Genomic DNA, 114,801 nt, shown 5'->3' with positions numbered 1-114,801 from the left:
AGAAAGATTAAGTTAAAAAGTGAACCAGGTGGGGAACAACAGAGAAGAGTATTTTAGAACAAAATCTCCCTATAGAAGAGTCTATTGGGAAATAGCTTGAAATGCCTCTAATACAGGGGTGTCAAACTCACGTCATCACGGTGGCGTCGCGTGACATAGGAACTTTTTTCCCCTTCACCAAACTGAGCATGGGCGTGGTCAGCATATGACACATGGGCCAGGAGTTAGACAGCCCTGCTCTAATCCATTCTAAATTCCATCTCCCTGGTTCTGTGATGGGAAAGGGAGATAATATTGATAGAATCATAGGGTTGGAAGGGACCTTGGAGGTCTTCTACTCTAACCCCATCCCCAAGGCAGGAGTCCTTATACTATCTCAGATTGTCTAATTGTCCAAATGTCAAGTGGTTTGGGAAAAAATGACATTTCTGTGTTTTCACTCCAATTAATTATTAGAAATGTAAAAGGCTTAGAATTCAGTCCATTTATCTAGGTACTACAAAAAAGAAAAAAAATCCCCTGCATCAGTGTGAGAGGCCTGAACAGCAGCACAGAATGTTATTGTTCTGTTGTATGCTCCCTCTTGCTTCCTTCTTTGTTATATGACCAATGGTAATGCTATTATTAAGGATTGGAAAGAATTTAGGAGTCTGAACTTGTGTGCTTTCCCTATCTTGTTATTCTTTCTAACCAAACAGGATGTGGGAAATCAATTTTATTTATTAATAAAAGGAGAGCAGTACTTTTAACGGAGAACCAGGCTCTGTATGGCTGTCTGCAGCAAGATAGCTCCTAAAATAGGAATGGGAATATTTGAGGGGCAAAAGAAAGATAAGTTTGAAATCAGGCTGGGAGTGGGGGGAAATCCCTCAGTGCATAGCTGTGAGAGAGACAGTTGGGCAGCATCTCAGCAACCAGTCCCTGGTGGGGTTCAGGTAAACTATCCTCATAATAGAGTTATTAAAAATAGCTATATAATGGTATCTATATACATCATGGAATTGCTATTGTTCTCTCCAGAGGTGGGCTGCCCTTTCTTGACAAGGGGTTCACTGGTCATGAGCGCGCATGTGCTGCTTTGGGGCTGCAATACAACTTCAAACAGACAGTGGGTGGGCCCAGCTAGAGACCACAGCAAGAGTTCGCCTGAACCTCGCTGACCATCCAGCAGCCCACCACTGGTTTTCTCTCTTCTCTTTATTAATAGGATTAATAAAAGTATTAATCATATTTTCAAGCAGTCAGTTGATTATAGACATAAAAGACAAGAAATTTAAAGAGCTAAAAACATATGAATGGGATGAATGCAAAATAAAGCTACAGAATGTTGTAATGAAACGGAATTTCTGTAAACTAAAATTCAGCTTTCTTTGTCATGTTTTGAATTTTTTTACTACTTACTTATTTAAAAAATTGTTTACAAATACTTCAAAATCTGATTCATTTATTTTTATTTCTTCTATACATTTGGCAACAATCTTACATGCCTTTAATTAGGAATCAAACTCCTTTGACCTCATTGGGTTAGGGTTACAAATCACAATTTACTGATTAACAACACACAGATTGCTTGTAAGAAAAAAATAGATAACCTTTAAACCCAGCCCGTGTCTCATACCAAGTGACAGTTTTGTGAATGGCCATTATTTCTAGGAAGTTAGCATTATTTGCATCCCCACTATTTCTTCCTTTCATCTCTCTTTATATTACTTTCTCTACCCTGACCCAAAATATTATTTTTCCCGAAACCAGTTTTAGTAAAATCTATGTACAAAAGAAAATTATATTAGCAAATAAAATGCCACAATATTTTTGTTTGGGTTTTTTTTTTTTCAGATTTGAGGAGATTAAGATCTAAAAAGCGGCTTGTTTCAACAACCACATAGTAGGAATTATCAAATACCTCCCTGAAGGCTTTGTTGATCTCATCTTCCTTTTATGTAACAGCTAAGATTTCTGTTCTTTAAAAATAAGTATATTTCCCATCTTAATAACTTGAGCCCTAACAAAGTGATATTAGTTAAAGAATCTTTGAAATTCAAATAATTCCTTCAACTTGGACAAATCATTGGATCAATATAGGTGTGCAATGTACTGTAAAACTTCCAAGGACACATGAAAACCTGTGCTATTCCTAATTGCCTCACTTCTCTCTAGTGACTATGCCAATTGTATAAACAAGAGATACGATATTGATAGATTTAACCTCTGAAACAAAGCTATCTGCAGAATATCAAGGACACTTTCAAAAATAATATGTTCTAATTGTTTACATAGCAGTTGTAAATTTCAGTAATTTTAAAACTGAAAATAGAAGATAATCATACAAATGATTTTAAAATCATCAGTAACTAATGAGTAGTGTGGATATAGCGACATTCACATTATTTTTAACATCACAAAAGCAAATGCTTCAATATTTGCAAGAACACCTTTGCATCTATTATCCAATATATTGAGAATAGTCCAGTGGTGGGATTCAAATTTTTACTACTGGTTCTGTGGGCGTAGCTTGGTGGGTGTTGCAGTGGAAGGATACTGTAAAATCTCCAGTCAGAGGTGGTATTTTCCGGTTCTCCGAACTACTCAAAATTTCCTCTACCAGTTGTCCAGAAGTGGTCAGAACCTGAATATCACCTCTGGAATAGTCAAGAAATTAGCACAATATACACAGTTGTTTTCGAGAGACAGAGAAACTTTAGATAAAGTCCATAATAAAGATCTTGTTTCCAAGGGGAGTGGCCAACCAGGAGTCCTGGGGCATCTTAAAAACCAATAATATCTGCTTTCATGTGAGATTGTTATTCTGAGAAAAATAGATGTATATTGCTAGCTAAGAGAGAATATATATGAGAAAAACAATTCAGGAAATGTCCTAAATAGCAGTTAGATGTGATACATATGTTTTGCCCTGAATTGCCATTTACATAGTTTAATCAAAAGTTTTGAGTTATCTTTGTTTTGACTTTAAATTCAATATCAACGTATGTTGACAATGTAGAGGCCTATCCCAGTTCTACAGTCAGAACCACTGATTAGGTTGCTCCTGTTTCTGCCTCCTAGGAAGTGGGAATAGGACACTGTGAAAAGTTCACTAATTTCTATTTCCTCTGCTACATAACGCACTACATTCATTAGTGTAATCTTAATGTATTCAACTCCCTAAAAATCCAAATGAGCACAAATGAACAACGAAAACAATACAAGGAAAAGCTTGGAAAAGGATTTATTTAACAATGTACAAGTGAAAGGCTTTTTTACAACCTTAATTTATGTCTACATCTCTCCCAAAGAACCTCACAGTTTGGGAAATCTTGAATTAAAGCAGTGCCATCATGCACTGGCCATGCTCGCTTCGGTTTAGCAAAGGGAAAAAGTTGTGATACATCATGTGATGACGATGCGAGTTTGACACCCCTGAATTCAGGGATGGGATTCAAATTTCTTAACAACCAGTTCTCTGGGTGTGGCCTAATTTGTAGGTGTGGCTTGGTGGTCATGTGACTGGGTAGGCATGGCTTGTATGTAAATATTATAAATATTTAGTAAATATTGCTTTTTTATTAAAAGAACAACTGTCATGCCCTTGGTAAAGTTGGACTCTGAGGGAGGAGGAACTGCCACAGGGACTGGAGGTGTGGCTCCGGAAGTTGTGGAGGAGGCTGGGGAAAGTCAGAGGATGAACCAGGCCCATCCCCTCTGCATCCTAAGACATGCAGGGAGGAACGGAGAAGGCAACAAATTGGCTTGCGAAAGGAAGCGTGGCAATGATCCTCCTCATTGGTTGCAGCTGGGGATGAGTATATAAGAGAGATGGTTAAAACACAGGTTGCCAGAAGCAAAGCGTGTTTTATTTTGGTCTGAAGTTATCTTGGTTGGCATCCTTCCAATAGACTGTGCCTTGTTATCTCCTTGAATTTGGTAAATACTTCTACTGTTCTGTTGTGGAAATTTCATCATTGTAGTTTGTTTATTTTTTTATTTCACCTCTGCTCATTAAATTTGGACTGTATTGCTTTTTTTTTAAAGACTATTTTTGAATGACAGTTTTATCTCCAACAGAGTATTAGTGGGGCCAAGTTGGAGGCATTAAAGGACATTTATTTACGTTTTGGATTTTGTTGCATTTGTGTTACACTCTGGGTCATCATAGCAACTTTACCCAAAAGTAGGAAAGCAGGCAGGCAGATTGAGTTGCTCACAGAATCACAGATTCACTTAGAGATCTATCTGCAATCAGCTACCTGAGTCTGCACTGAAAAGCTTCAGTCCTAAGGAAGGTTTGGCTTTGTTTGCTTAGATTACTAGAAAGCAAGAAATCCTTGGATTTCTTGCTTTCTAGCTAATCTAAATCTCCCCCCGCAGGAAAATAGCAACATACCAACAGAAAGTTGATGGTCAGAGGGGACAAATTAACTTGTGCCATTTCTCTTGAGAAAAATAACTATTTAACAAACAGTTTGTTTTCACAGTAATGTGCAACTCACACCAGCTCTCACTGCTATATCCTGGTTAGTTAGACTGTGCACACTGCTGGGCCCATAACCAATGTTAGTGTTTGGGGATAAACCCCCTAGCAGAGTGTGCAGCAGCAGTCAAGCCAGGCAGGCAAATGAGAGAGAGAGTGGGCCCAAGAGTATACACACACTGGAGACAAAAACACTGTTTGTAGTTTTAAAATAGTTATTTATTGCACACAGAGATTAAGAAGTGTCATTCAGTCCATATATCATTATCCAGTATATCCATCCAGTTATCAAGTCCATTAACAGTAAATACAATGTCCTTATCTGCTTGTAAATCTTCTCCTCCCGATACCTTTATCTCAAAGACAACGCTGAATCCACAGCTCACCAAGCAAACAGTCTTTGTGTTCAGTTGAAATGGTATCTGGCACAGTAGCCATCCAGAGTAAGCAGATAGACGTTCCAACAGGCAGCAGATCAGGAACAGAACCAGGTGCATCCAGAAGCCGCGGCTATTACGTTTCCCTTCCTACCTATATTGCTGCCTGCAACCGCACCCACAATGACATTGCAGTTTCTTGTGCTTAAAGCTACAAGACACTTAATCCTAGGTTTACATATTTATTCAACCCAAACCTGGTTGGTGTATCCATATACCCAACACATTTTACAGTTGCATAGCTGTCCATTGTGTTCTTAGGGTGTTCACATCCTTTTTTTCATTTTATATCTGGGCATTGGCAGAAATGTCTCAGATGATTTTATTTCTATTTTTCTAAAACCAAGGTTGAAATTCTTTGTACAAAAGCTGTCAAATACCCAGTTGGACAAGCTGGAGTGTGTCAGGAGATTTAACTTATCACTATTATAATGATGATCTTTTATTAAGGAACCATTGGTGGTATTCTACCGGTTCAGCCCGGTTCAACTGAACCGATAGCTCCAAAGATCATCTGTGAACAAACTGGTTTGTTCCAACAATCAGCTGCTGGGCCCTCCCACCCCTCCCACCCATCTCTATACTGACCTTTATTTCCTGGTTTTCAACCTCAGCTGCTTCGCGCATCGCAGCAGATTGCCGCGCATTAGCTGTTATACATACAGGGCTTGCAGCAGGAGGTGTGTTGCAAATGCTGCATGTGTGCAAAGCGCGTGCTCACACTGAACTGGTAGGAAAACTTTTTGAAATCCACCACGGGAACTAACTCTTGTTGGAAATTTATCTACTTTCGTTTAGTTTCCATCAGAATCAGAACATGGAATTCTCTCTCAGATTTAGTTATGACAGTGAAACTAAGAAAGCTAGGCAAAACTAGAAACAGAAAGAAAAAAAGCTTTAACTTATAAATTGGACATGTATTGAGTAAGCTAATAATAGGATGCTAAGCACATTCACAAAATACAATGAAATAAAAGTTTTTTTTAAACTCATATGAAAGGACCTTCGAGTCCTTTTTGAAAATAAAAGGAACAGCATGTGAAATGATTTCACGGAAGAAGTCAGGACATTGGAGGTAATAAGCTACAATTTGTCTAATTCTGAATATAGTAATTATTATTTTTAAAATGCAGAATCATAACTCACTGGACTAAATACAGAAGAAACTAGGAAAAGTAGGATGAGATTACTTGTTTTTATCACAGGGAGAAGGGTTTGCTATTAATTCCAGCTACACAAAATGCATATTGCAGAAAAACTAAGATTCTCTTACTGAATTTGTCAGCTGTACTTCAATTTCTGTTTCTCTAGGATCATGTCTACATAAAAGGGTATAAGTTTTTTCTGTCCTGGAGCTATTCCATCAAACCATTGACAGAAAAAAATTCTGAATAAATGAAAGGAATGGAAAGATATAATCAGTGTTCACAAAAACTTATTTATTCTGGCCACAACACTGTGAGGAGGAAATTGGATTATTGTGCTCTTTGAAAATATATCCATAGAAACTTATAGTAAGCTATCTGGGTTGGAAGGGAACATGGAAAATAGCTATATAAAGAATTGTAGATGCCAGGCCTTCTGGAAATTATTTGACAAAGAACATGGCTTCTTTCAAACCTCTTAACATTTTATTTTGATTAGACTGAAATGGGGTATAAGTTTATTTAATAACCATACAAATAAATTACATATATACTTTAATTCCCATTGTAATCTCAGCAGCTTACAGGGTATACAATATACAAAAATTAAAAGATCCACAGTATGATTAAAACGAATAAGAACAACTAAGGAATTTAATGTTTTTAAGCAACGTTTTTTTAAAGAACAGTGTTCTTTAATGTTCTTTAAGAACAAAGTCATGTTCTTAAAAATGAAGAATACAAAGGGCAGTACCATTTAAATTAGTGCATTTAAACTTTGTGCGCCCCCCACCCCCCCAACTTGCTAGAAGTATGCTATTATCAGCAGTTTTTCCTTACAAGTTCTAAGGGATAAATCATTCTGACTGGAGCAAGTGTTGCTGCAGTTACCTGGTATCAATCCACAAAGGGCTTTATAAGTCAATATCAGAATCTTAATTCTATCCAGAAACGAAATGGCAACTAGTACAGGACCTGCAGAATCTGTTGCGTTCTCACAATCCTTGAAGACAGCAAGTATGTGGGCCATAGCATTCTGGAGCAGTTACAGTATCTGAATAGTCTTTAAGTGCAGCTCCATGTAGAACAGAAAGGAAGTCTAACCCTGCCTGCCTAAAAGCAACAAGTGGTCTTAGCACGCACACATGTGTATTCAGTAGAGAACTACTTTTATTATCTTCTGCATTTGGCACATTTCAACCATAGTGAAAAATAAATCTTCCTGCAGTTAAAAATGTTGATGAGAACACAGATTTTTATTAATTTATGTTTGACCCAGCTCACAAGATCACAGTCTTGCATAAAATTATGATGTGTCCCTTTCTAGACAAGAAAACAAAAACAAAAACAAAAAATGTGGCTTTAAGGAAAAACAAAGGAACTTTACACCACAAACCTCCAATACTATACTACCTCCACTATTTCAGTACCTCAAGACCAAATATTTATAGATAATGCTTTGTCTATAATTGATTTATCATATAATAGTATAATAATTAATTGTTAAATGACCACTAATTTACTGATTCATTGAACTGATAGAGATTTAATACTGTATCATTGATTATCTAGTCTATTGATTGATTGATTCTTAGTAATAAGTTGATTGATTGATTTTTAGTAATAAGTAACCTTACTTTTGATTTGTTCTCTAACTTATCAATTAACATTTATTAATTACCAACATTCATTAAGTAACTGTCTACCTATTACATTAATTAGCTATTGTAATTGTTTAGTGTACTATTGTCATTGACCATGCCAGCCAGAAACTCCAGAAACTCCAAATCCTCCACAACATGGCCAGTATTTCCTACTCGAACCACAGACAACTACAATGATCTAATACATATCAATTTTACAGTAGACAATGTTGAAAAAGCACTACGCAATCTAAAAGCATCTCTATCTATTGGACTGGACGGAATATGTGCCTGCTTCTTAAAAAAGCTATCCACTGCCATAGCCGAACCTCTAAGCATAATCTTCGAAAAATCTTTCAGGACCAGCTCCTTGCCAAAACTATGGTCACAAGCCACAGTCATCTCCATCTTCAAAAAGGGAAACCCCAGCCTAGTTGAAAATTACAGACCAATCTCTTTATGCTGTGTCACCTGTAAAGTCATGGAATCAATTATTAACCAATCCATTATCCTCCACTTAGAGACAAACAACCTACTCTCTAATAAACAATTTGGTTTCAGAAAAAAAGGATATGAGGGTGTATGAAAACGTGAGATTACCTAGTAATGAAAAAACCATTGGCTGCAAATGGATTTTTAAAATAAAAACAGATAAGGATGGAAACACAATCCATAAGGCAAGGCTAGTGGCCCAAGGCTTTAGACAAAGTGCAAAAGACTATGATGAAGTATTTGCACCTAGTCTGAAAGCAGCAACTTTAAGGGCAGCATTAGTGTGGGCAGCAAGCAAGCAATATATAGTTAACCATTTAGATGTGGAAACTGCTTACTTGCATGCTCCACTAAGACATACTGTGTATATGAAAAGGCCTAATGGATTTAAAGGAGACAATAATAATAATAATGATTGTTGGTTATTAAAGAAGAGCCTTTATGGTCTTAAACAATCGGGCTATGAATGGAACCAGTATATTGTAAAGGAACTGACCAATATAGGGTTTAAAGCTGGTTTAGCCGACCCATGTCTATTTAAGAGAGAAAAGAATGGGAAAATATCATTATTATTGTTGTTTACTGATGATATTGCTCTGATAACTAAGACTAATGATGAAGCAAATGAAATAATAACATCATTAGCCAAGAAGGTAAAAATCAAGCAATTAGGGGAGATAAAGAGATATCTAGGTTTAAATATAGTGAAAACACAGAAAGGTTATAAGATATCTCAGGAAGATAAGATATCTAAATTGCTAATAGATTATAAGATGGAACTTTGTAAGCCTGCAAAGACTCCAATGAGTCAGGATATTTGCAAAATGGATACACAAAGTCCCAAATGTGATAAGGAACTGTATCAATCCTTGATTGGTAGCTTATCATATATTAGCAATTGGTCAAGGCCAGATATTGCTTTTAGTATTAATCAGCTGGCACGACACAATAATGATCCGCTTCAATGTCACTGGATAGCATTGAAAAGAATCCTAAGATATCTTAAAGGTACATTACACCATGCACTGTATTTAGAACCAAAAGGTGATCTCATATTGAGTGCTTATGCAGATGCTAGTTTTGCAGCAGAAAGAGATACTAGAAAGTCGACTTCAGGAACAGCCATAATGCTGGGTAAGACGTTAATAGGCTGGAAGTCTATAAGGCAACAGCATATAAGTTTGTCTACTATGGAGGCAGAATTCTCCTGTTTATCTTTATTGTGTACTGAGCTAATTATGTACAAACAAATGTTAAAGGATATGGGTATAACTGTACATTACCCTATAGTTGTACATGAAGATAATCAGGCAGCAATTCAAATGGCCACTAATATTGCAGTTAAAACGAGAAGTAAACATACAGATTTGAGGTATCTTAATGTAAGACAGTCTGTACAGAGTAAATTGATACAGCTGGAGTACTGCATGTCGGAGGACAATGTAGCTGATCATTTTACTAAAGCCCAAGGTGCTATTAAGCATCTAGAGAGTTGTGAAAAATATGGGTTTAGAATGTAAAGGCATTACATATTTATGTCACCCAAAAGGGGAGAATGTTGGGTATATGGATACACCAACCAGGTTTGGGTTGAATAAATATGTAAACCTAGGATTAAGTGTCTTGTAGCTTTAAGCACAAGAAACTGCAATGTCATTGTGGGTGCGGTTGCAGGCAGCAATATAGGTAGGAAGGGAAACGTAATAGCCGCGGCTTCTGGATGCACCTGGTTCTGTTCCTGATCTGCTGCCTGTTGGAACGTCTATCTGCTTACTCTGGATGGCTACTGTGCCAGATACCATTTCAACTGAACACAAAGACTGTTTGCTTGGTGAGCTGTGGATTCAGCGTTGTCTTTGAGATAAAGGTATCGGGAGGAGATGATTTACAAGCAGATAAGGACATTGTATTTACTGTTAATGGACTTGATAACTGGATGGATATACTGGATAATGATATATGGACTGAATGACACTTCTTAATCTCTGTGTGCAATAAATAACTATTTTAAAACTACAAACAGTGTTTTTGTCTCCAGTGTGTGTATACTCTTGGGCCCACTCTCTCTCTCATTTGCCTGCCTGGCTTGACTGCTGCTGCACACTCTGCTAGGGGGTTTATCCCCAAACACTAACAAAATGTTATATCTGAGGTTTCAGAGAGCTTCTGTCTTTTTACCAATGAAACCAAATCTCTAAATCTAAATAGAAGTTAATTGAAAAAAATACAGAAAAAAACCCCAAAAATATAGTTTAAAATTTAAAATAATTTTCAGCAAGCAACGTTATTTTCTAGATTAAGATCTCAGGTTAAGAATAAGTTCACATATATCAAGAGGATGGTTAAGAGGAATGAGCTGGGCTTTATGCTTGGATGCTGTTAGGCAGGCTCTTGCTTCTGATGCCAATGAGGGTCTCCCTTTATTACATAGTATCCTCAAGTTTAAGTTAGGATTATTTCCATGGCAGACCAGTTGAGGCGTGCCCCATTAAACAAATTACTCCAGAAAGTACTTAACTGCCCAACACTTTTTTAATGATCCTCTAATTCAGGCAGGGGTGGGCTGCTACTGGTTCAGCCTGGTTCTATAGAACTAGTAGCTGCAAAGAGCAGCTGACACCGAAATGGTTCGGTGTTTGGCCCACCCGCCTGCCCAGACTCTAGGCTGTCCTTCATTCCCTGCTTTTCCCTCCTCAGCTGCTTTGTGTGGCACAACTGAGGTTGAAAAAGTAGGAAATGAGGATTTTCAAGTGCTGCGCACGTCAGCTGTCCAAGCCACACAGCTGATTTCTTGCAAACGCTGCACACATGCGTGTTATGATTGTCCACAGTTCGGAGAACCGGCAAATTGCTCCACTGGCTGGCCCCACCGCTCTCCACCCACTCACTCCTTACCTGGCATGAGAGCCATCCAACTTTCCTGGTTTGGTATGTTGCTATTTTTCCTTTTTTGCCCTCTGACCATCAGCTGTTCTGCTCTGCCGGGAGATTTAGATTAGCTAGAAAGCAAGAAATCCAAGGATTTCTTGCTTTCTAGCTAATCTAAAAGCAGAGCCAAACCTTCCTTAGGACTGAAGCTTTTCAGTGCAGACTCAGGTAGCTGATTGCAGATAGATCTCTAAGTGAATCTGTGATTCTGTGAGCAACTCAATCTGCCTGCCTGCTTTCCTACTTTTGGGTAAAAGTTGCTGTGATGACCCAGAGTGTAACACAAATGTAACAAAATCCAAAACGTAAATAAATGTCCTTTAATGCCTCCAACTTGGCCCCACTAATACTCTGTTGGAGATAAAACGTATTCAAAAATAGTCTTTAAAAAAAAGCAATACAGTCCAAATTTAATGAGCAGAGGTGAAATAAAAAAATAAACAAACTACAATGATGAAATTTCCACAACAGAACAGTAGAAGTATTTACCAAATTCAAGGAGATAACAAGGCACAGTCTATTGGAAGGATGCCAACCAAGATAACTTCAGACCAAAATAAAACACGCTTTGCTTCTGGCAACCTGTGTTTTAACCATCTCTCTTATATACTCATCCCCCCAGCTGCAACCAATGAGGAGGATCATTGCCGCTTCCTTTCTCGCAAGCCAATTTGTTGCCTTCTCCGTTCCTCCCTGCATGTCTTAGGATGCAGAGGGGATGGGCCTGGTTCATCCTCTGACTTTCCCCAGCCTCCTCCACAACTTCCGGAGCCACACCTCCAGTCCCTGTCGGCAGTTCCTCCTCCCTCAGAGTCCAACTTTACCAAGGGCATGACAGTTGTTCTTTTTTAATAAAAAAAAAAGCAATATTTACTAAATATTTATAATATTTACATACAAGCCATGCCTACCCAGTCACATGACCACCAAGCCACACCTACAAATTAGGCCACACCCAGAGAACTGGTTGTTAAGAAATTTGAATCCCATCCCTGAATTCAGGGGTGTCAAACTCGCATCGTCATCACATGATGTATCACAACTTTTTTCCCTTTGCTAAACCGAAACGAGCATGGCCAGTGCATGATGGCACTGCTTTAATTCAAGATTTCCCAAACTGTGAGGTTCTTTGGGAGAGATGTAGACATAAATTAAGGTTGTAAAAAAGCCTTTCACTTGTACATTGTTAAATAAATCCTTTTCCAAGCTTTTCCTTGTATTGTTTTCGTTGTTCATTTGTGCTCATTTGGATTTTTAGGGGAGTTGAATACATTAAGATTACACTAATGAATGTAGTGCGTTATGTAGCAGAGGAAATAGAAATTAGTGAACTTTTTCACAGTGTCCTATTCCCACTTCCTAGGAGGCAGAAACAGGAGCAACCTAATCAGTGGTTCTGACTGTAGAACTGGGATAGGCCTCTACATTGTCAACATACGTTGATATTGAATTTAAGGTCAAAACAAAGATAACTCAAAACTTTTGATTAAACTATGTAAATGGCAATTCAGGGCAAAACATATGTATCACATCTAACTGCTATTTAGGACATTTCCTGAATTGTTTTTCTCATATATATTCTCTCTTAGCTAGCAATATACATCTATTTTTTCTCAGAATAACAATCTCACATGAAAGCAGATATTATTGGTTTTTAAGATGCCCCAGGACTCCTGGTTGGCCACTCCCTTGGAAACAAGATCTTTATTATGGACTTTATCTAAAGTTTCTCTGTCTCTCGAAAACAACTGTGTATATTGTGCTAATTTCTTGACTATTCCAGAGGTGATATTCAGGTTCTGACCACTTCTGGACAACTGGTAGAGGAAATTTTGAGTAGTTCGGAGAACCGGAAAATACCACCTCTGACTGGAGATTTTACAGTATCCTTCCACTGCAACACCCACCAAGCTACGCCCACAGAACCAGTAGTAAAAAAATTTGAATCCCACCACTGGACTATTCTCAATATATTGGATAATAGATGCAAAGGTGTTCTTGCAAATATTGAAGCATTTGCTTTTGTGATGTTAAAAATAATGTGAATGTCGCTATATCCACACTACTCATTAGTTACTGATGATTTTAAAATCATTTGTATGATTATCTTCTATTTTCAGTTTTAAAATTACTGAAATTTACAACTGCTATGTAAACAATTAGAACATATTATTTTTGAAAGTGTCCTTGATATTCTGCAGATAGCTTTGTTTCAGAGGTTAAATCTATCAATATCGTATCTCTTGTTTATACAATTGGCATAGTCACTAGAGAGAAGTGAGGCAATTAGGAATAGCACAGGTTTTCATGTGTCCTTGGAAGTTTTACAGTACATTGCACACCTATATTGATCCAATGATTTGTCCAAGTTGAAGGAATTATTTGAATTTCAAAGATTCTTTAACTAATATCACTTTGTTAGGGCTCAAGTTATTAAGATGGGAAATATACTTATTTTTAAAGAACAGAAATCTTAGCTGTTACATAAAAGGAAGATGAGATCAACAAAGCCTTCAGGGAGGTATTTGATAATTCCTACTATGTGGTTGTTGAAACAAGCCGCTTTTTAGATCTTAATCTCCTCAAATCTGAAAAAAAAAAAACAAACAAAAATATTGTGGCATTTTATTTGCTAATATAATTTTCTTTTGTACATAGATTTTACTAAAACTGGTTTCGGGAAAAATAATATTTTGGGTCAGGGTAGAGAAAGTAATATAAAGAGAGATGAAAGGAAGAAATAGTGGGGATGCAAATAATGCTAACTTCCTAGAAATAATGGCCATTCACAAAACTGTCACTTGGTATGAGACACGGGCTGGGTTTAAAGGTTATCTATTTTTTTCTTACAAGCAATCTGTGTGTTGTTAATCAGTAAATTGTGATTTGTAACCCTAACCCAATGAGGTCAAAGGAGTTTGATTCCTAATTAAAGGCATGTAAGATTGTTGCCAAATGTATAGAAGAAATAAAAATAAATGAATCAGATTTTGAAGTATTTGTAAACAATTTTTTAAATAAGTAAGTAGTAAAAAAATTCAAAACATGACAAAGAAAGCTGAATTTTAGTTTACAGAAATTCCGTTTCATTACAACATTCTGTAGCTTTATTTTGCATTCATCCCATTCATATGTTTTTAGCTCTTTAAATTTCTTGTCTTTTATGTCTATAATCAACTGACTGCTTGAAAATATGATTAATACTTTTATTAATCCTATTAATAAAGAGAAGAGAGAAACCAGTGGTGGGCTGCTGGATGGTCAGCGAGGTTCAGGCGAACTCTTGCTGTGGTCTCTAGCTGGGCCCACCCACTGTCTGTTTGAAGTTGTATTGCAGCCCCAAAGCAGCACATGCGCGCTCATGACCAGTGAACCCCTTGTCAAGAAAGGGCAGCCCACCTCTGGAGAGACAATAGCAATTCCATGATGTATATAGATACCATTATATAGCTATTTTTAATAACTCTATTATGAGGATAGTTTACCTGAACCCCACCAGGGACTGGTTGCTGAGATGCTGCCCAACTGTCTCTCTCACAGCTATGCACTGAGGGATTTCCCCACTCCCAGCCTGATTTCAAACTTATCTTTCTTTTGCCCCTCAAATATTCCCATTCCTATTTTAGGAGCTATCTTGCTGCAGACAGCCATACAGAGCCTGGTTCTCCGTTAAAAGTACTGCTCTCCTTTTATTAATAAATAAAATTGATTTCCCATCCTGTTTGGTTAGAAAGAATAACAAGATAGGAAAGCACACAAGTTCAGACTCCTAAATTCTTTCCAATCCTTAATAATAGCATTACCATTGGTCATATAACAAAGAAGGAAGCAAGAGGGAGCATACAACAGAACAATAACATTCTGTGCTGCTGTTCAGGCCTCTCACACTGATGCAGGGGATTTTTCTTTTTGTAGTACCTAGATAAATGGACTGAATTCTAAGCCTTTTACATTTCTAATAATTAATTGGAGTGAAAACACAGAAATGTCATTTTTCCCAAACCACTTGACATTTGGACAATTAGACAATCTGAGATAGTATAAGGACTCCTGCCTTGGGGATGGGGTTAGAGTAGAAGACCTCCAAGGTCCCTTCCAACCCTATGATTCTATCAATATTATCTCCTTTCCCATCACAGAACCAGGGAGATGGAATTTAGAATGGATTAGAGCAGGGCTGTCTAACTCCTGGCCCATGTGTCATATGCTGACCACGCCCATGCTCAGTTTGGTGAAGGGGAAAAAGTTCCTATGTCACGCGACGCCACCGTGATGACGTGAGTTTGACACCCTGTATTAGAGGCATTTCAAGCTATTTCCCAATAGACTCTTCTATAGGGAGATTTTGTTCTAAAATACTCTTCTCTGTTGTTCCCCACCTGGTTCACTTTTTAACTTAATCTTTCTTTTGTTGGCTTCTCACACTACGGAACACCAAATATGATCCCCTTCTGTATCAGAAATCATGAAGAAACAATCAGGATATACTAAGTTCCTTTACATAATTTGTATGCAATTTTATATTGGGTTGGAAAAAGTAGAATAAACTGCAACTGTAGGATTATTTCTAACTTCTAAAAGCAGGAACTTAACCTGCCTTCCTTCCTTCCTCAGCATATGTAGAGTCAGTTAATATAACAGTATACCTATAATCTGTCAATACTTTCCTTCCATGATTCTAGACATATTTATAATTCTGTCTCTAACATCTTTTCCAAGTCTAGGACTCTCTGAGCTGCCTTCAGGCTTCTCAATTCTCCCATCCCTTTTGACTATGAACTGGGAGGAGGCATCCTCCATGACCCTGCTTTCATTAGCAGTGCCATTACTGAATCATCAAAGTTTAATATCAGCATTGGGGTAATACTGATTTATTACATATTATTGACCAGATTTTAAGAAATCTTTTGAAAATTTGTCATATATAATGGCTGATGAAAATTGAAAATCAACAAACTTGGAGCAGTGCTTTCCTAGCCCTACAAAGATTATACTGTAAATCCAGCTCCTCACCCCACCAGTGATGCAGAGAGCAAAACAATGTAAAACAGAATTGAAATGTGGAGTCCTAATTTTACATGCAAGAGGTTTTTGCACCACACATTAAGCTTGCTTGCTTGCTTGTTTCTAACAAGTTGTGTGCATCCAGAAACATAGTTTGTGAAATATGGTTTATGGTTTCGTTTATAATGCAAACCCTATGAATTGTGGCTTTCACAATTCGTACTGGAGTTATGTGAACACAGCCAGAATATGAGTTTGGGTCGCTTTTGCATCTGAAGCATTCTAAGGCACTTTTCGGCAATACCCTTTCCCCATTCGGGATTGTACTCATCTCGAATCCGCCAGTATCTTGTTCCCGTCCTGCACACTGAGAAGAGTTGGGAAAAACGGCCTGATCTGATAAGATAGGGAAAGATAACCCGAATTTGGCCCGGATGATGATCCTTCTCCCCGAACTTCCTAGCACTCGATCATTGGGATCAAGATAAAAGCATTTATGTGCACAAATACATCGGTCCCGTACGCTCCGCAGAAGTGGCCTGGAAATTTTGTGACGGCTGCAAGGGCTCCGATTTCAGTCGCTCATCCAATCTACGGCTCGCCTTCCTCCCCGCCCCCCCACTTCCAGCCGGGCTGGCGCTGCCCCCCCAACCCCTCCCCTCCTCTCGCGCACAGAGAGAAGAGAGAAGTGTGTGAGAGAGAGAGGTCGTGAGGAGCGCGTTACCCGGCATGCAGCAGGCAGTGCGTTCGCACCAAGATGGCGGCGCCTCTAAATGAGTACGAAAAAGAAGCAGGCTGCGTTCCTATTTTGCACTCGGAGGTGAGGCCCTGTGGTTTTCGGCTGTTTGCAGCCCCAGTTGAGATCCTTTTGATCCGGTCGAGCGAAGGACGTGGGAGGAGCAGACACTGGTGGCTGCCGCCGCCTTCCTTGACACTCCCTTCTCGGGCGCGGGCGGAGGATGGCCCTGAGGCACAGGAGGAATTGTCAGGGAGAGAGAGAGAGAAGCGGGCGGGATCCTTGCTGGGTTATAAGATGTAGGGGAAGTGGGTGTAGAAACCGTTGTCCCATGTAGACAGAGGTTGAGGAGGGAGATTTTGTTTCCAGTTGTTCCTCTTTTTATTCCACGTAAAGTGAAAGGAAGTTGGTTGAGGTGGCTATTCTAAGCTGGAGTTCCCCGGAGTTACCTTTTTCTTTGGTGTCCGAAGAGTTAAAAGCATCTCTATTTTCCCAAAGGTGGATATGGGACACTATTGATAGGGTTGTACCGTATCTGTTGTGTTTTGGAGGTGTTCAGATTCTGAAACTCTCTCATCTTAACAAGTAGCACTACAGTTATATGCTCTGCATATGTTTGTTTAGTTATTGCCTAGAAAAGACTTCCAACTTTTCTGATCGTTCTAGCATGGAGCTACACAATTTATCACTTCCTGGGGTTTCACAAGTTTAATTTCTGTGTCTGAAAAATGTAAAAAGTTCTTCTTTAAAAAACATTCCGTTTTCATAGGATTATTGATCTACTTTCTTCTATTGTTACACATACAGATGAGGCCTAGTGGTGTTATGTCTTGATCTATGTTACTTATGAGTATGGTTTAAAGTATATAGCAATAAATATTATTTGACGGATCTTTATCTAGAAATTAGACAAACTTACTTGTTTCTCCAAAACCAGTTACTGGGAAACAGTGACCCTTTTATCCCGTGTATTTTTTATTTGAAAGGTGATTATACAATGAATACCTAATGGATGATATTTTACATTACTTGTATTTGGTACACCGGATATGCAGATATGCTTAAAATAATAAAAAACATCAGCAAATTATTTTTATTTGTATTTTTCCTCCAGAAGATCATGTCATATTCAGTTAAAACATCTGCTCTTCATTGCATCATAGAAGTTAGCCCTCTTCCTTCCAATATTGAAATCTATGGCTTGTGCTAACAAAACACTGTAATAGTTTTAGCATGAGTATTTAGAAGAATCTTCACTATTAGGTTAATCTGAAACGTGATTTTAGCTCTGAGATTCTTTAGGATTCCTGCAGTTGCTATTACAATATGGTAAATTCAAACTTACAGAGGAGCAATTAAGTACAAATATCCCAGCAAATATGGTAAATGTTTGGAAGACTTTTGTTGTTCTTTTTAACTTTTCCCCTTATTATGAAGAAGAACATGCTTCTGCCATTAAAATGGCAGTCTGTCAATGTGCCATTTATCAAAAAGACGGTAATTTAAATTTGGAAATCTTATTTTGCAACTTGGAATTCTCTATCTTGAGTAAGTCTTATGGAATTGAGGCACTTACTTCTGAGAATGCTTATACAAAATTGTATTGTCTGTCAGTGAAAATAGTGCAGTCCAATGGATAGTAGACGCACTTTAATCATACTGTAATGAAACTGTACACAATAATTCCAGAATCATAATATGTTTAGAAAACTATAAGTTATATTTTATATTGTTAGAATATAGCAATTCTGTTCACTAATACACAGGAATTGTGGAATAGAAGAGATTGTCTTGAATACTTAGTTCAGGTATTGTGAAAATGTAAATATTTGGAATATGTTAGGAATATTATTTTTTCCACAAATCAGAATTTTTTATAACTGTGTGCTAGTGTCACGCAGATCCTGAAGGAGACAACTGACTTTAACATTGAAACATATTGTCCAGCACACATCTCTACATCACAGTTTCATAGTATCCTGCATTCTGTAAGCTTTAGTGACATCACGTGTAATTGCTTGTTACAATGAACCTTCAGGGGTCAATTTCCATATGCTAGAGACAGCTACACTTGTGAGTCCTAATTTACAAAGGGAAGAAAAATATTGTAATTCAATGGGCAGAAGGGTTATAAACAGGCCACAACAAATGTTTGTATGACAATTTATGCTTGATTTGGAGTTCATGAATGCTGTGCTAGATAACATAAGTTGATAAATTACTACTGATGAACAATATTTTTAAACATTTTTACTAATTGCTTAGAAGTAGATAATTATTTCAATAAGTATTAATGATAGATGTTACATATCACAAATATACATATATATATATATATATATATATACACACACACACACACACACACACACACACACATACATACATACTCCCACACATGCAGTGAGTATCAAATAAATTTTTCCCCTAAGGGATAATGTAGTAAGTCACAGGGCAGCCAACACTGAGAAATTCTAGCTTGTGAGTTGAATACCGAACAAATGATGAGTACCAGGACAAAAATACTGCATCAAAATGTGTTGACTATCAAATTTGATGAGTTTCAAAACAGTTGTATCAACCTGTCCATACCACTATCCTGCAATCTGCAACTCTTACACTGGAAAAACATATGGACTATACAACTTGATCAGGGCAAAGCAATAGACACAATCTACATAGACTTCTGTAAAGCCTTTGATTCAGTGGTACATGATAAACTACTCCTAAAACTAAAATCTTATGTTATGTCTGGACACCTGCATAACTGGATAGAAGCATTCCTGTCAAACAGACAACAAATGGTCAAAATTGGGAACGTCCTATCAAATTCTCTACCTGTCAACAGTGGTGTCCCCCAAGGCAGTGTTCTAAGACCAACTCTCTTCATACTCCACATAAATGGCCTCTGTGGTCATATTAAGAGCAACTGCATTCTTTTCGCTGATGTAAAGCTATTCAACACCATAGACAATACTGCTACCCTTCAAAAAGACCTCAACTATATATCAGAATGGTCAAACAAATGGCAACTTCAAATCTCAACAAATAAATGCCCCGTCTTACATATTGGCAAAAAAAATCAGAAAATAAAATACAGGCTGAATAGTCAAGACCTTGTTGATGATCCAAACTCTGTCAAGGATCTTGGAGTACTCATCTCTAATGATCTAAGTGCTAGAGCCCATTGTAACTACATAGTCAAAAAGGCATTAAGAGTTGTTAACCTAATCTTACGTAGCTTTTTCTCTGGTAATATCACACTACTAACTAGAGCATACAAAACATTTGTAAGACCAATACTCAAATACAGCTCATCAGTCTGGAACCCACATTACGTATCTGATATTAACACAGTTGAGAAAGTCCAGAAATATTTCACAAGAAGAGTTCTCCACTCCTCTACTTGTTGCAGAATACCTTATGCCACCAGACTTGAAATTCTAGACCTAGACAACCTAGAACTACGCCGCCTTCCGTCCGATCTAAGTATAGTATATAAAATCATACATTGCAATGTCTTACCTGTCAATGAATACTTCAGCTTCAACCATGACAACACAAGAGCAAACAATAGATACAAACTCAAGGTTAATCATATCAAACTTGATTGCAGGAAATATGACTTCAGCAACAGAGTGATCAATGTCTGGAATACTCTACCTGACTGTGGTTTCTTCCCCAAACTCCAAAAACTTTAACCTTAGACTTTCTACTATTGACCTCACCCCTTTCCTAAGAGGTCTGTACGGGGCGTGCATAAGCACATCAATGTGCCTGCTGTCCCTGTTGTATTGTTTCTTTTATTTTTCTTATATGTATCCATGTATTCATAACTATGTTTTTACTTATACCTATTATCTTGTAAGCAATTGAACAACCAAATAAAATAAAATAAATAAATAATAAAAATAATAAAATCAGTTTCCCATTCATACATAAACTATTATATGATGTTATAGTTGCCTTCTGTTACATTTATTATCACAATCCATAAAACAAAAAGAAAAACCCAATATACAAGTAGATTCTACTAATAATTGCAAGTTATTTTAGAAGTAATGAGTTACACATTTACACACACATAGGTGCCTTGTTTTATAAAATAATACAAATCATAACTAAAAGCCTAAAAATAGAGTTAGAAAACAAGGTTAAAATTTACAAATTATTTTTTATCTATTCCTTACACTATTCACAAGTAATACAATTGAGTACAATATATCTAATAACGTATTTTTTTCAAGATTCTTTTTTTTTATGAATTCCCACATCATACTGATTTCCCAAAACATTAAATCCCTTATGTCACATTGGCTATATTTTTAAGGAAACTAGATCCGTGTCTTTTCACAATTGCATCACTAAGTTGTTATTTCTTCCTTCTGCATGCGATTAGAGCCAGCATATAGTCTTTCATCTTTCTTAACTCTTTTCAGCCATTGCTATAAAATAAAATCTGACAGTTTGCTTTTTTTATATAATTTGGGTCCGTCTCCATATTTTCCTATGTCTAAGAAATACATTGGTTCTATCTCTTCAGTTATAACAACTTCTCTTTTCTTGTTTATATTTCAGTGTTTTATAAATGCTTCCTTGATCATCTTGTGACTTTCACAAAATATCAGATGATTGCAAATATTTACTCAATAATTGTACTGGTGATATCCAAAATAGGACTATTTCCAAATGCCCAAACCCCCAAATAAAAATCAAAGGCATCCAGTTTTGACTTTTCTAATATTCTCTTTGCAGTCTATATAATCCTTTCTACACTGCATAATACAGTTGTGTGCACTAAGTTGCAACCTTTTGAACTAATGATTGCAATGACTTTCAGAGTTTTCTTGTGCTGTAAAATCAGTTTGACTGAACAAATTTTCCAAAGAAGTTATAGAAATGTAGAATAGCAATTTACCACTATAAATTCAGATTTAAAGTTCTAATATACGCACATCCAATTGCCAAGTTCTTCTGTTTTGTATATTTTAAAATATTATTTGGTATACTTTAATCATTCCAATAAAAAGTTACAAATAATCTTCTTCATGCAGTGCACATGATGTTTTAGTCTAACTTTTTGTCATTAATTCAATACATTTTTGCAAAATAATTCTGCTTTCTATATTCTGTTCTAGCAGTTGGGCATCCTTTTTTTATTATAAATCAATCCCAAACATGAGTCTCTTCAACATTGCAACAGACTGGTGTGATTTAGGTGTTTAGGAACTTTACAAACATTAATCTGTTTCAGTTTTAAATACTAGATCCTTAATAGTTGCTTCTATTCTTTCAGAACTTATTGCAACACTATATTATCTTGATTGCCATATTATTATCCCAATTCACAATAACACACTAGAGATTTTAACTCTGTTACGTAGTCATCATTATGTTCATCTTGTCTTGGTTTTTTTTTTTTTGTAAAAATGCCTTATATGAAACATAATATGAAAAAAGCAAACATTCTCATAAAACATTATAAATATTCTCATAAACCGCCTTTAAAATTGTAGGCGCTGCAATAAGCACCTGAACAGCAAGAGAAGGTGTACTGCTTCTTTGCTACCAATATTTCTTTTCATCAAGGTTCTTAATTAATAACCAGCTATAAAAACTAAATATAATTTCATGAACATGTAGCATAAACAAGGCTCTACAAGCAAGGATGATGTGTGCATCCTTCTTTTAAAAAAAACATTTTACCCTGTTCTTTAGTCTGCAAGTCTCCCAAAATAATTTATAGTCTGATACTATCAATACCAAAATATTTCGTAAACTGCTGAGAGTTTGTTTTGGCAACCAAACTAAATTACTTAAATCAGCTGGTCTCTCAACAGAGGTAATTTTCTCACTCTCTTTGCCAGCATTTTCAAGTTCTTAATAAATACGATTATTTTATTTTCAGCTTTCAGAAGCTCTATTTATGTAACACTACAGAATAAAAAATATATAACTAAGAATAATAATCGGATATGCTTATAGGAACTAATATGATTCCCTGAAGATAAGACCCTGTATTATATATTTTTTGCCATAAAAAGGCACTAGGTCTTATTTTCGGGGGATATCATCCACTGACTAGTCACACTTACTTGTGTTGCCCTCAGCCTCCTTTTCACTATCAGAGGCTTTCAGAAATTTCTCATGTGGCTGGCAAGTCTTTCCTGAAGGCCCCTGCAGCCAATAACTGAGCTCCAGATTGATAGTTTGTTATCAGCTAGAGGCCTTCAGGAAAGACTTGCCAGTCTTGTGGGCTGCAGAAGAAATGGGCCAGCAAAGCAGGTGTCAGGGTGTGCGAGGTCTGGCTACAACTATCCAAAGGTAAGTAGTAGGGTAGCTCCACCCCCTCCAAAGCTTAATTTTTACCCGTGAACTCTGGATGGGCAGGATCTTAATTAGGGCTTATTTTGAGGGTAGGGCTTTTATCAGTTGCACGTATAAAAATCAAGCTTACTTTCAGGGTAGGTCATATTTTTGGGAAAACAGAGTAGGAAAAGAGACACTGTTTGAAAACCTAATAGCAAAAAAGAAAGATAAACTTGTAATAAATGATGATTCTTATCAGGAACCAAAATAAATATGTGCCAACTGTACTCATCAGCTCATGAAATGTATTGCCTATCACAAACAGTTGACTGAATCATTCTGACTAACATGTGAGCAAATAATTGTTACCACCATGAAATATCCAGGAAGAAAGCTCAACTCCCATGGGCACAGGTGATGTTCTCATCCATCTTCTCTGTAAAAAGGAACAGAAATGGAAAAAAAAATAATCCAAGTGAATATTTATGAAGATGTCAAGAGATACATTTAATTTCTGAGAACTTGGTTTCTGTAGATGATGGCCTTCTGTTATACGTTGCATGTCACAAGGCCTAATAAACATATCCTTCACCAAAGTGATAATTATTACTATGAAAACTTTAAAATGAATTGTGTAGGAGTGAAAAAACACCCTTCCCCAAAGTAAGGACTTCACATACAAATTAGTATTAGAAAGCCAAGAGAATGTTGATGAAATTAGGGTCAGAATAGCCAAAATAAAGTCAAAAGTCAAAAAAGTTAATATAGGCAAGACAATGGTAAGACAACACCAATCCATTCTCAAGTTCAAACACCAGAACCAGATGGATTACATCCCAGAATTCTGAAAGAGCTGGAAGATGTGATCTTGGAATCACTGAATTGCATCTTTCAAAGGTTTTGGAGCACCGGAGAGCTACCAGAGGACCAGAAGAGAGTTGATGTGGTTTGCATCCACACCTTAATGTATATACACATTTTAATGTAGCCTTTAATCCTATGAATGACTACACCCTAGCAATGATACTTTTTAATAATAGTTTCATATGTGGGTGTTATGCAGATGTTGTATTATATGAAGTTTTTTTTCCTCTCTTTTGTGTGTTCCATTTCAAAATGATGATTGCAAAGCAAGCAAGATTAACACTTTGCTTGGGTAAGATGCCTGGAGATGGGCAAGAGCAAAACTGTTGTTGGTTCCACCATGGAGGCTGATGGATTCCATTTGTTCTTGCATCAACTTGTATTTTGTTTTGTGATGTTGGGTATGTACCTGTCTCAGTGAGTTCACATCTATGCTTGTAATGCATTGCTATTGGCACAATTCTATTATTAGGTGGTTTAAATATTTAGGTTGTAAATATTATTTATAATTAGAAAACTAGCACAGCATCAGCAAAAATGCAAAATAAAGCCAGAACTTTCAGGCTGGAGAAATGTATATGCATAATATACAAAATTTTCACATCAAATTAAGCCATACATTATTTTGCCAGATTACTAATTAGTTCATATACTGTACTGTTCACATACTGTACTAACCAGAATGTTGACTCATGTCATACTCCCATGGGTTTGTTTCACTAGTATAAGAAGTCAAGGCAAATGGAAAGTGGAATTTAACACTTTATCTCTGTGCAGAAGCAAAGAGGACCAAGTTCTCAGGACCAAGTTCAAAATCAAACAGACCCAAATGAGGAAAATCAGCATCTTTTATAAGAAAACCACTACAGTGGAATCTCAGGTGACGACCGTAATCCATTCCGAGAATTTAGTTATCACCTGATTTTGGCATCCCTGGAAGAGCATGCACTCCCCAAAATATGGCGTGGCGCATCAGGGGAAATTGGCATGGAACAGCAAATCGCCGCACCTGTGTTTGGTCGCCATCTGAGCACCCGTTCACATAAAAACCTTTGCTCACCCGAATTGGTTGTAAATAGAAGCGTTCGTGACCAGAGGTTCCACCTGTGTATCATTAGTTCCTATTTTTACCTAAGCACAGTGGTAGGCTGCTGCCGGTTTGGACCGGTCCTAGTGAAGCGGTAGTTCTGACCATCAGCTGGCCCCACCCACTCACTCCCGCCCTATCCTGTCCTATATTTCCTTCTTTCCAGCTCAGCTGACTCACACAGCACAGCTGATTTCCGCATCTCATCTGTTCTACTTACTGGGGCTGCCCTAGAAAGTAAGCAGTTGAGCTTGAAATTGCTGTGTTTTGAATGCTGCATGCACAAAGCACACTCACAGAACCAGTTGTAAAATCAGTTGCAGCCCACCACTGCCTAAGCATACATAGTAAAATGTACTATCCATAACGGGATGCATTTAGTTAACCGTAACATGCTAAACTCTGCTTTACCTTTGGACTTCTGTCCAGCAATGTTGATCACAGCTAAATGATACCTTACCTTCCTTTTTTCTAATAACGGGCCACTTACAAAGATTCTTAGCAAGATTACCACAATCTTCAGCTAGATTGACACATGTGTATAGATGTTTGTGATCAACTTTAGTTTCTACTGGCAAATGCTAAAGCAGACGTTAGCTAACTGCCGATTCTAACAATGGCTGTATCAGGCAAGAATACAAATGAAATTATTAAGATGGAACAGTTCTGGCTAAGGTTAATTCATGTCTCACTTATAACAGCCTCTAACACAGGGCTGTCAGACTCCCAGCCCAGGAGCCATATGTGTCACACACCGGCCATGCCGATGCCCGGTTTAGCGAAGTGGGGAAAAGTCCTAATACATCACATGAAGTCACCATGACATGAGTTTGACAGCCCTGCTCTAACAGGTTGCTAATAGGGTAATAGCTTATAATAGATTTAAACATGAACTGTGATTTTTTGGGCAAGGTCAATAAACATTATTATAATAGTATCTTGACATACCACTATTAGAATATAGTTTCTGAATATATTATTTTTGATCTTGAAAATTTGAAAATATTAGTAGCAGTAATAGATACTATAGAAACAAAAATGCTAATTGGAAAGACTACTATATTACAAAACTAAACTTTTTTCCCTTTTATGTTAACATGAGAAGTAATTGGAAGATACTTGGTTTCTCAGATGCAGCACATTTTTCTTTTAAAGCCTAACAAAAATGCTCTTTTTATTCATGTACAATAGCCTCTTGAGGCTATCTTAAAAGATGTAAACGGAGAAGCATTAAAGTAGGGGTGTCAAACTTGATTTTATTGAGGGCTGCATTAGGGTTGTGTTTGACCTTGGGGGCTGGGATGGGCGTGGCCAGGGTGGGCATGGCTAGCATGACATCACTTGTGGCCCAAGTGCTCTGCCAGTGAAAACGGGCTCCCAAGCTTTGTTTTCAGCTGTGATGACTTCCTGAAACCCTCTGCCAGCGAAAACAGAGCTTGGGAGGGCCGCGCACAGCCCTTGTGAGCACCATTTTTGCAGACCCAGGTACCACAGGCTCATCCTTTGTTATTTCCACGGTGACCCCCGCAGGTCAGATCTAAGCACCTTGCAAACCGGATCCGGCCCCAAGGCCTTGAGTTTGACACTCCTGCATTAAGGTAACATACAAAATGCAAAATTTCACATCTCCAAAAATTCCATTATGTCATTAGAAATATGTATTCCTTCTGCCATTATTATAAAACTAAAAAACAAATCACATGGGACTTTTAATAATGCTTCTTTATATTCCAATTTTTTTTTAACAAAACTAAGTTACACCCTTTTTATCAAATTCTATTCTTTCAAAACTATGAATAAAGAACTAAACAGAATGCATCTGCACACATTTTTCAAAACAAAGAGTTTGGGTATTTTAATTTTAGATAGTTCTGCTAATCAGTATTATAGGCTGTTCCAATAACAGCAATCCATTTAAAAATTATAATTAACAGTATTAGAACTGAAAGAACTAAACTATCAAATCATTAATTTTTCAACTTGTAAGGTAACTCAATCCCAGACGCCCATTTAAAAACTCTTTTTAGCTATTCAGCTACATAAAACATAGTTTAAAAAATAATTTATAGTGAATGCAACAAAGGAATAAATACCAAATTTCAAAGAAGTACATAGAACACACATTAAGTTACTCTTTCACCTCTGCCAGCAATTAGCTAATCTGAGGTAATTTTATTTCAACTAATGTTCTGCTTTTTTTAAGCTTTCTGTAATAATAATTTAAGGTTCCAAATGAGTTTCAAAGTCTTGGGGGAGATCCTTACGTGCACCAGCAAAGTAAAACGTGACCGCTTTTTAGTGTATTCTACATTCAAGTAACATAAAATGAATTGAATGTGCTTTGTCTAATCAATATTTCAGAGGCCACGCTTCTCCGCCGAGACAAGTTTCGTTATTACCGTATGATAAAAAGACCTCAGCAACGTTTTGTTGGAGGCAATAGGCTGATTCTGTAAACTGCTTAGAGAGAGCTATAAAGCACCGTGAAACAGTTTGAGTCTAAAAGTGCGATCCAGATCGTCGAACATTTGCTATTTCGGATATTTATTTATTTATTGCGGTGGCACTGCACTATTGTTATAAGTCAACCTCTCCCGAAACACTAAGTTATCTAAACACGAAATAACCGATGATTTCGGAAGAATTGCAAAACCGCCCGACAGACTAAGCTCACAACAGCCAAGCGAGGCGAGGAAGGCCTCCCGCTCAGGTCTCCGCAGAAGCGGAGGGCGGCGCCTCCCAGTTGTTACTTCAGCCCCGTGCTGAGGATGCCCAATCACGTGACTTTCCAGAAGGACGTGGTTGGATACGAAAGCCCACCCTTTTCTAGCGCTGACTCGCGGTGTCCGCGAGCGGGAGCCGAGGGAGAGTTGTGGCGGCCGTTGATGAGAGAATCAAGCCGCGACGTCCTTAGCAGCAACGGCAGCGAGCGGGCGAGAAGAGCTGCGTGAGCGCCAGACAGACCGGGGGGGACGGGACGGGAGGCGTGCGTGGTTTCCACTCGCAAGGGACAAAGAGCGAGCATCCCAAAGACGCGCGAACGAGATCCTCTCGACTTACAAAAGCTTGCCCTTTTTTCAAGCATCTGGGCGCTGTGGCCCTGCCCCTTTCCGGAGCCGGAGGGTCCGGAACCGGTGGATCACTCCTCCCCCTTGACTCTGGACCCCTAGAAAGAGAGGTAAGGGGGCGGGACGGAGGGAAGCGTAGCACCAATCTCGTGTCGCTACTCCGAAGGCGAAATGCTGCCCCACCGAGCTGCGTCAGGGAAGGCATGGGCGTGGGCGGCGAGGCAGACTCGTCCCTGAGCGGAGCTTTTGCGGTAGTCTTCCTACCGTGTGTGCCGTGTTGCATGACCTTGGGCACGTCTCTTGGTTCTGGCGGTTCTGATAGCTATCAACGTGAAAAATATTTATGATGGTGGTAATGATTCAAGTTGTGATGGCTTGGGATGTGAGTTTTAATGCCCCAGCTCTCCTGCCCCTTCGTTTTGATTGGTTTCTTTTTAATAATTTTTGCTTGTGAAAACAAAGGTGTCCCCGTTGTCGCCCCGGTGTTTTGATAACTATAGATACTGTAGTGTTGAATTGTTTCCCTATTAAAGGTGCGAGAGCAGCTTTCTGCCTTCTAAGGCCATAATACTGGGACATTTCAGTTTAACGAAACTATAGTTCAGAAATGGCTGTACATTAATTTGCTGCAAGAGCCTTGAGTAAGTGAACTAGGCAGGTAGGTATATTGTGCTAACTCAATTGCACAAAAGCAGCACACTGTTCCTATTATTGCCAATACCAGATACAATTTGACTCACAGTACTGCTACTTTCCTTTTTATTAATCCGTGCCCACTTCTGGATCACTACAAATAGCTTATTCTGCCAAGATACATTGCAGTATTTGTAAATAGTTATGAATACATGTAACAAGATTGCCTAATAATGTACACAGAAGCAAATCCTTTTGTTTTTGTGCTGCTAGTTTCCATGTTTGCCATAATTTAAAGCACATTTTAATAGCATTTGTAAGAACAGGAAAATTTGAAGGTATAATCAAGGATCTGAAACTCAAATTGTTCATTAGCTTGAAGATAACAACAATGAAGCTTTTTCATAACAATGTCTACTGAATCAAAGATGAAGAACATCACACTATACCAGGGGTAGAGAAACTTGGCTCTTTTATCACTTATGGACTTCAACTCCCAGAATTCCTGAGTGAGCCATAAAAGGTTCCCCATCCCTGGCCTACTGGTTTTTCAGTTGTGGGGAAAATCAATTTTTGACTTGAATGGGACTAATATACAAATGTATATTAATTATTATATATGTCATTATTATATATGTCCTACATTAAATAAAGATAAATAGGTTAAATACACTTTTAAAAGAACACTGATTGTTAAACAGATATACAGTTTCATAGTTTCACTTTGACCACTTGTCTAGCTGTTTTTTCCATTAGCCACAAATCAATGTTCCTTATGATAGTTGGAAACCATAAAAAACTTGAATGTAAACATGTAAAACATGGCAGCATTTATCCCCTCAGGAAAAACAACACAGCCTGAATATTATATCTAGCTCCATCAAAAAATAAAAATGATACTGAGAATTTACAAAGAAAATAATATTTTGTCTTTAATTTTACTTGTCATCTTTTAATAAGAGGAGGGAAATCCAGATCATTTTTTGATTGCTTTAAATGAAATTCAGACTAAAAGATTACTAATAAAATACATTATTAGGGGCAAAGGGGGAAATAGCAATGGCTTCGGTGTTTTTCGGTAATAATTAACAAGGATGTGTGCAGGTTTGGGTGAGGGGAAACTATCAAGTTTAAGATCTGAGTCTAAGCCTCTGAGAGATTCGTCATTTGTGGGAACTGATCATTCTACTAACTGGAACCAGCCCCTTGAGAATTTATAGGGTGAAGTGGTAATTTAATATTAGAAAAGAAAGAAGACAGTGTTGTGCTGAGGGACTCTTATCTGAGCATAGCTCCCGAGTGTTGCGTGAGCTTTGAAATGATAATTTTGCAAGCTCCAAATAGCAGTGGAGGGCTTGCAGAAGCTGTATCAGGAGTGTATATTCCCGCTATTTGGGTGAGGGTGGCATTCTGCCGTCCTTATGAAAGGAATCACACTTCCCCTCCCAGTCAAATTCTTGAAGACTTGGCCAAGATGCTGCCTCCTATCCATTTTCTGAAGCAGCAATCTGCTCACATTCTGTCTAATAGTATGGAATACAAGGAAACCCTAAATCTTGCCTCTCCCACTGGCTGCTCTGGCTAGAGTGGGTTGAAGGAGGCCTCCAAGAGGCCCATATTTAGCCATTAGGTTGTGTTGTTATTATATTGTCTGGAAATGTAACAGAAAATACCTTTATTATGAATCTAGCAATTGGACTACTAGAAGAGCAATATACACTTGTACTTAATTGTTTTTTACCAAGATGATTGAATATTATGTATGTGGGTTCCTCTAGATCAGGGGTGTCAAACTTGCGGCCCGCAGGCCAGGTGTGTCACATGCTGGCTACACCCATTCCCAAAGGGGAAAAAAGTCACAATATATCACGTGACAACAACTTAACGTCAGTTTGATACCCCTGCTCTAGGTGTTGTTACTACAAATGGTACAATTTCTAACCTAAGTTCCCCCCATCCCCAAGAAAATTGTAATAGAGTAATGCTAAAGACTTATTGTAAGTCCTCAGATCTGCATTTAATGATAGTAAGATTTAAAAATGTAAAGATAAATGGAATAGATTAAAGGATAAATGAAATTGAATCTTACAGGAATGAGAAAAAGTAAAAATAGGAGTGACAGTCTTTAGAGGTTGCCATGTTAGCATTGGGTTTCACCAATTTATTGTTAATTCTCTTTCACTTACCCTGAGAATAAGTGCAATCTGGTGATTTTTTAAATTTAAGTTAACAGAAAATGTAGTTAAATTGATTATAAACAAGTTCATGCTGAAGTCATAAAGAAATCTCATATTTGGAATTGCTTCATTTTTATATATTTCAAATGTTAGATATTTCAATTTTTGTTTCAAAATTTGGTTTAGACTGGAATAATTGAATTACTTTATTTTCTTATTGAATCCATATGCTTTGTTACATTAATCTTGCCTAGTGGCCCCAAAGGCTTAGGATACCATATTTTTTAAAACTTTCAGTTTAAGGATTTGCACTGAGAATTATAGGGTTTCTCATACAGCATGCTGGGTTAGTTATTCTTTGATTTTCTAGTGCGTCCTTACAATCGGTCTATTGTTATTATTTTTATGATTAAATATAACTTCAAAAATGAAAGATAAAAAGACAAAATTCCAAAGAAAATTAGTTATACCACTAAAATGAATTGCAAAAGAATGTAATAATTTTCTGTAGATTTGGGTTCCTATACAATATTTTCTGTTTCTGTAGTGTTAATGATTACACAAGACATATTTGTATTTAATTCTCTTAATGATTTTAGCATAGTATCCTTATTGTGTTATTCTTCAATAGAACAATTCTAAGAGGGAGGTGCGTATTATGATTTATTTACCAGAATATGAAGTTGCACTGTACTTCTCAAAGTTTGCTAATGAAAAATTATGGAAGGGGAAATCAACTAAAGAACTTCCTAAATACAGTGAACAAACTATTTCCCCTGTAAGTTTCATACTCACTCTTGTTAGCTTTCCATTTGTTTGAGTTCTCAACTTAAGATCACAGTTGGGACCAGAATTTCTGTTGCTAAGCAAGTCAGTTGTTAAATGAGTCATGTTTTTACAACTTTTACAACTTTTTTGCTATGATTATTAAGCAAATAACTGCAGTTAAATGAATCATGTGGTCATTTAGCAAATCCAGCTTTCTCCACTGACATGCTACTTGCCAAATGCCCAAATTTTGATCATATGCCTGTGGGGATACTGTAAGTTGTAAGTAACTTTTTTCAGTGCTATTCTTACTTTGAATGATCACTAAATGAGTGATTATAAGTTGTGGGTTACCTGTATAAGAAAACAATGGTAACAGTTTTCTATTTTCTGGCAAAGATGTAGTTTTCACAAATGAAATCAGTGCTATGAGAATGTTGAAAACATTGAGGCCACAAGTATAAAAGATACATGAAGACATACTGAACTAGGAATGTGGTTATTCAAAATGTCACCATCATTCCCATACAAATTTCTATCAAGTAGTCCATCTGCCATTCTCTCATTTCAGTTTCATCCGAAATCATGTCATTACTTTCATTCTTACTTCTAATTTTCTTTGCACCTTATATAGCCCTTTTAATCTCTTTTCAAACAATACTTTCTATATTTTAATGACTATTATTTTGGTTTTTCTCTCTATATAAATTTTTAATACTGATTTTTGCAGAAATAATACTCAATTTTTTTTTCATCCACCTCTTCTTTTCACTTCATAGAGCCATCAGACACCTTTTTTTAATATAACCCCACACTTTTGTGTGATACTTTGTAATATTTAACTTTATTCCAAGAAGTTTCCATATCTTTCTTTAAATCAACTTTCCCATTCATTCGAGGGCAGAGGGGTCAAACTCGCAGCCCATGGCCCGGATGCGTCACATGCTGGCTATGCCCACCCCCAGTTTAGCGGAGGGGGAAAAAGTCACGGTACATCATGTAATGATGCAAATTTTACACCCTTTTCTAGGGAAACAATGTTTTTTTATTCTGGGAAATATTACATTTTTCATTCATACTTACTTTTCTGACATTCGTTCCTTCACAAATATTTTTAATGTGTATTCCTTCCTACATCCTGGACATATCAAATAATGGTCTGCCCATATTCATAATTTTGTACTCCCCTCATAACCTTCCTTAATTATCTAGCTTTCATAAAACAGTCAAATCAGTCATGCTGTTGTATTCATTTCTTTTGCAATATATATGTGTAGATTTATATTTAAACTAGATATTCAAAGAAACCTTTTACTAAACAGATCTGAATCTATTGATATTCTCATTTGTTCTTAGTTTTGTGAATCACACAACCATTTTTTCTATATCATCTCTGTCCCACTCTTCCTTGCAATCCACATGCAAGCTAAAAAATAGTATTCCCATCCCTGACTGCATTCATTCAGAATACTGAGCAATTTTCTTTCCATCTTTGCTTTTTTATCATTATTCATGAGAGCATAACATGTAATTATCATTAACTTAAAAATTCCTTTTTTCGTACACACCCACTACAGTTTAGATGGTATGGTTTCATATACTATACTTTTTTTGATTATAATTAAAAGATGCTTTCTTTTTCAGGTATATATTCTGCACAATTTGATGTAATGTAATTTGCTATAATTTAATTTATTGGATGTTGAAGCCACCCAATTCCAAAAACTGGGTAGCTGGCAATATTTAAAATACATGGTTTAAAAAATATGACAAAAAATATCACCATTAAGATTCACAGAAGATTCAACAGGATATCCCTAAACACCATAACACATTCCTAGAAACAAAACCTGGTCTCAAGAGACTTGTAGAACATTTGGAGGGTGGGAGCGATTCATTCTATGGTGGGCATGTTACTTCACAGGGTAGGGACTGTGAGAGAGAATGTGTGCTTCCTCAGTATCAGAATATGACAGTGTTTCAAAGAGGGGACATGGTTCATTCCCTATTTATTCAGTTTTATAAGACATATAAAAGGAGAACAGGACTGAAGCGACACTTAAGCCAAAGTTCCGCTGATGATATTACCTAGCCTGGTGACAAAATGTTCTGAACAAGAAGCTTGGAGAACAAACCACCAACATGCTCCTCCATGCTGCAGCGAGAGCCCAGGGTGGGTAGACTCCTTCCTATGATGTCATTAAGCTGGGTCTGTACTTGTATATATAAAAAGCCAGCCCCGGGAGAATCCCCAGCTTTGACTCAGCTTCTTTAAGTCACAAGCTGTGTCTCTGAAAGCGTTAGCTTTATTCAGTGATTTTCTACAGAAGCTGCCCTTGCTTCAATCAGCTCCCGGGGATCTGGGCAGCTGCAACTTCAGGAGAGCGGGGCCCCGTTCTTCTGCAACGTTGGGATAAACATTTTCCCAAGTGCTGCTAGGCAGGCAGGGAAGCGCCTGAGACCTTCCCCATAGCTGCAGTTTGTCTGATTGTAACACTGATCGGCAAAACTGATAACAGCCAGCCAGCTGATCGCGTGGGAGGCATCTCTTCCTTCTCTGGCTGATCTGATCGCTCGGGGCTTGCAATAGCCTAAGAAGTGAAATTCACTTCTTGGAGCCATCAATGAGCAACGGCCATCTTTCAGTGCAGTCTCTTCTGACACAAGGTGAGAGGCCATTTTAAGTGGCCTAGTGGCCATTTTCAGGGCTCCAAAGACCCAATTCCACCCTCTGCCATTCTTAAGCACTTTTGAGAGCCATTCTCTCAACGCTTGAGCCTTGCTTATTTAAAATGGATCAGGACGGTGCTCATGCAGAGTTCCCTCCCCCCCAGTGGAACAGGCCCTCCAACCCACTAAAAGGAAAAGACACAGACAACGTACTGCTCAGAGGGAAGTGGCTGCAAAAATCAGAGCTAAGGCTCTAGCCCCTAAGAAGACAACTCAGGCTGAGTGAAGGCAGAGAAACGCAGACATGCAGCTCTAGAGAAACAATTTAACAAGACTATTCAACAAATGAGAGGGCAACTGCAACAGGTTGCTCAGTCAGCCAAACATCAGGGTTTCCAGAGAACCCCCCCGGTCTGGTCCCCTGAGGCATTTGAGGAGCAACCTCAGGATTTTAGCAGGTCTGGGCCATATTTCCAGAAAACTTCTGGGCCCTCTCTTCCCTCCAGAGTTCAGGCCTCCCAGTTCAGGCCAGAAGCCACCTTCATGCGCACGGCAGCTGGCCTTCGGCCCTCCACTTCCTTTGATAACAGGCCCAGGGAGATCCAAGATGTTGTTTCCTTAGCCATTAGGCAGGGATTGGCTGAAGGTTTTCAACAGATTCTTCAGCCTCTGGAAAGGGTTCAGGCCATTCTCCCTTCTCAGTCTATGGTTTCCTTACCTCCACAACAAGATTTCCACAGACCTCGAGACCTCAGGGTCCATTCTTCATAGGCAGAATGGGAGGAGTATGAAGGGGAAGAGGACTATCTGAATACAGAGCGTGAAGAGGGCGAAATCTGTGATCGCAATCTTTCAGAGGAAGAAGACTCTCGTCCAGACCAGCCCTCCTCTGGATTAGTCTTTAAACCAGCCCTCTTTAAACCCCTACTTAGCAAGGCCCTGGTCATTGCCAAGCTGTCACCTGAGGAAGCAGCACCTGAACCACAAGGGGAACCCTCCGGGCAAGGAGACTCGCTCTTCTCCAAGCCAGTAGTACACATGGAGGTTTTGCCTTCTCCCCTTTTGTTTCTCGATATGGTCAAGGAGCAGTGCGTTTCCCCTTCGGCAGGTCCTCGTCCATCATCTTTGGACAATCGGTTTTACAATGTTAGCACATCCCTAGCCAACGCACTTGCAGTGCCCTCAGTAGACACTCCGGTTGTGGCATCATTCTCCTCTTCTGGCACTCACACCAAGCCAGAGGATGTCCTTAAGCCAGAGGACAAGCATTCCGAACAGACCCTCAAGCGCAACCACCAAACAGCTGCGTGGGCTGTTCGGGCTTCGACTGCTACATCGTTTTTCCCGAGGGCATCTCTACGATGGCTGCACCAACTGCAGGATCGATTGCCTGCCTCTGACATCAGGTCCCATCAGGACCTTAACAAAATTAGAGCAGCAGCAGAATTCACTGCAGATACCACCCTCAATTCCTCCAAATTTGCATCAAGGGCCATGGCATCTTCGGTGGCAAGGCTTCTGTAGCTCCGAAATTGGCAGGGGGAGTCACGCCGCAAATGGAAGCTGGCCTCTGCTCCCTGCGCAGGAGACAAGCTTTTCAGCTAGGCTCTAGAGCTGTATCTCATTGAGACCAGAGATAAACGTAAAATTCTTTCCTCCTCAGGGAAAAAAGCTGACTATCGCCCAGCTCCTTATTGGCCACCTGCCTTTTGGGCGGAGTCTACCTCCTGCTTTCCTTGGCCACAGAGGGTGTATTCTCAGCGCCAAGACAAACGTCAAGACCCCCCTGGCAGACAACAACCTTCTGCTGGTAAACAGTCCTTTCGGGGAGAGGGGGTCATGCATTCCATCGCTCTAAGTAATACCTTGTACTCCGTACCCATCGGAGGTCACTTAGCCTTCTTTGCCTCCAAATGGGAGGAGTCAACGATGGATGCCTGGGTGCTCAACACTGTTAGGTCAGGACTACAATTGAAATTTCTATCATCACCCCCAGAAAATTTTTTGATTTGTCCCATTTCACGGGACACTTCAAAGAGAGCCCTTATGAATTCGGCCATTCAACACCTACTCAACATAAGGGCTATTCAACCAGTTCCTACCTTACAATGGGGACATGGATTTTACTCTCGTCTTTTTGTTGTTCCCAAAGCCTCGGGGGGGGGGGGTGGCGAGCCATCCTTGACCTAAAATTTCTCAATCAATTTGTCAAATACAGACGCTATGTATTAAAATGCAGACACTACATTCTATCTTAGAGAGTGTTCGGGAGGGCGACCTCCTCTCTTCCATTGATCTCACGGAGGCTTACCTCCACATCCCCATCTGGCCTCATCATTGCCAGTTTCTCTGTTTCTGTTACCAGAATGCCCACTTCCAGTATCAAGCCCTTCCCTTCGGCCTCTCATCGGCTCCAACGGTCTTCACAAAGTTTCTAGCAGCATTGGTGGCTTCACTCCAGTTGGTGGCATTCTGTTCCAATGAGGATCCAATGCTACTTGGACAACATGTTGATACTGTCCTCCTCCATCCACTCAGCCCGTCGGGACTTACAAATTACCCTGTCTTGCCTCCAAAGCCACGGGTTTTCCATCAACACCAAGAAGAGCCATCTCTCACCCACAACCAAACTGTTACACTTGGGAGCAGTCATCAACATGACTTTGTGCCAGGTTTTCCTGTCTCCAGATCGTGGAAAAAGCCTTGCAGAGATCATCAGCCAGATTCAACAACAACAGACTGTTCCACTGTCACTGCTATCCAAACTACTGGGGAAGATGGTCTCCTGTATTGGCATCGTCCCATGGGCACAGCTTCACTCCCGATCACTCCAATAGTTCCTGCTCTCCTTTCAACGAGCAGGAACCAGCCATTCGTCAATCAAGGTCCTGCTCTTTCAACAGGCCCGGTGGTCCCTCAATTGGTGGTTCTCCCGGTCTCTCTGGAAGGGGCTCCAATTCAAGGAACCAGACAGGCTAGTAATCACCACAGATGCCAGCCTTCTGGGTTGGGGCTCCCATATGGAGGGTCAGATAGCTCAAGGGGTTTGGTCCAGATCAGACAGCACCCATCCCATAAATTGGTTAGAGCTCAGAGCTATCTCTCTGGCTCTCAAGCATTTCAGAGCCTCAGTGACCAGCTCCCATGTTCTCATATTGATGGACAATATGGCCGCAAAACCACATGTCAACAGACAGGGGGAACGAGATCCAAGGCACTTATGAGGGAGGCAGAATGTTTGGGGTTATAGGCAGAGAAACACCTGCTGTCGATCTCAGTGGATCACATTTCCGGAGTCAACAATTCCCAAGCCGACTGGCTGAGCAGTTTAGTCGACCAGGCAGAATGGTCCATTCCTCTGTCCCTATTCAGGGATCTTTCCTTTAGATTCGGAACTCCGGAGGTGGATCTCTTCTCCACTCCTCATAATGCCCAAGTCAACAGATTCTTCACCAGGTTTCATTGCCAGGGAGCGGAGGGGACCAACGCTCTTCGTTGCTAATGCCCCACGGGTCTCCTCTATGCCTTTACTCCTCTTCCCATCATTCCTGCAGTCATATGGAAGCTCTTGCTGGAACGAGCGGAGCTAATTCTCCTGGCACTCTATTAGCCAAGGAGGCCCTGGTTTGCAGACCTGGTCAACCTGTCTGTGGCTTCCCCTCGGAGGATCCTGGCCCATCTCATCTCCCTGCACCAAGGGGCCCCAATCCATCCGGAGCCCCAGTGGCTGAAGCTGACTGTGTGGCGCTTGAGCGGCAGCAGCTAAGGGAGGCTAATCTCCCAGAGAAGGTTATCCTCACCATCCAGGCGTCTCGCAAACCTTCTATGAGGTGCCTCTATGATGCCACCTGGAGGGTTTTCTCCCAATGGTGCCTCAAGGAGGGTATCTCTCTTTCCTTAGGCCAGTTGGCAGAGGTTCTTAGATTCCTCCAGGATGGCTTGGAGAAAAGTTTAGCCCCCAATACCTTATGTCGCCAGGTATCAGCTGTCTCCTCAGTTCTTTCATGGGATTCGCTTCCTTCCTTGTCCCATCACCCCTCGGTCAGGAGATTTTTGAAAGGAGCTTCCAAACTACACCCTCCTATGGTGCACAGGTATCCTTCATGGGACCTTCACTTGGTTCTTAATGCTCTCTGCAGAGAGGCCACGTGGACATCCCCGTCTCCCTTCATCAGACACTACCGTCTGGATTCTTTGCCTCGGTGACAGCGGCCTTCAGCAGACAGATTCTTCAACGAGTGGTTCCAACGTCGGAGTGATTGGCTGGACGAAGACCCGCTGGTGGACATGCAAGCTTTGGTATGTCCCATCCTGGGCTCTTGCTGCAGCATGGAGGAGAATGGGCGTTGGTAAATTTACCTGTGAATGCCCTTTCTATCTATTCTGCGAGAGAGCCCAGCCCCTCCCTTGGTTCGTCTGGAGATGGTAAGGCATGTTAATGTATTGGATTGTTTGCTTTCAGAGACACTTTTTCAGTCTGTCAAGTATCTTCGCCAAAGCTGGGGATTCTCCCGGGGCTGGCTTTTTATATATACAAGTACAGACCCAGCTTAATGACATCATAAGAAGGAGTCCACCCATCCTGGGCTCTCTCGCAGCATAGATAGAAAGGACATTCACAGATAAATTTATCAACGCCCATTTACCACCCAAGCTACAAATATTTTCTACCATTTCTAATATCTATTTTTTCTTTTCCATTTTTTTGCTCATTCATTCTCAGTAGTATTTATTCTTCTTACATATCTTCATTTTCATTTGTCAGCGGATGGATCTATTAATGCCATTTTATCTTTACCATATATCATAGCTTTGTTGAACCAAGACTTTCATATAATGTGTTTAATAAAAGAAACAACTAAGTTATCAGACTTAGATATATCAAAACCACCTACTATGTTTTGTGCTAAACAGTAAGAACACAGTGACAGTCGCTTTTCTTAAATTCTGGTTAATGTTGCATAAGGTCTTACTCAAGCCCTGTCTTACTCAAAACACGCTTGTTCTGTTTTCTAATTTAAAGATTATCATGCAAGTTAATGTACTCTTGTCAACAACCTACTAGGTAGGTGGTTAAGTAACCCTAACATTGTAGCAACATATTCAAGATACTGTGGATCTCTGTTTCTGATTCTGTGAATATGTAATATTAATAATGTCATAATTCTACATGTTTTGTTCTACAATAAACCTTCAACTGACAGGCTATCTGTTCCCAATGAAAATGTGTACTATTTCAGCCTCAGTTTGAAGGAACACCGAAGAATGTTTTTGTAATTATCCATAATGAAGAGAAAAGAGAAGAATGTAGTGTCAAAGATTTGTCTTCATCTTTTTTCCATAATTAATAGAAAGTCAATTCTCAGAGTACAGCACTAATCTTAAAATTAAGCTTATTTGTTCCAAGCATTCAGTATGTGTCATACATCAGATTTTAGAGAACTGTTTGTTTTTAATGTAAGCAATATGGCAACCTGTGGTAATGAGATTGCATAAACTATGACTATTTACTTGGGAGTTGGTGCAATTTGCTGTGCTGCTGACAGTCATAAAAATATACTTGGAACTGTTATTTTCTGATTAGGTATTGTTAGTCAATAAATGATTTGATCAGCAACTAGTTTGTGGTAGTTATAGATATGTTCTGACCTCTCAACTTCTTGATAATAGTAACATATCAGTCTTATTATAACAAGACATTTTTTCTCTTGTAAAACATCTATGTCCATATGAATTATCAAGATAATTCTCTCAACTTGTGATGTAGTGACCACTAGTAGAATTTATTTAAGAGATACTTCTCTTAAATTGTGATGTTGTAGAATACAACAGAATTCTACAAAATTGCATAGTAAAATATTCAACTGTTCCCTGGATATTGATTAGGTAGTCAAGCTTCTAGAATTACTATTTGAATTGGGAATTATACATATGCAGATCGATTTTAATAGATTTTGTAATTTATCAAAGTTATTATTTGCATTTTAAATTTATTATTGTTTGTTTATTTTATAAATGTGTATGGATTAGTGGTCTTCATGATAAAGAAATGAGTTTACATAAGCAGAGTAGGCTCCATACTGAAGACTGTTACTATTCAATTCACATGGAGCAGAGTTGCCCATACACAATATTGTATGGAACATTTGTAATGCCTACTTTCATAAATAGGATTATTTGTTTTAGATATGCTACAGAGGTAAGATAAATCCTTTCTCCCACACAGAGTGAATTTTTTCAAGAAAAAGAACATTGGACTTATCTGATACGTTCATTCCCTTTGGTGGTGAGTGAGTCCAGGCAAGGGTTAACTTAGTCTCACTGATTGAGTCTGTCAAAGCTGCTTTAGCTCCGCCTCTGTTGCTGGCTTTCTCCAGCTTTTGGTGAAGTCACATGACAGGACGTCCTTTGTAAGTGGATCAAGAACAAAAACTCATCTGTTGTCGCCCCCGACCCTCTCCCCAGACCAGACATACCCAGGGCAGGGCTGGGACTCTCTCACCATCAAAGAGAATAAACGTATCAGGTAAAACCAACGTTCTCATCCACGCTGCGATGAGAGTCCAGGATGGGTATGACTCCTCTCTCTGATGTCAGAGCTGAGTCTGCCACTGTATTAAAAAAGCTTTTGATTCAGCTTTCTTGTCAAGAAGATCTCATGTCTCTGGATAGGAATTAGGAGTTTAAAAGCACAATATATATATAGATCAGGCAGCGGGCAGCAGGAAGAATGCTGCGACATAGCTCCTGGGGCTCCGGTTGAGCTGTGCCACGAGGAGAGCGGGGATCCACTCGCCTGCGGCGTCAAGGCTTCGGCAGCGCCTCCTGGGAAGCTGCGAGCTCAGGGAATGCTCCACGAGCTTCCCACGCAGTTCCCACAGCATTTTTTTCTGTTTGACGCTCTACAGCGGATTTTCAGAGCCTTGCTTCACCACCTCTCAGCTGATTGCAGTTCAGTAAGTTTCCGATTGCTCAGGGCCAGTAGATAGCCTAAGGAGTGAGGAAGGCAGAGAAGCCTCTTTAGGACCGGCGCACTTGGTGGGCGGCCATTTTGAGTGGCCAGTGTAAGCCACTGGCCTGGAGGGCAAAGGCTGAATCACCCGATGGAGGTGATCTTCTACTCTGCCCACCTGCAGCTCTCTGATTTTTTTCCAGCTGCTTCTCCAAGGCATTCTGATGTCTCAGCATCCTTTTCCTCAGTTTTGGAGGCCTTCTTGGGGGCTGGAGCCTTTTTAGCTGCTCTGCTCCTGGAGCTCCTTTGGAATTTGTGGGGCTGTAGCTGCCCTCCCTCAGGCTTATGCTGGAAGTATGAGCCTCTGACATTTTGACTTGAAGGGCAGGGAGACCCGTGCCAAGAAGGAGAGGTGTGGGAGAGTGAGGTGGAAGTTGCAGCCCCACAAGCCCCAGGCACACTTGTGCCCTGATGATTCTCCTTACCTGGTCTTCTGGCCTGCTTGTGGCCCTGCTAAGCCTTTAGCTAGCTCTCTGACTACGCCCTATTGGAATCCTGGCCTTCAGCAGGCTCGTGCTAAGCACTTCATGTCGGAAGAGAGAGCAGGAAGCTGTTCAAGCCCTGATTGATGAGGCCCAGGCCCTCCGAGGTCGACTGAGGCTGTGCCGTTTGATCCTGTTCCTCAGCACTGGGTCGCTTCCCCCAGCGCTGGCACTAGAGGCCTGAGGGAAGACTGACCAGCTGTTGAGCAGGCCAATGTCTCCTGCCAATTTGCGCTCACTGCTAACCATGAGGCTGTGGCCTGTATGTCGAAGTCCCAGCACTGTGCTAAGAGTGGCTGGGGCAGCTGCAGCCCTGTGTGCTGCTTCTCCTCGGGTAGTTCTAGCAGTGGAACAAAAAAATCTGCAGCACTGACCTATTCCTTCCAATTATGTGAAAATACACATACTGCGAAATCAAAACTATGAGAGGCTAAATGACACATCAGTCCTGGCTGAGGGACTGAATTGAAAGCTGGGGAAAGGCGGCAACAAAGGCGGCGCTAAAGCAGCTTTGACAGACTCAGTCCAATCTGCGAGGAGACTAAGTTAATCCTTGCCTAGACTCTTGTAACTACACAAAGGAGAATATATACATGATTATTTCCCATTTAATCAAAGATTACAGTATTAGCAACTTTTTATCTAAACAAAATCACTAAACGTTTACGGCTGTGGTCTGTTCAACCTTAATGACTGATCATTTGTTAGTTTGTGTCCCCCGTCCCCCCCCAAATGGGATACAGTGTGCATTTTGAATGATCTGCCCCTTTACAATATAATTTAGTTTTGTTAGCAGGTAGGAAGTATAAGCACCAAGTGAACTCTGAGTTAGTTGACATAGTTAGAGAACTTACAGAAATGACTTGAACAAAAGACAGCACCTAGCTGTTTTATATGGGCAAATTTATGTGGCCAGATTTTCTAAAGACAAGAGAAAATATTTGTCTTTATTATTGCTGTATTGGATTAAGAGGCTGACATCTCAACTGCAACTGTAGTAGTTATCTACTTTTAGTTGGGAAGGGAACTACCTATGAAAAAAGATGCATAGTTGCATTGTTATTGATCTGCTTCTAAGAAATGTATTACTGTAGTCTGTTTTTAATCTACTCAATTTAATCTATTCAGATGGGCAGAAGCAGGTTTTTGTTTATGTGCCGTGCAGTGATTTCCCTCTGAGATTTGCCTTTTCACCATGAGTGCCATATGAAACAGTTTATGTAACATAATTTCCTTTTGGATATTGCTTTAAAAAGTTTGGGGTGAAAATGTGCTGTAGTACTAAATATTATCAACATGAGTCATGCAAAATATGTTTATAGTGAAGTATATTAAATGCTGTTTGGTATTACATAGTTTCATACAGATAATGCCATATGTTTCAGTTTCCTATGACTGCAGATAGCACAGTCAACTTTTGAAGTCAGTAAACAGGATGCTCAAAATTGAAATAGCAAGTTAACAAAGGAAGTGTTACTGAATGACTTTTTGCTCAAGTTTTTGTTGTTGCATTATGTGCTATGAAGACATTTATTTTATTCCTTTATATCACAGAAATCATTCCTAGTATTAATATAAGAAGAGTTGGGAAGAGCACGAGAGAAATAATTGTTATGGAAAAACAAACTTGTTTCATTTATTCCTTTTCCTTTTTATAATTAATTATATGGGGAAAACTGGTAGTTGTAAACATTTTACCAAGTTTAATTGTAATATTGTGTGAAAAGAAGTATATGTAAGTAGATGGATTACTGCAGGAGGTTTTCTGATTTCTGTGTGTCCTTGCTTCCCTTCTGTTTAATTGTTACATTTACTGTTAATATTTCAGAACAATATTTTCCAACCTCAACAACTTTAAGACCTCAACTCCCAGAGTTTTCCAACCAGCATGAAGTCCACACATTTTAAATTGCTGAAGATGAGGGCATTGTTTTGGATTTAGAACAAGGGTTTTTAAACCTTTTCAGGCCAGCAACAAAAAAATTCCAGAACCCCTAATTAGGAGACAAAACACTTGCAATAGAATCCTAGTATGGTAATAAAATGAAACTTCTGCTTGCTTTATTTATACAAATTTATATATTAAAATTATTTAAATTTTACAGAAATGGATGCCCCAATTATAGCACTAGAATTTGTTTCCCTTTTTTCACCTGTGCCGTACTGTCTGCAGTTACCAGCTTGTAAATGATTATCCATATCTATAAAATGTTATTATGACATAAATATGTATTAGGTCTAATAAAAAAACAAGCTAAAATATGCATATGATGACGATGACCCTTTAATATTATGAAGTTGAAAATTATGCAGCAGAATCACTGATGTCACTTAGAAAGCTTCCTTTACTTAGAAATGATAATAACATGGCATGCATAAACATGACCTGCAGCATAATCAGAAATAATGGCTTAATATAGCAAAATTAAATTTGATTTTTTTCCCTCACTATTACTGCCTTGCAGAAGCCATTTAAGCACCCATCATCTTCTTTCCTTTCCAAATACAGTTTCGATATATGTTTATTCTGGAGGAAATTTTACTACTATAGGATTTGAAGCACATATGCACTGCAGCTGGGCAGTTGAATCCTATGTTTCAGTATTAATTCCTTTATAACTCAATGGATTTAATCCTAAGTAAATTTGCACAGGATATTGCCTTAATAAATAAGATGACCAATTTGGGACATACCCATAAATACCCAGAAAAGGGTCTGCAACATAAAAAGAGATACATTGCTTCCAGGAATGTGTAGTTCTTGGGCTTTTAACCTTTTGTTAAAATCATCCTGTTAGGAATGAGTCACCTAATAGTTGGGTTGGCAATATATAAACCAGGATAGTTATTTAATACTGTTGTATCTTTAAGAGAGTGCTGTAATTGTGATTGGCTGAGGTTCCTCCAAAGGCCATAAGAAACCTAGTTTGTATCTTCTTGCATTTTCCCTATTGCCTTTTGCCTGATCGTCGTTCTGCTGGAATTGCTGTGAGTCTTGCAAACAGTTAGCAAAGTCCATTTACTGAACTTTGTTTATGATACTGGACTTCATTTTTGGATTATCCCTGGACTGATTGTATTGAATACTACCTGCTTTAACCGTGTATGATTTGGATTGTTTGTTGGACTTTGTTTACCCATTTACAGGAAGTAAAACCTACATTTTACTATTCAGTGTATCTGTATCTGGTTGTGTGTTATTCCTCACCACTCTCACTACGTTTCCCTGAGTGCACTCATTCTCCTAACGGGGAATACATCAACACATCCTATTTATTTTTACTTCTTTTAGGATAAAGTGTAATAAATCAGGAAAAAGATTTATGTAAGAAGAGAGACTCACCCTGATTGATTTTATGCTGCCAAATAAATCAGAATCTCTTTGGATTTTAAGCTCTCTCTCTGAGGTTAGGATTAGAACTCCTCACCATCCAAAAGCAATAGTCCCTTTTAACTTTCTCATCTGCCCTTTAAAATAGCATTTTCTACTTAATGCCTTAGAACATGTTTGTTATAATTCAGAGGCAGGCAGGAAATTGGATGTTGTGTATGTGCATGTGGGAAGAGAGAAAAGAAAAAAAATGAAGTGGTGAAAGGCAACCAGCTGCCTCCTGCATGGATGGCTTACAGTTTTGACACCAACCTTTGGTGATATGCAGGCAATTCATTTTACTAATCTAATTGGTCCCTTCAACAGAAGCAGCAAGCTCTAGCATTGAAAAATTATACACGTTCCAAAACAAAAAGCATGTTAATTGTCTTCCCAGTTAGAAAATAAATGTTATTCGCATTGTCATATCATTGCCTTTTTAAAGGAAATCTTGTTATATTCCTGCATTTTTTAGGAGGTATCTCTTACACCATTATCCTTCAAAGAAGTTCCATTTTTTCTATCAAATACTTCATAATTATTCCTCCCTCCTCTTTTTTTTTTTTTTTTTTTTGATAGACTGAAGAATGAAAATACTTTGATGGGAAAAAAAGCTGTGGCCAAAGGATGGAAATTGCTTCATATGAAGGGGACTCTGATAGAGCTTCGGTGAGTAATTTTATACAAAATAGTTGGCAAATAATACATCCATAGAGAAGGAATTTCCTAAAATATATGCATGTGTACAAAACTATATTCCTTTTCATGATTAATTTTAACCTACTTTTAGATAAGCAGTCTCATGCCCCTTTTTAAACCTACTGTTCATCCTTCAGTAAGTTTATTTAAAACTTTAAAATAAATAAAATATTAAGAAAGCTAGTTGATGATTAAAGATATTGATGTGGAGACTTGAAGACTGTGAGTTCTAATCCTTAGGAGCTTTGGGCTGAACTCTCTCTTTGGGGCATAAGAAGTGGTGGCAAAGCTCTTAAAACAACATTACTAAAGAAAACTACAGGGATTTGTTCATTTGGTCTCCAGAAGTCAAGACTGTCTAGTAGGGTAAAGAACCCTCTAATCTTATTCAGGCTAAAACATATCAAAGCATATGTAGATTTACAAAAAAAATCGGTTATTTTTAATATCAAAATATATTGGATTGTTTCAACAAGCTCTGCATGGGGCTGCCCTTGAAAAGTATCCAGAACCTTCAGCATACAGAATGAGGCCGTGAGAGTTACATTGGATGCTCATAGAAGGGTACATGTAACAACACCCTTGCCCTGCAAACTGCACTGAGTGCCAGTTTGCTTCCAGGACCAATTCAAGGTATTGGTCATCACTTATAAAGCCCTACATGGCATGGAGCCAGGCTGCTTATGGAATCAGCTTCGCCTTGTCACATCAGCCTGTCACATTCAATCAGGTAGGAATAGTATATGCTGCAGACCTTGTCAGTAAAAATTTTTGACTGGTGTGGTCTAGGAAGATGCTGGCTCCCACTTTCCTGGCCTTTCGTAACGGTCAAAAAGTGGCTCTGTGAGCTTGCGGGCGGAGGTCCACAAAGGACCATTCAAGCATTCCCTCTTTCTTTATTAACTAATGTTAAATGGCCATCTTGGAATTTATTTATTTGAAATTTTATAATGTTATAATTTTATAATTTAAAAAATCTTAAATTAATTTTAGTATTCTAATATATATATGCTACTTTATATGTTGATTACACTGTATACCACAGGTGGGATTCAGCCAGTTCTCACTGGGTCGCCTGAACTGTTAGTTAATTTCTTATGAAGTTGGGAGAACTGTCTGTCTATCTGTCTGTCTGTCTCCATTCACTTAATAGTTCTGGGCAGACAGCCAAGAACCACTTAACAGTTGCAGCTGGAATGCAGCTGGTACAGGCTGAATCAAGTCAATAAACAACAGAAATTGACAGGATTAGGGCCGGAAAACATCAATCACCATCTAGGGATGGGATTAACATTTCCATTATAAAGAGTATTAAGTAACACTTCTGTGATCAGCTGATACTCCCTGGAGTTCCCCAAGACCTTTTATAGCTGCTGCAGTGTTGTCTACTTCTTGTTTCTTCCTGGGGGAAAAGATACAGGAGGAGACAATGATGCAGCTTGATAATACAGGCTGTGAATTTAATGCAGGTGTGATCCAGCCGGCTATATTGCTTCTGTGAAGCATCCAATTTAGAACATAGAGAACATAGGATAATAGAGTTGGAAGGGTTAATGGCTTTTCGCAGCATGCCCAGGCTTTCAATTAGCATGAGTGGCTAATGGCTGAGGAATGGCTGTTTTTAAGTTTTCTGCATTGTTTTAGTGGTTCCTGGCACTGTCTTTTTGGGGTGTACTTTCTTCACTCTTTTTAAAGACCTCTAGTGATGGAGCACCCACAACTTCTGAAGACAAGCTATTCCATTGGTTGATTGGTCTCACCCTCAGGAAATTTTTCCTTAGTCCTAGGTTGTTTCTCTCTTTGGTTAGTTTCCATCCATTTCTTGTTGTGCCTTTTGGTGCTTTGGAAAATAGATTGACTTCCTCATTATTTTTGGAGCCCCTCAAATTTCCTGACGGTCAGAACAATCAGTGGAACAACTTGCCTCCTGAAGTTGTAAATGCTCCAACACTGGAAGTTTTTAAGAAGAGATTGGATAACCATTTGTCTGAAGTGATGTTGAGTTTCCTGCCTAAGCAGGGGGTTGGACTAGAAGACCTGCAAGGTCCCTTCCAACTCTGTTATTCTATTCTAAATATTGGAACAGTACTATTTTATTGTGAATTGGACTAAAGAAAAATTTCCTAAGGGTGAGACCAATCAAGTTGGCCATGCCCACCCAGTCACATATCTGCCCAGGCATGCCCATCCACTCATTAGGGCACAGTTAAATTAGTTTGAATCCCACCACTGCTTACACTACCCAGAACTCTGTCTTGAGGGATATTGGCAGTTTAGAAACATGAAATGGGTGTGTCTGTGTGTGTGTCTGTGTGTGTGTGTGTGTGTGTATAACATATAAGTTATTAGTAGAAACTGCTAAACAGCGTTAAACTGTTAAACAGTGTCTTGAATGCACAGTGCTTTAATTTTATCCATAAGAGCAGAAAAAAGTAGCTACATGAAGGTATGTTAGTGAAATTGGGCTGATGACAAACATTCCTCTTTTTGGGTAAGATTTGTATAATATGAGTACAATAATCCTGTTAATTTTAGTCCTAGTAATTTGCTTACTATAATCAAGCTACACATCATGTGACATATCTTAATTTGAATTATTGGATTGGGTCTAAAGTGAAAATACAGATGAAATTTAGAGGGAACTATTCAACCTTAGACCTCTGTCTGGTCCTGCACTATTCAGTTGCAAAATACATTTTACCCACCAAAGGTACCCATTGCCTCCTTTGTAGATTTCCAATTTACTTTTGATCTGATTCCAAAGTAGAAGCTATGGGACAATTTCAGGGATGCTCAATGGATAAAAGGTTATCCAGACTCTTTATTGTAACATTTCACTGTTAAATGCTGTCCACCAGGATACCCTTTTGGAACTGTTTCCATCAAAATAGAGGTAGAGTAAGGGTGCATTCTATAATTCAGACTCATCTTCTAATAATCACTCTCCAATGTTAGTAGATCGTGCAGTTCTAAGCTTGCTACATACAGAAATTGTATCTGTCTCCCAGGTCAAAATGTGAAAGCATTGAGGGCATTGGTTTCTTATTTGATAAAATAACATATTAAATTTAAAATTCCTGAGTTGGTAGTTGTTGCACAACATGTTGTTATACCAAGACTTGGGGTAATGATCGTGTGCCCAGGCATTTGACTCTTTTGAATCAAGAAACAATAAAAACGAGTAGCATATATACCAAGCAAGATGAAACCCAAATCTCTTACAAGTTATCAGTAATTCCTTAATAATGACAGCAGAGATACCCCTAGAGCAGCTAATTTCCACAGTACTCAATACTAAGTTATGTGCAGAAGCTGCCAAAAAATAAGATCCTCAAAGTTTTTATCAAAGCCTGGCACCATGACTTTGTGGCCTCGCAATGTTCAGAAGATTGCAAGACCTTGTATTGAGAGTGGGTGGCACACAACTCTGGGGTGGGAATTGAATGTTTGAGAATTTCAAAGCTTTGAAACTATGTGAAGAACCTCCCCTTTTTTAATTCATCAAAGAAGAGTAAAAAACAGGTTAGCTAAAACTTTAAACTTTTAGATTTTTCTTAATCTAAATGTGAAATCAAAATGTCATCAAACTCTTCCAAGTAACAATGGTCTTTTGCATTGGCACTACAACAGTATGATGTATAAATGTCAATTTAATGGGATGCCAATACAGTGATACATATTTATAAATATCTTGGTTTGCTGTTCTAAGCTTTTTTGGGACACACATTTATTTTATCAGGTAGAAGTTGTCCAAAATTGTTGATGAGAATAGCAACTATTTATTTGAAATTAAAGTTGAAAACTTTAATATTTCCTTTAAATCAGACATACTTACCATGATAAGGTATTTCACATAAATGAAACAATTTCACTAAAGGTCCAAACAGATTTTAAGGATGTATAGACATGACCTCTATGGCTGATCCAGAGGTCAGGTAATTCATTCAGAAAAGAGAGATCCTTCAAATAGTAGAAAGGTAGTTTACATTTTTAAGATGGATATCAGGCTTTTAAAACTTTGCTCAGAAGATATACTAGTATTCATTGTACTTGGTATCGGATCACTATTATATGCTCTAATTACCTATCTCTCTTAAGCTTAGCATTTCTTGAACTGTCTTCCAGTACTGTGTTCCGTAGAATGTGTTTTCAGTAGTTTAGACTAAAATTAAATCTGAATATGAACTGTAGGAAGTTCCAGGGGTTTATTTTTTGGATGGGATGACAACTGATAAATCATAGCTTTGTCAGTGAGGATAAAAGTCTCTAACAAATAGTGACACTTGAGATTTAACTCAAGAAATTTCAAACTATGTACTTATAATGCAAACTTGCAAAATTTCTTTTTAAAAATCTTAAATTATCTAGAATTTGAGCATATTTTAATTGGAATCCGGTTGAATAAATCAAACAATCCTTTTATAGCTTCAATATTTATAAATAATGTTTCTTTCTTGCTGTCATCTATTAAATACGAAGGGAATCTTCAATAGTCATAATTTTTATGGGAGATTTATAATAGGATAGGAATGTATCCATTGTACTTGGTATCGGATCACGAAGTTAAAGTTGGGGAAAATTTAGTGAAAAGTTTTGTTTACTTTTCCTTAAATGATGACAGTCATATCTCAAATGAGAAGGTTTACAGATATATCACGTCTTATCATGGCTGAAAAGTTATTCAAGACACCAACATGGGAGGTAACATATTCTTATGGAGGTGGGTTTTACTAATAAAATATTAGTATTTCCATATTTCTTATATGGAACCACAAATAATCACTAGAGTTGATAAAATTAGCTGTAACTAAGATACCTATTAGGCTAAAATAAATATTTGAAGGCAGTTTTGTAAATTATTTATTATTTACTTAGCTATTTATGCAGTCCTGTGAAAAAGTCACTTCTCCATTTTGGCCTTATTTTTGTAAAATAAATGATGACATGGTGTAATATGTTATATATTGTTCATCTGAGGTTTTATTTACCTACTTTTAAGAACTGTTAAGGACCAGATGATTTTTACTATGTCCTGATACACAAACCATAGAATTCAAAGAGGGTATTCTCTCTTTTTCACATGACTGTATATTTAGGGAAGCTGGAAGGTGAGCATTGTTTTAAAACTGGAGGAAGGAACCTCAACAAACTGCTATACTCTAAAGCTGAAAATGAAAAGGATCTGCAAGTAATGAAAATCATTGAACAGAATAAAAAAAAAGGCTAACATAGTCAGAAGTTGAACATACTGTACAGAAAATTCAGGTTATGTAGTAACTCTACATTATTCATGTTTTTATCATCATTGAAACAAAAGCTGTTAAAAATTAATTCAGTACAGTTCGCTGTGTTTCCTATTTCTGCTCCTTGTCCCTCTTGCTCCCCCCCCCCCCCCAGCCCTAGTAGTCAGTTGTCAGTTTCAGCAGAGGACTGTCAGGGAGAGAGAATTGCTCAGCCTTTTTTTTTTTGGGGGGGGGGGGCAGCCATTTCTATTTTCTGTATAGCCTCCTCTCCAGTTAATTTTTTCCCTATGTGAGAAAAACCCAAAACAGTCTTTTTGTTCAATGAATATGGCAGTTGTTAAGTGAGGCCATTCATAAAATGACTGGTCATTAAGTGAAGACTACCTATAATCTAACTTTAGTTCACCACCTTAGCCTTTTGGTTCACTGTATTCCAATAACTGTTTTTTGCATCTTGGCTTTACTTCATCTATCCATCCAACTATCCATGTTTGTTCTAAATTCTATGTCCTCCTTACTCTTTTTCAATCTCCCAATTTCATTTAAAATTGAATATACAGGTAATCCCTGGGTTACAAGCGTTCCCGTATCGAATATTCAAAGTTACACGATTAGCGTCTCCTAGCGTTTACGAACAATTCCCGAAATTATGAGTATTGCACCACCATGGCAGTTGTTCGTCCTTACAAACAACTGCAGAGGTTCTGCAATATTTGCCCCACCTATTCCCCACCCCCCCAGCTGGGTCTTCACAGGCACTTTGCCTGTGGAGACTCATTTACCTTGCAAAGATCTTTCTGTCGCACTTTCTTTGCCTGTTTCATTGCTTCAGGCTTCTCTCCACAGGGAATAGAGGCCTAATATACTGCAATATCATGTGAGATAAGTACCATGAGATCTCGTGTTACTGATCTCGTGTGATCTTGCAGTTTAGGACTCTATTCTTTGCAAATTGACGCCTGGCCATTTGCAAACGAAGGGAAGGTTTCAGTCCTTCAGGCTTTCCCTGAAAGGAGGCCTTCTTTCTCACTGGTGATCTACTTGACAAGGCCTTCAGTGACAAAAAATGCCTCGTCAAGCCCTTTGCTGATGAGAGAGCGGGAAGCAGGTGAAGAAACAGGCTGGAAAGGAGATAGCTCTTCATAAAGTAAGTCACCCTGTGCAGCAAGATGGGGGGTAGAAGCAATTGTGGGGACCCCAGGAGAAGGCGATGTATCTGTGGGTTGGAAGAGACCTTGGATGGTCTGAAGTAGATTACTTGTTCGATCACTAGTCCCCCCCACATGGCGTCCCCACTCCAAGATACCTCATGTGCACTTAATGAGCCTCACATTCAGTTAGAGAATACGTGGAAAGAGGGAGAATACGAAAAGAGGGAGTGATCATGTTCAAAGTACAAGATTCACTCCCACGAATCCTCTGGTTACGAATGGAAGGGCTCCATTACATTCGTAACTCGAGGACTATCTGTGTTAGCAATAGAATCTTAATTCACTACTGACAATATTCTCCAAGGCACCTGAAGGATAGGATAGCTTGGAGTGCAGATTGAACTATGTGGCATGTACATTTTCATATTATCAGCATTAACTGTAAGGTAAGCTGCCTCCTTTTACCCAATCTCCAGATAGCCCTGTTTGCAAGGAAGATTATTTTCTTTTGATTTATGGAGCATGTTGCTAAATCCTATTTCCTCCTTATTGAATGCTTAAAATAAGTTATCTGAAAGTTAACAAGGTTGGTTATCTTTTCCTTCAGCTATCAGTTTCTCTTTGACAACCCACTCAACATATAGTGCATATTGGAAATTCACAAGGAAATTCCTTTTCAGATTTTGGGGGTTTGTATTTTGTGGTTGGTGTTAACTGAAAAGTGTCTCTTTCTCCATACATTGTAGGGTTTGGAAGATTTCTGTTTAATGGCTTGTGTTTTGCTTCCATTTTCTCTGTCTTGCTTGTAATTTAATTATTCAATCTATAATATTTCCATCTTCACTTGCTGAATTTGGTGCAACAGAAAAATAAATACAAATAGCAAGTTGGTTGTTATTAAACTGAAGTTAAAGTGTTTGTTTTCATTCATTCATTTTTAATATATATTGGATGTACTTTTAACTTCATCTCTTGATGAAGTATTTTCTTTCAAGTTTCTAAAAATAAGTATAGCCGTACTTCATTCCTAATTTCCTGTGGCAGGTAAAACTTGGAGCAGGAATATTATCTGATGAATAAATTAAAAGAATTTTAGGAAAAATATGAATTTCCAGATAGTATTAGTCTTACTGTTACAATAGCAAGTTAATAATTACAATAGCTTTGCTAAATATATTTGCCTATGCTTTCTTAAAAAAAAAATAGTTCCTCTAATTATGAAGCTAAGTATTTTTTTAAAAAAACAATCAAATTTGATATGCATGTTATATTTTTAGTTTTAAATTAACCTGCTATTTTCCTTGTTCTTTTCTTTTCTTTTTCTTTTTTTTTTCTGCTGTGTTCCTCCTCTTTTCCTTTTGGCCTGGATACTTTTGTTTGCCATTCTCCATATTCAATTGAACTGTAGCTCCAGCATCATGGTGAGATCAAAGAATGGCAAGGAACTTCAAGTAAGTAGTTTCTGCAGGAACAGTGAAAGAGCTATTTTTTTCATAGGGCCATACTTTCATTTTATATTATTAGCAAATTATTAGCAAATTTAATAATTCACTCCAGAACTTCACCTTCTATAACATTGTGCATTATTCTTAGCTTTATCATTTTGTCCATTTGTAAAGAGAAATATTATAAATTATACACACTTTTAGGCTTGTGCGAATGCTGACATTTCAAGACTTATCATTTTTCTGGTATGTGAAATACAAAGAGCAACTTGTCAAGATAATTTTAGGGGAATTTAAGAATGAAGAATAAAATGGTATGGTTAGTCTTTTTCTTTAATCATTACTTCCCTGGAATAATTTGTTTCATAGACTCCCAAAATTAGTATACATACTCGGCATTCACTACTTTGCAGTGAGAGGATGAGACTGAAAAGAAAGGGGAAAGGCTATGCAAAGTAAACTGATAGAGAGTTGTTTTTTCTGCAAATACATTTTCCCCTCTACTATTTAATTTGCTAGTCATTGTTATAAATAGGGCTCCTGGATTATATTAGGCATGACAGCTTCAAGAGCTGTGAGATTTTCCATCTGTGGAGCCCAATCTAGTAATTAGAAAACTTACATTTTTTAACAATATCTCTAGAGGGCACTGTGACTGTAAAATATCAGAAGAAGGAAAAATTATCAAGCAACTACATTGAGAGAAAAAGAGGATTAACATCTAAAAAAATCAAAAATAAATATGTGTTTGGGAATTAGATTTTGGATTAATAAATCTATAGAATCTGTAGCTTTTTGTTTAGAATCTCAATTACATTGTTTAAGGAAACTTATGTTTGGAGTTTGTAGTCAGAAAGGAAGGAGTTGATTTTTGAGTGTGCATGCTGACTATACATTGTATACATATCACTTGATAATTTTCAGAAATTCAGTTTTTGGAAATTCAGTTTTAAAAATACCAGAAAATAATGATATGAAGCAAGATTAAAATGCTATGTTTTTATAATTATTTAAATTGGACCTGAAAATAATGGAAAAGTTACCACTATAACATGAAAAGAAATCACATTGAAATTATATCATGTTATCCCATTTTACTCTTCTTTCACACTCTCCAGAAGTAACAGACAAAAGATATAATGTCCAGTTAATCAGGTCTTTGTAACAATGATTTAAAAAGAAAGGAGAGGAGCTGAATTCAGAAATAAAGCATGTAGCCCTTATGTTGAACATTTTTCAGTCAAATAATTTAAAATTATCTCATTTTTCTACTTTAATATTCAAAACCATTCGACTTTCTAAACTTTCTGAATGGATATTAATGGATATTATTTCTGTATAACTTTTTTGCCATTGTCAAACATAAATCAATGTCTTATTTTCAAAACACTCTAAAACTACGTTCTCCCTTCTATTTATATATTTCCTGATGGAGCTCCAACACCATTTTAACAGTCTACTGCTTTTTTATTCACCCTTTCTAAGTAAATTATGCATTATCAAATCCCACTTAAACTATGAACTTTAAAACTGATATTTTACAGTGAAACTTTTTACTCAATATGCTTAATTACAAACCAGTTTTATAATATGTAGCTGAGGGAATCACATATTATTGCTTTTTTACTTTAGCTTTCATTTCCTTCCTTTTTCTGTGTTGCATTTTATCATGTAAACTCCTTAGGGTGGAGACAGTTTCTACTACATTCAGTGAAATGTTGTAACTCATCATTTTTTGATGTTTATTTTACAGCTGCAGTAGCAAGCAGTGATGAATCTCATACTTCTACTCCAGGAAAAATGAGCCAGCATCACGGCAAAGAAGGGTATCTTACACCAACCAAAGAATTACAGCAACTTTCTTTCAGTCCAGGCCAAGGCCATGGTAAGAGCCATTTTGTTGAATATAGTATCAAATAAAATGCTCTACAACACTTACTGTACATGTGACCGGTTCAAGAGAATTGGTTTTATGTTACATAAACCATAACTTAGTTTTGTGTCTTGTCCAGAAATTAGCACAGATATTTCTGTAATTTGAAAAAAAAAGTGGTTTAAAGGTACCTTGGTTTAATTGTGTAATAAAGGAGATGGGAAATTTCTGAATGCGTGGGTAAGTCCTTTTTCATTAAGCTGTGTTTGATAATTATCAGCAGGCTTCCGTGTACTTCATATATGTATTTCATTGGGAGGTGGAAATGTAGTGGTTGAACTAGGAAATAGATATGTTGCACCTTTAAAACTTATTACAAAATTACATTCCATTTGTTACTTCTAATGAGATACAAGATACATAATTCCTAAGTTAGTAGGAAATTCAATAAATGAGAAAAAAGTAGGAAAATATTATTTCTAAGAGTTGAATTTAAATGTCATGAAAAACCATACATTACTCAACTCAGCCTTGTCTCATCTGTTCCAGTATGCACACAAGAAAGATCTCAGAAGCCTTCGCTTTTATGTGTGATTAAGTATGACTTGTCATGTTGTCTGAATCTACATTGGTAATCATTTATAAATTTAGCATATTTTAACACGTCACAATCTAAAGTTTATATTATATAAAACTTATTGATTTAAAAATATAAATGTGTTAAACCTTCTCTTAGCCTACTATAGGGCAAATTAGTCTATTATATACTGAAGGAAGTTAGTCTCATTAAGTCATAAACTTGGTTTCAATATATGGAAAATACTGAATGTTTTGTTTCCTAAATGGAAATTTTGCCTCCTAACTTTACCATATCTAATTCATTCAAGTTCATTTGGAACTCTTTGGCATAAATGAACAGGTTTCTGCAAATAATTTGGAGAAGCATTTTATTTATGGTTTTGCTGTAACTGATAAACTAGGGGTGTCAAACTCAATTTCATTGAGGGCTGGATCACCATTGTGATTGTCCTTCAGGGGGAGGAGGGACATGGCCATGGTGTTCGCAGCCGACTGGGCAGTGGCCACAAAGTAAGGTGGTGGGGGAGTTGAAGACAAAGTGAGGCAGAGGGTGAGGAGCTGCCCCATGCACCAGATTACCTGAAGGCCCTGCAGCCAGGCCATCAATGTTATGCCAACTACCTGCCCTCGCGGCAGCAGCTCCAGAAACCCTGTCCAGGACCCAATGTGGCTACTAGCCCGCTTCTTGCTCTCCACCACAATGGAGCAAGAGGCTGAGTGATGCATGTGGGGTCCTGGACACCTGCTGGAGCCACCGCAAGATGAGACAGTTGTCAGGATGTTGATGGCCTGGCTGCGGGGCACTCAGGTAAACCAGTGCGGGACGTTGGGAGCAGCTCCTGCCTTGCTTCATCTTCCACCCCCACCACCTCACTTTATGGCCACTGCACTAGTGCGTTGCTCTGCTTCCTGCTTCATTATGGCAGCAAGCAAGGAGAAGAAGTAGCAAAGAATGAAGCAAGGCATTGGGGATGGAGGATAAAGCAAGGCAGGGGGTGTACAGCTGCTCTACCTGCCATGCACAGGCTTACCTGAGGGCCCTTCAGCCAGGTCATCCATGCCAACCCCCACCCCCCACCCCCAGGGCAACTACATCCCTTCACTAACCTGCTTTCCAGCCTGGTGCGCCGCGTGGCTTGCAGGGCCACAAAAGTAGTCTGTGGGGTTCTGGTTAAAAAAATAGTTTAGACCTTCAAACTTCTCACGAAAATCTAGTGAAGTTGGAAGGTCTGAACTATTTTTTGTACTGTAGTTTCACAGATTACTTTTGTTGCCTTGCATGTGGCAGCAGAGAATTGGGCCTGTATATGCATGCAGCCACTGGGATGGTATGTCCCAGGCCAAAGCGACATGGGCTGGCCCCTTGCAGTTTCAAGGATGGCCGAGCGGGCTGGATCTGACCTCATTTGACCTTTTTCGGCCTGCGGGCCTTCAGTTTGACACCCCTGTGATAAACCATCTGAAGACAATCATTTAATTGTCCAGACAGTGTCCTGAAGGCTTGGCTGCTTCAAGTGCCTTCAAAGGTCTTCTACATGTGTGTGCATATCCTCTTAGGAACACTTCTGCAAATTTATGTTGTCTATTTTTATTTATTAATTAAAATTTTATTCTATGTTATCCATATCCCTTGCAAGGTGACTTTGGGCGGCTTTTAAGTTACAAAACAAACAAATAATAACTAAAATATTAAAACTAGATTAAAGTATTATTAAATCTGTATTAAAACCTAAATTAGAAGAACTTTGAGATGGACAGATAGTGATGAGGTTTTCTTAACCCATCAGCTACCTCCAGCAGTGAGCTCCCCCCCGCCTTACAGGCCAGTAGGAAAAGCCAGTTTTAATACCCTTCTGGAAAGCCAAAGGCAGTTCTAATCTCCAGGAGTAGAATGTTCCACAGAGATGTTTGCATATCTATAAAAAATTGAATGTGTTTTGGAAAAGCATTCCCTACGCTTTTCCAATGACTGTATTTTAAAAAAAGAGAAACCCTAGACCAGATTTTTTTTGGGGGGGGGGGACACGGGACGGGACGCCAAACTTCTGAATGTTATATATAGATTTTATAAGTTGCCATTGTTGCTGGTTAAAAAAAAGCTGCCAAGAATAGAGAGAAAAGTTAACTTTAAAACTGCATTTCTCTTCAAATTGCAGTGAGATTTTGACAGTGTTTGGCATCTTAACATGGCTTATTGTTATCATACATTACTTCCTTCATTACAGTTTAATTTTTCTAGTAAAAAAGCTTTATTCTTGTATTTTTAACATTCTCAAATGTAAATATATTATCTTAACAATTTTTACATTCTTTCAAAATCTAATGCAGAAATAAATTGTTGTCTCTCTAAGCCGCCTAAGAAGTGGCGTGTACCATTTCCCTAACAGTTTATCACTGTCTTTTAAAATACACCCAAATATCTCTTCATTCCATATTCCTTTCTATTTTCTATAAACTCATCTCTAAATCTTCAGTTCTCCTTATTAATCCACAAAGCTCCAGTAATAATTAACAAGAATACTTAATAACATAAGAATACAATCCCTCTTTCTATTTAGTCTAAATTGTCTTTATCCCTCTCTTAATAGTTAAACATTGCAAAAAGGAAATTAAAAACTATTAAACATTACCAGAAATAATAATTCCTTATTTACATATCAAAAACTAATCCATTACATTATTAAATATTTCAAAAGAATAACTGCTCAATTCAGATAATTTTCCTTCTCTTATCTAATTGCCAAAAGTGGCCATAAAGCCCCTGTAGAAAAATGGGTTGTCTTCACATCACTGAAGTCATCTAAGCTGTACAATTTTTGACTATAAAGTGAGGAGGATTATACAATGGAGTCCTATTATATAACATGCTAAAGAAATATTACAGTAATGGAGATTCTGACCATAGTAAAGATTTGGTTTGATAATTGTAGAAAATACTAGTATTGCTTACAAAAGTAACAGTTCTATACTTATTGGTTGGTAATATGTAATTTATTCTAGTGCTGTGCCTTCAACCAATGCCTTTTGTAGATAGCTGATTTTGTTATTTGTTGGACTTCTTCTTTTGAATTGTTGATCACACTATCAAAGTGTGTTTAAGTATGTTTGCCAGAAGAACCAGAATGAAATGGAGGGGAGGGCATTTGATTGGGATAGTCAGTTGAGAAGAAATCAAGGCACTTAACCAGCACTACCACCATTGCTCCTTATGTTCATTACATACGTTCTGGTAGATTCCATTATCTTTTAGATGAATTTACAGTTTCTCAAATTGCCTGGAGAAATACTAATGAAAATTACTAGGATGAGAAAAGTTGTAGTTTACGTGAATAAAGATTTTAAGTGTTACTGCTATTATATTAAGTGTTACTGCTCCAATACTACTCAGATTCTTTTCTGAAGTTATTTACCCACCCTGCTTCAGTGTTACTAGGGAAACCATTGTTTCCATTGTAACATCTAGCACAACTCTTAGGTTCCTATTCTAGAAAACAGGTTCTCTCTTTGTGTTATAAATGTGTGTTGTCATAATAATGGCAAAGCTGCAATTTGTGAACTTTCTCAGATAGTATTTTTTCCCATTACAGACCATCCCTGAGAACATGGTATGAAAGTTAAATGCAAAAGAAATGAGATTTACCATAGCTCCAGTTAGTGTTTATAGTGTTGTAAGCTGTGTCCACAATTTAGTTTATATAAATAATTTGAGAAATGAAGTGTAAACAGGAATAAAAACAAGTTTTAATGGGGAATTCTTTGCACTGTCCTGTATCCTTTTTATATTACAGTTATGGAAGGAAGGGGGAAGGCTGAATTTGGCCTTCCCTTGTAATTTGAAATTATGATACATTTTCATGATGCCAGGAAATGAATGGGATATATTAGCATAAAAGAGAAGCAGTGATATTGAAATCTAAGTCTTAATGCTAATTGTGAACTTCACTACTGAAGTAATATTATATATTATGGTAGTTAATGAAGTTTAAAAAACTAAAAGCAAGATTTTTGATTGAATTATGAAATAACTGATTCGAAAAAAAACTCTGCCAGCTCAGTTTTATCTTGGACAAGTTTTTAGATATTTTGCTGACTTTTATTTCGAGCCTACAGATACTGTGTGCGTGTGTTTGTTTGTGTGTGTGTGTGTGTGTGTATTCTTTTAAACCATCTAATCTCAGAATATTAAGAATAGTTGCCCTTTGTCCAAAATCTCTGGCAGAAAAAAAAACAGTGGTTATGAAAGATAGAGCTTTTAAAAATTCCAGACAACCTGTTAAATCGTTTTTTGAGATATTTCCTTACCAGGTTCCTCAATGTCTTCAACAATAACAGAACTTCTAATTTAGGGCCTTCACTGCAAAAGTTCATAAAAATTTAGAGAGATATTCAGGGATGTATCCACCTTGAAAATAGTCCGTGTTAAACTGTATAGCATAACATCAGGAGGGACTCCAAGAAATGTTTTATGACATTTTGCATTATGTCATAAAATAATTTCTGATTATTTTTATATCAGAAAATGTTTTATAAAATTTACAAAATTTCAATTCCATAGAAGTCATGGGTCCAAGATTTTGAACACATTCTGTAAGTTAGCACATTTGAGGTACCTTGATTCAAAAATTGTTGCCCTATGATACACTATTTTGCCAGTTAAAGGTTTCACACAGATAGGAGAGTTTTAGTAATATATAGATGATGTGTATTCAGCTGATCCATTGTAAATGTCATGTTTTGCAAAGATTCAGTTGTTTGTAGTCAGCCTGCATTCTTACTTTTTTTTAATTCTTCAGTACTGTATACAATAGAACCTCTGGTCATGAACACTTCTGACCACGACCAAATCTGGCTCCAACCAAAAAATTCACAAAATGTTTGAATCTGGTCACAAACACATACTCACTCGGGGCAGCAATCAAACCCCTGATCCAGAAATTCCTGAAGACGAAACATTAGAAGATGAAGAAATCGACAAAGTTATGGGATTAATTATGGTCATGACCAGATGTTCTACTGTACATCCTTGCCATTTAAATAAGTAATTTAGATGATCTAAATCAATTAAATTATTAGATATTTAAACTTCCATTGAGAAATTATACCTATATACAGGTAGTTCTTGATTTACGACATAACGGAGCCCAACATTTCTGTTGTTAAATGAGACATTGTTAAGTGAGTTTTGCCCCATTTTACGATCTTTCTTGCCAGAGTTGTTAAGTGAATGGATGCAGTTAATAAATTGGTAAACTGGTTATTAATGATTTTGCTTGTCAGGAGGTCACAAAAAGTTCACATGACCCTGAGACAGAGCAACAGTCATAAATATGTACCAATTGCCAACCATCTGAATTTTGATCACATGATAATGGGGATGCTACAAAGTTCATAACTGAAACATGGTCATAAGTCACTTTTTAAATTTTAACTTTGAATAGTCACTAAATGAACTGTTGTAAGTCGAAGACCACCTGTAGTGCTGTCTTTATATTTCTGTTAAAATATAGTTGATTTGTATTTATTAAATAATGTAGTTTACGTTTAGTGGTTACCTGCATGTTGAAAATATATTACACTTTTTAATGGCGGGGGGACCCTAAAGGTGAAAGATTTTGTATTTTCTTCAGGCTAATTATTCAAATCTGAAATCTTCATATAAAGGCCATGTCTTTTTATTTGAAATTAGTTTAGCAAGGACCTCTATTATTAAATGATAATTGTTTTAACAATAAAGCACTTGTTTTCTAAAATTTCAATGTGCATTATTAATATTTGCATAATATTGTTTTAAGAAGCAATGGACATTTTTCCAGCAAGTTTTTTTGTGGATCTGGTATTCTTAGACATTTTTGCTGGCAGGTGCTATTTGTTTTGCTTTATTAAGATGAAGTGCTAGAAATGCAAGACTTTCTTTTATTGAGAAATTTATTTTATTTAGAAACTGAAATTTTCTGCTTTCTTTCAGTGTTGGAAGCATAACCATGATAGCTTGCTGTGTGTGCTTTAAAATATTTGAATGATTAGGGTGTAGAAGAATTATTTTGGTCGGTTGAGGTACTTGATTGTGCCAATTCTCTGTAACTTCCAAATAGTATAGAGAAACAGCTTGTATTAGAACATACTAACTAAAATAGGAAATATTACCAATAGAGAAATGGCAACAACTTGACATTATTATCAACATCCTTAAATGCTATCTTCATTTTTCAAATACACACATGACTCTCTTATTTGTGGGTTGCTAATGATGGCAACTGCTTTCTCTGCAACATTCTCATTACCACCAGCCTTTTGAATGACAAGAATAATTATATAAAGCATCTAACTCAAAAAGGAAGAAGGTCCTATGAGGCGTAGGTTTTCTCTAGGTGCTGGGGTTTCACTTCCTCCACGAACTGATAGCCGAAAGCTTGTCCGGAATGCTTCATTTGGAGGCTGCAGTGAACTCTCACCAGTCTTTCAAGGTTTGTTTTCTTTTTTTTATATTGTCACAAAAGTAGGTTGCATTGCTAGGTGCAATATGAACAAATAAAAACAATACATTTTGGGTAGGTGTTAACTCACATCATGTTTATTGATTGCTAAACAATATTTTACAGGTTTAAAATTGTTACGATACCACAAGGATATTTGAATGTTGTTTCTAATATGCTTATTCAGAATTTAATGGTTTTGTCTTTTAAGAAAGTATACTTAGTAATTATAATTTTATTCTATAGAGACTATTGTAAACTTATTCATTTCTTTTTAAGGTTTTGATAGAGGGAAAGATGATGCTTCACAGAATAAAGATGATTCCTCACAATCAATGTCAAAAAGTAAAGTAAGTACAATTATTATATGTATCTTTACCCTACCGATTTAGATGTATTTATTTCTTCTGAAATAAAAAGTGGGCTTAGTTACAGCATGTCACACATTTACTTGTCTATACATATATCTATCTTGGTCTTCACTCAGTAGTCAAAAAAGGCAGATATAGGATACAAAAGAAATTAATATTTATATTTATTTTCAATTACTTGTACACAGCCTTGTACTGAAATCATATAGTAATTTATTGATTAAAAAGGTTTTCCATTTGTAAAATCATTTGTCTTCATTTACCTTCATCTGTCTACATTTACACAGAGAAACTATTCTCTGTCAAATACAAAGCCATACTAAGTATGTATGCCGTTATATAGGTTTCTCCACAGTAGAAAGAGCAAAGAAGAAGTAAATAAGATGTTTATGGAACAAATTGAAGGAATAACAGTACTGGATAAAGGGAGAAAGAAAGGGTTGGAGGAAAATATGATGAAGAAATGTGGAAGGGATGTTGTGTCTAACCAGGGAAAAATTAAGAGGAAAAAGTCAATAGAATTATTAAATTCAGAAGTAGCATATTCCTATTCAGAGAATAATATTAGACTTTTTATATTTCTGTTAATGTGTAGAGGCTATTTGCAGTAAGACAGGAGGAGGGAGATTTTGTACTACAGTGGAACTTCTTAATACTCATGCTTAATTGGTTCCGGGAGTCACACTGAGTATTAAAAATGACAAGTAACAAACAAATCATGTGATGTGCCACACAACGCTTTGTTTTGGCCGGGAAGAATGTCCTATCTGTCCCTTTTCCTATGTTAGCAACCTTCCCAGCATGGCCAACTTCCTGTCTGCCCTCTGTGGCTGTCCCCCACTGCCTTTTGCAGCATGTCGAATACCAAATTAAGATGAGTATCAGGACAACATTTTCACATCAAAGTGTGTCGAGTATCAAATTTGACAAATTTTGAAGCAATTGAGTATCAAGGTACTACTGTATTATTTCTGATTCTTATAGTAATGACTAGAAAAATACATGTACTCTTACACATTTTTCTAGAATCATAGTGAGGCAGGATAAATGACTTCTATTTTCTTTCTTCCTTCCTTCCTTCCTTCCTTCCTTCCTTCCTTCCTTCCTTCCTTCCTTCCTTCCTTCCTTCCTTCTTTCTTTCTTTCTTTCTTTCTTTCTTTCTTTCTTTCTTCTTGCTCCTACATGTCTTGACTTCCTGCTTATTTCCCTCATTTTTAGTAATATCTGCGTCAGTGATGGGAATAATTTTTTTTTACTATAGGTTCTGTGGGCATGGTTTGGTGGGCGTGGCAAGGGAAGAATACTGTAAAATCTCCAGTCAGAGATGGTATTTGCCGGTTCTCCAAATTACTCAAAATTTCCCCTACTGGTTCTCCAGAATTGGTCAGAACCTGCTGAATACCATCTCTGATCTTCGTCTATCAATTAAAGGTAATGGGAAGGCAGCAACTAATGGAAGTTTTCAGTAGTAGTTTAATCTTAAACATGATTTAGATTGTTACATTTAATTACTTCATTCAATTGAATTGAATTTTTTTTCAAAAGCTATTGGTTTAAAATTATTTTTTTTATTCTGTTAACCTATAGTAATTTGAGTAAACCTGCATATCACAAGTAGTTTTGTTAAATAGCAAGTTGAATTACCTCTGTGTTTAGGTTTTAGCCTTTAGAGAAGGTTTATTGGTATGTTCATACATAATTATTTAAAGACAAATGTAGAAGTTATTTGGTACAAACTGCTAAGGACTGTTCAGAAGTACTAGTTTTTCTTTAATAAATTGTAATTAGCTTCTCTGAAGTAAATAATGATGGATTTCTTAACTGAAATGTGTCTCATTTTTGCATAAAATTAATGAAGCAGAAAATGGCAGTTTTGGAATTGAGATTTTGAAATCACCATTATCTCTTCTTTTATTTTAAAAATACAAAGCTTGATATAAAAGATTTTATGTTACTGGTGAAAGAAACATTTTCATAGTTTTCTTGTATAATTTGTATTTTTAGTCAGAATCTAAGATATATAATGGATCAGAAAAGGACATTCCTGCTTCCTCTCCCACTACCAAACTCACAAAGAAGGAGTCCCTTAAGGTGAGTTATTTTCAGTATTAGAATACCCAAATCTTCATATTACACCTGCCCCAGAACACAATTAGTGGTAGATTTGGAAACTGTACTATGATGCTTCAGAAAATATTATTTATTTATTTGTTTGTATCCCATCTTTATTATTTATAACTCAAGTCAGCAAATCTATCCAACACACGTTCCTCCTCCTATTTTCCCTACAACAACCACCACCCTGTGAGGTGAGCTGAGCTGAAAAAAAATGACTTGTCCCAGCTAGCTTTTATGGCTAAGGCAGGATTTCCTGCTTTCCATACCGGTGCGTTAACCATTAAACCAAACTGGTTCTCACATAATTATGACATATAAAAGTTGTGCAATATATTCTTAATCATTTTTTTCATTATAGAAAGCTGTATCATATCAAATATCAAATATTTATTATAGTCAAGGACCAATAGAATTAAAAATACTTGGAGTATTTAATTAAAAGTGTTAGAATAAAATAATAACAAATAAAATCTATGTTAAAATCATAATTTGGCAGCCTGTCTCTTAGTTGTACATAAACAGGAGTGCAGCCTAAACTATAATGCAATATTAATCCTTAAATTGTGAACGCCTATATTAAAATACAACAAGGTGATAATATCAAAAGATTTAGTGCATTATTAATTATATAAAATGGTTATGATAGATTCATCAAGTTCCGATGAATCTTCAGTGCCACTGTGCAGAATCTAGCTACCTGCATTGTGACTCCAATCCATTCGTCTTTAAGCAACTCCTGAAGATAAAAGGTATCAGAACAGCCAGGGATACCTATTAGTTAAAGGGAAAATACATTTTGTTCAAAAGTCTCTATAAAAAGAGCAGTGAAGAAGGACATGTCCAGAGGTTTCCATCTCTCCAGAATCACTAGGACAGAATTCTTTATATTTGCCCTCCGGGACAGTTGAGGGGAGTACTTGACATCATGCAAGCAAAAAGGCTTTCCAGTGATTTACTATCTCTAACAAGCTAAGATAACTGGCAGGGATGACAGTATATCTAATATAATCTGGAGTCAAAAACAGTGGAGCTTTCTCCTAGTCTGCTTGCCCCACTCTATCCTCTATCCTTTGTCTCAGAGTTTGTTTTGCCTAGTTATAGTCCAATTGAGAATGGAGAAAATCTAGTTTAGCAAGGTTGAACTCAACAGCCTTAATACATGAAGAGGAAAATTTATCTTGGAGGATTAATGATACAAGGTCTTAAGAAAAGAAATTAAGTTTTAGCCAAATATTTAAAGAAACTTTACAGATTCAAACTTTATAAATTCTGTTCTCCAGGTGTAGGAGTACATCTAAAGCACAAACAATGAGGCATCTGGAGAATTGCTCTATTAAATTTGGATTAAACTCTTTGTAAAGGTGTAAAACAAGAAGCTTAGGTCTGAGCAGGGTTCTGTAAAGAAACTGTGCTAGTGAATTGGCCTGGAAAAGCTTCATTGCAGCAGGAACAACAAATCTTTCATTTAGTAAAGGCCATAACCTTAGTTTTTTGGTAGTTTATGACCAATTCATCATTATTACAAAACTGGACAAGGGTTCATAAGGTTCTTTTAAGATGTACAGGTGTTCTGGAGAGGATGCTTCAATCTCCTATTTTGGGGAATAAGGGTATAGAAACCTGGCAGTATATGAACTAGATTTATAAGCCTGCAGATAGAATATGTACCAATTTTATTCATTAGATTAAACTTGTCAAATCTGCAGTCTGAAGTAACACCAGATATGAATTTTTCACCTCAGAAGGGCCACAAAGTTGATCTCATTCATTCTCTGTTAAGAAGGAAAAAATATCTATGGTCAGCTGCTAATTTAGCCATAGAAACCTATAGTTTTAAAGGGACCAAATTTATGAAAAACATCCCATTTTCACTCATAGGTAATATTAACACCACAGATGAATAGACTATGATGTGTTAGATTACAAAATAATTCATCCTCTATCTACAGTTGTAGAAACAATTGTTATAAGTGTCTTGCTTTATATAGAACAATCACATAAGTACAGTTGAAGACTATCATTTTCCTTTGAATTTTGACTTTTAAGTTTGGAAGGATTTTTAGAAATATTTTTGCTTGCTTTTGTAATTGAATTGCTAGAATAAACTTTGAGGTTAGATTTCATAATTCAGAGAGAGAGATATCCCTTGATTAAAAAGAGGAAATAAGAGGGATAAGCTCACAGTTAAGTGGGACCAGCAGTAAACTAGTGGTAGAGGCTATTTAAGGGATGATTCTTGAACTTACAGAAAGTACTGCAGACAAATTCTGATAAATTCAAATATACTTAAATTGTATGTGCTTATAGGATTCTGATAAATGTGTAATGTAGCTAAACCTGTAAACAATTTGAAAGCATGTAGATTTCTAACCTTAGATTAACCATACTTTAAGAGTCCATGTAAATGGACCTTTGTGATAAGTTGTAAGTATGGCTGAAAATTAAAACCATGTATTTTTTCATATGAAATTGCCTGAAAAAGAACTAATAAGTTCTTTTGTTAAACCTTTTTAAAAAATGTTTTTTTCCTGTATTTTAACCATTTTCAGCTGGATATTTATTTTTATTTTCAAATTGATTGGATTCACTAACTTCTTTCCATTTATTTACTTTCTTTCCTTATTTCTCATTTATTCTTTACAGGTTCAAAAGAAAAATTACAGGGAAGAAAAGAAAAGAGCTACAAAAGAATTACTTAGCACTATCACAGATCCATCAGTCATTGTTATGGCTGATTGGCTGAAGGTGAGAAACTGAGATAAATAAAAAGCTGTAATTGCTGAATGTTTAATCTATAAGAAAACAAAAAAACTAAAATTGTACTTAACTGCTATTGTTTACTACTAACACGGAATATATTAATTGTATCCCAGAGGTTTAATATTCAATACATAGAAACCAAATACATAGAAACCCAGGGAGAGATTTAGTTTGCTTTAACATGGTTGCCATAGTTACAGCAAATCTACAGCGATTGCGTTCGTAAACTCCCTATTGTTAAATATGATATTAATAGAAAAATAACCCCCTTAATAACAAGCACCTGAAATATCACTGATATAGTGAAATTTTAAAATAGTTTCCGTATTGCACATTTTCTTTTTCTTTTTCTTGTTTACATGAGATGGTGTAAAATATTACGATTGTCACTGTCTAAAAATCAATGATGCTGTCAGATATGCCATCTTCAGCATACTCTGTTTTGCTGGCATCCTGCCATAAAATATGGAGGGGAGATAGAGATTGGGGAGTTAGGAGTGGGTGGGAATGACAGAGTGACAGGCACCACAAGTGTCAGTCCAGAACAGATTGGCTGATCAAGGGTGGAGCTGTGAGATCAGGAATGTGAAACTCCACCAAAAAGGCACCAAACCTCAAGGTCCTTCCCAAAATATCTAATTCAAATATCATTGGACACTGACTGACTGACCAAGTGGAAAGGCCAGAGAAGAGGAAAAATCGCAGGGTTTGTGTGGGAATATTCAGATCCAGCTTTACTTACGCTGTAACCACTTGATTTTGGTAAAAGTAAACTTTTCAATTCAAAAATGGAGTCAAGGGTCTTTATTTTCTAAATGCTCAAGTTGGGACAAACCTGACAGATGATGTGAATAATTAAGAGAAGATTGTGAATGGAATATGGGGATCAGATAATCCAAGCTATTTAGTATTAATGCTTTTTTTTCATATCATAGAACTATTAAGTAACATTGGTCAATGACATTTATAACCTGGGATGTTACTATTCAAAATATAATTGTCTATATAGATAAAATCAAAAAGCATTTACATTTCTACCCTACTCTTTGTTCAGGTCACTCAGGGCACCATTTTATTTCTACATCAGTACTCAGAATTAGAATAAAAGAGAGATTTACTCAGGGTAATCGTTCAAGAGTTACGAGATATCTGAACAAGGAAAGGAAGACATGGACAATTGCAAAGCAGAGTAAATGGGAGGGAAAAGAAAGGCACACACTGTTTAATGTTTGTATTTACATTCATTGAAGAGGAAGGGAGTATAAGTAAGTAAAAAGGCACCCAATGATGAATACACGTTGATAGGAATGTGCTAGCAGCTGCTGTTAACCTAGTGTCCTCACAGCTGTGAGTCACCAATCAGTAATGAGGCAAATGTGTTCAGGGAGAGTTTGTTAACTTGCAGATAGCACTTACTAGGGAGCCATAGCTCCATAAAGAAAAACTGCTCAGTTAGATATTTAAAAAGCCAGACTAGATGTAGGAACTGAGGACAAAAAGTAGGACATGTTCTCCTTTTGCCTGACATCTGGTTATCCTGAAGTTAAATCAGAATTCACATTTACTCTTCCATTGATTGCCTGGCCTGAATTGGTATCAATTTCCCCTCTTTTCAGACATTGGAGTTAGCTAAGTACTTACACTTACTGTATGTATTTAATATAATGTACTATCTGAGAGTAGCTTTATGAGCATTGCTACTTCACTAGAATTTAAAATAATTTTATAATTCTGAACTTGTTATATATTTGTAAAAATCATGTTTTGCCTGGGAGTAAGAGACTGAAAAATACTAGAAATATTATATTATATTTTATATTATATTATATTATATTATATTATATTATATTATATTATATTATATTATATTATTATATTATATTATATTATATTATATTATATTATATTATATTATATTATATTATATTATATTATATATAAATATATATAAAATATATATTGCTTTCTTTTCTTTTCTTTTCTTTTCTTTTCTTTTCTTTTCTTTTCTTTTCTTTTCTGGGAAGATTCGTGGTACATTGAAAAGTTGGACCAAACTTTGGTGTGTGTTGAAACCAGGAGTATTGCTAATTTATAAAACACCTAAAAATGGCCAGTGGGTGGGAACAGTACTTCTGAATGCTTGTGAACTCATTGAGCGGCCTTCAAAAAAGGATGGATTCTGTTTCAAACTTTTCCATCCTTTGGAACAGTCTATCTGGGCTGTTAAGGTAAGTGAGCTTGTATTCTTAATGGAGTTGGTGTCAACAGAATTTTATTATGTCACATTAAAACTCTGCATCATTAATGAATTCAAAATGCTTTTCAGTTGTCATAGATTGGTCCAAAAGAATATTTATTTTATAAAGTTGTCTGATCAGCCTAAAACTCTAAAGTTCAGCTGTTCAGTTGCTTTGAATAGTTGAAGATTGAAAAGGAAGATCTGACCTTTTACTGTGGATGGCAGGCAGACAATTGTTAGCATTTATTTCTATTAACCTATTATTCAAATTATGGCACAGTCATAGATTTTAACAGTGCAAGACTTCCACTGTTAAAACTGTTTAGTATTGCTTTATTAAATTTGCATCAGACAAGTTGCTTATATTGTATTTGATTTTTAAAAACAAAATCGCCTCTTTCTATTTATGGGACAATAAATAGTAGAATTGCTTTTTGCACCTATGGCTTCCTTTCTATGCATCCATATTTATTTGGGTGCAAGTATCTAAATGCAAATTCACTTTTGCTAATTCTGTTATGGTTGAGCTGCTTCTTTATTTCTATGGGGAAATAAGCATTCGGATGGAGTTGTCCTTGCAGTTCTTTCGATCAACTTGTTTATTTAAAAGTATTGTTGCTAATATATTTTGCTTATTTTTCATCCAAAACTGAATGGGCCATGTAGAGTTTCTTAAAGCTACTATGTTAAGGATGAATTTATTTTTGAAATATTTACATTTGCTTTTGTGGGTTCAGTGAATGGGAAAGTAAAGACAAAATGCTCTCAAATTGATCTCAAGTCTTGATGATCATATCTGGGTGTTTTTTTTAAGCAGGATAGAATAAATACTGCCGTTTATCATACTTCGTGATTTCCCTGTTTAGCCAGCAGTCACAAATGGTTCATTTATGCATTTTTTAATCTGAATATAATTTGTTTAGCATTGAATAACATCCAAGGTTGGCTTGTACTGCCATCTGGTGAACTAGGAAAAGGGCACTTATAAGACCTAGTAAAAGGTTTTATCTTCATTAGCTATTGCTTGCTGATAAAATCATTTAAAAAAAAAAGCAGATAATTTATGGATAGAATGAATGCAAGTTGATCTAAAATACAATCAAATTAATATTGTTTTGTATTTTAAGGGCCCTAAAGGTGAAGCTGTTGGCTCTATAACTCAGCCATTACCCAGTAGTTACTTAATCATTCGAGCAGCTTCGGAATCAGATGGTAAGCATTTATTTTGTCTTCCATGAACATTTTTTTAATTGAGGATACTTGAGCCAAGTGCCATTGAGAATTGAATTTTAAAGTTTGAATAATATGTACATATTATGAACATAGTTTTAAGATTTCATAAGTGATATTTTTTATTTCAAATGGTAAAGTAAAGCATTTTCTTGGCAAGAAAATGGCAAGTAAAGCATTTTCTTAATTCCAACAAATTGAGGGATGATAAAGGTAGCTTATCAAATCAGTATTTGTATCCATGTTTTGCAATATAAGTTAATTAGATAGCACATAAGCACAACTCAATAACTCTTCCTAACATAAGAACATTGTTAGGGCAATTGGATATATATGGCTTTATTTTCCTGACGCAATCTTACAGCTATATCTTATTTTATTGCTCTTCACTTTATTGCGCTTTGCAGGTACTACTTCTTCCTAGCATTATTCACGCACTATGGCAAGGTCTGCTTGCCCTTTGTAGATACTATATATTATCTACAGAGGGCAAGAGGACCCTGACATACATATAAAGATCCCCCACCAGCAAAAAGATTATGACCCACTGAAGGCTCAAATTATGATCAGCACTTTTTAGAAATAGAGTAGCTTTTTAATTAAGGTATGTATAGTTTGTAGACATAATATTATAGCACACTTAATGGACTTCAGCATAGTGTAAATCTAACTTGTATATGCACTGGAAAACCAGAAAAAAATTGTATGAGTCACTTTATTGCAATATTGGCATTCTTGTGGTGGTCTGGAACAGCAGGGGTAATCTCTTTGAGGTATGCCTCGGTATTGAACTGTTCTTATTATTAGGATTTTTTTCTAATATCTAGCCAAAATCTGCTTTCTTCTCATTTAAACCCATTGTTTCTTTTCCCATCTTTTAGACCAGTTCTGCCTGACAGCCCTTCAGATACTTGAAGACTAATATCATGTCTCACTCTGGTCTTTTCTTCTATAGGTTAAGCACACCCCAACACCTCCAACAATTCCTCATCGCTTTTTTTACTTCAAAGGCTATTATCATCTAGATTTACTCCATTTTGTTAGTAGTCTTGCTAAAGTGTGGAACTAGAATTAGAAACAAAGTTGATTCTGACCAATCATAATAGAAAAGAATTATTATTTTCTGTCCATCTTGACATTATACTTTGATTAATACAGTCCAGGATTGCTTTTTCGTTGTTTTAAGCTGTATTACAGAGTTGGTTCATAAGCAACTCATGATATCTCAAGACACTCAGATATATTGGCATATATTCAGGGATGAGATTCAATTTTTTAAACAACCAGTTCTGTGGGGGTGGTTTAGTTGGTGGGTGTGGCTTGGTGGGCATGGCCAACTTGACATCACTCATGTCAAGGGGCACCTCTTCTTGCCTGGCCTCTCATGACAGTGGGGATGCTGCAATGGTCATAAGTGTGACAAATGGTCATAAATCACTTTTTTCAGTGTCATTGTAACTTTGAATGGTCACTAAATGAACTGTTGTAAGTCAAAGATTACCTGTACAAAAATACAAAAATCTTCTTTGCTTGCTAAAAGCTTCCCTAAATACCAATCATTAAAAATACCTGCAAGCCAGAGTTACAAATCAGGTAGGGTGCCAGAGCACTTTGAGGAATGAAAATAATTAAAATGCAATTATAACTATCAGCAGCCAACTCTTGCTCATAAACTGAAACCCTTTAGCAGAGAGGTCATTTAAGCTCTCCAGGAAAAGCACACCCAGGAAAAGCAATCCTTAAAGAGACCAGCTGGTCTCACTCACTTCACAAGATATCCTAAGAAAATCATTCAGATTTAAGGAAAGGTCACATCATGCCCCCGGGAAAGGCAATAAAAAAAATCAATGCCAAGCTTGCATCCTGCCTCTTTCAAGTATACCCCAAAAGGACAGTGCCAGATAGCACTAAAGCAGTGAAGGAAGACCCCCTCCCCAGATAGAAAAAGAAACCATGAGGCAGGAAAAAATTCAAACACGATACAAATAATTAAATCACAAGAGTAGCTGTTGCTTGTTGAAGCTGAATAGGGAAAATTATCCCGTCAATAAATACAGGATTAAACATTACCAAGCACAGAATTAACCTTCATCAAAAACCAGTTTTAGACCAAAACTCAGAAAGGGTATGTAGACTCACATTTGAATGTCAATCTTTTTAGCTAGCCAAGAAGCCTTGCTGAATGTCACTCATCTTGGTTCCCTGTCATTAAAAACGTCTTTCTGACAGCTCTGCTTCATTATTCAATTATTTCGTCAAAGTGCTGATTGTCCAGGGAAGTATTTCCTCCCAACAGCAGTGTAAAAATCTTAAAACGACTCTTCCCCTTTAAGAAAGTCAAACCCCAGAAGCTCCGGAGACAGGAAGTCTAGGCATACCAGCAAGAATGTAATAAGGGTGGGAAAAAACAAAAGGAGATTGCTTCTAACTACCAGTTCTCCGAACTGCTTAGAAAGTTAACAAGGGGTTCTATAGAACCGGTCAGAATTGGTAGAATCACACCCCTGCATATATTCTTTCTTCCCACCCCACAATGAATTATATACTCATGACTTTGATATTTTCTAGGATAATGCATTTGTCTCTGTTGAAATTCAATTTCCTAGTTTTTGCCTATGTTCAGCTTTTTAGGTCTTTATGAATGTTGATGATGTTTCCAAAGTGATTGCAGTCATCCTTTGTTTCTGCTGTCTGCAAACTTGTTAATTCTACTTTCTACCCATTTTAACAATTGATAAATATTTTTAATTAGGGTATAGAATAGAGTTACTTGACACTTCTTCAACTTGATGAGAGGTCATTGACATTAGCTGCACATTCTGCTTAGGATCACTTTAGGAAGAATACTTAAAGCAAAGTAGGAATTATTCTGTCCTCTCTTTGTCACATGTTAATGTCCTGTGTTCTCCAAGAAGTAAGCCCACCTTCACATTTTCCTTCATTTTACTACTGACATAGTCAGAAAAACCACTTTTTGTTGCTTTTAGCTTATCCTGCAAGTTGTTTCTCTGTTTCTTTTCTTTAGCCTTACTGCAGTACTGATTATTTGTGGTAAATTCCTTTGGTGTTATATCCATCTTTTTCCTTCCTGATTCATTATTTTGTTGACACATTAAATCTGTTTTCTGCTTCAATTAAAATCTTAATTTTAATTTATTTTAATTATATTTGAAAGAACAAACAAAAAAATGAAAAAACACCAATTTTTGCATATGTTCCTTTTAATTTTTAGCAGTGGAAACATTTCTACGTATCAACAATGATTTCCTAACGCACACCCCTTCCCCCCTTCTAGAATATTGTGCAATTGTGCTGATTTTTTTAAACATTCCCAGCTTTTTAGTGCTAACTTTGACTTGAGGATTTATCTCTATGGGATCCTACCTACTGTATTATGCTCTAATTTCTGTAAAACAGGCAGGGTTAAGAATGAGTTATATTACTGATTCAGTCAAACTCGAATTTGTATGTAATTTGAGCAAACAAAAAATATTTTCTAGTATTAAAAAGCTTTGCTCAATATTATATATCAGCATTCCCCAAACTTTCTGGGTTGGCGGCCTGGTGTGGAGGAGGAAGGAGATAGTTTTGTGTGAGGAGCAGGCATGCACGCATATGTGTACACACAACTTTAGTTGTGTGAACGGTAGGCTTGTGCACCCACCACTCGCACGAGTGGGCCTGCGAACACTGGTGCTCACTGCTTGCGTGAGTGGGGCTGCCTGCGCACATGCCAACCCATCACTCATGCAGCCTGGTTGCAAATAGGCCACCGTCCTGTAGTGGGCCATGGCCTACAGGTTGGGGACCCATGTTATACATAAAACTGACAAATACTTGAAATGCAAATTCCCCTGTTGTGCTTTCCCTGTTTTGAATATAATACCCTAAAACATATTTATCTTTAGGTAGATGTTGGATGGATGCATTGGAGCTAGCTTTAAAGTGTTCAAGTTTGCTCAAACGTACAATGATTAGAGAAGGTAAAGAACATGAACTGAATTTAGCAGATAGTACACATGTGTCATTCTATGGCCTGCTACGTGCAAACAACGTTCACAGCACTGAAAGTTTCCCGTAAGTCCATAATGTTTGCTTGTTTATTAAACCATAGCTTGCCCTTCTTGGTTCATAGGAATCATCTTTTAAGGGTAGGGGTTATGTGTTATTTTTTTGTCTTCAATTTCCAAAGTAGAGTTTTGTTATAAAAATCACACAAGAAAGTATTTTAGTCCTACACCAAGGGTAAAATTTCAACTGTTTCTGTGTCCTAATATTTTCTATTGTGCTTTCCTTATCTATTATACTTAATGTATAGAATCCATATTTTAGAATGATATGATAAGTGCACCTTTGCTTAAGTTGCCATAGTAGAGAAATATTGATATTATATTAAATCATGTGAGATTTATATGACTTTTCTACTCAGCACCCCATAGTTTAAGGTGAGGTATTATTTTTAGTGAGTTTAAATCCTGTGGAATGTTTTTACTTATATTGACCACCAAGAGGCAATATGTGACCAGTTTTGCCTTATTTAGAACTCAACCATATAATATCTGATGAGTCTCAAATAAGAACAAAAGCAGTAATGAACTATCTCCTGGTGTTCAGTATAAGTAGATATTTAACTTATACCACTGCTATTTCCTATAGAACTAAGCAATATTTCATTCTCTATCCTATGCTGATAACCTATAATTTTATACTTATACTGTAGTATAGTTACATCTTTTTATGCTATACTAATTTCTTTATCCTTCCCAAGAAGTTCTAACACTGTCACTTGAATTGTGCTAAGTATATATTTAATAATATCCTTTTCTTCCATGATGGAAGAGAAAGCAGAATAGGCACTAAAAGCTAATTGAATGAGAATAGAAGGGTTTCTTCCTGAAATCTGCCCATGTGGCTCTTGGGGGATTTGAAGTAGCTTTAACTCCAAGATCAAGGTAAAGGTCTGGCGATGATATTGTATGACAATTCGATGATAGCCAAATAAATTGTCCACTAGGTAGCCAGAAGTAAGGTGCAGTATTTTATGTTGGGTTCTATTAGTGTGCTAGTGAGGTAGCTCACCCATTACTTCCAGCCTGATGCAGATTCTCTGCTGAAGGATCTCCACTCCTTGGGCATGTAGTCTGAATAGATTGAGAATTGACAAACATGCTCTTACCCCAAGCCAACATGTATTTGAAACCTCCGAAGGACAGTGTCTTAGATCTGTTTTTGGGCTCCAAGCAATTAATATATGATCTGAAGTGGAAGACAGTATCATTCTTGTGTCATAGTCAGATCACTCACACTCAGCTTCTATTAACCTCTGTATGGCAGATGCCATAAGATTAAATTGAGGAGTTTCCCTGCAGTCAGGTGAGTATCTACATTCGGCACTTAGTCATATTCTGGAATACAGAGGAAATAAAAGCATGGTTACTTGCATTTAGTAGCGTAGACTGATAATTTTTGAAGAATCTATGAGGTTTGTGGTGGGGAAGGAGAAATAGAAAGAAACATTTTATATTTTAGTGTGGAGTACTGCAGAATTCAGCTTGCTTCCTTATTCTCTTCAGTTTTTGTGTGTTTTCTAGAGTCTTGGATGGGGTAAAACAAACAGACTGAATCCCAACAAATCAGAATTGCTTTTGGTAAAATGGCACATAGCACCATTAGTAAAGAGCCACAGTGGCACAGAATGCAGTACTGAAGGTTACCTCGTTGACTGCCTGTAATTTGTCAGTTCGGATCTCACAGGCTCAAGGTTGAGTCAACCTTCCATCCTTCCAAAGTTGGTAAAATGAGGACCCAGATTGTTTGGGGCAATATGCTGACTCAACCACTTAGAGAGTGCTGTAAAGCACTGTGAAGGGTATATAAGTTTAAGTGATATTGCTATTAATGCTCCATCTGTGATCTTGATAGATTTTCTGAAAGACCAGTGATAAATCAGAAAATCCTGCTGGGTTCTAGGCTCTTGCAAGAATAGCGGGTACTAATGTGGGCATCAAAAGTGGTCTGCCATTGTGATCTCTTGGGTAAGAAAGCTTTGTAGACAGTAATTCAAAAGATTACTGCAATTGACTCTACAAGGGGGTTTCTTTGAAGATAATTTGGAAGCTGCACCTGAAATGTAATGTGGCTCCCTAAATGTTCACTGATGCTAACCAGTTTAGTAAACACAACACAATCCCCTAGCATAAATACTACTTTACTAAAAGTAATGTTTATGCTAAGGGATTGTGTTGATGGCCACTAAGTTTTCAGTTCCATCTCAAAGTATATAAAGCCTGTATAGTTTGGGTCCTTACTACCTTCAGAACCATCTTCTTTAGTTGAAATTTGTTTGGCAACTGTCACCTTAAAGGGACAACTACAGGTCCCGGAATTGACGAATCAAAGGACAGGGACCCGGAGGATGACATTCTCAGTAGTAGCTGCAGCAGCTTGCTCCTTATTAAAATGGTGCTGTTCTACAGACCCTTTGATGTAGAGAGCCCAATTCAATGAAAAATAATGGTAGGTTTTTAGTTAAGATTCTGATTGTAATTCTATAATAATAACTGCATGGAATCTAGCAAATAGATGACATAAGACTGAATGAATGAATCGTATACAGCTTTGGCCATCAAAATGTTGCACAGCTATAATCTAAACCAAGACTGCAGCTTTTGATGTTATGGTATCTTTCCATGGTAATGTGATGGTTAAAACTGGAGGCATTGTAAAGTAAATTCCAATAAATGATTATAGGAATTTGTCCCTGTACTGACTTATGGTAAACAGGTTTCAAGTTTATTTAGATTGTCTTTAGGTGAAAGTTATTTTTCTTAATTGTTTCTTTTCTTTTTAATTATTTTTTTTATTTCGGTAACTTGGAATGAAAATGAAAGGTGGCTTAAAACTACCATATGATAAACACTTCAGAAATTAAGGTGAATAAATGTGACTCGAGGTATATAAAAATTCACTATTGTTTTGCAAATAAGTTGTCAAAGGGAAACAAACTTGGCCTATATTCATGCACTCTCAGGTCTTTATTTCAATCTGGACAATAGCAGTGATGATTGGTTAAGTTAACTTTTGTGTCACAATGCAAGTACTTTCAGGCATTTTATCTGCTTGTGTCATTCAGTTCAAAGAGAAATTATCACAGTGGTTTCTTTAAATACCCTGTTATTTATATATAAATACTTGTATGTTCACTAATATTAATGTATTTAAGAAGAAATTATTTTGTTCACCAATTGTTAAACTAGGGACAACCCTAGGTAATTACCTGTATACTCTGCATATAAAATGTAAATGTGTTTTAACATCTAAAACTGGGCATATAGCTTGTTTTCCTAAATCCTGGAAAGATTTACTCTGTGAAATAAGGTATGGTGAATATCTAAAAAAGAAAATCATACGCGATTGCATTTAGGCAGTAGTTCTTTCATTCTTTAGTATATTTATATGTTCAACTAAATTGAATGCTGTAAGATGCTGTTTAAAATAGCGATAAAGATACAAATGAGAATGGGAAATAATATGAATTAAGTTCAGAGATTCTTATCATTAAATTGAATACATTAAATTGAATTACAAGTCCCAGTGATTTCATTGTGCTTAAATTTTCCCAATAAAATTAATTTGAATGAAAAGTGCTTAAATTTAATTTCATTGACATTTTGGCAATATTTACTGAACAAATAGTTCAGTAAATGATTTTTCAATAAACAAAAATTCAGTGAATTAACAAATTAACTAAGTGTATTATTCTTTACTAAATAAAATATTAACACTTCTCTTTTTAATAGGTTAAATGATAGTGAAATTGAAAGACATCATTTTAAAGATTCAGATATGTACTCTGATAAATCAGATAGAGAAAATGACCATGATCATGATGAGTCGGATAATGATGGTTTAGTAGAAAGTGACACAGATACATCAGAGAGACAGGATGATTCATATATTGATCCCGAACCTGATCATGTGAAGGAAACAATTTACGTAGAAGAAGACAGTGAAGAACTAGGGGAGGTAATAAGTTATATTTTTACTTCACAATATTTGAATTGTAAAATGGCTTTGTTTCTATTTCATTTTTTTATCCACTATTGTTATGTGGTAAGTCCATTTTAGAACTTCTTGTAAAACTGATAGAATTAAATTAATATGAAGAGATACTGTGTTTCTCCTAAAACATGACCCATCCCAAAAGGCCCAGCACTGTTTTGTGCGCTTACATTAAAATTAAGCCCTACTCCCAAAATTTGGCTCTATTTAAGCGCATATGGGGCCAGTCCCTGTCAATTTCTCACATTGCTTGCAGTGCGGACAACACGGGGGGCAGGGTGGTGAGGGGGAAAACTTGCCCCACACGCCTTGCCTGGCCACTGGGCTATTTCAAAAATAGAGATTTAAAAATCTCTTTCCCCCCCCCCCCTCTCTCTCTCTCACACACACACAGATGCATGTTCATATTCGTAGACGGGGGTTGAAGACCCTTGCACTAGACCAAATATTGCAACTTCTAGGACAATAAGATTTATCATTTTGCTTTATTTCTGCCTCGGGAAATATTTCTGGTTTTACTTTAGTTGCGGTCTTAGATTGGTCTCCATCAATTCTATATATATTTCTAAGGCCGCAACTGAAGTAAAACCAGAAATATTTCCTGAGGCAGTAATAAAGCAAAATGATAAATCCTCTACTTCTCAAATTCAAGAAGTTGTAATATTTGATCTAGTGCAGGGGTCTCCAAACCCTGGTCCACAGACCGATAGGAACCAGGCTACACAAGTGGTGGCAGAGTCATGTGCAAGCAAAGCTGCATTTGTAGAAACAGTGCACATGCATGCAAAACCACCGGTTCTGTGGGCGTGGCTTTGTGGGCATGGTGTGGCTTTGTGGGCGTGGCAGGGAATGGATTCTGCAAAATCCCCATTCCCTCCCCCACCCCACTAACCTGCTTTCCAGTTCCGTTTTCCTGTGCAGGGCAACAAAAGAAGACCCATTCAATCAGCTGGCTCTGGGGGCAGAGAATAGATGGTGGCTGGGCCAGTCAGAGGTGGTATTTGCCAGTTCTCCAAACTACTCAAAATTTCTGCTACCAGTTCTCCAGAACTGTTCAGAACCTGGTAAACACCACCACTGTTCCCCTCCTCCTCCCCACTGCTACCACTTCCAGTCTGCAGAGCCGAAAAGATTGGGGACCACTGGTCTAGTAATTAAAGCACCAGATTAAAAAGTGGGAGCCCATGAATTCAAGTCCCACCTTAGCCATGAAAGCTAGCTGGGTGTCTTTGGGCCAATTTTACACATTGTCAACCCAACCCACTTTACAGAGTGGTTGTTATGAGGAAAATAGGAAGAGGAAGGTGTTGTTGAATGTGTTCACCACCATGAGTTATTTGTAAAAATAATAAAGGGAGGAAATAAATAATACATGTTATGATATGGCTGCTACATCCCATTTTTTTTCTTAGTATGCATTGTTTCAAATGCTACATATTGAACTACCATCAACTATAGGGCCAGTGTGATGTGTGGTGGCATACTTCATTTGTTTCTTCAACATTAAAGTCACATGAATTTGCATATTGTCTCTTCTTTTTCATCTGAACTCCCATGTTTAGAAAATGGATGGGTAAGACAAACCATTGGGAAAATATGGCTTTGCAGCCATGAAGAATCTTTGAATCCCGTATCAGAGTAGCATGGGCAAATGTTTGGGCTGTTATATACCAAACTAAAAATGTTATTTAAATGCATTAATATATTTTAATATATGCTCTTCATTCTATTTGTATTTTGCTAAAGGCAGGAGAAGCTTCTCAAACAGAGATAGTTTCAGAAGAGAACAAGAGTTTGATCTGGACATTGTTGAAACAAGTACGCCCTGGAATGGATCTCTCCAAAGTGGTACTACCTACATTTATATTGGAAACACGCTCTTTCTTGGACAAACTCTCTGATTACTACTATCATGCAGACTTCTTATCTGAGTGAGTTGTTTTTATTCATGTGCAATAAGAACTATCTTGATGCATCATGTAATTCAGTATTATAATAGTGGCAAATCTGAATTTCTTTTAGTTTGGGTTTCTTAGATAAAATAATGCCTCACACCATAAATGGGACTTAGAGCCACATGCTTCCTGGCCTAATTTCAAAACTTGACTGCAAATGATGAATTCCTATACTCTGATGTATACTGTATATCCCTTTCCTGGCAGCCTATTACTTGGGAAAAATAAACTTAAAAATGAAAAAGGGAAACATGTAAGAGCTTATGTACATAGAACACTTTTAGCTATGCAGGTAAAAATAAAGAACTGTACAACAATTAGTAGAAAAACATGGAAATATCTAGAGTTGTAACAGCACAGTTAGGGAAAGTGAATAGCAGGGTTTTTAAAGTTGTGTTCCTTAGAACCTTAGGGTTTTGCAAGAATTTGATTATTTCCATAGGAGACTAAGGGTGGAGGGAATCATTCCTAGGCAGCCATTTTTCTATCTCACTGATATGTCTGATTTTTCAAAGAAAAGGTTGCTTCTAATATTTAATTAGAATGATTGGCAACCCATCTACTTTGACTTGTTTTTCTAAGTGAAGACCAATCTCTCTTCTGCAATACACACATAAGGTTAACTCTGTGAAAAGTAATATCACAAATAATACTCTTATTTTTTCCCCTCTCGTAGAGGAAAATAGATTTCCCATTCGCGTTTCAGGATGAGATGCAGATTTTTGCTTCTATGTTAGCAGTTTAGAATTCTTTAATAATGTTATACAACTTTTAAATTAGTTGGTGTTCTCTTACCCAGTTTTATTTTTATCAGTTTCTTTTTCCTTTATTTTACTGTATGTTTGTAGTACAGCATTCTGTTTTTAGAAATATTTTAATTGTGGATGTTGTGGTTCCTACCCAATGGACATATTAGTTCCTGAATCTGAAAAAAAGTGACAGTCAAAAAGTTGCTTGTTATTGATTGTCAAATGTTTCTATAAGGCAGTTATTTAGGAACTACTTACTCATCTTTGGGCTTGTCTGTAGGAACACAACCTTCACAATTTTTATAAAATGGATTCCGATGTAGTTCAATCAACACTTGATGTCATTTCCTTGAGATTCTATTTTTAAGCTATCTCAAATTGCAAAATAAAACAAAGAATACGACTGCAGAAATAAAATTCTGAATCAAGCTGATTACATTGCAGCATTGGCTATAGAGAATTTGGGAAATCACCCTTAAGTCCTGGTGGGAAACAAGTATTTGAAAGGGACTCAGGTAGGCTCATCCCCGATTAACTGAGATGAGGCGAAAGGGAGAGAAAGCTTGCAAAGCTCTATTATTATAACAAGTAAAATAAATATGTAGTGTAGATTTGAATTGTAAAAATCAAATAAAAGAATAATTTGTGTACAAAAATACACCCTTATTCAAGTGTTTTCTATAAAGTATTCATAGCTACATTGGGTTATTGCAGTTATTTCAGTATCCATCAGATTTATACATTTTATTAGTCAGGTTTTTTGTTTCTTTGTTTCTTTGGCTACTCTCACTGTTTGGATTTTCAAATATTTAACAGTACTTTAAACCAGGGGTGTCAAACTCAAGGCCGGATCCAGCTTAAATCTGGCCCATGGGCCAGCCTGGAAATAGCAAAGGACCGGCCCATGGTGTCTCTGGCAGTCAAAATGGGGTGGGGATAGGCGTTTTCATCCTGGATGGTCTCCTGCAGCACTTTGCTGGCCAAAATGGGCACGAGGCACACGGGAGGCCGGCAGGGCGCTGCAGGAGGCATCCGTCCCATCTGCCCCTCTCCAGCTGGCCTGCGGAGGAGAACTACAATGCTGATCCGGCCCTCAAAGAAATCCAGTTTGACACTCCTGCTTTAAACTATCTTTGATAGATTGTAGTAATTCTTGAGACTTCTCCCCCAACGTTTTTTAGAGAGATTAAGAATATATTTTCTTCACTTCTCAAATACTTTTCTAGTTGCATAGATTTCATAATTGCTATTGGTTCATTTCCACAAGGTGTGAAACAGTAGAGCAGCCTTCCTAGCCTTTACAATTATTAAATGATTTATCACCTTTTGTGATCCTGGGATTTTTCACAAATGTAAACGGTTAAGCTGAATTGACATCTGAGTTTGGTGGTTTGGCGACCATGGTCTAGACAGGAGCTTTATAAAGACAGACATCCACTCAGTTGCTTGTGGTCTGCTTAGCAGATCACCTTGCCTCTGAAGATGCCAGCCACAGTTGCCAATGAAGACTCAGAAAAAAAAATTGACTAAATCAGCCGCTTTAAACTAAACATTGATTAGGGTTAAACAAGAACGATTAGGGGCCTAGAGGCTAAAACATATGAGGAATGGTTACAGGAATTAAATATGTCTAAACTCTAATGAAGATAAGGACTAGGGGAGACATGATAGCAGTGTCACAATATTTGAGGGGTTCCTACAAAGACCAGGGCTCAACGATTTTCCAAAGCACCAAAAGACAAGACAAGAAATAATGGATGGAAAGTAACCAAGGAGAATACAAACCTAGAACTAAGGAGAAATGTTCTAATGATGAGAGTAATCAACCAAAGGAACAGCTTGCCTTCAGAAGCTAGGGTGCTCCATCTCTGAAGGCTTTCAAAACAAGACTGGACACCATTTATCTGAAATGGTATACAGTCTACTGCTTGAGCAAAAGGTTTGACTAGAAGACCTCCAAGGTCCCTTCCAATGCTATTTTTCTATATTGTATACATTTCTTATTACTGTGTTTGAATATGAAACTCTTATATGGTTTGTTACATTGATGTGGATAAAATTTAATATATTTTGATTATAAGTCTGTAATTTTTTTTTAGAGCTGCCCTTGAAGAGAATGCTTACAATCGAATGAAAAAAGTTGTGAAGTGGTACTTGTCAGGATTCTACAAAAAACCAAAAGTAATACTTTGGTACTTTTTATCTAGTCCTTGGTTTTTAGCAGCTTTTCTTCTATTCATGTTTGTAGAGTAAAATGCTCACATTCAATTTAAAATTAATGGGTTCAGGAGGCAATTTCCTATTAAGTAAATACAATAATTATAAGCATTTCGTTACAGAGTCTTCAAAATGTTTTTGCTTATTAAAGCTTGTTTTGCTTATTAAACTTTTTTGGAATTAGAATGTATTTACAAATATTGTCTATCTTTCAGGGACTTAAAAAACCTTACAATCCTATACTTGGCGAGACTTTTCGTTGCTTGTGGATTCATCCAAAAACAAATAGCAAGACTTTTTATATTGCTGAACAGGTACTGGAAAATGTAATCAAAATATGTGAAATATGTATGAAAAACTATAGCAGCATTTTTTAACATTTACATTTAATTACATTAACTCAGAAACTATACCATAACAATTTAATTTTATGACTTTTTTGCCATGGCTGTTAAGTGAACAACACGTGGTTATTTTTTCTCTGTATTTTCTGACCATAAAGATGGCTTTTCTGGGATAACCACTAAAGCCCACAGATGTTAGTGAACTTGGTACACAGGGATGATCTGGTTGAAAGACAAAACGATTTTCCACCTGGATGTATCTAAGGATATCTCTCCATTTCACAAATCCCAGGATGCAGTTCTACCATTTTTTTTCTCCCACCTGTTGATCTTAGCAATAAATCATAGCTCTCCAAACACTTAAATCTGTTATAAAGACTTTGGCTTGATTTAGCAGAAGGTTGTCAGGTATGGTTTGATAAATTGATTGAGTCTACCTCTTCCTTGGCAGGAATGATACCTTAAACGTACAGGGCAAAGAATTCAGACTTCATATACATGTGCTCCAGAGTTTGAAATCTCAGCTTCATCTGCCTGTCTTTCCAAATAAAATAATACTTGGTAGCTTTAAGTAGCTGATAAATTTCTTTTTTAACTGATCTCTCTAAACTGTTAACTCTCATCTTACCAGCTTCAGTCGTTACAGCAGCTCCAATGGGGTTTTATTTTGAAATTTACATTTCATGATTTTGATGTTATGCATAAACTAGCTCTTTTTGCATACAATCATTTCAGTAATTTGAACAGCATTGTGATCATCCTGTCTCCTTTCAGTTATTTTCATATTGAAAGCTGATTTTACTTGTTTCTGTTCAGAATATTCTTATATATAATATTACTGACTGGATATGTGATAGAAGATATATACTTGTTTTCAAAGGGCAGTACTGTTTTATCATGGGATTAGTTACCCACATAAGCTCATTATTCTGCTATGGTGTTTTACACACAGAATAACAGAAAGTTGCCTGCCAATCACTGACTATTTCAGCAGTCACCAGTATGACCTCACATCCCCTCCTGTCTTTGTTTCAACAGGTTGTTTTACTATAATCACATAGGGGCAAATGGTAATGAAGATGAGCAGATTTTGCTGTGCTAATGGTGTTTATATAGTTGAAAATGAGCTACAGCATCTCAGCTAATCTAGAAAAGATTTTGGAATGTTATCTGGTATAAGATCAGTGTAAATGCACGGATGGCTACTGGAATAGATTTAACACTCTCTGAATGCACTTGAGGTTTTTCCCATATCATCTGCTGACGGTGCCATTTGAAACACAAAGTGATCTGACATGCAAATATAGCTGAAAAGTTGATCCTATTGTTTTTGATGCATTCTGCCCACACCCAAATTAGCCTCTTGATTACTTAGGCAAGGGCAAGTTATGAAGAATCAGGAGGACCACTGAAACATAAGTATTGCATGTAACATTTCAAATTTGTTGAACAATATGTTCAGTTAGTTAATACTTACATGAACAAGAACATACCTTTTGGTTTTGACAAAATATTATTTTATGAGTTTCTGGCATGATTTTTTTGCATTTAGCTGGCATTAGGACATGTGACTGGAGATTGTGTGGATTTCTGTGTAGCTAATTTAGTGTGTACGTGAAAGCACCTCAAACCACAGAAGGGAAGAATGAGAGCAAGGCTTAGTATAAATAAGATACAACATAATCTCAAGGCCAGACAGAGAGTGTCAGCAACAGTAACAAAGGATAGCAACAAACACTGTTTCAGAACATTGCAGGAAATAATGACAATGCTATCAAAGGTTTCCTAACAACAACAAAAACAACAACATTAAGGTCATGATGAATACCAGAAAGCAACAAGGAAACGGTCAAAACTAAAATAATAGAAATGTTATCCAAGATCCACTTAAGCAGATATAAAGTTTCTGGATATTATATGAGTGGAGCCATGCAATCTAGGTGGTAAAAATCAGAGGAATGTAATAGTGTCATGCCCCTGTTGGAATCTGATTCGGAGGGGGAGGCTGAGCAGCTGACGGGGACTGTAGTGTGGCTCCGTTGGTTGTGGAAGAAACTTGGGAAGGGCAAAGGCTGGCTGGGCAGAGCAGGAGAGAGGTAGAGCAAAGGAGAGGGAATTTGGAGGAAAACCCAGGCCCACTCCCTTTTCATCCTAGGGCACTCAGGGAGGAATGGAGAAGGGAGCAACGTGAGTTGCAAGGTTTACGGGATAGGAAAGGGCCCTGATTCCCTTCATTAGCAGCAGCTGAGAACACAGTGTTTAAAAAGAGAAGCTGCGAACAGCAAGTTGTTGGGAGCAAATTGTGAATTATCTGGTATTATCGAGGCTTATCTGGGTTCCTGGCATTTTTCCAACTGTGTGCGTTTTGCTGGGCTTTCAAGTCTGCAATTCGTTCTCCTGCCCTGTCAAGTTAATTACTGTAGCATGGTTTGTGTAGATTTTTATTTACAGTTTGTATGTACTTTGTTTTCGGACTGAATTTCCTCCACTGAAAGACTGTTCTTAGGAGAGTTTTTTCTCCAGCCGAAGGTAACCTGGACATTGGGGGCAAAGTTGGAGGCACTAAAGGAACACTTCGTGCTTATTTGACTGTGTTGCCTTTGTGTCACGCCCCGAGTCATCACAGATAGCACCTTTTTCAAGTGCTGGATCAGATTTGTACAAGTTCTAAAAAAACAAAAGGAACCAATCAGAAGTAGGAATAGTGTAAATATGTGTACAAGAAAAAAAATACTATTCTGACGAAGGCTTCCTGAGACAGTAACAATCACACGCTGTTCCCAAAATCCTTTTTTATTTAAACAGCTTTGAATTATATGCATTCACAGCCCGTAATGAGTCCCAAACAGTTTATGAATAGTCCAACAGAAGTCTGCCGCAGTCTTTCAGCATAAGGCTGATAAGCACCCACCTTTATCTCCCTTGAAATGCTGCCAATGACTACATTGCCAATTAGCTGTACAAGGCCAAACGGAGCACAAAGTCAGCATGGAGCTTCAGATTTTAAACCGACCAGAACGAACAAAGTTAATTCCTGCAAAGGCTCATGTCCCTTTGCTCCTCCTTTATGTCTTATGGGAGGGGCCAATTATCTCCAAGCCTTACTCCCAAGTTGCCCCTTTTGTTTTAACTGTTCTTGCCTTCTGGCAGCTCTGGAAGCACGCACTGGGAACATTTTCCCCCTGTTCCTCTGCCTCATTGATATCAGATTCTGGAGGCTCCAGAGTGAGCACATCACTCTCAGATGGCCCTGGCCCCATCTCTGTGTTGGACGCAGATCCCTCATCCAAGCCCTCCCCAGACTCCAGGACTGGCTCATGTTCCTCCCCACTGTCCGACTCTGCTGCCAGCTCTGCAGGCCGTTGGCAGACCACAACAGATACCCCAAAATAAGAAGCCTATAAAAGCTTTTAGTTCACAGAGGAAGAGCAGGAAACTATTATCATCTTAGGTATATAACAAGGCTAATGTGCAGTCAATACGTATACAGCATATTTAAGAGGGATTCTGCCTTCATGTGCTGTGATATAAGACTCATTTGAAAACTACTTTTAGGCATCAGTTTATTTGCCTCCAGAAAGTGTAGATATTTCTGTTTAGACATCATAGTGTTTAAGGATTTGTATTTACTTGATTCTGTATTTGTACTTCATTTTGTATGTTGAACATTCAGTTTAAACTGATTAAAAGGGCTTGTTTTTTGAAGTGCATGAATAAATACAGATGTTAGTTGGTGTTTTAATTGAAGGCATAACAAACAGTTAAGTAATGCCTGGAATTCAGAGGACAATTAGGTATGTGAGAATCACAACTAACCTACCTACAGTCAAGGAAAGTATTTTAAACAAAGTATCTTTCATCAATATTTTGGGACATGTGTTTCGTTGATGAGTATTTGTTGAATTACAATTGAATTTATGTCTTTTGCTTATTTCTACTGATTTTCGCAGCAGGTCACTTACACTATTGCTTTTAACAGGTGTCTCATCATCCTCCAATATCTGCCTTCTATGTAAGCAATCGAAAAGATGGATTTTGCCTTAGTGCTAATATTTTGGCCAAATCCAAGTTTTATGGTAAGTATCATATTTAAAAGCTTTCATTATATTCAGGAAATACAAAAATAACTTTTTGTGAAGGATTTGTGATGAATGCAATTGATTTTTTTTCACTACTAAAATAGATGATATTTGTTTTTGATTACATAAACTGAGATGACAATTCTTTAGTCTGGCACATCTTTTCATTTTCTAGGATGTAGGTTTTTTTGAGTGTTTCATTTTTGTGTTTTAGGAAATTCATTATCTGCCATTCTGGATGGTGAAGGGCGACTAATGTTTCTAAACAGAGGAGAAGACTATGTGATGACCATGCCATACGCACACTGTAAAGGTATTTACTTCTATCAAGTGTTTTTAAATACCTATTTGGCTTATCAATCAGGCCTCTGATGATACTTGGGACCAATTTCCTACTTGTTAAATATCACTTAACTTTAAAAGGACAAACCGTTCTTGCAAAGTGGTTTAGTATAATAAGCAGAAGAAATAACTTTCCTTTTCAGTGCCGGATTAGCAAACAATAAAATTGAAACCATACATGAAATGCATGTGATAGCTGACCTGGATTGGATGGATTAGACTCTAGGCTCAAAATGGGCCCAGCTTTTCCCAACCATGTATTCAGTTGTGGAATAAAAGGATAGAGATGACTACATTGCATTTGCCTGAATTCTGAATACAGATCTGGCCAATACTGAGGGTATATAATCTCGGGTTAAGAGTAATGGATGGATTCTACTTATCTAGTGAGTATTTCAGTGTCTTGCAGAATCTTTGACAATGGCAAATCTGGGCTATCCAAATTGATTTCAGAGTCAGCATATGTTGTTGGTCACACATTTGATTTGATATTTTGCTTTGGCCAGAATAGTTAATGGGAGAATTCCAATTCCTTTGTATAGACTGACCACTATCTGGTTAAGATCAGATTTATAATCACCCTTTAACTCCTTAGAAATAGAGGACCAGTTCATTCCAAAGAACTTGGGCAATGATTTGTAAGCTAAAAATTAATAAATATTATGAAATTCTGAAGAGAATTTTAGGAGTTTAGTGTTCATTCTACAAATAATTGTCACAACCCTAATTTATCCCTAAATGCTGTATGGGCTATAGAGGCAGGAAAATTGCTAGAGTGTCCTTGCAGAAGACTTGTCTTCACTCTGATAAGGTACAGAATAGAACCACGCTGAGTCAATTCATACACAGAAAAAGCATTTTTTTCTTACTGCCTCTGCAGTTATTAGTAATTAGAGCTGTGAGAATTAGAGCAGTCAGAATTAGAGCAACAATATCAAACCCCTGTGGTTCTTTCAACTAGTTCTTTGCTGGTAAAATCTGTCAGGTTTGAGGTGATTTGGATACTCTAGATTCAGTTAGAAATTGAGTGTCCTCATATGTGATTAAAAAGGATAGATTTGAGTTGATAATTTCTGAGGATGTGGATAGAATGCTTGGGTGAATATGATCTACCAGATGTCCCTTTGACCCCAAGGGAGATTCAGGGAGCTACCTTGGTAAATTCACAGATGCAACATTTCTTTCTCTTTAACGAGGGATTTATAAGACCACTACTTAAGGAGATCTTCCTTGAGCCATATACAATTGGAAGCCCCGAAGCATCCACAGAGGGGGCAAAGAAGATGATAAGTATGATGTTCACCATCAAGACATAAGTTCCAGCTATTTTCTACATGTGTCACAATGTTCCATGCATATCCAAAAGAAATGGAGTTTGCACTGCAATACCAGAACACTGCTTTCATCGTTATGACAAAAAGCTACAAAAGTTTTTGGACATTCTGATAAAACAGATCCTATCATAGTTGGACAAAATAATTAACAGGATTATGGCATTTCAGTTTCATGTAGGCCTATAATAAATTTTATTAACTAAAGCCATTTCAAACTAGTTTTAGAGAAGCTACAGGATTGAGACTAATTAAGTCAAATGGTCTTTGTTACCATTCACCAAAGCATTCTTCTAGATCATATGGCATTTTTAAGAACTGGGAACATTGCTGTGGTTCCACTCCTGTGTATCAGAAAGGTTCCAAAGAATCACATATATGAGATAGGCAGCTATATAAATGTACTAAATAATAAATAAATAAACTTGTGGTGCTTAGAAAACCTTTTTTTAGTGGCAAATGAACACATATTTCATTTCTACATGTTCTTTATACAGTTCTAAAAGCTAAATTTATTTTCCATAACTTCTCAATGACATCCAACAAGTTGAGTGAACTATTTTTGCATTGTCTCAGGTTATTCCCTCAAACAGATTAGAGTTATGTTTAGCTATGTGATTTGGAAAATACTTTTACCTTTCTGTTGTCTTACTTTTAAATGCAGAAGTGTTAATTTTGAATTCTGTTTTTTTGAACAATCCTTTTAGTCAGTATTTAATTTTATTGCTGAAAAGGAATTTTATGCTTCAAGTTTATTTGAAGGTTTTACTAATGGACTTTACCTGAAAAAATTCATTATTTGAAATTATCAAAACATAGCACTTTTTGTGAATGTCTTATTTCATCCTTATTTCTTTAGTAGAATGTCCTGATTTTACTACCATTTCAGGTATTTTCAAAGAGAAGGGATGACTTGGTGCTATGTTGGAAATTTTTCTATAATAATATTACTTGCAGTTAATTATATCTTTTTCCATAGTAATTAGTGGTTTGGGACTTTGGTATATCATAGTCATTTATTTGTAGAAAAGAAATACCTAATATAAAAACACTGTTCAACAAAATAAAAAACAACAACTAATCTTGTAGGGATTCTATACGGCACAATGACTTTGGAGCTCGGGGGAACTGTTAGCATCACATGTGAGAAAACTGGATACAGTGCAGTCCTTGAATACAAGCTAAAGGTTAGAATCTTTTCAGATGCATTAGAAGTTTTAAAATTAAAAAATGCTTACTGTTCAAAAGTTTAGTTCTTTCAATTCTTTGTGCTTTGTCTTAAAAGTATATAATATGAATACTATCACATTTTGAAGTATTTAGTAATAACCTTTGATTTTGCTGATTAAAACAATATAAAATAAATGAATAAAAATATCCCTAGTAGTTAACATAATCATGTAATTTTTATATAGTACTTGCAGCTAAGCAGCTCATTATGATCTGCACTAACTCCATGTGGCAAATGAAATAAGTTATTTGTTCTCTCTTTTTTTTTTTTACAATGTTGATGTTCCCTGGACATTCTAATAACACTGATCTGATTTCTAGAAAACTGTCAGACCATTTTCAGAAAAAATGTTTTCACCAATTCCTCCTTTCGTGGCCTCTTTGGATTGTCCCACAAACTTGTGGAGTACCTGTGAGGAGAGGAGTAATTCAATAAAATGTTGTTTTTTCCATTTTAATATTATGGAGCTTCAATGCAGTAGTTTATGAACTTCTAGTAATTAAAATGGCTTCCTTGTTCTTTTTATGAAAGGGTCATTGGTAAATTATTAATTTTAAGTTACTTGAATGTTACATAGCTTTTTTAAAAAAAATCTCACTTTTTTTTCATAGCCATTTTTGGGGAACAATGAAAATGTTAATCAAATAATGGGGAAAATTAAACTGGGAAAAGAAGTTCTAGCCACTCTAGAAGGCCATTGGGTAAGTAAAATAAGTTTGGCTTTGTTTCATTTTCTAAAGGTTGGGTACACATTGGTACCTTGGTACTTGACTGCTTTAAAATTCATCAAATTTGGTAATCAATGCATTTTGATGTGAAAATTTTGTCCCAGTACTTGTTTTTTTGGTACTCGATGCACAAGCTAGAACTTGTCATTGTCAGCTCCCTTGTGACTCGGTATACTTTCCAGCCAAAACAAAGGGTGACATGTTTGTCATGTGGTTTGTATGGTACTGATCATTTTTAGTACTGTCATGCCTCCCAGAACCAATTACTGACTAGTACTGAGATACCACTGTATTTTGATATATACGGTATTTTTATGTCGAAATTATTTGATATACATTGTTATTGATTATGACATATGCACCAGCCTTTTCTTTATTTTGCTATACTTTTTTCAGAAATCTGATCAGACTAGCACTAAACTTCCAAAGCCAAATTTGCACATTTACTGTAGGTCTGCCATATGGATAAATAAATGGAAATTCTTTCTAGCTTTCTTGTCCTTGCCTTGCAATAAGGCTAATATAATATCAAGTAAAGAAATATAATACTGATAAGAGTACAATGGTTTACATTGGACGCACAATAAATAGCAATAGCACTTAGACCACCTCATAGTACATCACAGCACACTGGGCACTTTACATTAAATATTACAATATGAACCCAGGAGAGAATAGATAAGACATGAATTGCCATTGGTAATTCATAATTGAACTACATAAGATTATTCTTCAAACCAGTGATTGTTATTGTAAGACTAAAGCAAAATAAATAAATATTGACATTAAATCATTTTTTTGTATACCTGGATTCTTGCTAAACCAAATTTCAGTTGGAAAGGAAAATAGATGGGAAAATAGAGTGAAAATCTAGAAATACGCTATGTGAGGGTGAGCAGTTGCCATGTTCTGAAGAACATGGAAGATTCGGGGGAGGGGGACTCATTTTAATACGGGAACAGAACAAGAGCATGGAGCGAAGTACTAATCTCTCATCTTGAAATGATAAAGCATTCTGATTATTAGTATTAGTATTAATTGCTAGGCAGTAGCTGACTGATAGGCTTTTATTTCTATTACATAATGTTACATAATTTACACTACACCAGTGTAAGGAATAGGTTTTCTTAATATTTCAATTTAGACAATGCTTCAGTTCAGAATTATTATTCCAGAATTCCAATCTGAATTCATACAGTTGTCTTTGCAATAAGATAAAAATGTTTTTTCATTAGCTTTTAAAAAAAATTATACAACCCTGATATTCCTTAGTGATGTCCGATCCAATTACTAATCAGATCTCATTCTGTTTAGCTTTCTAAGATCAGCCAAGACTGGCAAAGTATTGCTGTATTTGATAGAACATAGTTAATTGAAATATAATTTTTACGAGCTTAAACTACATGTTTAATATACAGTTATTAATATGTTTCACTGTAGACCAATAAATTTGAAGAAATGTGTTAAGATTCACGTGCAAGTAAAACCAAATTCCACTGGGAAAAAAAGTAATTAAACACAAAATGTTAGCTGAGAATCAGTAAATTCATTACTTTAATTCAAATGATTGGAGCTAAAATAAAGAAATAGAATATCAAGTATGATTTTCAGTTGACTAGTACAAATCTTTTAATTGTGAAAAGTGACTTTCTGAAGGAACTCTTTGTTTTTCCTGACTTCGAAAAATGCTTTGCCTAAAGTAATCTAATATGTTAACATTATAGGACAGTGAAGTTATTATTAGGGATAAGAAGACAGATGCTTCAGAGACATTCTGGAATCCAACACCTGAGATCAGGCAGCGCAGATTAAGAAGATACACAGTGAAGTTTGAGGAACAAGATGACTTTGAATCAGAGAAGTAAGTTCATTCTAAAACTTTTTTTCTGATTGATTATGCAGAGGTTCTTAAACATTTCCTGGATATATTTAGAAAGTTGAAAGCACTTTATAGGTGCCCTCATAAAACTGGCTGATGTGGCAGATGTGTTTGAACAAAGGTGTTGTTTCATTCTATTCCGTCTAGCCTCCTAAGAAGTTGTTTATCGGGTTGAGGAGTAATGCAGAAAGGATAAGTTTGGAAACCATAGCCTAGCTTATCCATTGGAGAAAGAATCCTTATTTTAAGTTTAATTAATTTTTATAGCATTCTTCCAGTGGTGTATTAACCATTAAGCAGACTAAGCACGTGCTTAGGGCTCCAGGCCCAAAGGGGACACCACAAAAACTTTTATGTCGCCTAAGCTTGGCTTCATTTGTACAGTATGTACAAAGGAGGGGGGCACCAAGATTTGTCAGTGCTTAGGGCACCAGTGAGCCACTGCATTCTTCATTTGTTATTTTTAGTTTGGGGTTTTTTATGTTTATTTAGATGCACAATTTGCTTGATATCTTTATATATCTGCCTTAGGATTGTATTAATGAGTATTAACTGGAAAAAAATTCAGGAAAGTAAAATGCTAATGGAGATATTATAATTGTATTAGATATTTATTCTAATGATATAACAAAAGAAAATTTTCAGCAAAGCTCTTCTCCCCAGTATCTGACCTTTTTACTGCTGTTATTCTTACCGGTTAGACTTTGGCAACATGTGACTCGAGCTATAAATAATAAAGACCAAACAGAAGCAACTCAAGAAAAATATATACTGGAAGAAGCACAACGGAAAGCTGCCAAGGAAAGGAAAGCGCTAAATGAAGTGTGGGTCTGCAGACTATTTGAGCCAGATCCACTTACAGGAGAATGGAATTACAGATATGCAGAGTAAGTCTTGGAAGAGGAGAGCTTTTTTCCCTTTTCTGCAGATAATGCTCCTTCATAATATAGTATAAACTAAGTGTATAATTTGTCTGTGGTTTAGAGAGAAGTAGCTGTTACCCCTTCAGAAAAATTTTAACGGTGTAGGTGTAGCACTTTTCCATTTCCACAGTTCTAGCTGAAAAGAATACAAGCAGTTCAGGTTTGAATTCTGGAGTCCTTGGTGCTCTCTGATCCAATTTGCTTGATGTTTCATTACCCAACTTGGTTGCTTCATCAGTGCATTGGTAAAATGCCTCTAAGCATACAAACTCAAAAAGCACCACACCATCCAAGCTATATCTTGCGGGAAAACAGTCAATTGTTTGTGAGTCAATTGTTGGTGTGTGCAGTCACAAAGAACTCTAAGGACAACACAGAGTAATCTGTCCATAACTGATGGTGACATTCCTCAATTCAAGATTGTGTCATCATTGACCAGATCTAATGTGTGACCTCAACTGAGTTGGGCCAGAGATAAATCAAATCAGGTCCATGTTTACCTGGTGACCATGAATTCTTGAACTGCTCTCCATTCCACATGCATGAAAGGTAGATTGATGTCCTCAAGTACCATAACCTGTGCCACAGGTTGAAATAGTTCAAGTGGGGAGTTTTCTTTGCAGCAGGGAGGTTGGTAAATGCCAACCTTGCCGCAGCAACAATCTCCTGATCCCTACAGCCCAACTTACAAACAAACTTGTTATCTGCAGAAGAACACCCCCAGAAGACATCAGAGCTTCTCAAATAACATCGCTACATCATTGCCTCAGCTGTGAGTTTGTGCTTGAGCTACACATAGAAGCCAGTTTGGTGCATCTCTGTAAAGATGTATACATGCTTATGCTTCAGTAATGCACACAAGGTTAACTGTCTCATTCACAAGTCATGGATGAGGGAAGGTTTATTACAGGCTGACCAACAACATGTAGCAACAGCTGGATTTCTATATTAGATGCTAATGGTATACATTTTAAAAATACGATAACTACTGCTTTGCTGAAAGTAATAGGTGTGACGTGTTAATCCTCTCGCTTTATCTAAAGTATGTACACATTTTTGTGCATAGTACAAGACCATGGGATCCACTGAATGACATGATACAGTTTGAAAAAGATGGCATTATTCAGACCAAAGTAAGACATCGTACACCAATGGTATGTTCTTGGCCTTATTTTTTATTACTATATTATTCAGTTGAGATTTCTCTAGGGACAGGAAATTCCCTTGAAATAGCCACTTTCTGCCTTTGCTTCCCTGACAGCTAAAATATACTGCTTTGAGGAGTTCAATCTCTGGTCTGCTTTTAGCAGTTTTCTTCTGAGCTCTGCACTTTATATTTGTAAAATGTATATTATGCTATCCGCACTTCAGACAATTGCACTGGGAATGACAAAGTAATAATTTGTTAATTAGAATTTAACCTGATATTTAAATATAACCATTTTTTTAGCTGTGCCCATTTTTTCCTATATGGCTTCTTTCTCTTTAAATAAGATCCTGAGCTCCATAAAAAATTGTCCCCCTTAAATATAACAGATTAAGGAAACTTTATGACACCAGTTGTATTCTAACGCATTGTAGATTTATCCAAATCTTGTAGGACTTAATTATTTCATATTTAGCTTTTAAAACCCGAAAGTTGAATAGCACATCTTTTATGATACTGTTAATTTTGGTGATTTAGGTCTGCAGTTTCCCCTAAGAGAGGACACAAAGCATATACTGAACAGTGTATGACAATGTAAAGAAAATGGGAGAATGCCAATGAAATGGGTATGACCATATCACATGAGTGGGTTAAAACCACCACCACCCCTTTTTTTTCCTGATTTTGAAGCAAGATTGTAGAGGAAGGGAATCTGTCAATCCTATTTATTCTATAGCTTGCACAAGACTATTAGTGTGTCTTCCAACTAAAAATATCATATGTTGTTGTTAGTTGCAAAGTCATGTCCAACCCATTGCAACCCCAGGGACAACATTCCTCCAGGCCTTCCTGTCCTCTACCATCCCCCAGAGTCCGCGCATACTGCTTCAGTGACTCCATCCAGCCACCTCATTTTCTGTCGTCCCCTTTCTTTTGCCCTCAATCTTTCCCAGCATTAGGTTCTTCTCCAGTGAGTTCTTCCTTCTCATTAGGTGGCCAAAGTATTTGAGTTTCATCTTTAGGATCTGGCCTTCTAAAGAGCAGTCAGAGTTGATCTCCTCTAGGACTGACTGGTTTGATCACCTTGCATTGCAATCCAAGGGACTTGCAGTAGTCTTCTCTAGCACCATAGTTCAAAGGCCTCAATTCTTTGGCACTCAGCCTTTATGGTCCAACTAAAAATATGATATAAATATTTTATTGAAAGTTTTTTAAAAAAAGATAAAACTAATACAAAGTAAAGGAGGAAAAAAGAAAAAGGCAAAAAGTACCAAAAGAAATAGAAGTATCTGATTTCCTTTGCAGCAAACATAAATATGATTACAAATCACGCATATACACATCTCTTCATCTGTGGTTATACAAATGCTTTTTCCTAATATCTGTTTTATAATTATTAAAAATCAAAAGTTCATTTTTTTCTGTTTCAATCAAAATGTCTATAACCAGCAATAAATATAGATGTTGTCTTTTCTCTAAAAAAAATTATCTGCATGTTCCATCATCTTTATCAACCATTATTTGGTTGTGGATGGTCCTGAATTTTTCTACTTTTGAGCATATAATTTCACTGCAGTTACCATGTCTAAAAGCAAATTTCCATGACTTTTTCCCACCTGTTCATCTATTGGTCTCAAAATAAAAACCTCTTGTTTCAATAGTACATTTATCTTTAGAATCTTCTAAATTACCATTGTGAATGTATCGTAGGCAACGTTTTCTTGGCTTTTTTATACATTCACCAAATATGATAAAATGTCCTTTCATCTTCATATTTCCAACATAAATTTGAAGTGCTTTTATATATACTAGAAATTTTCTCTGATGGCATATACCAATAGCACATCCTTTTATGAGTATTCTCTTCAAGATTACAATATTAAGCAAATTTCAGTCCTTTCAAACACATATTTTCCCACTGATCTATTTTTCTAGTTTTTAGCCCTATCATACATTCTTTCATTTTTTCTTCTTCTGTCTCAATTTTTAATGAAAGTTTATATCAGCAATTGCATATTCAACATTTGTACACAATTATATTTCAAACATTGCCTTATATCAGGTGTCAAACTGGCACCGCGTAGGCCAGATGCGTCACGCACAGGCTACACCAACCCCTGCTCTGCAAAAGTAAAAAATGTTGCAATAACATGTGATGCGATCGAGTTTGACACTCTTGTCTTATATTCTTAAAACCATAAAATCCACTTTAAACCTTGATTATAAGTGTAGATAGGAAAATCATTGACAAGTATACTCTTCCACTATTATATTTTCTCCTGATTTTATTTTACATTTTCTTGAGAAAATTCTATTATAACATGATAAGTAACCATTTGTGTTTACTTATATTTCTCTTCTAAAGAGAAATGTTTAAAATGTTTCTTCTTCTGAGAGCCACAAAGCTGTTTTCGGACACAACCTAGATTCATATTCAATATTCTCAGAGTGTCATGTCTAAAATAATGACTTTTAAAATCGACATTAATCTTATCTTTGTTGTACACAAACGTATATGCCACCCAAATCTCAAATTGTGTCCTAACTCCAATAACTTTCTGTTTCTCAGCAACACCCACTTCTTCATCCAAGCTAAACAACTAACAGCCAAGTATAATTTTAAATCAGATATACTCAGTCCTCCCTTTTTGTTTGCATTTTGTAATATTTTATATTTAACTAACGGTTTTTCCCCTTAGATACATTCTTCTTAAACACAGCATCAGTTGTCAAAACAACTATTGTCTGAAACAAAAGTAAAGTTCTTGGCAAAACATTCATCAGAATCATAGAAATTCTCCCCATCGATGACCATTCTATTTTTGCAAACCTTAACAAAAAAATTTAACATCAATCTATTCTAGATATAATTGTTTTATAACAATTATAACATATAGTTTTATAAGGTACAGTTCATATTTCTTATAGTACTACCCAAATATTTGACCTTCTCAATCTTAAAACATATTTTATTCATCATTTGTTTGATCTTGTATTTCCATGTTTTTGATAACTTCTCTATCTTCAGTTTATTAATCTTAAAACCTGCTAATGCAGCATATTCTTTAAATTATTCATTAATAATTTAGTTCGCTTTAAAGGGGCTTCCCACACCAACACTAAACCATCTGCAAAAGCTCTTAATGTCAAGATTCCAATTAATACATCCCATTCAATAAGAACTCCAAGGCAGGCAATTTCCTCAAAGAACATTTTATTGGGACGTATCATATTGGCACATTCTTGGTGGAAAACCAACTCTAAATTCCTGCCAGTTTTACACCCAATTAAATGTAAAACTTTGTCACTTCACCCCAGAGTCTCCAGTCACATGGTCCAATCAACATGTAGTCCAGTTGCTTGGTGACCTCAGTCTCCACCTTTCAAACACCTGTATCAATGTCCTTGATTCCCAGGGGAAAGGTAACATCCCAGCTATCTCTACACCCCGCTCCCTGGCCTCTTCGCTCCAGGCTGTGTCAGCCCTGAAGCAATGAGAAGAGAAACCTCCCTAGAGAAAAGCTACAAAAAGAAAATGGCCACAGTTTGGCCAATTTCAGGGTTGACACTTAATTTGTATGTCGCCCTGTAATCTTTACCACCCCAATCTTCTCATCTTGTTTTATGTCTCTGTTCTATATTTCAAGAGCTAAAATAAACAAGAAAGGAAACAATAGGCAGCCTTGTCTTTTTCTTTTTTCACATAGTTTGGCTAAATATCCATTAGGAATTATTTGTGCTGCCTGTGAAGTATAAATTTACCTGTTTATGAAATTATCTCTAAAACTTCCTGTGTTTTGGAGAAGGATGTTCATATCCTTTATGCAAATTAAATGATATTGATAAAAAATAAAACAGTCACATATATTATGTCCCACTTATAATTTCAGTATCATTTCTTTTCTTTTTTCTCTTCACAATTTACAAACCAACATTTTATTGTTTATTCACAAATTCTTTGTTTTTCATATTTCAGTTTTATATTGATTTCTTTTTTTTTAATATGGATAGCTATTGTTATGAAAATATTTTCCAGTTATTTGAATAGAAATACCTCCTAGAATACAAATTAATTTGGGAAAAATATTCTTTTTAGTTATTCACCTTTCCTCAAAGGTTGAGGTTTAATAACTCATCTATCCATATTTAAAGAAACCTCTTTATTTATTGAATTTATGTCTAATGTTACTAATTGAGCTATATCTTTCAGTATGCACACATTTAAATATTTAGTGGTTGAGTACAAGTATGATATTGATGTTCCTTTAATGGGCGGATAACCACATTTTCACCTACTGGTATCTTCTGTTTGGAGCAGATAATAGAATATCCTGCAACTTTATTAGGCTTCTGTCATTTGCATCAACACTGGAGTAGTAGTGTGAGCTTTATAATTTATCTTTGCTGCAGAGGAAATATCTATTTATAGAATAATTAGTTCCCAATGTGTCTAAAAAATGAGGAAGACAAAACTTATTGTCTATGTAGGCTATATTGCAGTTGTCACTGTGGATGGAAAGCAGGTCAAATCCTGAGCCAATTGCAAAAACTTTCTGTATCTGCACATTTTTACACAGAAAGAGTGTCTACATTTGGAGTCTACATGGGTTATTTTAGGATTTCCCTTTGATCCAGGGGGATTGTGACATCCAGAATCCGCCTTCTAGCCAGAGTTCTCAGCTGCTATTTCTCTCTGCTTTTTCAGCCCACCATAATTCCACACCAAAAGTTTCCTTTTCCCAACTAAAAATAGAAAGTTCTGTTGCTGATTTTCAGTTGTAAAAAATTAAACAGGGCCACAAAAAATACTACTTTAGGATTTATTATAACTATGAAAGATGGGTTAATCATTTATAAAGGAATAATTTTAAAAACTGATTTGCAAGCCCTGCCCATCCTTGCTGTATAGGATTGGGTCCATATTTGCTTTTCTGGAGCCAGAAGATAATCAAATTCTTTAAGTTGAATGTTTATTATCTCAGTTATCTCCTCTCAGTGTCACCTGTTGTCTTCCAGTATGGCAAGTGAAGTGGGTTGCAAGAAGATAGTGTAAACAAAGATTTCTACCACTCATTTCTTGCACACCAGCAGAAGACTGCTAACCATAATTGTCTTTTTGTTTCTGAGCAGTAAAGCTGATAAAAATGTGTATTACAGGTTACTGTTGCAAAAATAAAACGGTCTGCTAAGTCTAAAAAAGAAGAATGTGGCTTCTCCTCACCAGAGCCTGATAATCCAGACTCATCAGGAAGTGAAGGTAAATGCTACCTTGGTTTACTTTGCCCTTCTTTCTAAAACTATGCTGAATAAAGTACAAGCATGCCTAAATTTGATTATCTGTAAACTAAAGATACTGTTTTTGTTTTGGTGCCTTCAAATTATTGTTGATTCCTGGCAATTTCCTGGTTTAGTCCCTGCAGGTTTCATGATAAGATTTTTCGGGGTGGTTTGCTGTTGCGTCCTTCCTAGGGCTCAGAGAGATGGATTGGCTGAAATCACCCAGCTAGCTTCATGTCCAAGACAGAAATAGACTCTCAATCTCAGTTTTCTAACCCAGTACCTTTAATCACTACGCCAAACTGGGTTTCCATGTTAAATTTATTTAATATTTTCTGTCCTGGCTTGTAAAATCATTTTTTTAATGAGAAAAAAAATGAGTTTTAATTCATATCTGATAAACTAAAATACTGGTTTCTATGTGATTTATATATTTTACCTGTTTGACTAATTTTGAATTACTTCTGAAGCACAACTCAAACATAACACAAGAATCCGAAAGAAAACAGTAGATCTTGCTGAACTGCAAAGTGCCATTGAATCTATAAAGTTAACACAGGAAGATATTCGGAGGTATGTTTGCAGTATTTTTTTTAAAATCACATTCCATAACAGGATTGTTGATGTTTCTCCATGCCGCACTCTCTAAATTCCCAGAATGCTCTCTCATTACCTCAGCATAACTTCTGTTGGAGCTTTTGGGCACATATCCAAAAAAAAGCACTAAGCTACACTCATCTACCATGTTATAGTGAAAGCATACATCTCTGGATTCTACATCGGCTCCAGAGATATTGAAAACAGAGATTGTGCTTGACACTATTGCTTTGCTGCATGGCTGCCTCCTTTTTATTTAAGTAAAATAAAATCAGATGGGCAGGAAATCTTGTGGGCATTAAGGGGAAATGTAACTAAGTACATAAAAACCTAAAGATGCCGATTTCGAGACCTGGGGATTTAGAGCAAACCTTGACCTTTAAATGTCTAAATAACTAAAGAAACTCTCTTGAGAGATAATGCTGCAGTTATATTCTCCTAATCACTATAAGACCTGACTAAAGTACACATTTTCATATAATATTTTTTTAAGTTACTGCTTAAAATATTTCTGTCATGCCTTTCAGTTCCAAAATACAAAACTACTGAAAATCAGAGATCAATAGAAAATAAGGTAACATTTTAATAAAAGAATATATGGGGACATAAATATTAGTATCTTGGTGTGACTTTTCCAAGATTTTCCCTTTATTATTCAGTATAATGCAAAACAAAATGAAAGGGAAAGAAGATTTAGATAGCTTGATAAGGTAGTAGGTACACTTACCTTCAAATGCAGTTGATATATGTTCATATCTTTATTTTCCTTAAAGATCCTTACTCTGTAGCACTTTTATTCTATTCCCTTAATTCTCTATAATGTCACATTTACTTCTTGTTTAATTTCATGCAAATGTATTTTCACCATCTAATAAGGCCACTTTATGTAGATTTCACTGTCATATTTTGAGATCAATTTGTTTTTCTTCCAAATTGATGAGAACACTGACGATGTTACCTGGTTGGGTAATAAAACATCTGCAAGAAAACAATCAAGCTCAGAGAGCACAAAGGAAAATAGCTTGCCTTTTACTTGATTGTGCCTTAAATGAGTCCATTGATGTTACTGCTAATTGTCTTCCCTTTTCTTCCACTTTTCTTAGCATTATAGGCTTCTTAAGATAGATAGGCCTTTGTATAAGGTGTCCAAAATATGATATTTTAAGCCTTCTCATTTGTTCCTCAGAAATTATAGATTATTTGTTTAATGATCCATTTGTTTGTGTATTTGGCTAACCATGGAATTCACAGAATTATTTTTCAACATTAAATTTCAAAATACACTATCTGTTTCTTCAAAATTCAAATGTTGCTTCCATAAAGTATCACAGAATATCATTGTCTATATTATTCTGATCTTTGTAGGCAAAGATACATCCCAGCTTTTTCCAAGGCCTTCACTGCCACTCTACAAGTGTTAGTCTACATCATATTTCTTGACTGCTGATTCCTTTACTATTGGTATTCTTCAATATCTTTACTGTCACTTACAAGACTGGTTGCTGTACCTGTTGTCGTTATAATTTTATTTAACATTAAACCCATTTTTTCATCATGTTCCTTGACTTTTATCATTAAATCTTGCAGATCTTTTGCATTTTCAGCTGTCAGAAGTGTTAGCAGCATAGCACAGGTTATTGGTTTTTCTTCCTCACATTTTAAAACCATAGTCATCTTCTTCATAATCAGCAGCTTCCCCCAATATATAGTCAACATATAGCTGAATAAATAAAGTGAGAATAGCCAGCTTGTTTTAATCTTTTGCTGACCTAGAACCAGTCTGTTTGCCATATTCTGTCCTTCATGGCTGTATGGTAGGTTCTCATGAGACAATGAGATGTTCTGGGATTCCTATTTATTAAGTAAATGGGAATGCCAGAACATGAGATGAGCATTTGCCTACCTACAGAAAAAGATCCATATTTTTCCTAAATGCATATACCTTTTTTTAGTAAGAGTTAATATCCATATAATTTTAAGAGTTGAACTTTTGAACTTTCAGATTAATAAAACATTCAGAAGCTTTGTGGGAAACATGATATCCTGAAGCTGAACTTGTAATGAGTACTTTTTCTGCCAAGGATGTTGCTTTGTTAGCTTCAGAAGTAGATCCAAATGCTTTGTACTGCCATAATAAATAACAGCATGAATTTGGTTCTTTAAATACACTTACAATAGACATAAAACATAATTACAACAGTAAGATAGTTTGTGAAGCCTGTAAGAACTATCCATAATCTTGTAGTACTGTGACCTACATACACTATGATCTAAATTTCACTAAAATCCTATTAATAGATAACAAGATTGTTAAACAATCGAATACTGTATGCAGTAATGCCCACATCAGGGATGAAAATAACAAAATTGGGGGGGGTCTTGATTCAAGCTCTTCTTCATTTGTATGTTATGACGTGTAGAAAGGAGCAGGGATTTTGTCACACTGCTGCTAAGCTATCTTGGCTGTTTTGACATACACATTTCCCAGGAGAATCCATTGGTATGCTTGTCAAGTCTTTATTCAATACACTGAATCAGTATTCAGTATCTTCTCTGACATTTGGAATATTTCATCCCTTCAAAATGGTTTAATGTACTTGAAATGTTTATCATGCTCTAATGAAAAAACAATGATAGCAGTGTAGATATTTAAATTTATCATGTTAACTAATGGGAGAAAAGATTATTTTTTAAAAAAAATTGAATTTGCTTCTGATCTAAAGTCAGAATGGACTATACTTGAAGTGATATGAAGTATAGGGGGTTATTTCTGGAATCCAGACCAGGCAGCCTTCCAGAATGCTTATTTGGATTTTCTGATAAGTGAATTGAATCCCCATTCACCACACCCTCATACTTGTGATGCTGATAGGTAAGGATTTAATGAATTTGTGGATTTTTAGGAAATGCAAGCCCATAGCAATTTATTGGCTACATTTATTTTTATGTTACCTTTAATATATTTAATATTTATAGAATTACATATTTAAAATTTGATCCCCTATATGTGAAATCCTTTGAAGTCACTTGGAATTGAGGTCAAGATATGCACTATCACCTATTCATGTGATATTTAATAAATATGTGACTGTACAGTATGTGTACAATAGTAAAACATAAATAATTGGAAGGAAAATAAGTCATGGGTTAAAAATTAATTCAGAGGTGGTTTTAAAAATTGCTGAATATATGAAGAGAAGAATTGCATGAATATGTTTTTAAAATGTAGTAAATGCTACAATTAAAAGATGGAATGGTCTGCCTAGCTTTCTAAAGAAGCAGTCAGTCCAGTGTGGAGTTGTTGTTTTTTACACAACCCTTTTGAAATGTATAGGAGCAATGCTTCAACAACTTCCTTTCAATTTTCCACTATCCTGTCATCCTCTTCCTACTTTACACATATTCGTATCAATTATATAGCGTGTCTTATACCTTGCTAGAATAATTTGTACGAATTGTACTATTTTAATTCAGAAGCTGATAAACTTGGGATCCATATATTTCTTTCAAATTTTTTATGATGCTTAGTTGGTAATCTCTGGATTTAACTAAATTTGTTTTTTTTTTTAAATAGGGATATTACAGCATTAAGAACACGAATGACTTCAAGTTTGCCAACGCCAGATAATAACTTCTTTCAATTCAAGCACTATGTCTTCATTTTGCTGATGGTTCTCCTGCAACTTATAATCAATTACTTATTCAAATAGAATATCTGGACAGAAGAATATCTATGAAGTGGAATTATTACGGTCTTCATGGGACCATCTTTAAAGCTTGGTTTGGCTTCAAATGAGGCAATATTATCCAAGGGCCCAGAAGATTCAGACTCAAAAGATTGGGCTCATATGGAATAGTGTATTATTCCATCCTAGCCAGATGACATGGACAATGCTTATGTGCCAGTACTTCTTCACATCTTCCAAATGCTGGATAACTGCCTTGCATGTTCTAAGGTGTCATAAACTATTATAAATACCAATATAGAATATACCAGTTTGGAATTTGAGGACCCTATTTTGTTATAATCAATCCCTATTGGACATGCTAGCAAAAGAAGTAAATTTTGACCTAAGACTTTTCTTCCTAAGATTAATCAATCTTACTTCAATATGAAAATAACGCCAAGGGATATTAATTCAGAAAATTCAATAATTGCAGAAAAATGAAACTGCTCACCTGTTCATGGCCATTAAGAACATGTGAGCTATTAATCATTAACATTGTATTAACTGCATCAATTTTCAGGGATAGTTAATGAGGGGTTTTCCCTTAGGTTGTAATAGTCGATCTTTGCTAATAGTATTAGTCAGTTTGAGAGAAAGAAACATTTCAGCTGTCCAGAGAAGTAAACCACTTTTGTGCCAAAGCAGTATTTTGATTCCTTTCTTCCCAAATTGAAACTCTTATTGACTGCTACTGTTTATTTAACTTTAGGGATACTAATAATGAGATGCAGAGGAATAGGAAGTGTACTATTTAGACAATAAAAAAGGAAGCTATTTTAAGTTAATTATAAAATTCTTAATGATTGACCTCTGAGATCCTATCTGTATGTTAAAAGTATGTTAACATTGGTTTTGTCCTTTCAGGTTACACAATTTGAACATAACTGCATCTGAATATTTATACTGCAAAAAAAAAAAATGGGTAGCAACATTCTTGTTCCAAGAATAAGTGACTCTGGAAGGTTCATCTACTCAGTTTTTGTTTAAGAAATATTTGGTTTCAAATGCCTCAGAATATAGCACATTTACCCTTACTTTCTTTATACTAAAATATTGAGCTGTTTTACTGAGTCTCTGTAAGTAAATTCACCAAATCTGGATTGGGCTGCATTAAATTTAAAAAGATGTATTAAATTACAGCTACGTTACTCCTGCTTTTCTGGTTTTTTTATATTTATATAGTATTTATTGAAGACTTATAGTCAATTTACAGGGCAGCAAGAAGCATATATCTTACATGATTTATATATTTTATAGCAAGTATGAAGTTTTCATTTAGAGATACATACTTTACATTTGGTCAATTCAGGATTATAGTACTCCCATCCCAAACCTAACTGTTTTAAAGATGTTGGAATACTTCAAAATGGAGTTTTATAACACCTGGGAATTACTTTCCCAACATCTTCTGACAATATCTGCATGAAAAAGGTAGCTGTAACCAACAGTTACAGTTTCCTGCCTGCCTTAAATTATGTTTTAAAAGTGCTACAGTTTAGAATGAGAAATGTATTACCGTTGAAGTAAACTGGTTGAATGCAGCCATAATTCAGATGCTTTATAAATTGATTGAAATGCAGTCACTGATATGTATGGTTTTATAAAAGAATAGCACAAATAAAGTGCAAATACATATGTTCTGACATATTTATTTATATGCATTTGGAGCAATTACCTATCTGTACATAAATGTTCAGTGATCGTAACTGTTGGATTTATTTGGTTTTCACTGTTTTGACAATGTCTCCTAATAGAAATACCACATTTATGTCAGCTGATATTTCTTCAGTTGTTGCTGAACTATTGTTCAGATGCTTTCTTTTAAACATTTCTATTCCTTCTAAACTCCCAAACCAGTTGCATTTTCAGTTACATTGTTTGTATTACTGGAGTCTAAATCACTCCTGTGTCAAGCACAGCTCAAAAGCTTAACATTTTTGTTGCATCTTCAAGTAAGTTCCTTGTGTGAACTGAAGAATCTGTTGCCTAACTAATTTTTGTATATGTCTGGTTATGAGCCCAGTCAGTACATTGTTTATATGATATTTAGTTTTATGAATACGATTCTACATTCTTTCGTTTAGATTTTTTTTCTGTGTATAGTAATAAGGAAGCTGTGACCTGACAGTTTGTAGAAATCTAAGGGCAGTAGTTTCCCCATAATGTTTAGTACTTAAAAGTAGAAAATAATCAGAACTGTGTGTTGACTTGTTTGTGTGTTTGTTTTAAAAAAAAATGCACTATAAGCCTTCAATATGCCATGTAATCATCAATATAACTACAATGAAATGTGTTGTGTAAAATAGTAAGTAGACTACTTGCAATATATAATTATTGTATCCTACGTTTGGCTGCTTTTTAACTTTTAGTTATCACTTAAGAGTACAACATACTCATTTTTCATGAAAAAGTTGCTTTTGACAACTAATCTGTAAAATATATCTAATGATTTTACAGCTCACTACCCTCCTGTGCCTTCAGGAAGATCTTCTTGCCAACTCAATATTAAATAAATGGGACAAGAGTTAAAATTGTTTTATTCAACATTTTGTTGTTTCTTGTCTTGATGGATGTTCTCAATTTTTTGGCATCTTTTAAGAGTGGGTGATCAGATACTTGAGTATTGTAACAGTGCCTTGATGGAGTTCGCAAAGCAATGAGGTATGTATATATAAGTATATTTTCAAGGTTGCACCATATCTATTCAAAAATGTTGTGGTATCAGTTACTTTCAATATTAATTTGGGTGAAGTATAAAAAGATGTATAATTACAGAAAAATACATCATTTTTTCTTTTGATAACTATGAAGGACCCAATATTGGAGTACATATTCTTGTATAATGAAACTGCAATGTTGTTTGTTGTTACTAAAAAATAGCCATAATAAAATTTGAACCACTAACAACCAGCTTCATTTTATTGTTTTAACGTGTGGATTCTGAGCAAAATGACTGAGGATGAAAATAAAAATATGTACGTTTCAATGGAAAAGACCTGTTCTAGTATTTCCTTGTTTAAATATCCACTTATATAATGGATGTAAATCTTGGCTATTTAAATGAGTAGCCTTCCACTTTTCTTGAAATCTTCATTTTTTTCTTCGTGTTTCTGGAATAAACTTGTTCTCATTTTTAATTCTCTTCTTTTTATTTTAACACTCTGTTTCGATTTTTATACTGCTAGACATTTTTAAACTGAAAATAGGCTGTTGTATGTTAAGGACCAGTGTTTAGTCCAATGCATATAATACATGTAACGAAAAAATGTGAAAACATTTACATATATATATGTGTGTGTGTGTGTGTGTGTGTGTTTTCTTAAGTTTTCGCGGGTATTCATGAAGCCTGATTATGGCAGATGGGATTCTGCCAAAACGTTGCTACAACTTTAAAAGCACAACTATAATGACGTGGGAAAATACCCGAACAAAGCTGAATACCATATATATGTACATATACATACATATGTGTGTGTGTGTGTAGGAAACTCCTATTTCTGTAAGTTTCCTATTTTTGCCCATCATGTAAAATACCATTATTATTATTATCATTGTTATTATTATTATTGCACTGTTCTATTTGCAAATCATGCTGCATGCAGTGTGATGAAGGAAATTAATTCCTTTGAACAGACTAGATTTGTGTGTTTCATGCGTAATTATATAGCTGAGTTTAAAAATTTGTTTAGAAGTAGATTTGTAAATTTAAAGTTCTACCACTGGTCTGTGGTTTTGTACAATTATAGAATAAAAAGCTGTAATCAATAATAGTACATGTGTTTGAATTTTACTTGTAAAACTTTAAGTACAATTTCTTGATAATGCAGTACTGCTGGAGGGAATGTAATGAAAATAAATAAATAAAAAAACAGTCTGCTTCTGTTTAGCATAATCATTGAATTTGATAAAAGGAGGTCATTTTGGAAAGACTGAAACAGACTTATTTAAGAAACACAACACCATGTTATTCTGATCTGTTTGGAGACTCTTGGTAGATAAATAGATTGAACACTATCTGAATATGCACAGCCCTTCCAGACATTAATTCCTATCTTCTATCACCTAGTCAGATTGTTTTGATTTTTGAAAAAGCTAAACAAGTCAGATTCAATTGATATTGGAGAGAACAACACTAGAAAACTCCAGGGTTATACAAGATAGATTTTGAAGTTAAAAACCAACAACACCCAGAAAGAAAGCAACAAAAAACTAATTCCATCATATTGCCAAGAATCAATTCAAGAGAATGTTTACATTAAAAATATGTATTATATATATGGTTGTATTAATGCTTATATTCTCTCTTGCAATAATTCTCATCTACAAGCAAAATATCCTTTTATATAGTGGACAATATTTCTATTCCAGAAGAATATAGTTTCTTAGGCAAAATTGGCAGTTCTGTTTTGACACTTACATGCGTGTGTGCACATATAAACACAAGGGGGAAGATCTTATGATAATAGAATTCTTTATTGGCCAAGTGTGGACACATGGAAAATTTGTCTTTGGTGCATGTTATCTCAGTGTAAATAAAATGAAAATATACATTCATCAAGAATCATAAGGTACAACACTTAATAATAGGCATAGGGTAGAAGTAAGCAATCAAATCATACTAGGAAACAAATCAGTATAAATTGTATGGGTACAAGCAATAAAGTTACTGTCATAAGTGTGAGGAGAAGGGTGATAGGAACGATGAGAAGATTAATAGTAATAATGCAGACTTAGTAAATAGTTTGACAGTATTGAGGGAATTATTTGTTCAGCAGTGATGGTGTTTGAGAAAAAACTTTTTGTGTCTACTTCTAGTGTGCAGTGCTCTATAGCGTTTTGAGGGTAGGAGTTGAAATAATTTATGTCCAGGATGTGAGGTGCCTATAAATATTTTCACAGCTCTATTTTTGACTCATGCAGTGTACAAATCCTCAATGAAAGGCAGGTGGGTAGTAGTTGTTTTTTTCTGCAGTTCTAATTATCCTCTGAAGTCTGTGTCTGTCTTGTTGGGCTGCAGAACCAAACCAGACAGTTATAGAGGTGCAGATGACAGACTCAATAATTCCTCTAGAACTGTATCAGCAGCTCCTTGGGCAGTTTGAGCTTTCTGAGTTGGTGCAGAGAGAACATTCTTTGTTGTGCTTTCTTGATGATTTTTTTGATGTTAGGTGCCCATTTTAAGTCTCGAGATAGGATAGAACCTAGAAATTTGAAGGTCTCTACTGTTGATACAGTGTTGTCTAGTATTGTAAGAGGTGGTAGTATGGGAGAGTTTCTCCTAAAGTCTACCACCATTTCTACGGTTTTGAGTGTGTTCAATTCCAGATTGTTTCAGTCGCATCATGAGGCTAGTTGTTCAACCTCCCATTTGTATGTGGATTCATCATTGTCTCAAATGAGACCAATCACTGTTGTATCATCTGCAAACTTCAATAGTTTAACAGATGGATCGTTTGAGATGCAGTCATTGGTATATAGGAAGAAGAGAAATGGAGAAAGCACACAGCCTTGAGGGGGAGGGGGTTGTGGTTATTGTACAGGTATCTGATGTGATTCTGCATAGCTTCACCTGCTGCTTCCTGTCTATTAGGAAGCTTATGATCTACTTACAAGCGTGTTCAGGTACCACTAGCTGGTTTAGGTTTGTTAGAAGAATGTCTGGAATAATGTTATTGAATGCTGAACTAAAGTCTACAAAGAGGACCCTTGCATAGGTATTTGGAGATTCAGGATGTTGTAGGATGTAGTGCAGAGACATATTAACATCATCATCTGTCAATCTATTTGCTCGGAATGCAAATTGCGGCAGGTCTAGCAGTGGATCCATGATGGTGTTCAGGTGGGAGAGCATTAGCCTTTCAAAGGTTTTCATAACTACTGACGTTAGAGCAATTAGTCTGTAGTCATTCAGTTCCTTGATGGAGGGCTTCTTCGGCACTGGGATGATAGTAGAACGTTTGAAGCAAGACGGAACATAGCACATCTCCAGTTATTTATTGAAGATTCAGGTGAAGATGGGGGCCAATTGGTCAGCACAAACTTTTAAGCAAGAAGGAGTTATCTTGCCTGGCCCTGGTACTTTTCCTGGCTTCTGTCTGTGTAATAGATCTTGCACTTCTTTATCTGTGATCACAAGAGGTTGTGAGCCCAATGGATTGGGGCCAGTTGTAGGAGGCTTGGCTGTTGTTGGTGTGTTTGAGATGTGGGTTGTGGAAATAGGTGGCTGTAGTTTCTTTTCAAACCTGCAGTAAAACACATTCAGGTCATCTGCTAGTTGTTAATTTCCTTCTGCCTGGGAAGGAGGTTTGCTGAAGCCAGTGATGTTTTTAAGAGTTTTCCACATGGTTGCTGGTTCATTTGTTGAGGCCTGGTTCCTTAACTTTTCAGAATAGCTTCTTCTTGCTGCTCTGATCTCCCTCGTTAATACATTTCTGGCCTGATTATACAGCATTCTATCACCTTTTCTATCGGCTTCCTCTTTGGAACAATGTAGCTGCTTAAGTTTAGCTGTGAACCAAGGTTTATTGTTACTATATATTCGCAGATTCCTTGTCGATACACATAGGTCTTCACAGAAGCTGACATATCATGATACAGTATTTGTGAGTTCATCTAAGTCTGCAGAGGTATCTTTGAAAATGTTCCAATCAGTGCAATCAAGGCAAGCCTGTAGCTTTAGCTTTGCCTCCTCAGTCCAAGTCGTCACTGATTTAATTGTTGGTTTCGTGGTTTTAAGTGTCTGTAAGCAGGCACAAGGTGAATCATGCAATTATCAGAGTATCCCACAGCTGCTTGTGGTAAAGACCAATAAGCATTTTTTAGTGTTGTGTAGCAATGGTCTAAAATATTCTTGCCTTGAATGGGACAATTGACATGCTGAAAATATTTTGGAAGCTCTTTCCTGAAGTTTGCTTTATTAAAATATCCTAAAATAATTTGAAATGGGTATCTGGTCAGCTAGAGTTCGTAATATATTGTTTACACAAGCTTGTGGAAGAACATACACAGCAATTAGGAGAAATGAGGAGAACTCTTGTGGAGAATAAAATCGTTTGCAGTTGATAAGTAAAGACTCTTAAGTTTTCATCACAGAATTTATATATTATAGTTATATCCTGAGACCAGCTTTTGTTGATATATAAACATAAGCCGCCTCCGTTCTTTTTACCTGATGTTTCTGCAATTCTGTCTGCTCTTTGTATCTGAAACACTGGGATATGCATGCTGTTGTCATCAATTTTTTCAAGGACTCAAAAGTGTGTACCGGAGCCATAATTCTGTCAAAAAGTAACACAAAACATGCAGCAAACTCAGAAATTCAGTTCTCAGAAAACAACAACAGAGAAAACTGTGAAGAAGCAGTTTCTAAATGCCATTACATGGCTTCATAGTCTTAAAATTATTTCAGAGGGGTTATAATCTAAAGATCAGGACAAGAGTAGACCTTAACCGCGTAGCTTCCATTTTATAATTAATTGCCCCTTTCCATCTGATTCAAAAGTGGCTGTTTATAAAGTTTCTTAATATTCACCTTCATCTGGGGTGCTCCAAATGTGATGAGGCTAGAACTTCCATAATTCCCAGCCACTATATTCATTCACCTGAAGAAAGGCTGCAAAATCATTCTCTATTTAAAATGAAAGATTATCAAGGAAGTGTCTTCCAAAGACTTATTGTACACTGCCGTTTCTTCAATTAAAAATATCCAAAGCTAATGAGACAGCAGTAATAGTATATTGCATTTGTAATTTTCTCATGTTTTCCCACCCTTCCACCTTTTTTCCTTTATCAGATTGACTTGTTAGAAGGGAATATAAATAACCTGCCTTTTGAATGGAAGGGCAGGATTCCTCGATCTGGAAGCTCTCTATGATATTCATTCTTTGTTGTTGATAAAAGGGAATCTTGCAATTCTTACAGAAGAATATAGAACAATACAATCTTGCTAGTACCTTGTATTCATACTTTGTTCAGTTGCTTAAAGTAGAAAAACAATATTATATTAACCACAAAACTAAGATCAACACTGACTACTGTGAATCCCTCTGATTAACAAGATGAGAGATTCTAGACTTCAAAAATAAAATGCCTTAGAAGCAAACTGAAAAGAAGTTTTGAAATATTCTGGTATAGCATTTTGCATTTTCACATGCCATATATTCCTTTCTTTGGAAAGTGGAGACATTCTGTTTTTAATTATTCAAAAAGGCAATTTCTTTCCATTAACTATCTTTCAATTGATTTTCAAATATTCTTAGCAAGTAACCTTTTTTCTGCTATCAACCATCAGTTATGTCTTTCTTCCCTTGCCTGAATGTATCAGTCATTAATATGCACAGCTCTCTTTCATGCAGCCTATTCGTTTCTTTACCCTTGCTAGAATAGTTAACCTGGCTCTTGAAATCTAGGCAGTTCAGAACAAGCGGTGATGACAATATTTGGCACAAACAGGCACTTAGAAGGAACACTCCCATCAGTTTTTATTTCATTCAGATTCCTTTGGAAATACAAAGAATTGTCCTTGAACCTATTGTCACTGGTGTAAAATGAATGAAAACAAAGCCCCAGATTCCTTGTTTACAAAACAAAAACACTAAATAATACAGTTTTATGAGATGAATGCATACAGCACAATAATGTGAAAATAAAGCAAGATCAAAAGGATAAAATCCCTTTGTATTGAAGTATTACAATCCCTAGATCAATGCAATTTGACTAGTTAGATTCATGGTTTCATTA

The 114,801-nt window shown here is 36.5% G+C and overlaps 1 protein-coding gene across 5 annotated transcripts; it reads left to right on the top strand.

Annotated features, from left to right (window-relative positions):
• Window positions 1-27,895: 27,895 nt before the first annotated feature.
• On the top strand, window positions 27,896-109,827 carry OSBPL8 (oxysterol binding protein like 8). 5 transcript variants are annotated; one of them, XM_087934476.1, is made up of 24 exons: window positions 27,918-28,291; window positions 45,873-45,962; window positions 53,795-53,837; window positions 55,585-55,716; window positions 63,036-63,106; window positions 65,132-65,218; window positions 67,889-67,990; window positions 70,030-70,233; window positions 71,372-71,456; window positions 75,383-75,551; window positions 79,274-79,499; window positions 81,282-81,466; window positions 84,339-84,420; window positions 84,672-84,770; window positions 88,780-88,876; window positions 89,094-89,192; window positions 91,642-91,739; window positions 92,395-92,484; window positions 94,236-94,372; window positions 95,092-95,277; window positions 96,380-96,467; window positions 101,618-101,717; window positions 102,208-102,310; window positions 105,909-109,827. In XM_087934476.1, the coding sequence occupies exons 2-24, from the start codon at window positions 45,921-45,923 to the stop codon at window positions 106,042-106,044; spliced, it is 2,661 nt and encodes an 886-aa protein (XP_087790602.1). In that variant the 5' UTR covers window positions 27,918-28,291; window positions 45,873-45,920; the 3' UTR covers window positions 106,045-109,827. The 5 variants fall into 5 exon arrangements, with proteins under 5 accessions (XP_087790605.1, XP_087790602.1, XP_087790606.1 ...); XM_087934478.1 differs by lacking the exon at window positions 27,918-28,291 and adding an exon at window positions 28,540-28,563; XM_087934479.1 differs by lacking the exon at window positions 53,795-53,837 and having other exon boundaries at window positions 27,896-28,291.
• Window positions 109,828-114,801: the final 4,974 nt, after the last annotated feature.

Source organism: Pseudonaja textilis, chromosome 5 (assembly GCF_049901715.1).
Source record: "Pseudonaja textilis isolate UNSWEBS1 chromosome 5, rPseTex1.2, whole genome shotgun sequence".
Lineage (NCBI taxonomy): Eukaryota > Metazoa > Chordata > Lepidosauria > Squamata > Elapidae > Pseudonaja > Pseudonaja textilis.
The sequence above is the reverse complement of the archived record's forward strand: the minus strand, read 5'-3'. Positions and strand labels throughout refer to the sequence as shown.

Coding starts and splice junctions, on each gene's coding strand:
- OSBPL8 (XM_087934476.1), top strand. CDS start 45,921: ATGGAAATTGCTTCATATGAAGGGGACTCTGATAGAGCTTCG. Junction 70,234..71,371: donor AGTCTATCTGGGCTGTTAAG/GTAAGTGAGCTT, acceptor TTGTATTTTAAG/GGCCCTAAAGGTGAAGCTGT. Junction 96,468..101,617: donor TAAGACATCGTACACCAATG/GTATGTTCTTGG, acceptor TGTGTATTACAG/GTTACTGTTGCAAAAATAAA.